Below are 144,179 nucleotides of genomic sequence, written 5' to 3' on the forward strand. Positions count from 1 at the left end.
TGGCCAGTATAATGAATCAAATATTCTCATTTCTACCCTGCTCTTCAGATCCATCCCAAGAAAATGTCACTTGCTCCCTTCTTGTAATCTTGACTAAAGAAACAGACAAGCCAAGGGTGCTGCCTCACCAATTCTCTCCAGCATGAAGAGTGATCACCGCCACCCTATGGGATTTCAATTTGATTGACTCTGCTGGCTCACCAAAGTTCATACTGCTTTGGGGGGCTCTAGTTCCCCTAATTTCCACTCCATAATATGAACTCAGACATGGTCATTAAAATGGAATTATTACAAAGAATCCAAAACCATAAGAGACCTTGACTACTATTTTCTTGCAACAGAAACAGAAATAGTTTTCCAAATAAGCCCTTTCTGGCTAGCCACAAGAAAAAGCCATGTTAAAGTGGGCAAGATAAACGTGTGTGTGTGTGTGTGTGTGTGTGTGTGTGTGTGTGTATACCCACACACACATATATTTTAATTACTGGGGATGGAACCCAGGGTCATTCTACCTCTGAGCTACACTACCTGCTCTATTTTTTAGTCTTTACTTTAAAACAGCATCTCATCAAGTTGCAAGGTACCTCACTAAATAGCTGAGGTTGGTCACAAACCACCATTTGCCCATCTCAGCTTCCCAAATGCTGGGATTGCAAGCAGGCACCACCACACCAACGTCAAACCACATATATTTATGGGTTCCAAAGTTAACTCCGTGGAAAATTAGTCCTATATTACAACACTTCCTCATGATTTCTTATAGGAAACAACTATTCTGAGATGCTGAAAAACAAACAATATCAGGCACAGAATGGAGAACAAAAGAATTTGAGAATAAAAACAGTAGATTTTGTGTTTTCATAGTATTACAACAGATAACACCAACAAATGGCAGGATGTCTCAGAGGTGCTTAACCAAATGACAGAATTCAAAAAGTACCATGACTGTTAGATGAATTAGGTTCTTATTTCAGAATCCTCCCCCCATAAGCTAAGTCTCCTGTAAGGCCTTGGTCTGACCAGTTAAGCTACCATCCCCCTCTGACCGTACCTGGTCACTTACTTGGGAGACCTGCCCCCTCCTGGTTCCCTTGGCCAATCAGTGAAAGGGACATTCCCCGCTGACCCTGAGCCAATTACCTGGCCCCATGACCCCCTCCCATGGGACTCTAGCCAGTTAGTTCAAAGGGCATTTCTCATAGTCTATTGGACCCCAATATATAATTCCAAGACCCTATATAACCCTGATCCCAGCACATGCTCCCGCTCTTCCAGGATTCTTCTTTCTCTCTCCCTGTCTGTCTGTCTGTCTGTCTGTCTGTCTGTCTGTCTGTCTGTCTTCCTTTCATACCGGCCCCTCCAATCAATCTCTTGGCTACAAGGTGATCTCTGGTGTGGTCAAACTTTGTCCTTTCAGTGGTGCCTTGTGACTTGGTTGGGACTCCCTGCCTTGTGGTCATCCTGGGAAGGACCCCATCTAAACCGGAGGACAAACACCCACTGAGCCCCTTTAGCCAGGGTCCATCCTTTCAATCACTTCTCAGCAGCACTCAACATTGATCTCTGATTGGTAAGTTTCCCCACCCTCCTGGGCTCCTAAACTCGGGATTGACCATTGATTGTCCCCAGCAACTCATTCACGGATCTCTCAGGGAGGAATGTACCCCACCTAGACCTTCAAGGTCACAGTGGTCTTTGTGGAGTCCCAGTTTGTTCCTTCTTGGAAACTCAGCCTCAGTAGTCAAAGTGCTCTCCCTTTCTCTCCCCTCTGATTGTGGGTCTCTCCCTTCCTCACATGCCCCCAGGGGGAAAAATCCCAGCAGGGATCTTTGGTCTCTTGACCTCTCTCTCTGCCTCCTGAACTCCGGTAAGGATTGGAGGATTCAGTGAGTGGACTGGGTGGTGGTTAGCTGGAGAAGGACGCTTCTCCAGCTATTCCACCACTAAACCCTCCTTTTCATGGGTGGTCTTCTTCTATTCTGGTCGATTTTATGCTATGGTGTCTTTTAAATGCCCTTAACCCGCCCAATGTATAAAACTCTGTACTCTGGATTGGCCTACATAGCTCTTTAAAAAAAATCCCCCCCCCCCCCCGGTGTCTCTGGATTTCTCCCTGCCGAGGAATATTTTTAACTTCTGTGAGTGATCGAAGCTATGGACAGAGATTTTCTTTTCTCTTCTCCTGCCACAGTTACAGCTCTACAATCAGCAGTGGCTCCTCCCTTCCCCCCCTTCCAACCTCTGAGTCTAACTGCTTCAGCCTCCTCTTCATGGCTCCGCCCCTCACCCTTCCTCCTCTTCCGGCACAACTGCAACCCTTCCTCCTACAGCCATTTCACAGCTAGTCCCTACCACCACCCTCTGGTCTTGTCCCCCGCTGCTTCAACCCCACCCTCTGGGAATGCCTGTCAGCCCTGGTTCTTCCTACATCGCAGCAGCAGCTCCTGGTGCAGCGGCTGCTTCTTCCCTCTCCTCTCTTCCTTCCTCTGTGTCCTCCCCACCTTCAGTGGGCCCTTTACTCTCCTTCACAGGCTGCTCATCTTCCCTACTCTCCCCTTTCCACCCCATCTGTCCAGATTCTGGCCCCTCTGTGCTGGCTAATCAGGCCGACACATCTCCTTCCCTGGCTTCCTTAACACTGGCCATGATCGGAAGCCTTACAGTGTCTTCTTCACTCCATCTCTAAACCCTAATGCACAGGCCAGCGCACCCAGCACTCATGCACCCAGCACTTGTCTGCCCGCTCCCCTCAGTCTAGTGGGAAAGCGCCTTACAAGTCACTGGGTCTGCCCCTCCCCCTAGGCCACCAAAGGGTGGGAGCCCAGGGTAGATGGAAGATCAGCCTGATAAGAGGGAACAGGACAATTTATTTTACACAGCCCTGGCCAAAGGTCAGACTATCTATGGGCCAGGGGGTGGAAAGCTGAAATTAACTGCCTGGACCATCAGGCAGTTAATTAACTGCTAATTACAGAGAGACCCTCTCCTACTTATCAGTTTCCCAAGATTTCTTAATATGTAAATCTGATGTCTTAATTCTCTACAGTAATCTGTAATTTGGTTAAGTTAAATAAATGTAAAGTGTTGAAACGGGGGTTTCTTGAGAGGAAATCTGGCATTTCCTTGAGATGAAATGGAGTTCCCTAAGAAGGAACTCGACATTTCCTTACCAGGTTCTTGTCTATGGTGAGCAAAGAATGACACCTGCAGACCTCAGGAAGGGGAGTAAAAGGTTTATTGGAAGCAGCAGGGAATGGGGGGAGGGTGGCTGAACACCCCAAAGGGGCTGGAACTCTGGGTCCAGCAGCTGCCTTCAGGACAATACTTGAGAGTAGCCCAAGCTGAACTGCCTTCAGGGGCAGGCTGCTTTCTTCCAGAGTCCACGCAATCTGCCAGAAGGGAATAGAGAAAAGTGGCCAAACACCGCATAGGGGGGTCGGAACTCGGGGTCCAGTAGCTGCCTTCAGGGTCACTACCCGAGTGTTGCCCGAGCCAAGTGCCCGTCAGTTGCAAACTACTTTCTACCAGAGTCCATGTGATCTGCCAGAAAAGAGGTACAGGTCACCTCTAGGTGCCTGGTCAACCTTGATGTCCAGCAGAGGTCTTCAGGTCACTACTCGAGAGTCGCCTGAGCCACGCCACGTGTCCTCAGATGTACTCTGCCTTTTCTCAGGGTCAACACGACCTGTGAGAGAGAGAACAGCTCCCCAAAAGGGGAGGGGGTCCCGAGAGGGAAAGCCCCAATTGCTGATTCCCAAGGGTCATTGTCCATCGCTTGCAAGTCCACTTTTGGTTAGGGTGACTTTTGGGAATTCTGGGAAGTAGCTCTCAGAATTTGCATAGGGTATTTGCAAGTCCTTTGAAGGATCTCCTTTCAGGAATGTTGGACTTGCTAGGTGGGTTTGTTGATTAGTAAACAGATGGCTTTGTGAGGCTCTGGCCTTCTTATCTCTGAGCCTTTGGTATTTCAGGTATTTGTGGCCCCTCAGGAAACTCAGGAAACTCAGGAAATTAACTTTTTTCTACCAAGGCCTTTTTCCTATCTGCCTATTTCCTTTCTACCTCCTCAGTATGAGTAATGCTTTAAAATGCTCTTAACTTCATAAGGTTTAAAGTCACATTTAAGTCTTTTAAATGGATTTCTAGATTGTTGGTGTAAAGACAACATTATAAAATGACATTGCCTTTGGGTCAGCTTGTATGTAGGATATAAAGAACAGAAAGTCTGTAAGAATAAGAAAGCATTTGGTATAGAGTAATGTTTATTTTACAATTGTCCCAAATGGGGGAAAAAAAAAAAAAGAGGGACTAGTATAAAAATCAAAGGGTTTTTGGCAAATCGTAAAGCTTTTGTGGATGTTTGTTTGTATATATGTAAAGATGGTTTATATAAAATTTATTTAAAAACCTGCAGTAAGTTTCTATGCAGCCTACATTTTTAGGCCTCTGGAGACCATTCAATTCATACTTATATTTGGCCCATGGTTACTAAATTATGTGGTTAAGTTTGTCATCAACAGAGTTAAAGCCATCAAGATGCAGATGATGCTGCAGAAATATCCAAGATAATTATCTATCTGTAAAATCTGCCCGTAAAAAATGCTCTCCTGTAACCCAGACCAGCGAAAGGCAGGAGTCTTTCTATCTCCATGAGTTTTTCCTACTCTGTCCCAGTCATCCCTTTGTAAAACTTGCTTCCCCCTCATGCTCTCCTCCTCAGAGCGCCCATCCACCTGGCCCAGGGTCCAGGCTCCAAGCCCACTTGTTTCCTGCCCATATCTGGTGCTGAGCCTCGGCCTTGCCTCCGCACCACCTTTAAAGCTAAAGGAGTTTTAAAATGCCCTGGTGGCCTGAGTTCTGTTCCCAGTTAGGAACTCAAATATCTAAAAGGGTAAATTGCAGACCCAGTTTTCTGATGCAAGCCTTTATACAAGTTTATTATGATCATTTTCACTCTTTTAGAGCTCATGGATGTTTCCAAATACAATGTTTATTTCTTTTAAAAGGTTTTTCTTTGGCACTTGAAATATATATTGCTGTGATGATCCTTCATATCACATTGATCTGCCTTGGGTAAAGTTTTATAAGACCTGTATATACCTATGTGAAAGGTCTGAGCCCCTACCCCACAGGGGGTGGGGCCAGAAGCTAGGAGGCAGAGCTCCGTGGTTCCCACGGAAGAGACCACTCCCCTCGATTTAAGGTAGCCACTGCCACCTCACAGACAGGAGCCCGGCACAGGCACACAGAGAGACAGGCGCTCCGTTCCTGTGGGATCCCTCCCCCGCGGGAGCGGGGACCAATAAAGGCATGATTATCATTTATATCGGATTCCTGTGTGTATCTGTGTGCCGATGGGACCCGCCGCATCTTTATTTATTAATCACTATGGACTATAACATTTTAGATATTTGTGTTCTGAATATGTACAGGCCTAATTCTGCTTTGTATTTTTCCCCCAAAAAGAGTTATGTAACTGTTCTGTCACTTGCAAGGCAGCCTAAAAGACCTGGTGGAACTGACCTTCTGGGTCTTCAAGCTGAGACTTAGGAGACAATCTGGAAATAAAAGACTAAGGTAAAACCACCAATATTTTGGCCCTAGTCCTCTAAGGTCAAATGCAACCCAGGGAATACGTGATGGGACTTCTAATGGCTTTGTACTTTCTGGAAAGTCACCCAATCCCCCGAGAAGGGAGATTGTGGAGACCCAGAGATAGAGCCACCAACCCATGCTCTGCAAAGGGAAGGTCATCAGTGAGGAAGAAGTCCTCTATGCTCCAAGTGAAGCAAAATGCTCAGCCGTACCAGACATGACCCGTCCTGACAGAGGGCACGGCTGGCAGAGGTGGAACCTCTCCAAGTCCCTAAGAGTAACCCTGAGGAGCCTCGACTGACCTTAGCAGCAAAATTCTTAGAAACATGTTTGCCCAGCTTGGCCTTGAATTCCCAGAAAAACAGTATAACCAGAGGCAAATCTGCTGTTTCAGGGTGACAAATAGGATCTGTATTAAAGCCATTTGTAAATTTTATAGGTCCAGGACCATCAGAGTTCTAACAAGTAAAAATTCCTATTTGTGTAAACTCCTAGAGGATTTGAGTCCTGTTCAAAATCCTACAAAACATGCAAAATCATTTTCCAGAATTTATGTCACAAAAGCTTCAAAGTGTTATCAACCTTGTTGCACCTGTTCCCCTGAATACCCTCACCCAAATTTGCTTCTCACCTTGAAGTTTTGTCCCTTGCCCATATTCAATAGATAAAATAGGGCAGCGATGACCTGCTCTTACTCCTGCTTACTTCATCCTTTGGGCTGTCTGAAATTTCCTGTGGTATGTTCTTTTAATATTACTGATAATTCAAGGGCATAACTAGCTTTAATATATGACGTGTAAAGCTAGACATTACTTGCCAAGCAAGTAAAATCTTTGGATATGATCCCCCTGGATAGCATGGCTTTTGCTCTAACTCCTTACTCCTCTTCATCCTACTTCTTGGGCCATGCATAATCAACCTGATTAGGTTGCAAATACACAAACAAAAAGGAAAAGAAAAACTCACTAACCGCTCTGTTAAGGAGCTTCTTCTCTTGCAGACCAAAAGCCAACATACCCTCCTCTCAGATGTACAGGACCTCTGAAGACCCCAACAGTGCCTGCGACACAGCTCCCATTTCTGGGTCTACCTTCGTCCCATTGTCATGCAGGAAGTAGCCAGAGAGAAAATCCAGCTGCCCATTTCCCAATATGTGGGCACTGTGAGGTCTGGCTGTGAGGCCTGGCCAGAGGAGGTAGGGAACAAGACACTCCAGCAGTGGCAGGAGAGAGATCCTAACCAACTCCCTGCCTGCGGCCCAGAAACCCACCTGCTGCGCCTCAGCCACCTGCTGCGCCTCTATCAAGGCCACCAGTGGGGATTTCACGCTTCCTTTCCTCTCCACTATTTTCCCCCTCCCCCATTCTGTATTGCTTTCTCTGTCAAGTCCTCCTTAATGCAAAACTTCCCTGTCTCCATCCCATATCCGCACTCCCAGTGCCCCTCCTCTGCTCTAACGTCCTGTGGCACTTTCACATTCCTTATCACCCTCAATCCTTAGGTAAAGTTCAAAGGACCAATCGAACTCTCAAAAAGTTCTCTTTAAGCTCTCTTTGGAACTCCACCTTGATTGGGTAAAATTAAATTCTCCCCCACAATAAAACCCTTCTTTGCTGTCCCCTTCTGAGGCCATGTTCAGGCGTCCGGCCCTCCCACCTGGAGTTGCCCCAGTTAAGGGCCCTTGCCTAAGGGTCTCGTCTCCCCACTTCTTACCTTTATAAGGCACTAACTCTGGAAATCTCAGGACACACTGCTGCCTGACCAGATAGGCCTGCCTCCCAGTTTCTGTTAACACCTGGGGCTGGTGTCCATTTCTCTTTCCCTCGGGACTTAAGAAAGGTCTCTCTTGTTCCAAAGTGGACATGCCCTCTCTAAGTAGTGCTGTACACCCCACTGCTGCTAAGCTGTGTGAACTCTCTGGAACCCTAACATCCTGGATTCGTGTCTCCCGACTTAAGCCTGCTGAGCGCGACAATACAGACCCTCCTAAATATCTCCCACCCCGCTCCTCTCACTTTACTTGTACACCCTCTCTCAACAATCCCCTTAAACTCCACTTTCCAGGCACTCGTACCTCTTCTCCCATCCCAGAAGAAGCATGATTCTACCTTTTCTTGGCCTCTGTTTCCTGCCTTCCTACATCAGCTATGCTGCTCAGTGAAGTCTGGCAATTAGGTAACAGGAGAAGACAAATCCATCTTCTTGATAAAAAATTGTGCCCATTTGATAATTGCCCACATGTTCTTCTCATGTTTGCTGCAGTCTCCACATGTGTTCATCAGTGCCTGCCACAATCTAGGAGAACAAGTGGGATTAAACACCTCTGCCTCCAGGAGGACCAGGTGGATAACACTAGCAGAGACCCTAGAGGTTGGGAGGGATGCCCACGTTGGAAATGCAGGTACCACTGGGCCTACCCATATATGAGAACAACTAAGACCTGGGAAATTATACCATCCCAGTTACCATCAAAAGGCGGCGAAAATAATGTACCTTTTAAAATTAACAGCCCTACCACCTGGCAGAGCCGCATTGCAGCCATAGGATTTGATAATCATGATTATTTCCATGGCTTAGGAAAAATTAATTCTTGTACACCTAAGGCTCTGGAAGCCCTCAGTGTCACTAGACAACAGACAGTGGTTCATCTCAAACACTTAAACCTCACCCTCTCCTTCTCGTGGGACACACTTCTCTCCCTCTCCCTCTCCTTACTGGCTAACTTTTCAAATGTCAGTCAGTACTTCAGCCTGTTCCCTATGTGCACCACTCCACAGGTCCTTGCTCATTCCCATCCCAGTGATGTCCGTTAACATTATGTCCACCCCAACCTGCTCAGGGAGACCCTTGCTCAGCTCCTCCCTCTCCCCCATTCCCTCTTCTCTCAATCTCACTTCCTGCTGGGCCAGGAACAGTTCCTTATGCTGCCTGTGACCCAGTGGATCCCTTTAAATGGGAACTCAGTTACCCTTCCCCCAGGCATGTGTTTTCCTTGCTCCTCTCAAGTCTTCCCTTGCCTTGGGCCCGCCACAACGGAGCCCTGTCATTCAGTTACCTTGATTCCCAGCCTGACCCTCTATACTGAGGCCAAGGTCACGGACCTGCTCACCACCGACCTGCTCACCTCTCCACGACTGACAGCTTCTTCCCTGGACCTAACCGTGATTTATCCAGGACACGTGATGGACGGCAGCCACCCTAGCTGTCCTCCTAGGGGATAGTTTAGTTACAGCAGTTACAGCTATGGGACTGGCAGCAGGGGAATTGGCACATTCTCTTGTCCAGGCACTCCAACAACTGTCTTCTTTAGCTGAGGCCCTACTTCAGAATAGTACTTGCTGCTATTATGTCCATCAGTCAGGTCGGGTGGAATATAACCTACAGCACTTTAAGGGGATAGTACAGGACCTAAAGGGTAAGAGGACCTCATGGCACCAAGAGGCCTCCTGGGGAAGATGGAAGTGGCTGGCCCCATGGTTGTTACCGCTCTTGGGCCCCTTTCTAACCTTAGGCCTGATCTTGATGGTAGTCTCCTGCATCATCTGATGCCTCCAAAACCCAATTACCCAAATCTTTAATCAAACATTCAACCAGCTTCTTCTCAGGGATTATCAGCCACTCCTGACAGCAACACCAGAAGACTGCTCACAGGGAGAAGCGATCGCCCCGATATAAAGTCTCGAGATCTACAAGCAGACACTGACTCGCTCCCTCATCCATCTGCCCACCGCTGGCCTTGCCCACTTTCGCCTCTGCACTTGAATGCTGACAGATGCTACCTCTGACACGCTAAGGTGTACTCTTCCTATACAGACTCAGACAAGGCGGATGGATGACTCCTCCTATCAATTCCATCGCCAACTGGGCCGCCGTCCTTGAAGATATGTGGCTACAAGGAACCTTTTCTGAATTCGGCCCTTGTGAAATTTTTGCCTTTGGCACCTGGGTCCTTGGACTCCTAGTCACTTTGAGACTGAACTTTCTTCCCCTTAACTCCTTCCTGAGTCCCCCACATCACCCCTGTTCAGCTCCGAAGCAGCCAGACTAATGAATGATGCCCCGTTTCCACAACCAAAACAAAAAGGGAGGAATGTTAGATGAATTAGGTTCTTATTTCAGAACCCCCCCCCCCCATAAGCTAAGTCTCCTGAGAGTCCCTGGTCTGACCAGTTAAGCTACCATCCCCCTCTGACCGCACCTGGTCACTTACCTGGGAGACCTGCCCCCTCCTGGTGCCCTTGGCCAATCAGTGAAAGGGACATTCCCCACTGACCCCAAGCCAATTACCTGGCCCCATGACCCCCTCCCATGGGACTCTAGCCAATTAGTTCAAAGGGCATTTCTCATAGTCTATTAGACCCCAATATATAACCCCAAGACCCTATATAACCCTGATCCCAGCACATGCTCCCGCTTTTCCTGGATTATTCTTTCTCTCTGTCTGTCTGTCTGTCTGTCTGTCTGTCTGTCTGTCTGTCTCTGTCTTCCTTTCATACCGGCCCCTCCAATAAATCTCTTGGCTACAAGGTGATCTCTGGTGTGGTCAAACTTTGTCCTTTCAATGACAACTTAGAAGAAGGAAGGAAGGAAGGAAGGAAGGAAGGAAGGAAGGAAGGAAGGAAGGAAGGAAAGAAGGAAGGAAGGAAGGTAGGTAGAAGGAAAAGGGAAAAGTAAGCATGGGAGAAGGATAAAAAAGGAGTCTAGAAAGGGGAAATCTTTAGCACAACTGTCCTGCTAACAATCTCTGTCACCACGAAAACAGCATTTTGTCAAGGGAAAAAGTCCACCATAAAATTGAACAGAAAAAAAAAAGATTGAAAGGCACAAGAAAGAAAGTTAAAAGCAGAACAAAGGACAGAGAAGTACTCTGCCCTCCCCGAAAGCTGCTGCTGCAGGAGTTGCTGAAGCACCATCTTGCCTCATTCTGCTGGAACTGCTAGCAATGCAGCCTCCAGAAAAAAACACCCTAGGACTTGAGGTGAGCAGCTGCAGCTCATAAGAAGTGTAAGAGGTCAGTTCCTCTACCCACACTCCACAGAGATCCTACTGCCTGGACTCTAGCTACAACCTGAAGCAGTGATGACCAAATTCACTGAGTCCTCCAGAGATACAGAGTGGTACTCAACAACACCATAAGTGAATCACAATAACTGACTTCAAACTATACTATCAAGCCATGGTAATAGAAACAGCATGGTACTGAAACAAAAATAGACACATAAATCAATGGAACAGAATAGAAGACTCAGAAACTAATCAACACACTTATAGCCAATTGTTTTTTTGTTGTTGTGGTTGGTTTTTTTTTTTTTTTTTTTTTTTTTTTACGGAGGAGCCAAAAACAGATACTGAAAAAAAAAAAGCAACAAATCAACAAATGGTATTGGCAAAACTGGTAAATCATATGCAGAAAAATGGAAATAAATACCATTTTCTTATCCTGCACACAAGACAGTTTAAGATGGATCAAAGACTTGGAAATCAGACCAGAGTCCTTGCATCTCCTTGAAGAGGGCATAAGTCCAACACTTCAACACATAGACACTAGTAAAAAATTTCTTAACAAGGGCCCAAAGGCATGATAAATTAAAAGAAGGATCAATACTTGTGGTTTCGTTAACTGAAGAGCTTTGTACAGCAAAGGAAAATACCAAGAACCTCAAGAGAAACCTGAAAGAATGGGAGAAAAATTTTGTCAACTATTTCTCTGAAAGAGGACTAATCTCTAGAATATATCACAGAACTCAAGAAATACTCCACTATAAAAACAAATAACAAAATCAATAAATGGGCAAGTGAACTAGACACTCCACAAAAAAGTAATTCAAATTGCCAATAAATGTAGAAAAAAATGTTCAATATCATTAGCAGAGAGATGCAAATTAAAACTACCCTGAGGTTTCACCTAACTCCAATTAGAATGGCTTTGAGTAAAAACACAACAACAAATTCTGGTGAGAATATGGAGAAGTGGGAACTCTAGTACATTGTTGGTGAGCTTACAAATTACTGCAACCACTTTGGACAACAATATGGAGGAGCCTCAGATAATGGTAACAAGCCAGGCCTGGTGGTGCATGCTTGTAATCCCCGTGCTTGGGAGGCAGAGACAGGAGGATCACGCTGGTTCGGAGCCAGCCTCGCTGGCTTGAGAGACCCTGTTTCCACATAAAGTTAAAAAATAGGTCTGGGAATATAGCCTGTGGGAGTCTAGCCCAGAGGTAGAAGGGCTTCCAGGAACCCCAGTACCACCAAAATAAAAAATAATAATAATAATGGGAACAAACTTACCATATGACCAAAAATACCACTTTTTGGTATGAACCCAAAAGAATGGAAACCAAATGACCAAACCAATGCATGCATATCTATGTTCATACCTGTACAATTCACTACTGCCAGACTACAGATGAATGAGCCAAGATGTCCTTAACCAGATAAATGGATTAAAAAACTTGGGATATGTACACATATCCCAAAATTTTATGTACACATAAAATTTTACTCAACCATAAAGAACAGAATTATATAATTTGAGGGAAATGGATAGAACTGGAGAACATTAAGTTCCTAAGAGACATTAGTCCCAAAAAGTAAAAAACCGAATGCTCTCCCTAATATGATGCTAGGGAGAAAAAAGGGTCATAAGAGGAACTCTAGAAGGAGAAACAATAGGTGAGCAAATAAGGTGATCTGAGATGGATGGGAAGGGGTACGAGGGAAATTCCCTAATGTACACAATGTACATTCACAAACATATAAAGTCAATCACTAAGGCAAACATCAGGAGGTGGGGGAGGAAATAGGGTGGGAAATGAGGAGGGCCTAAATGCTTGTATGTATACATCTACCATCTTCTTAAGATGTCGTGCGTTAAGATGTATGACTACAATGCACCAATAAAAATTATTGAAAATGAAAAAAAAGTAAAAACCATGTGATAAAATGCCAATTCTTGCCAAAAATAAAAATTAAAAAAAACAAAGTACCTGAAGAAAACCCTCATTAGACTAACAGGATATATGTGAGCAAAAATGTTAGCCTTAGAACCAGACGTGGCTGCACACGCTTGTAATCACAGCACTCATGAGGCTGAGACCAGAGGATCATGGTTCGCAGACAGCCTCAGCTACTTAGGAAGGCTCTTCACAACACAGTGAGGACCTGTGGAATTTTTTATTTAAGTCTAAAAAACAGCTGGGCATGGTAGTGCACGCTTGTAATACCAGCATTCGGGAGGCTGAGACCGGAGGTACGCAGTTTGCGGACAGCCTCAGCTACTTAGTGAGGCCCACTGCAACTCAGTGAGACCTGGTTTCAAAATAAAGAATAAAAAATAGGGCAGGGGGTGTAGATCAGAAGTCGAATGCCCCTGGGCTCCAACCCCAGACCCACAAAAACAAAACAAATCTCTGCTAGGAAGGAACAAAACAACATATTCAAAGTTCTGAATTAAAACAAACTAGCAACCACAAGTATAATATCTGGAAAAGCAATTATTCTAACATGACAGAGAAATAAGGACTTTCCCAGATAAAACTGAGGTAATTGACTATTATTAGACCAGCTAGTTCACATCTGAAAGCAAAAGAATAACATTTGCTATGGTTAAAACAAGAAAGTACAAAACTACAGGTAAAAGAAAAGAGAAAGAACATGATCAAAACCAACCACCCAGAGAGCAACTTTACACTGCAACAATAAACAATGAGATGTGGATATGAATATTGCTTGGTATAAAAATATGCAAAACATCTGTAAACAAATAACACAATGACAGGAATACATTCTTATCAATAATAACACTGAATGCAAATATATTAAATTCTAGAGTTAAAGACATTAAACAGAGCTGAGTGTGGTGCACACTTGTAATGCCAGTGCTTGGAGGTTGAGAGAGGAGGATTGTGAGTTCAAAACCAGCCTCAGCAACTTAGTGAGGCTCTCAGGAACTTAGTAAGAACCAGTACAAAAATTAAGATGACATGAAAGAGCTAAATTAGTATTTTGAAACAGACTCTATTCTTTTGTGCATGTGTATGGTACTGGGGCTGGAACCCAGAGGCAGGCATTAAACATCTGAGCTCCACCTTTGGCCCTATATTTTATTCTTTATTTTGAAACAGGGTCGCACTAAGTGCAGAGAGCCTCACCAAGTAGCTGAAGCTGGTCGCTATCCATGATCCTCCAGTCTCAGCCTCCTGAATGCTGGGATTAGAAGTGTGCACCACTGGCCGGGCGTGGTGGCGCACGCTTGTAATCCCCGCGCTTGGGAGGCGGAGACAGGAGGATGGCGCAGATTCGAAGCCAGCCGCGCTGGCGTAAGAGACCCTGTTTCAAAAATATAAAATAGGTCTGGGAGTGTAGCCCGGAGGTAGAAGGGCTTCCAGGAACCCCAGTACCACCAAAAAAAAAAAAAAAAAAAAAAGAAGTGTGCACCACCATGTCCAGCGTAGACAACTCTATTCTGATATTTATTTTTCTATGACAGTAAGGGTTGTATTTAAGACAGCATTCTCATGGTTGTGATCCAAAATATATGATGATCATGAATTACAGAAAGATTCATACGCTTATGGATCTGAAGAATACACATACACACACACGTATATATACATATGTTGAGAATACATATACATAGTATACATATATACATATCTGGAGAATACACATACACACATATGTATATATACACACTACACATATGTATATGTGTGTATATATGTATATATACATATATATGTGTGTATATGAATATATACATACACATATGTATATATGTGTGTCTATATGTATATACATATGTGTGTTATATGTATATACATGTGTGTATATGTGTGTATGTGTGTATGTGTGTGTATATTACACATACATATAAAATGAATATACACAGCAAATAAACATTGATATATGAAATAAATTACAGGTAACATATAATTTACATATAAATCATATATGTTATTTATATATTTATATATTTATAATGTATATTATATATAATACACAAAGTATATTTATTAATATAAAATTCACATATGTATAATTTATATATACATATATATAATTTCTCCTTTTATCCTGGCTACCAAGCAGAAAACCTAAATATAGGTCTTCCTTTAAGGAGGAAAGAAAGAGAAAAAGGTCAGAGAGAAAAGGTTAGTCAGATGCTGCAGCTGGGAGGGACCAGGATGCACACATATGGTGTGTGAATATAGACACATGGTTTTTTGGTCACACCCTCAAGGACCACTACTGGAGCAGCCTCAGCATATACTGTACCTGGCTACACCCCTCAAGACCCACGTCCAAGTAGGACTGTTTTCGAGAATGAGTTCTAGGGGACGTCTTATGTCCAGACACTCCTTTCCTGGCCTGAGGACATCATAACTATCTCTCAGTGAAAAATATGCTCAGTCTATCTCAAAGAGTCCCAAGGTTTTAACAATTCTAAACTTCCTCAGAAGTCCAAAGGGTCCCCCAAAACTCAAGGCAAGCTTGCAGCTGTGAGCATCTGTAAAAGTAAAGCAAGTTAGTAACATAGTTCAAAATACAATGGTACAGAGTAAAGATTAGCATTTCAAAAGGAAAGAGTGGGAGCACAGAAAGAAGAAATGGGATCAAAAACAGGACCAAACTGTAGCAATGAAAAAATTAAACCCTGTAGCTTCTTGTTTAATATCTGGCACACGTGGTGGTTAAATGTAATTTCCAAAGGGCTTCAGCAGCCCCACCACAACAGCTTGAAGGTTTGCGGCCATCAACATACTTATTTTCATGGATTGGCTCCACTCTCCACACCTGGCAGCTTTCCTCAGCAGACATTCCATGCTCTTAGCATACTTAATTTGGGGGGATTCCCACTGCAACTTTGGCCTCATCCTCACAGTTTCATACATTTCCCTGTTTGAATTAGGGATTCTGACCCTGTTATTCATTGTCTGGCCTCCTTTTGAAATCTGGAGGGGAACCTCCATAACCTCTTTACCCCAACAAAGCCAGCACTATCTGAGTGCCAAGAGTAATTGCCAACACAAGAAGTAGTTATGGCCTCTTTAATCATGTCTTCTGGAGTGGAATCTGTGTGCTTTTTTTTTTTTTTTTTTTTCAAATGTCCTCCCTGGAACACGTTTTCACAGTTATGTCCTTAGGTGAATGATGGTCAGGGTCCCAACAAATTTTGAATTGCCATGACTATATTCCTTTCTTTGTTTCTATGCATAGAAGACATCTCCCTTCAGCCACCTTTCTTTTGCAACAACTTCTCTCTGAGCCCAAATTTACACATATTTTGTTGTGCTGTGCAGTAGATCTTCAAAACCCATTCTGTCTGTCTCACTGGAACATTTTTCTCTTTGTTCAACATCTTAATATTCTCTTCCTCCTACCTTACCCTCTGGTTACTACCATTCTACCCCCTTTATCTACAAGTTTGGTATCAAGATATTTCAAATGTATATAATGCACAATCTGTATTTCTGTGATTTATTTCAGTTAGAATGTCTTCTCAGTTCATACCTGTTGTTGGACAGGATGGGGTTTCCTTTCATTTATTTTATTTTATTTTTTTTGGTGGTACTGGGGTTCCTGGAAGCCCTTCTACCTCCGGGCTACACTCCCAGACCTACTTTTGCATTTTTATTTGGAAACAGGGTCTCCTAAGCCAGCGCGCAGGGCTAGCTTCGAACCTGCGCGATCCTCCTGTCTCTGCCTCCCAAGCGCGGGGATTACAAGCGTGCGCCACCACGCCCGGCGTTTCCTTTCATTTAAAAGCTGGATAGTATTGAAGAAAAATTAAACACACACACACATATCACATTTTCTTTATGCTTTTCTTTTGAAAAAGAAATGTAAGATAGTGTTAAGAATTTTATCAACACTGTGACAAAATACTTGGAATAAGCTATTCAGAGAAAGAAGGTTATATTTGACTCACAGTTTCAGGTCCTTGGTCAACTGACCATGTGGTAAGGCATAATACCATAATTTTTCTAAATCTTTTCAAACTCCTCCTACAAACCAATTCAAAAGTTCTTCCACGTTACCAGATATGTAATAACATCAAAGATATCAAATTTTGGTTTCAATTCTTTATATGTGCTTTTAGTCATTATAAAAGTAATAGAGATAATCAATTCATAGATAAAAATATTTATTTTGGTGAGCAGTTTTAGAGGTTTTCGTCTGTGGATCAACTAGACTTGTTGTTCTGTGCTTATGCTGAGGCATAAAAGGCCTCCAAAATTAATACATCCCCCAAATTGGAACCAACATAGGCAAAGTGAGTGAAATTACAGCTGAGAATGGTGGTTAACACTTGTAATTCCAGGAGGATTTCAGGTGTGAAGCCAACCTCTATAACATAAGAAGGCACTCAACAAATTATTGAGGCCCTACTTTAAAATAAAAATAAAAACATCCCAGCAATGCAGCTTGGAGGTAGAATGCCTTGGGTTCAATCCTCAGTATCGAAAGGGAGCAAGCAAGTATTTCCAAACAATAAACTAAGAAACATACAGCAAGCAAAGAGCATTTTAATAGTTAGAGATTCTATTATTAAAAAAAAATACAGAAACCAGGTGTGATGGCCCACGCTTATAATCCCAGCATTCCACAGGCTGAGATAAGAGGATCGTGGTTCATGGACAGCCTCAGCTACTTAGTGAGATGCTTTGCAACTGAGCAAGACCCTGTTTCAAAATAAAGAATAAAAAATAGGCCTGCGGTGTAGCTCAGTACTACAAAAAGAAAGAAAAAAGGAAAAAAGAAAATAACCAGGGATGGTGGTGCACACTTGTAGCCCCAGCATTCAGGAGGCTGAGACAGAAAGATTGTGGTTTCTGGATAACCTCAGTTACTTTTTCAGGCCCTCAATTCAATGAGACCATGTTTCAAAATAAAGAATAAAAAATAGGTATGAAGGGGCCCCCCAGGCCGACCCTGGGCGGGTGGGCAGGTGCTGGTGGGGCGCCCCTAGGCGACCCCCCTCTCCACCCGGAAGGACCCCGTGGTCCGGGCCCCCCCCCATGCCCGACCCTGGGCGGGTGGGCAGGCGCTGGTGGGGCACCCATAGGCGACCCCCTTTCCACCCAGAAGGACCCTGTAAAAAAGGAAAAGAAAAAGGAAAAAGGAAAATATCAGAGAGGGGTCAAGGAGGTGGCAGATGCCAGGATACTGGTGATGCAGACAAAACTTATCCAAATGAACTGGAATTATTGGAAAAATTCCCCACTTTTGGAAAAAGGAGGACTGTTTGTTCTCTACACTGTTAAGAATCTTGGACATCACCTGTAAGGAGAGAGACTTTAGCGAATATCAAGGAGAAAGGCGGTGCTGAAAGCGGTCTCCACATTGGCGGTGGAGACTTGTATTCAGAAGGAGCAGAAATCGGATCCTACCAACCTTTTTTTTTTTTTTTGGAGAAATTACACCAAAGGTGGAATGCTACCGTCGCGCATGCTTAGGAAGACTGGACAACATTCAGAGTGGAAAAAGAACTTGGGAAAGATTTGAAATGCTGGAGGCAGTGGCAATGGCAGTGGCCAGTACTCAGGGGAGGCAGAAATCTGATACATTACACCTGGAACCTTTGAAGTAATGACCACAGAGGCAGAATGCTACCACCACCACACACCCTCGAGAATGTGGGACAAATAGTTGGGTGAAGAGGGTACTCAGATTAGAGCTTGCCGAGGGTTGAGGCCGGCGACAGACACAGCAAAGCTGGGATCGGAGCCTGCCGTGAGGCAAGGCCAGTGCTGGGGCCTCCAAGGCCGGGATTGGAGCCTGCCAAGGGGTTAGGCTGGTGCCGGGGCCAACGGCTAGCATCGGAGCCTTCCGTGAGGCAAGGCCGTTATTGAGGCCTCCGAGGCCAGGATCAGAGCCTGCCAATGGGTTCGGCCGGTTCTGGGGCCAGCGAGGCTGAGATCAAAGCCTGTGGCGAGGCAAGGCCGGTGCTGTGGTCTCCAAGACCGGGATCAGAGTCTGCTGAGGGGTTAGGCGGGTGCCGGGGCCACTAGCCGGCATCGGAGCCTTCTGTGAGGCAAACAGCTATTGAGGCCTCTGAGGCCGGGATCCAAGCCTGCCCAGGGCTTAGGCCGGTGCTGGGGCCAGCGAGGCCGGGATCTGAGCCTGCTGCAAGGCAAGGCCAGTGCTGGGGCCTCCGAGGCCGGGATCAGAGCCTGCTGAGGGGTTAGGCCAGTGCTCAGGCCAGCGAGGCCGGGATCGGAGCCTGCCGCAAGGCAAGGCTGGTGCTGGGGCCTCCGAGGCCGGGATCAGAGCCTGCTGAGGGGTTAGGCCGGTGCTGGGGCCACTGCCCGGCATCAGAGCCTTCCGTGAGGCAAGGCCGCTACTGAGGCCTCCGAGGCCTGGATCAGAGCCTGCTGAGGGGTTAGCCCAATGCCGGGGCCATCGGCTAACATCGGAGCCAGCTGTGAGGAAGGCTGGAGCTGGGGCCTCTGAGGCCGGGATTGGAGCCAGCTGAGGGGTTAGGCCGGTGTGGGGGCCAATGAGGCCAGAACTGGTGCCTACCATAAGGCAAGGCCGCTGCTTGGGCCAGAAAGGTCTGGATCAGTCCACCGGGTAGCCAGGCCACAACTGGGGCTGTCAAGAGTGGGATCGGTATTTGCAATACGGCATGCACAGAGAAATATCGCAGAAAATTAAAACCAGATGCTTCCCCTAATCAGCAATAACTAGGAGGAAACAGGCAACCAGAAGTGGACGAGCTATAGAAAGGGCCGTATAGTGAAGCAATTAAGGTGACCAATCAGAGGGTATGGAATAGGGGAGGATGGAGCCTCTTTAAAAAGCAGGAGGTACATAAACATATGTATCAAAGTTAATCACCAAACAAGGATGGGATCAAGGGACACGGAGGGAATGGGATGGGGACTGGATGAGGGCTAATTGGATGATGTGTGCTTGTATATCCTCTCAAGTCTTGTATTCCAATGTGATGTATGATTACAATGCACTAATAAAAATAAATTAAAATAAATAAATAAATCAGAAAAAAATAGGTAAGGAAGTGTAGATAAGAGGAGAATGCCACTGGGTTCCATCCCTTGTCCCCCCCAAAAAGGACATAATTCAGTAAGTCAAATTAAAAATTCAGACTACTTAAAAGACAGATATTCAGACCTCAAACACAAGGATAAGCAGCAATAAACATATAATAATAAACATTGATGAGAACAAATCATTTCACTTGTGCATTGCCTCTCAGAATTTATTATCCTGTACTGCGTCTTATCCCACATCTGAAATCTGCTTTGACTAGTTTCTTAATTGCCATCTTTGAAAGAGATATGTAGCCAGAAGTGGAAGTCCTAAGTCAGCGTCAACTCTGTCTCTGTTGTTTGAAATAAACCAGCGGCCAAGAGCCAGTGTCATCTTACTGTCTGAGCTTAGTTTGGGAATTTGGTCTGATCTAAGCCTTGGGATTAGAGAGGAGGCTGGGTTTTCTAGGATCTGAATGGAAGTGTGATGGTAGGGGTAAAGGAGAGAGATGTCTCTGATTTTATTGTGCATGTCTAAAATATAGGGTAGGAGTAGACATACTGTGCATGGATCTAAGTAAAATATAGGGTAGGAGTAGACATTTCTCAGAAGTATTGAGTTTCCATTGAAGGGTCTGATCAGTTTTCTGGGTCAGATTGAACGTTGTTTTCTACACCGACCTGGGCAAAAGAACAAAGGTCCTATGTTGTCAAATTTGGAGGGGAGCTTGAACACAGAAGGTTGTCAAGGGGAGCACTTAGACCTGATCAGGGTCCTCGTGAAGTAGATCTGGGGTATAAAGGAGAGGGTACCTATGTCTGAAGCAGAGCTTGTGAGTAGATGACCAATGTCTGAACCAGGATAGCGTGGCATTTAAATTCTCATTTCAGTGGTGCTGTCTATCTTGGGAGATGGGAGGGACACTCAGTGGACTTACAGATTGCCTCCCAATGTTATCTCCTAGGTCCCTATACCTTTAGTATCTGTGATACCTCCAGCTTCTCTGACTACATCTGTGGAGGCATTGTCAGTCAAGTCAAAGTATCAAAGAAGATTAGTTTTGTGAGTATGGAGGGGTGTGTGAATGGGAGAGCAGACTGTGGTATTTTAGGTATTTCTAGGTTTTTTACACCTCTGGTTTTGATATCTCCTTTTCCACAGAAATCCCTCACAACCTCATTGGCAGAGCCAGACTTTGTGATAACAGACTTTGCTAAGTATTTTCCTAAGTACTGAAATTCACCCAGCTATCTTCATAATTTCTTAATCAAAGTAGGTGAAAAAATCTAGACAAAAAGCTTCATACTTTGTGTTGAATGCAGGGTCTATTTTAGGTATAGGTTAGAAGTCAGGAAAGGGATGACCTTTGAAGAGCAATTACAGTGCCACCTGGGAGAGCCGTGTGTGGTGGTGCACACTTGTAATCCCAGTACTTGGGAAGTGGAGAGAGGAGGATCTCAGTTCTCAAACAACCTCAGCTACTTAGTGATGGCGCTTGCAGTTCAGTGAGACCTGTTTCAAAATAAAGAAGGAAATATAGGGCTGGGGGAGTAGAGGTAAATGCTTAAAAATAGAAAAGACCTTGGAGGATCATCATGATGTTTTTATGCACTCATTGCATGAGTGTATTCACATTAAAATGAAATAAGTGGTTCTTTAACGTTTTAAGAAATTATTATGTCTCCATAAATCACATAAAAGCTAATGAGTAGGGTGAAAAGGTAGACAAAATGTGCCTCTACATGCAAATGAAATATTATTCATCTTAAATACAAAACTCAGATATAATTCTATGACACAATTGAACCCTAGATCATTATACACAGTGAACTCAGCCAGCCACTCTGAAATATAAAAGAAAACAAACATAAAATACAGTATAATTCCACTCATATAGGATAATCAAGACTAGCCAAGAAGCAGATGCTTTCCAGATAATGGGGGAAGGAATGGGAACCTACTGCTTAATGTATAAAGAATTACAGTTTGGGAAGACATAAAATTTCTGGATATAGACAGTGGTCATAGTTGCAGAACCGGGTAAACGTGGTCAATACCACTCAATAATACACTTAAAATAGTTGGGACCGTTTAGTGCTGTGTCTAATTTATCAGAATAAAGAAAAAATGAAATAAGCAATAAATTGCAACACTAACTGAATTTTTATACTATAAACTTTATAAAATGTAAATGTTAAAGCTTTAAAACATTGATCATAAACACCACGTTCTGTAACTTCAAAGGAACAAGAGTCGCCTGCTGAGATCCTGACACAACCAATCTACCTATATACACTACCTAGCCTCTCACTAGCCTAATCTACTGGTAAAAAGGGAGCACAGATGACAAGGTCACCAAAAAGATCTGTGGCATGCTGGAGATTTTGCACAGTGTTATGGAGCACTTACCTGGAATGTGTGAGGCCCTGGGTTTCATCTCCAGTATTGCAAACAAAGGAATGAATAAAGAGCCTTCAACTATCTGGAGATTAAGAACAGGGTAGGGTACCGACACTACAGTCCTCATGGGGCCATTGGTGATATTCCTCTGCTATAGTGGACATCCCATTTTCTTTTCAACCTGTTCTATCCTTGATAGTAGAAATGAAGATGTGGTATAGCGGGGTCATGTGGTACACTGATTCCTATTCTTCTGAGGCCCCTCCACCCTGATCTCCACAGAGGCTGCACTAATTTGCAATCCCACCAACAATGTGTCAGAGTTTCTACTTGCCCACATCCTTGCCAGTGTCTGTTATTATTTGTGTTTTTACTGATTGCCATTCTAATTTAGGGTAGGGGAAATCTCAGGGTGGTGTTGATTTGCATCTCTCTGATTGCTAATGATGTTGCACAAGTTTTCATACATTTGTTGGCCATTTGTACTGCTTCCTTTGTGAAGTGTCTTCTTAGTGTATGTATATTTCAGGGTTCACTAGAGCAACAGAACTCACAGGATGCATAACATACCTGTTCAAAGGGGATTTATCAAATCAGCTCATAGTGCAAAGCAGAGTAGGTGCAAGTCACCGACTGCATGTGGCTTGCTGCAGGAATCAGCAGCTGGTCAAATGGTTCAAGAGGTGGAGTCTCAGAACTGGAGTGGCCACTTATGAGTTCCAGTCACATCCATGAGATTTCTCATATTAAATAGCCAGCATCCATGAGAGTTAAAATTTTAAATTTAACTGAGCTTTGGTATTTTTATCTGAAAGTTCTTGTAATTCTGGTCTTATTATCTCATAGCATGACTTCAAAATAATTAGATATTTTTACCCAGGTGTGGTGGTGCACACTTGTAATCCCAGTACTTGGGGGGCTGAGACAGGAGGATTGCAGGTTCATGGTCAGCTGCAGCTACTTAGTGAGGCCCTTTGCAACTCAGTGAGACCCTGTTTCAAATAAAAATAAAAATAGGGTCCGGGGTGTAGCTCAGATGTAGAGAGCCCCTGAGTTCAATCCCCAGTATTGAAAAATAAAATAATTAGATAAGTTTGGTCCAAATAAAAAAGGAAATTGAAAGCAGTGGTGAGGAACCAGGAGGCTGTGTGGCGCATCTGACTGTGTGGCACCAGGAGGGTGCTAGAGAGGGCTCAGAGTTTGCAATTTCTTTGGGTAACAGCAAGCAAGGGAAGCACATGGAAATTTGTAGCAACATCAAGAGGCAGCAAGGCAGGGGGGGGCAGCCTATGGCAGAAAAGGGGATTCACATTAAGAGGGTGCTGTATGTTTTTTCATTGTTGTGACCATAATGGTTCACAAGAACATCTTAGAGGGTGAAAGTTTTATTTGGCTCATCTTTCAGAGTTTCAGTCCATGATCTGCCAGCTCCAAGGCAGAAATATCATGGTGACAGGGTGTGGTGGAGGAAAACTGTATAGCTCATGACAGCTGGGAAGCAGACAGACAGACGGACGGATGGACGGACGGACGGACGGACGGACGGACAGGCAGATGGACAGACAGAGAGAGAGGAAGGAGCCAAGAAAGATATAGTCCTCAAGGTAACTTCCCAGTGATTCATTTCTGTCAGCCACATCCTATTTGCCTACAGGGTTCAGAGGCAGGGCCTCTGGCCTCACTAATGAGTCATATTTTTCCTGAACCCCATCCCCCTGGGTCTTCTCATCAATCCTGAATGGTTTGTCAAGGAAATTACTGAGGCTCTGTCCCCTTTCCTGTGAGCAATCATTGCCCAAACTTGAAGGCACCACCTCAGTAGTCTGTAAGTTGCCCCTGAACTTGGAAATAGGGTGCAGGCTCTGTGCTTCCTGTGGCAGGAAGTTCTCCCCTCTCACCAATGACACTGGGTCCCAGGCCTTTCTGGCTTTACAGCACCACCTCCCAAGTCCATCCTCTGCATCACCTAGCGTCTTTAACACAGGTCCTGGAAGCTGGGAGTACATCTCAGGCAGGCCCTGCTGCACTTCTGAATAGAAGATATTTCCAAACTCATGCAGGAGCTCTATCTTCCCCCAAAGCTGTGACGTGCTGTGATTCACTTTGTCATATGTTTCCTTGTCAGTCCTGTAGCCAGGTCAGCTAGCAGGACAGATGGATGCTGCCTAAGACAAGCAACGTGTTTTGAGGTGCCTTAGGTGAGGCCCCTGTGAGGTCTACGGCAACATGAAAATAGCTTCCCTACTGACAATGGTTAGGGGTTGCCAAGGTCAGGATGAGGGTGCAGGAGTCTCTGGGTGTTCAACACTTGGAGGCACATCATCCTTGTAGGTCTCCACTCCCCCCCCCTCATCAGTTCATATGTGGATATAGACAGCAAGGCACATTGAGCCTGCATCTCAGGGCAGAAATGGCAGCCAACAGTTAGTATTGGGGCATAAGGTTCAACAGTGTGCTAGGAAAGAATAGGTCTTCTTCACCCAAAAAGGGTAATAGGTGGACCATCCCCATTCCTCTCTCTCTCTCTCTCTCTCTTGGAAGGCCCACAATGAAAATTATATGACACCAAGCATGAATGTATATGTTTATTTAGAATAAGATGGGTTTTTCTGTGCCACTATGGCAAGAAGGATGCCCCCAGCCTCCTTAACCTACTGGAGGCTGCAGACCTCCTCCTCCTCTCCTTCAGGATTTTCTTGTCAAATAGATCTTTCTCACGGTATCGAACAGGTGGCCCTCGCAGATACTTCTCTTCTGCTTCCTTGTAATCGAGCTCATCCACTGCTGCAATGGAGCAGATGATGGTTTCGGGCAGCAGTACTTCCAGGAGGAACCTGACTCCGTCCCCCTTTATGAGAGTGAGGAGGGTGTGGTCCATTTGGTCATAAATTTTCTGTAAGTGTTTGACCACGATGTCCAACTGATCTTCATCCTCCAGGTAAGTTTCGATGCAGACCATATGCCTACTGGTACTAAGAAAGGACTTGAGCCACTTGGATGGCTTCCTGCCCTGCATGATATCCAGGAGGTGGCGGTCAGCTCCCTTTCTCTTCACAATGAAGTCCACCAGCTTCTGGTTGGCTCGGTCCTGGGCAGCCTTCATCCGGTCAGGGAGAAGTTTCTTGTGGGGCCACTTCCCGGCCCCTGCAGCCTCCTCCTCAGAGTCTTCCAGGTCAGAATAATTCACCTTTGGGAAAGGGACCTCCAGGTCACCCTCTTTGATGGCTTTCCGCATAGGGTAGCAGGCATCTGTGACATAATATTCCAGGAAAGAGCCCACGAAAGTTCTGCGGCTCAGCCCTTTCTGGTAGTGGTCAATGAGTGTGAAGCACCATTTGGTAGCCTGCTGGTAGGCTTTGCTGGCTCTCCGCAGCAGCTTCTCTTTCTCCTCACAGTACAAGGGCTTTAGTCTGTACAGGGGGACGCGGATGCCACTGCGTTCCGGGCGCAGGTTTTTCTCGATCAGGAGCACTTTGGCCGTCTGTTCTGTTTTGCTCACACTCTTTACCACAGATGGCCAGAAGGGATGGTCATGAAATTTGAACCAGACCATCATTCCTTGTTTAATGGCACTGGGCTTCCTTGGAAAAGCCACCTTTGTGCTGGCTTGTCCCTTTTGCCGCTTACTACCAGCCCCTTCTGAAATAGCCATGGCATCTGTGGCCTTTGAGTGACCTTGAGGTTGGACGGTTGTCGCTTTCTTCCCATCTGGACCCTGAAACTTTCTTTTTCTGTCTGCAATCGAAAGAGAATGATGCCAGCTCCGGTTGGGGCCCATGGAATACCCCACTGTGCCTTCTCTGCCTGGCCTCGAGGTGCCCTCGCCGGAGTCCTCCACATTGTACGGGAAGGTAGAGCTGACTGCGGGTCCTATGGATACAAGTGTGGAGGTACCTGCCACTTCTGTCTTGCCCTCTTTCTTGCCTCTGCCTTTGGCTACTAGGGGCGACAAGAGAGGTGGGAGCACACTGGCACCCTGAGCCACCTTTGCTGGCACTGTGGTAGCTGGAAAAGATGTGGTGGCCATGTGTGCCTGGGCCTTCTCACTCTGCAGGTCATCTTTGTCCTCTGGATGAACCAAGTGGGACCCTGGGTGCTGACTTTTCTTGGGATTCTTCCAGGGGTACTCTTTGTGGCTCCTCCTATACTTTCCATCAGTGTGTGAGCTAGCTGGCTTGCGAGGTGCCTTAGGAGACACTGCAGAGGTCCCTGGCTCAGCAGGGGCTGTTCCTAGATGCAGGGGTGTTTTCCCCCTCAGCATCTCCAGGGCCAGGCTCAGGGCCCTCTGGTAGCAGGCCTCTTGTGCTGGTGAGTCAGTGACCTCTGCCTGTGCCCCTGCCAAGGAGGCGGCCAAGGCTTCAACCTCAGGCTCAGTCAGGGCCTTTGTGTCTTTGCTTCTCACTTTCACTTTCTCATCTATAGCAAGGACCTGGACTTGTAGAGAAAGTGCCTTCTTGCTCTTAGATTTTGCTGAAGTCCCAGATCTGGACAAAACCTTTGCAGGCCACCAGCAGCCTTTCCAATGGCAGAGTACATACTCGGTGGTGATGTCCATGGCAGTAAGAGTCCTGTGACATGGTTAAAGTGGAGGTAGTTAAAGGAGGCCAAGGTACTGGGCTGCCCACCCACTGGTACTAAAGGTTGTCCACCAGTTTATGCTCCTTGCTTCAGGGGCTGGGAAGAGCTGGCGTAAGATCCCTGCCTCCTGACCCTCCTGGAAGTAACTGAAATTGTGTCTGAGTGCTGCAGCGGTGGGCTAGATTGCAAAAGGAAGAGCAGACATGCACCAGACATCAAGATGCCTTTTGTGGGAGGAGAAGCACCCTGCCCAGTGAGAGTGAGAAGGTACAAAACAGAAGATGATAGGTGGCATGTCTTGTCCAAGGGTAAGTTGCCTCTTTGCTGGGCTGCTAGTGCTGCCCTGCCCACTCCTGGGAGACATCAGATGATCTTCCCCACACAGATGCCAGATGTCAGGGCAATGTCCCATTTAAGAGTTTGAGTGGAATCCCAGCAGGGCTTGTCAAAGCCATTCAGGGGGCCCCTGGTTGTCACAGTTGGAATAATGGGTGCAGGTGGCAGCCATTCTACATCCTGGCTTAAAGCTTCTGTCTCTCATAGCATGTCTGTGATTCTGAGCATGAATACAAGTGTCCACCCAGTGAGAAACTAAGGAAATGGTACCCCTAAATGCCAGCCGTGTCAGGGACAGATTGATGTCTAGTCAACGGGAAAGTCTCACCTAGCTTCACGTGGTGCTTGGTAGTGGTTCAATTTGTAGACTCGCATCCGCTTGCCTGGACGCCCTTCATTCTGCTTTGTGTCTCTGAAGCACACTATCCCTCCAGGGACCCCATCACTCCTCTTTGATGATGTGAACCTGGAAAATTCCAAAGCCAGTAGAAAATTAAGGTGAGTCGGTGAGAACTGGTAGACCCAGTTGAGTTCTGGAGGCCAGAATCCATGGCTTTGGGTGCAGAAGGGATACCATGACTGCAGGCCTCTGATAGATGTATTGTTCATTTTCCTTTGCATGGCAAAGTATTCCCCACAGCGGCTATTTAGCCTCCTCTATTTCAAGGCCCTGGGGAGAGCTCCTTTCAAAATGGTGCCTGCCTTGGGCATGAAGATTCTGTGTGCCTGTGTACGCGCAAAACAAGAAAATAAAAGAAAATAGCGGGTTTTGTCTGACTTTCAAATAACAATCACAGGCTCACAGAGAAGACAGAAGGCCAGGAAGAAGTCCACAGGTGTGATAGCATGTGACCCCTGCTTCCTCTTAATTCATGGACATGTCTGTTTCCCACTGTTAGTTTCTGTGCATCCAGGCATAGCCTAACATAGGCAGAGGAATGTGAAACATCCCAACATCGGAGCACACTGGGGTGTATCTTCCCTGGAATGCCAGTGTCACCAGCATTTACATAAGTGTCTTGATCCCAAGTATTCTGTCATTTCCAGACTCCACCCACTCAAATTTTGGATTATAGGAACATGTGGGGTAGCCAAAGGACTCATTCTCCTGATCCTTCTCTTTCAACCTTCCTGCTTCACATACTCAGCGGGTACTTTCTAGTTGTCTCTATTTATTGCACAGGTGGGCACTCAACCTCACTTATGTACTCCACAACATGACTTTTGTTTCATAACACACAATGTCATTTCCAAAATAAACATGTGCATGCATGTCTTTGCTGCCTGTGTGCCATAACTTGGAATATCAAACGCAAAAGTCCTACTTTTGTAGTGAACAACCTGCAGATAACCTTCTAGATAAGGATATATGATTACACAGGATTGCTGTACTCTCACAGAGTGAATGCACAGCACAGAGCTCCCAGGCACAGGTGTCATATGACATGAGGAAAAAGGAAGAACAGGTGATTGCATGGCTCAGCACAATCTGATGGCACAGTCCACAAAACAGACGTGACCAACCACCCTCAAACCTCATCATAACCAAATATACAGCTGCAGGTGCACGTGCGTGCACACACACACACACACACACACACACACACACACACACACACACACAATTGCAAGCAACACCATGAAACACAGACACTCTGTGAAGGTGCTTCCATCCTAATAATTATGCCTCAGGTTCCATAACTACAGTTCCCACTGTGATAAGAAGCCATCTGTCTTACAAAGAACATGTTCCCTAGTTCAGTAGTCAAGTTCCCAGGACAGCAGAGTATCAGCCGCAAAGCTACATAGTGTTACCCAGGAGCTTCCTTCTGACTTTCCCATGTCCCACTCATGTCTTCATTCCATGTCCTCAAGTGTAGCTCAGAGGCTGCTGCTGGTGACAGCCCTCAACAAGGACTGTAAGGAAACAGAGCTTCACTTTTAAGGCCATCTGCAACAAATGATATTACACAGAGGCCTATCTTGGAAAATACTTGAGATCGACACTTGGAATCAATCAGATGACAAAACCCTCACACAACAGGTGTTACCTTAAGACAAGACTGAGTTCCATGGTGTCACTTACTAGTCTCTCCAGACAGCCTTTCAATGGGAGCCACCAGCCTCCTGACAAACAGGAAGGATAAGAGCTCTCCACGTCTGATGAAAAAGCACACACACTCCCAATAATCACACACACATACACACACACACACACACTCTCACAGACATATACTCATGTTCATTGATGCCCATAGCTAACACCTACTAGTCTTGAAGACTCTATAGAGTTATTCTATCTCTCCAGTCTGTAAAAAGCCTTGTGAAATGTGTCCTCTGTCAGAAGCGAATGGCTTGGCCCAGTTGTCATAGAAACCAGAATGGCATCAGATGCTCTTTGATGTTAGAATTCTATGAAAACCAGGAAGTACTAATGCACCCTCAGAGGCAGAGTGCTAATCTCTACCCTGTCAGTTACATGCTGAGAATGAATGAGGAAAGAAGAAAAGGAAGGAAGGAAAAGAAGAAAGGATAGGACCACTACTGTAGTCTCCATGAAAAAGGAATGTGTGGGCAGGGAGTTTGCAAAAGTGGATTGGGAAGAAGAGAGTCAAAGGACAAGGGCTTTGTTCTCCCTGGAGTCACAGAGTCAGGATCCACAGGATCCCGGATGATTCTGTGCAGGTGGGGTCAAGGACCCCTTGGCAAGTTTAAAATGACCTTGAAGCCAGGGTGGTGGTGCTCACTTGTAATCCCAGCATGTGGGAGGCAGAGACAGGAGGATCTCGCTCTGCAACTCAGTGAGACCCTGTTTCAAAATAAAGAATAAAAAAGGTCTGAGGTGTAGTTCTCAGAGAGAATGCCTCTGGGTTCCAACCCCCGTAATGCAATAAATAAATAAATAAATTAATTAATTAATTAATTAAAATAAAATGACCTTGGGAGAAGACTTGGGTAAAGTCTAAGCACCTACAAGCTGAGGAACTATGTCGAGGCAAGACTGAAGCCCCTGGTTCTGCTGGGATTCAGGTGTATCCCTAGGGCTTCAGCACACAACAGTGGTTGGGACGGGAAGATGAACCACTCAGCCACAGCCTGCTGAAACCAGTGGGTCTGCAGACACTTAATTAGCTCCCAGGAGGGCCTCTTCTCCCCAGAGACATGGCCCATGTTGGTCTCAGTCACCCAGTTGTACATATGCGTTTCATTCAGCATAGAGAGGGCTGCCTTCCCATGCAGCTCCTCCTCCATTCATGACTACAGGAGACTTTGCTGTGGGCAGTCCTGGGGCAGTGATAGCCTGGAACAGAGCCTTCTGCAGGAGGGTCCTATCCAGACCAGAGGTCTTGGGGTTCCTGCAGTTTAAATACCTTCAACTTGGGGCCCTTGGAGCCACCCATGGGAGGCCCCTGAATGCCAGCAGGCAGGTCTGTAACCACAATCGGCCCTCAAATGATGACCAGGGACTCTATGCTCTCGCCAGGGGGGTCAACATGGGCCTGCATTCATGCACCATAGTTTCAAGTCACCACAGTTTCTGAAAAGATGGAGGTGGGTTGGAATTTCCACCTCCGCCACTCGCCAGCCTTGCGACCTCCATATTTGGCCCTAATCTCTCTGTTCCCCATTCTCCACTTTGGTCAAATTATGAGTGGGTCTCCTCCCCAGGGGTTGGTAACAAGATCACAGTATTAAAGGGGCCTAAACCAGTTCCTAAGGGGTCATTTGGCAAGCCCAGGGCAGTGCGCTGAGATCCCACTGGAGCACTGTGTTCTCCCCTTTCTAACTCCCTCAAGCAATCTGCATTCAGATTGCTCCACCCTTGACTGGAAACAGCACACCACAGGAGACTGGGTGAAGAAGTACCTAGGAAAACCCACCCAGCTCCTGCTATGGAGAAACTTTAAGAAACCTGCACAAATCAGAAAGAGCGCCACACATTTGAACATCTCTATTTGTCTTTAAAAGGCTTATTTTTCTTAACCTATACTTATTTTCAAAAAGAAGTGCGCTCTATGCAATTGCACAATTAAAAGTAACAACTCACTGCTTGTTTTTTTCCCAAAAGTATTCTAGATTTTTCAAAGTCATCAAGAATCTTAATTGGTTTAGTAATGTCCAGGTTTTCTAAGAAACAAATGCATACCAAAGTGAAATTCACATACCATAAAATTAGCCAGAGGAAAGATATCCTTTGGTGGCATGAACTAAGCTGGCAGTACTATGAAATCATCACCTCTCTCTGCTCACATAGCATTTTTGACAAGCCCCAAGGAAGCCCTGTACCTTGCCATTCCTACATCCCCTGAGTTCCTGCAGCCACTAACCCGCTTTCTCATCAGATTAGATGAGAAATGTTACATTTGTATGGAGTGATTTTATGGACTGGTGTTTGGCTATTTTGTGCTTTTCTTAGAAAGTGAATCTGTCAGTCAGTGACTTTTTGTGTCTGGCCCATGCCATTTAAAACAATTTTGGAGTCGAGCATGGTGGCCCACAATTGTACTCCCAGCATTCACGTGGCTGAGACAGGAGGATCCTGGGTCAAGGGCAGGCTCAGCTACTTAGTGAGGCCGTCTGCAACTCATTGAGGCTCTGTTGCAAAACAAAGAATAAAAATAGGGCTGGGGGTGTAGCTTGGAGGTAGAATGGCCCTGGGTTCCACGTCCCATATGCAAAAAACACAACAATTTTGGGGGTCACAGTGGTTCATTCCTGTCATCCCAGTACTTGGCATGTTGACATAGGAGGATCACAGGTGTGAGGCCAGCCTCAGCTACTTAGAGAGATTCTCAGTGACACAACAAAGACTTTTTTTCTTTCAAAATTACTAAGGTGCAGTTTGGAGGTAAAATACCCCTGGATCCAATTCCTGGCACCGCCCAAAAATTTTAATTAAATGAAAATTATTTGAAAGTTTATCCCAGGTGTTTTGCATCCATTTTTGTACCCCTATAGTTTTCAGGTGCTTGACCCACCATTTCTTCACTTGTTGACTGCAAAATGCAGCTCATACTTCAGGATCAAGAATTTACTTTTCATCTACTAAGAGATTAACTAAAATTCCGACACCTCTCCTCAAGCTCTTTGAGGTTATGTGTGAGGGAGTAGAAAAACCATTGATAGTGTGGCTCTCAAATTGCCTTGAGAAATGGCAATATCACAGGCTCTGAAAAGTGTGGGAAGGTATTTGGTCATGAGTCTGGGGAATCGAGGGAGCAAATAGCCTATAATCTAAACAGAAATGTATTTGCGTCATCCTCTTCTGTGATTTACACAGGGACAAGAAAGGGAATCCTGGTGTATTTGTAACAAATTATCTATAGAGCATCTCTTGCCACAATGATGAGATCTCTCTATATCACTTGATAGCCTTTGCATTATGTGTAAGACAATGAGGTAATCACACAGGTGGAGCTTAGCAAATGGTGACTGTGCACAAAAGGGAAGATGAATAGGAAACCTAGCTGAGAGGCACAGAAGAAGCCATATCCAAGCCTGTATTAGGGTTTCAATCTGAAGTGTCCCCTGCCAAAAAACTTCTGTGTTGAAGCCTGGTTTCCAATACATCAAGGGTGAGGAAGGGAGCATGGTTTCAGGAACTAGGTGAGAGTGGCCATGACCTTGGGACTAAATCTGTCACTGGAGTCCCTCCATTCGCATTCCTCTCCTCTCCTCTCCTTTCTTCTCCTCCCTTTCCTTTCCTTCCCTTCCCTTCCCCCTGTCTCATATTCTCTCTCTCTCTCTTCTCTCTTCATCCCCTCTCCTCCTTTTCCCTCTCCTCCTCTTTTCAGTTTTCTAACTGGTTTGTACTGAGCAGCTATCTTTGGTTAGGCCCTGCCTCCTATGATGTTTTTGCCCTGGAGCCAACACACCTAGGGTAAACTTCTGAATCCCTGGATCCAAATCAGACTTTCTTCCTGTAATTTGTTCTTTCTGGGTGTTTTGGTTAAGGCAAATTAAAAATCTGACAAATACACATGTGGTAGATTGAACGAGCAACTTCTAGTACAGGAAGGGATGAGGGAGTTCTTGTCCAACACCATGTACCCCACAGGGTGTTTTTTTCATGGGCCATTAAATTGCCACAGGTTGTAAGGAAGTGATTTCAAAGTAAATAGTATACAGAAGCCTGGCCTTACCCTATCATTCATTTGAAAACCATTCGTGAAAGTGCTGCCAACTGCCCACACAAATCCTTGAGGCTTCCTTTGCCAAGTGTGGATGAAGGAAGTAAAATGTGTGACTAAATGCAGAGAACTATGTGGCAGAGATATCTACCCACAAAGTCACATACAAAGTATGAGCATGTTTGTAGAAAGAGATGATCGGTCTGAATATCTGTGTCTATCTGTGTACGCCTATGGCCTGACACCTGCATCTCTATCTATCCACTGGCTTACCTCTGTGTACCTAGGAAGGAGGAGAGGCAAGGAAATCTTCAAATTATAGATTATTTCTAGAGAGTGCAAAGATGGGTGGGTTTCATGCCCTTCTGAAATTAGATTTTCATAATACTTTATTGTGGAAGAGCTATTATTTGTATACTTGGAAAAAGTTGAAATTCTACATGGTTGTAATCAGTATCTGGGAAGTTGAGACAGAAGGCCTACAGGCCCGAAGCTAGTGTGTGGAAACACAAGGGAGATGCTGTTCCAAAATGAAAAAGGGTTGAGGTGTGTGGCAGAGAAGTCGAACCTGGCTCAATCCCTGAAACCACATGCAAAATAAATTTGATAAAGAATCGAGATTTGGAAGTAGAAATTCGGTTACTGTCAAGGGCCCTCTATGTGCCTATGGGTGAAGGTAGAGGCTATTTGTGTGTGTGTGTGTGTGTGTGTGTGTGTGTGTGTGTGTGTGTGTGTGTTTTACTGAGGATAAATACCACAGGCATTCTATTTCTGAGCTAGACCCCCCACCCTATTTTTTATTTCTTATTTTGAAGCTGGTCTCATTGAATTTTGCAGCACCTCACTAAGTAGCCAGGACTGGTAAGAAACCTGTGATTCTCCTGTCTTGGCCTGCCAAGGACTTGGATTACAAGCATGAGCCACCATACCTGGCTTAATGTCTATTTATTAGGCCCCTTCTGGCAGTCTTACTATGAAAATTCACGCAATTCATTGGGACCAATGTCACATTCTTGAAACTTGAGGCAAAGATCATTTATGTGGAGTCATCTTGATACCCAAGTTTTTCTGTTCCAAGATGGGAAATGAAAGGATCCAATTTGATTTATCCTGAAACTTTTTCATATGGGACATGCATCACACCATCAAGTAATAATATAATTTTATTTCAGTTGTGTGTTAAAGCAGACACTCCCTTTCTTTCCCTTGTTCCTCATTGTGTCATAGAACAAGAGGCATAAGCAAGTACATGATGGCCCCAAATCTGTAACTCAGAAAAGTCTTCTGCTAAACCAGGATTGGGTCCAAGTGGAGAAAAGAGCAGAAATTATAGAATACCTTATAAACTATGACACCAAGCCAAAAATGTCAGGATTTATGTGACACTTTTAAAGCAGTGATCAGAGAAAACAGGCACAACCACGGATGCTTACATCTACAAACTCTGGCATATAAAACCAACACGCAAACTTTGCATCTAAAGAAGCCAATAAAAACTGGAAAATTAAGAGACCAGATAGCACAAAAAGAGAAATACTGTTAATCAGGGTGGGTGAAAGCCAGGTGTGGTGATGCACACTTGTATTTCCAACATCCGTGAGGCTGAGACAGGAGGATCACATATCATGGACAGCCTTGGCTACTTAGTGAAGCCCTTTCCAACTCAGTTAGACCCTGTTACAAAATGAAGAATAAAAAATAGGGCTGGGTCATAGCTCAGAATGCCCCAAATTCTTCTAAGAGTTCTCTATCACATTAATCACAAAAACAAATAAAGATACCTCAGGAAAAGAAAATTACAGAGCCATAGCCTTGATGAAACTACATAAAATAATTTTAAACAAAATACTAACTATACACATTGAAAACCATATCAAGAAAAATGCACACCACGACCAAATTGTTTTCATTCCAGGAAAGCAAGGCTGATTCAACATACACAAATCAATACACAGTATTCATTACATAAGTAGAATTTAGAACAAAAATTACATGATTATATCAAGAGATGTTGCAGAGGACTTTAAAAAAATTGAATTCCATTTATGTTAAAAACACTGCAGAAAATTGGAATAGAAGCAATGTATTTCAACATCATTAAGACAATATACAATGAATACAAAACCAACATTATATTGAATGGGGAAGACCTGCAAGAATTTCTCTAAAATCAGGAACAAAGCAAGGATGCCCAATGGCACAAAAAGAGATACATAAATCAAGAGAGTAGAATAGAAGATTCAGAAACAAATACTCACACTCATAATAAATTTTTTAGCAAAGGTATCAAGAATATATACTAAAGAAAAAGAGAGATGATGCTGTGAAAATTGTATGTTTATATGTAGAAAGATGGAATTAGATACCAACCTCTCCAGCCTGCATAAATGTCAATTCAAGGTGAAAAAAATTAGAAATTAGACAAGAAACTTTCCAATTACTAAAAGTGAGCAGAGGATCAACTCTCTAATGTAAATAATTTCTCATAAAACCCTCAAAGCTCAGGAAATAAAAACAAAAATCAATAAGTGGGTTGGCATTTAATTTAAATGATGCTGTGCAGCAAAGGGACCAATCAATAGTTGAAACAGAGAACCTAGAGAGAAGGAGAAAATCTTTGCCCGCAACTCCTCTGATAAAGGACTAATATCTAGAATATACAAAGAACTTAAAAACCAACATTCAAAAAAACAAATAACCCAATCAAAATATGGGCAATGTCTAAAAATAGACACCTCTCAAAAGAGATACACATGGTCCAGAAATACATGACAAATGTCCAACCAACATCATTAGCAATCAGGAGGAAAGAAAATAAAAATTGCACTAACATTTCATCAACCCCAGTTAAGATAGAACTCATCAGAGAGGGAAGATGGTGATTGAGTAAAGCAGCATCTATGAGTATGGCTGACACTCAATCTCCATAACTTCAAAAATAATGCCTTCCATGGCCAGAAAATACTATCAATAGAGAAATCAAAGCTATAAATACAAGGAACAGAGAAAAAGACTGGAAGAACAACCAAAGAGCATAAAAGAAATCTGCCTACCCTGTGATGGTGGCTGCTGCACTGATACCATCTTGCCTCACAGATCTAGATCCCAAGGATAAAAAGGAAAATAAGCTGAAGTTACCATTTGCAGTCCAGTCAGTTGTAATTCAGCAGTTCTTTTGGCACAAAGATCAGCTAAAATTTCTAGCAGCTGAGTCCATCATGCCTTCCAGGGATTCAGAGTGGAGCTCAAAAGCAGAAAAGAAACCCACCAGCCTCATGGCCAAGGGATTGGCATCAGCTCCATATTGCTAGCAGCAGTGGTGAGTTCATCATACCCATGAGAGCTCCAGCCCAGACCAGAACGCATCACAATCATAAATGAACTTGCAGCTCCTACAGAAAACATTCCTGCACTGCACTCTCAGGGACTCATACTGCTTTGATAAACTCCCTAAGCCTGAGATCTTGCCCTTTAACCCAGAGAAGGAATAAAGGTGGCAGAAATTATTATGACCTAGTCGCGGTGCCATCAGGGTCTTGTGCAGACATGACTAACTTTTCAGGTCTGACACTTTGTGATACAACCCAGGGAAGGAGTGGTGGAAGCTGAGATTACCACACACTCCAGAGATCTAGAGCACAATAAATGAAATCATGGTGATCTGGAGAAGAATCCAGAAAAGGTGGGAGTGAAATCTGCTGTTGATTATATCAGAAGCTCAGAGAGATTCAGCTTTCATCAGTGGAAAGTGTGGGGGGAATATTACACATAACACTAAACCTAATGAGCAGGAGCTCCAGAAACACCACAGACACCCCAATTTTGGTGAACAGGGAGAAGTCAGACTAGCCCAGCACAAGCTGTGGAGGACAGAGATACCTACATTGAGTTTGGTCTAAGAGGCTCACACTACGAACAGAGGCAGGGAGAGACCTAGACTCCAAATGTGTGAAAAGTATGGAGGGTGACCTTTACTCAATAATAAACCCAGCCCCTTTGATATTGACCATTTGCATAGACTGAGAAGACTCAGAGAACCAGACTCACAGAGGAAAAGGTGCTGGGACATTCGGTATCTACACAGAGAGAGACTGCACAGGATCTATCTGCTGAATAGTCAGTAATTTATGTAGAATCCAATTAATTGTTGGGATTGTTTTAATTTCTATATTCTTTTTGTGTGTGTGACAGTGTATGCCTGGCTGTTTTTTTCTTTTAGGGGGAGAAATGTTTTATGGGTTCTTTTGTGTTTTTGTTTTCTTTTTTTCTTTTGTTTAACCCTCTTCCAAAATCCTCTCCTAAGATTCTTCCCTTTCACATACCTACACTATCCTCTCTATCCATTTTCTATCTATTTTATTCTTTTTATCACTCCCTTGTCCTGTACTAAATCCAATTCATATCACTATTCCATAAACTCTACATTGGTTACTAGAATTCTACTACATTAGTAGTATCTTTAATCTCTAGTATATACTACCTTAACAAACTCATATAATCATACTGTTGACCCTATCTGAGAATTTACACTATTCTTCCACTTACTCCCTCACTTTCCTCATTACTCAACCTTCACTCTATAATACAACTTGTCCTTGAATATACCAGCTGACCCCTAGAGACTGAGAGAAATCTACAAAAAGCAACAGGTACAAACTTCTGAAATCATGGAAAGGAGGAGCAATGCAGCAATGAGCTCCCACAACCCCACAGTAACAGAACTTGACAATTCAGAAATGCATAGAGCTCCAGAAGATCAAATCAGGAATGTAACTGTAGAAATATTACAAGATTTCAGAAAAAAATTTAGGGAAGTCTGAAAAAAAGAAAGGATGCAATAATTGAAGTAAAGGCTTCAATTCAAACTATAAACAATTTATGAGACCAATGGACAATAGAATCTCACTCCTAGAAGATAATCACTCCAAAAAAGAATGCATAGTTTATAACTTAGAAAAAACAATTTGACAATAGGAATAGAACATTGAAGAAATATGGGCCTCTCTTAAGAGAGCTAACCTAAGAATAACTGGCATAGAGGAGGGAAAAGAAGGTGAAACTAAAGGGATCAACAACCTCTTCAAAGAAGTAATAGCAGAAAAATTTTCAAACATAGAACAAGAGGTTGAAACAAAGGCTCAGGAAACTTATAGAACTCCCTTCAGACAAGGTCCAAGAAAAGGTTACCCACACCACATAATAGTCAAAATGACCAATGTAGAAGCCAAAGAGAAAATCTTAAAGGCAACAAAAATAAAAAGCTAAGTGACATTCAGATGAAAACCAATAAGAGTCACTTCAGAATTCCCAAACCAAGTCATGAAAGTCAGAAGAGCCTGAAGTAACATATTCCAAACACTGAAAGATAACAACTTGCAGCCAAAAATTTCCTACCCAGAAAAATGATTTTTCAAATTAGATGGGGAAATAAGAAGCTTCCATGACAAACAGAAGCTAAAGGAATTTTTGTCTTCAAAACCAGCACTAGAGAAAATACTCAAAAAGATTAACTACAAAGAAGAAATAAGTAATACACACAAGAACCAGAGAAACAAAAACTTCCATCCTGCAGACAACTAAGCAAAGAAGAACAAACAGTATTTCAAACTGAAATAAAATCTTAACATGAGCCGGGTGTGATGGCACACACTTGTAATCCCCATGCTTGGGAGGCAGAGACAGGAGGATCGTACAGGTTTGAAGCCAGCCATGCTGGCTTAAGATACCCTGTTTCCAAATAAAAAAGTATAAAACTAGGTCTGGGAGTGTAGCCCGGAAGTAGAAGGGTTTCCAGGAACCCCAGTACCACCAAAAAAAAAAAAATCTTAACATTTAGGAATTAAAAATCATCTCTCCATATTCACACTGAATATAAATGGCCTCAACTCCCCAGTAAAAAGACATAAAGTGGTAAAATGGGTTAAAAAACAGAACCCATCTATCTGCTGCCTGCAAGAAACACACCTTACAAGTAAAGATAGTAAAAAACTTAAGGAAAAAGGCTGGAGCAAGGTAATCCATGCTAATGGAACTTGAAGGCAAGCCTGAGTAGCAGCTATGATATCAGACAAGTTAGACTTCAAGCCCAAGCTTATTAGAAGAAACACAAAAGGTCAATTTTTACTGGTAAAAGGGACAATCCAGCAAGAAAAAGTAACAATAACCAACATTTATGCTCCAAACATAGGTGCAGCTAATTTCATAAAATAAACTCTCTGTGACATTAAAACACACATAAATCCCAATACAATAATACTGAAAGACTTCAACACCCCCCTCACACGACTGAACAGATCTTCTAGACAAAAGGTCAGTAAGATACCTCAGACCTAAAGAACACCATTAGTCAAATGGACCTGTTGAACACATATAGAATATTTCATCCAACTACAGTGGAGTTTAATTTTTTCTCAGCTGCTCATGGAAACTTTTCCAAACTTAGATCACATCCTGGGACACAAAGTGAGCACTAGCAAATTTAAAAAATGTGACATACTTTATTGTGTCTTTTCAAACCATAATTGAATGAAACTAGAAATCAACTACAAAAAGACCCAGAGAAACAACATAAACATGTGGAGACTGAACACCACACTTGTTTTTTGTTTTAGTTTTTGTTTGTTTGTTTGTTTTGGGTGGTATTGGAGATGGAATCCTAACTCTGGGCTACACTCCCAGATCTATTTTTGTATTTTTTACTTGGAAACAAGGTCTCTTAAACCAATGAGGCTGCCTTTGAACCTGCATGATCCTCCTGTCTCCGCCCCCAACCATGGGGATTACAAGCGTGTGTCACCACATTCAGCCAACACCACACTTTTGAATAAAGAATGGGTCATAGAAGACATAAGAGGCAAAATCAAGAAATTTCTAGAAAAAATATAATAGAGATACAGCATATCAAGATCTCTGGGACACTTTAAAGGCAGTATTAAGAGGAAAATTTATAGCACTGAGTGCTCACATAAGAAAAACAGGAAATCATCAAGTAAATAACCTAATGACACACCTCAAAGCCTTTGATAAGTGGGAACTATATAACCCCAAAGCCAATAGAAGACAGAAAATTATTAAAATTAGAGTAGAAATTTAAAAAATATAGAATAAAAAATACAGAAAATCAACTAAACCAAAAGCTGGTTTCTCAAAAAAAAAAAAATTAACAAGACAGACAAACCATTAGCCAACATAACTTAAAAAAAGACAGAATCAACCCAAATTATGAAGATAAGAGAGGAAAAAGGAGATATTACTAATGACACTGTAGAAAGCTAGAGGATTATCAGAAACTACTTTGAAAAACTATACTCCAACAAAATGAAAATCTGGAGGAAATTGACAACTTTATAGATAAACAGAACCTTCCTAAACTGAGTCAAGAAGATATATAACACTTAAATCAACCAATAACAATCAAAGAGATTGAAACAGAAATAAAGAGCCTACCATCAAAGAAAATCCCAGGACCAGATGGTTTCCCAAGTGAATCTTATAAAACATTTATAGAAGAGCTAATCCCAATATTTCTCAATATATTTCATGAAATAGAATAAAGCAGAACTCTCCCAAATACATACTGTGAAGCCAACATCACATTAATACCAAAACCAAATAAAGACACCTCAAGAAAGAACTACATGCCTATATCTTTGATGAATTTGGATGCAAAACTACAAAACAAAATACTAGCAACACATTCAAAACCACATTAAGGAAATCATACACTATAACCAGGTATGGTTCATTCCAGGAATGCAAGGCTGGTTCAATATAGGAAAACCAATACATGTAATCTGTCATATAAACAGAACAAAAGACAAAAATCACATAATCATCATTTAAATAGATGCTGAGAAATCATTTGACAAAATCCATCATCCATTTATGTTAAAAGCACTGCAGAGAATTGGAATAGGAATAGAGAATTTTAGGGCAAGAATTTGCCCTAAAAAAGGAACTAGACAAGGATGTCATTATCACCACTTCTCTTCAATATAGAACTAGAGACTCTAGCCAAAGCAATAAGGCAGAAAAGGAAATCAAAGGAGTACAAATAGGAAAAGAAAAACTCAAACTTTCACTATTTGCAGATGACATGATACTATACCTAGATGACCCAACAAGCTCAACCAAAAGGCTTAAAGAACTGATTGACTAATTCAGCAAAGTGGCTGGATACAAAATCAATATTAAAAAATCAGAAGCTTTTCTTCACACTAACCATAAATCCACTGGAAAAGAAATTCAGAAAACACTTCCACTTAGGATCTCTCACATACACACACACAAAAAAAATATTTAGGAATAAACTTGACCAAGGAGGTAACAGATCTCTACAAAGAAAATTATAAAACATTGAAAAATGAAATCAAAGAAGAACTTGGAAGATGGAAAGATCTGCCATGCTCATGGGTAGGCAGAATAAATATCATCAAGTTGGCCATTCTTCCAAAAGTGATCTACAAATTCAATGCAATGCCCATTAAATTACCAAGATCATTCCTCACAGATAGAAAAATCAGTCCTTAAATCATTTGGAACAAATTTGGTGAATTTGTTGGTAAGTTCTATAAGCCTTTTGGATGAGTTTGTTGGATATTATAAGTATAGTACCATGTTATCCACAAATAGTGAAAGTTTGAGTTCTTTTTTTATTTGTACTCCTTTTTTATTATGTGACAATGAGAAAGTTCTTTGATCTTGTCTTTTTGGTGTTCTAAACATTTTCTGCATGAGAATGTTTATGTTTTTTCTATATTTGAATAATCTTCAATATTTCTCTGAAGAGGTTGTGGATAACTTTTGTTTGTGCTTCTAGACATTCTTCAAGTCCTATTATCAGTAAGGTAGGATATTTCATATTTTCCCATATTTCTTGGAAATTCTGGCCATGTTGTTGTATTGTTTTCTTTACATTGTTGCCTGTGTTTTCTTTTTTTTCTTTTTTTTTCTTTTGGTGGTACTGGGGTTCCTGGAAAACCTTCTACCTCTGGGCCATGCTCCCAGACCTATTTATTTTTTTGTTTGGAAACAGGGTCTCTTAAGCCAGTGAGGCTGGCTTTGAACCAGCGTGATTCTCCTGTCTCCACCTCCCAAGCATGGGGATTACAAGGGTATGCCACCATGCCTGGCCTGTGTGGTCAGTTTTGAACTAGATGTCTTCCAAGAATAAGTTTATTGTAGTCTAATCTGGCAGAGATGGTATCCATTAAAGTTTTTAATTCATTTTTTGACTGCTTCATTTCACTAAAAAACTTTTTGTTTCTTACTTAGGGGCTCAATATTTGTATTTACATGTTCTTTCATTTTTCTGTACATTTTGTTTCTAAGGCTTTTGGTCCTTTTGGAAATCAAGGTTATAAATCATCCTTCTGGAATTTCTTGTGCTTCAGCATTGGTGATCTCCCTTACTTTTGAGCAATGGGGGTTTATTGTTTTCCTCCTTGGTCTTTATTCTCATGTTTTCATTTCTCAATTTTGTATTTCTGTTGTCACATTCTCTTTCTCTTTGTGTGAGAGTCTTGTGTCTACTTATTATCCCTTAATAATAAGATCAGTTATGAGGTTATATATTTATCACTCCATATCTCTTTCTCTTTCATATAATCCAAATTTTGAATTTGTCTCCCATTTTTTTGTTTGTTTATTTTTATTTTTGCAGTACTGGGGATGGAGCCTATCAGCATTCTACATCCAAGCTACACCCCCAGCATTATTTTTTATTCTTTATTTTGAAACAGGGTCTCACTGAGTTGCAAAGGGCCTCACTAGGTAGCTGACGCTGCCTGTGAATCTCAATCCTCTTGTCTCAGCCTCTCAAATGCTGAGATTACAAGCATGCACCACCATGCTGGTCTTTGTCTCCCCTTTTTTTGTTGTTTTTGTTGTTGGTGGTGGTGATACTGGGGTACCTGGGAACACTTCTACCTCTAGGTAACACTCCCAGACACCTATTTTTTATTTATTTATTTATTTTTATTTTATTTATTTATTTTATTTTTTATGTTTTTATTGTTTTACAATTTTTTATTGAACATAAAGAGTATACATTTAAACTATATTTGGTGCCCTCTCTCCCCCGCCTCCATTTTCCCTTCCCCCCTCCCACCAATGGTTGTCCAGATTAACCATGTCTTATTCATAATTTTACACATGTTCAGGTGTAGACCCTCATTATTCAAGATCAGCCTTCCTCCTTTCCTATCTTTCCATTCAAACTTAGCTGGTATTTCCCCTCCATTATCTGGAGTCCCACTGGTATCCTTTGTGTTTCCTAGTTTGGGCATATTAGAGAAAACATATGTTTCTTCTCCTTCTGTGCTTGAATGATCTCACTTAACATAATGTTCTCTAGGGCTTTCCATCTTCTTGCAAATGATATAATTTTGTTCTTCTTTATGGCTGAATAGAATTCCATTGTGTGTATTTCCCACAGTTTTGCTATCCATTCATCTGTTGATGGTGATCTGGGTTGGTTCCATATTTTGGCTATTACAAATTGTGCTTTATTTGGTTTGGGGATTAATGTGATACTGGCCTCATAGAAGGAATTTGGGAGAGTTCCATCTCTTTCAATTTCCCGAAACATGTTATGAAGTATTGGTATTAGTTGTTCACTGAAGGTTTTGTAGAATTCAGCTGGGAACCCATCTGGGCCTGGGCTTTTCTTTGGTGGAAGAATTTTTATTGCCATTTCTATTTCTTTGGTTGTTATTGGTTGGTTTAGACTTGCTATGTCCTCTTGGTTGAGTGTAGGAAGGTTAACTGTGCTTAGAAATCTATCAATTTCTTCCAGGTTTTCAAGTCTATTGGAGTATAAATTTTTAAAGTAGTTTCTGATAATCTTTTGAATTTCTTCACTATCTGTGGTGATATCTCCTTTTTCATTTCTAATTTTGATAATTTGAGTTGATTCTCTTTTTCTTTTGGTTAGGTTGGCCAGGGGTTTATCAATTCTATTAATCTTTTCAAAGAACCAAGTTTTGCTTTATTGATTCTTTGAATTGTTTTTTTTTTTGTTGTTCTCTATTTCATTTATTTCTGCTCTAATTTTAATGATTTCTTGCCTTCTGCTGGCTTTGGGAATAGACTGTTGCAGAATTTCTAGGTCCTTGAGTTGTGTCATTAGGTGGTTCTCTGTCCTTCTTATGTGGGCACTCAATGCAATAAATTTTCCTCTTAGTACTGCCTTCATGGTGTCCCATAGATTTTGGTAGGTTGTGTCTCTGTTTTCGTTTGTTTCCATAAATTTCTTTATTTCTTCCCTAATTTCTGCTCTTACCCATTCATCATTCAATAGTGTATCATTCATTCTCCATGAATTTGAATACTTTCTTTCAAGTTTCCTGTTGTTGATTTCTACTTTTTTTCCATTGTGGTCTGAAAAGATGCATGGAATTATATTACATTTTTTGAATTTGCTGGTATTTTCTTTGTGTCCCAGGATGTGGTCTATTTTGGAGAAGGTTCCATGGGCTGCTGAGAAGAAGGCGTATTCTGTGGTTCCTGGTTGAATTAATCTGAAAACGCCTATTAGGTCCATTTGGTTTATGGTTTCCTTTAGTTCTAAAGCGTCTTTACTCATCTTTTGCCTTGAAGATCGATCCAGAGGTGTGAGAGGCATATTAAAGTCTCCCAGAATTATTGTATTTGGGTCTACTTGGGATCTTATGTCCAGAAGGATTTGTTTTACAAATGTGGTTGCACCCACATTTGGGGCATAAATATTTACTATCATTATATCTTCTTGGTGTATTGTTCCTTTTAATAAAAGAAAGTGCCCTGATTTGTCTCTTTTGATGTGTTTTAGTTTAAAGTCTGTTTTGTTGGATATCAGGGTTGCTACCCCTGCTCTTTTTTGGTCACCATTGGCATGGAATATTTTTTCCTATCCTTTCACTTTCAGCCTGTGAATGTCTTTGGCTGTGAGGTGAGTTTCTTGCAGACAGCATATATTTGGATTATGTTTCCTAATCCACATTGCCAGTCTATGTCTTTTGATTAGTGAGTTAAGTCCTTTGACATTAAGAGATATTATTGAAATATGATTTTTGTTTTCTGCCATTTTGTGTTCTGTCTACTCTTGGGTGGTGTGATCTTTCTTTTTTATTTAAATGACCCACTTATTAACTTCCTCTCTTCTCTGATTCTGAAGTCTGCTTCTTTTTTCTTCCTTATGGTTTATTTCTTTAAGAATTTTCTCTAGTGTTAACTTTGAATTCATGATTTTTTTTTTTTTTTTTTTTGGTACCGGGGTTCCTGGAAGCCCTTCTACCTCCGGGCTACACTCCCAGACCTATTTTTACATTTTTATTTGGAAACAGGGTCTCCTAAGCCAGCGCGAGTGGCTGGCTTCAAACCTGCGCGATCCTCCTGTCTCTGCCTCCCAAGCGCGGGGATTACAAGCGTGCGCCACCACGCCCAGCGAATTCATGAATTTTTTGAGATTTTGTTTATCCTGAAAGATTTTGGTTTCACCATTGATCTTGACTAATAGTTTTGCCTGATAGATGAGCTTTGGTTGGAAGTTATTTTCTTCCAGGGTCTGAATCACGTCGTACCAGTCTCACCTAGCATTCATGACCTGGGTTGTATAGTCTGGGGTGATTCTTATTGTTTTGCCTCTATATGTCACCTGTCCTTTTGTTTTTACTGCTTTTAAGATTCCTTATTTAGCCTCTATATTGGTTATTTTGGTTATTATGTGGCGTGGAGTGGTCTTTCTTTGGGCCTGTCTCATTGGAGTTCTGTATGCCTCCTGGACTTGAAGGCTCAAGTCTCTTTCCATATTTGGAAAATTCTCTGAGATTATTTCCTTGAAGATATTACAGATGCCCTTGGTCTGTACCTCTATCCCTTCTTCAATGCCTATTATCCATAAATTAGGACGCTTCAATTTATCCCATAATTGCTGGATGTTTAGGTTTTGTTGCTGTAAAGATTTCTCTATATCGCTGACTGTGTTTTCGGTTTGGGATGTACTGTCTTCTAATATTGATATTCTGTTTTCCATTTCATCTAATCTTCCAGAATTTCTTTCTATTGCTGTCTTCATTTCACTTATTGCCTCTTTCATTTCATTCCAGACCTCTTTTTGATTTTTTTTTAGTGTTTCTAATTCACCTTTAACCTCCTTTATACTTTTTTTAAATCCTTTCATCATATTGTACATCAAGATTCTGAACTCCCCTTCTTGCATTTCTAGTAGGTCAGTATTCGTGATTTCTGCTGTCTCTTCATAATTCCTGGTTCTCATATTTGTAGCGTTCTCTGTCCTGTTTTTCTGGTTTCTACTCATCGATCGTGAGTATTATGCTTAGTCCCATCTTAATATTAGGAGTTTAGGGGTATCAGCAAGTCAGCAGAGCCTTTCCAGTGTTGAGGGTGGGTGATGTGGGAGGTTTTTGGGGTGATGGGTAAAGGAGTCAGATTAGGTAGAGGATATGTTTAGGTTGAGAAAGACTTTAAGTATGATAAGGTAATATCTTGCTAGGAATGAGAGAGAGTTAACTGGTAGGACTCTTGTCGTTTGTAGAGTAATTATGGATATAAGAAATACCTTGAGTATTAAACCAGGAGGTATATTATGGGGAAAAGTTTTGGGGGAGAAAAGTATGTAGGTTAGTGTGGGAAGGTTTGTAAATAGGGGTGATGGAAGGAGCAGACAAAAATAAAAAAAAATCCACACAAAATACCAAGACTACTATGTAATCCAAGAAAAAGAAAGGAAAAACCAATCAAAGGAGGAGAATGATTAAAGGAAGGAAAGAGGAAGAAAGTGCGAAAAAGAACAAGAATAAAATAAAAGGAACTAGCAGCTGTGTGAAATCAGAAAATAAGGCAAAATATCAAATATATATATACAAGTTAAAGTAAAAGAAGTGTGGGTTAAGAAAAAAATATAAAACAGCAATAATCATACCAAAACAAAAGCACTGTAAAAGCAAAATAAAACAGAACATCCACAATAAAAGTAAAACAAACAGTCCTACTTATTACAAATATGGGGTCAGGTCCATATAATATTTGCATATCTGATTGCTTTGGTAGCTTTCAGAATATAATCCTATGTCTCTTAGTTTTCTTTGTACTCTATTTTTATCTTCTTAGGTCACTCTGGGTGTTTGGACACCTTTCTCTCCTTTAACTGCTTTAGGTTTATGTGTCCGGATGTCTGGTTTCACTGTTATTTGATTCTGTACAATTCACAGGTTCTGGGAAATTCCAACCTATAGTCAGCCCCTCTGCACTCACCACCCTAGACTCCTGCCTGTGCTTCCCTTCAGCAGGGGTGGAGGATGACCAAAGTATAATTGAAACCTCCCTCTGTGGTCCTGTGCAGATATTGTGACTCGATGGATTTTCCTGTGTCTCTGGAAATTCCAACTGGGCTAGCTGGTGTGGTCCCAAGATGTACCCTGGGCAAAGGGATGCCAGTTCCTGGATGCCTACACTTACTGCCAGAGCTCTGCCTATTCCGAGAGTGCAGGCTGGATGTGCTGCTATTTCTGGACCCAGGTGTGAGTGGATGCAGCTGCCTATTGCTGCTGCTATGCTCTTCCACCGTGTATTGAGCTTGTTCTCGATTACAACTAAGCATCGGGCTACTGGGTGGGTGGGAACTCCCAGAGGTTGGCCAGGGGTGCAGGATAGGTGCTCAAGGGTCCAGGTACACAGGCAGTGTGCGGTGTCCAGCAGTGATCTCTGCCTCCTGCGGGACGTAGAAGCTGGGGGGGTCCCGAGGAGATTCCCGGGGCACACAGAGCTTTCGGAACCTGGAAGGCAGGCTCTGGTAAGGTGGCGGGGCTAGAAACACAAGGCAGGCTCTGATTTAGGGGTGACAGTGGCGCAGGCACTGGCTACTAGCAGGGGACCAGGGCACAGACAGGGTGCGTGAGGACAGTGCTGGATTCTGAAGCTTGGGACCAATGCCCCGGGCCAGTGCTGGGGTTGGAGCTGGGGCGCACGCTAGGACCCACACTTTCCCTGGGCGCACTCAGGTACCTGGCTTCCTTGGTTCAGGCTTCTGTGGGAGTCTCTGTGCTGTTGTGATCCAGTCACTGGTGAGCACACAGAATTCTGACTTGGGTGCTGCTCGCTGCTTAAGATGAGGTCCTATGTCCTTTTTCAGTCCCGGATTATCTTGCCGCGGTAATTTCAGGCAGGCAGCCACTCAGGCAGCCTGCCCGCAGGCATTCCGATTATATCTGCAGCAGGTCTGGTGTCTGATCTTTGTTCTTCTTCTTCTTTTTCGAGTTCAGGTTCTGCCAAGGTACCTGGATCTGTTTTGGTTCCTGGTATGTATTTATTTTGTTGATTAAGACACTGCTTTCTAAGTATTTGAACTTTATTTGTTTCAGCTACTGAGAAGTGCTGTATCCCTCAGTCGCCATTTTGAAAAAAACTCAGACACCTATTTTTTTATATTTTTATTTGGAAACAGGGTCTCTTAAGCCAGCAAGCCTGGCTTTGAACCTGCGCGATCCTCCTGTCTCCCCCTCCCAAGCACAGGGATTACAAGGGTGCCCACAACACCCGGCTTGTCTCCCTTTTTAAACAAAATTTAATTTTTAGTGCAGACACTCAGGAATCTTTGACTGAAAGTTGCTTTGATATTCGGGCCAAAACATTGTAGAGCCAGAGACTATCATGTTCTGTTTCGAGCCTGCAGCCTACTGCTTGGGATTTAATGTCACACAGACACCACTGCTGTTCTGCTCTGTGAGCTCATGAAACTGAAGAGCACTGACCTTCAGCCTCTGTGGCCACTGATCCTAAGCTGTGCAGGGCCAGAGATACTATGTTCCATGTGTTTGGCTTAGTTGGCTAAACTTTGGTAGACAGGGACACCACTGCAGATCTATTGTTTTTAATCACATGGAGCACAGTTAGTTATCTGCAGAGATGAATGTCAGGCCCAAGCTCTGCTGGTAGAGAGGTTGTTGAGTTTCCAGTCTTTGTTTTTTTATCATGAGACTCCTGCTGATCCCTTGCCTCCCTGCTTCTAGGGGCCACATTTTGACAGGATACTTTATTGGCCTCTGGCCTAGGTGCTTGCAGTGACCAAATATAGCCTAGCATGAGTTTATAGCATTCTACACTGCAGCTTGGTTTGCTGAGTTATTTTACTCCACATACATAATGGCTGATTGTTCTGTGGTGATTGTTGGACACCCTGCAGGAATGAGACCAACTGCTGACTCTAGGTCCTTCCTACCTAAATGTCACTATAAGCTGTCTGCTAATTCCCATTTCTTCTGTGTCTTACTATAGCCATTCCATCACCTCTGTCAGAACATGGGCTAATAGAAACACATTGAGACTTGCGAGAAAGCTTCAAGAAGGACAAAAGTCCTTCACTCAGTGAAGGTTTGGACCAAGCTTTGGCTGTGTTCTCATGCTTCCTGCCAAATCAGTATGTTTTAATCTAACATCCCTAGAAAAGTGTATATTACTTGTAAGCAGAATTAAGACCTTGACTTGGATATTTCTGAGAATGTGTCATGTTTCTATTCCTGACACATAGTCTGTAACTTCTAAAAGCCTCCTGGATCCTGCTGGGTTAAAAAAAAAAACCTCACAGATTTCAGAGTAAGCTGGCTGTAGCATAAACTTTAGTCTGTCTCATGTATGTGTTAGGCTTCGTGGTTACACATCCAGCACTGACCTAAAAAGTGGTGATAACCGTTCTAATTTTTTTCTTTTTTTTTTATTGGTGCACTGTATTCATACATCATAGTGAGATACAAACTTTTGTAGACATACAGGCACACATTGCCCAGTCAGCCCCCAACCGATCCCCACCCCATTCCCTCCCCATCACTCCTTCCCATGCTTGGCTTAGTGGTTGACATCTAGTATTATAGCAATTTATCCAAAATTTAAAATTATAATCTCAAATAACAGTTTCATTTGTCTGATACCAAGCTTTTGATAACTTAAAGATAACATTTCAATATTTCTTTTTGCTTTCTTTCTTACCAGAGAATATTTTTTTTCTATTTTTTTAGGTGAAACTATCATATATTTATATATTTATTTTTCAGAAAAAAATCTATCCTAATATGGAATATGGATTCTAGATACCCAAAATGATCTTGAAAAAGAACAAAGCTAGAAGATATATATTTTCTGATTTCAAACCATATAAAGCTACAATAATTGAAACAGTGTAGTACTGTTCTAAAGGCAGATATATAAACCATTGGAGTTAAATAAAAGCCTAGAGCTAAATTCTTCCCTATATTGTCAAGTTATTTTTGACAAGGTTTCCACGAACATTTGGTGGTGGAAATAATAATCTTTTAAATAAATATTGTTGAAAAATAATAATTACATGGAAAAGAATAAAATTGGACCTTTACCTAATCCCATATACAAGTATTAACTCAAAATAGATAAAAGACCTAAATATAAATCTTAAGACTATAAACTTTTAGGAGAAAATCTGGGTCATAAAACCTCACAACATTGAAATTGGCAGTGATTTCTTGGATATGATTTCAATGGCACAGGCAACAGAAGAGTATACAAACTCCCTAAAAAATAAAAAAAATATTGTATATCCAAAGACAATGTAAACAGAGTTAAAAGTTACTAATAGAATTGGATAAAATATTTCCAAATGCTATATCTGAAGGTATATTAATATTCCAACTAGAAATCCTAAAAATTAACAACAATAAAGGCAAACAATACCCTTTAGAGATAGGTAAAAGACTAACATAGATAATGAATCTCCACAGATAACTAATCTTAGTTGTCTGTTGGATGGAAAATCTTGTTTCTCTGGTTCTGGTGTGTGTTACCTATTTCTTCTTTGTAGTTAATCTCTTTGAGTATTTTCTCTAGCGCTGGTTTTGAAGACATAAATTCCTTCAGTTTCTGTTTGTCATGGAAGCTTCTTATTTTTCCATCTAATTTGATAGAAAGTTTTGCTGGGTAGGAAATTTTTGGCTGGAAGTTGTTTTCTTTCAGAGTTTGGAATATGTTACTCCAAGCCCTTCTGGCTCTAATGACTTGGTTTGGGAAGTCTGGAGTGATTCTAATTGGTTTGCCTCTGAATGTCACTTGGCCCTTTGTTTTTGTTGCCTTTAAGATTCTCTGCTTGGCTTCCACATTGGTCATTTTGACAGTTATGTGGTGTGGGGATTCTCTTCTCTGATCCTGTTTAAAGGGAGTTCTATAAGTTTCCTGGATCTGTGTATCAACCCCTTGCTCTATGTTTGGAAAATTTTCTGCTATTACTTCCTTGAAGAGATTGTTGATCCCTTTGGTTTCACTTTCTTTCCCCTCCTCTATTCCAATTATTCTTAGGTTAGCTCTCTTAAAATGGGCCCATATTTCTTCAATGTCAGATACCTGCTGTTGGATATTTTTTTCTAGATTAGAAACTATGCGTTCATTTTTGCAATGATCATCTTCTAAGAGCGAGATTCTGTTCTCCATGTGGTCTAATCGGTTGTTTGTGCTTTGAATTGAGGCCTTTACTTCATTAATTGCATCCTTTATCTCTTTTTGGCTCTCTCTGAGTTCTTTTCGAAGCACCTCTATTATTTCTACAGTTATTTTCCTGATTTGATCTTCTAGAAATCTCTGATTTTCTGTTTTATCGGGTTCTGATGTTGTGGGGTTGTGGGCATTCATTACTCCAGTGTTATTCCTCTTTCCCATGATTTAGGAAGTTTGTGCCTTTTCTGGGTTCTTCCCTTGGGTCACTATGACTTCACTTAAAGTGCTCTGGATCTCGAGTCTGTAGTATCTCAGACCCCACTACTCCTTTACTGGGTTGTATCACAGAGTCTCCGACCCAGAGAGTCGATAGAGGCTGCTTTAGACTGTGGGGGGTGCCAGGTTGCACGTTCTCCTATGGTGTAATATCTCTGCCACCACCACTCCCCCACTGGGTCAAGTCCCAGGAAGTACAGTACTGGGACTTCTCCTCTGTGGCCCGCAATTTGATTCACTGTTCTTGAGTTTGCAGATGTAGCTGTACTGGACTCGTTGAATTCACTGCTGCTGCCGCCGGTGGTAATATGGCGCTGCTGCCACGCCCTCGGCCGTGAGATTGGCTTATTTCTTCTTGGTTTTGAATTCCACTCAGTCCTTGCAACGTGTGCTTAGCTCAGCCACTGGGAGCTTTAGATGTTCCCTGCGCTGAAAAATCCTGCCTGGCTGTTCCGCAGCGGCTCACCTCGGCTTGCTGTAGCCGTCCGGTGAATTCGCCGCTGCCACCGGCAGTATGGCGCTGCTGCCGCGTCCTTGGGCATGAGGCTGGTGTATCTCCTCTGTGGCTCTGAGCTCTGTTCTCAATCCGCTTTCTCTCTGGAGCCTGGTGATTTTTTTGTTTCTCTGGTGATGTTGTTTTCTGGCTATGAAAGGCACTGATTTTGTGGTAATGGAGATTGGTTGTTAGCGGGGCTCTTAAGCCCCACTTTTCTCGGTCGCCATCTTCCTGGAAGTAACTGTTCTAATTTTCAAAAACATAGACTCCACAGGTCTGTTCATTGAAATACAAATCACTTTGGCTGTGTAGATCAAGCTTCTTCTGGGATTGTTTATTAAATCATGATCTTGATGTGTGTTGTTTGGGTTCCTGCAGGCAGAGATGAGTTCAACTGCAACCACAGGATTTTGATGCATGGTCTGGCTGAGCCATCTAGGGAGTTGAATATTGTGATATTCAAGCATGGAAAGAAGAATGCAATTGTTTCTGATGATAGTTTTTTGCAGGCATTGGTTCAACAGCATTCTCTTTCTTTGCTGAAGTTGGTCTCTGGGAACCTCAAGTTCTGGCAGCCACCAGCCCCTGCACAGACTTACCATAGTAGTCCCACTACCTCTCCCTGCTCATCAGATGAGATGTGCAGAGCTATATTTAGTCCTCTGCTCTCTGTGTTGCATCCATTACCACTCTGTTTCAACTGTTGTTTTTCTGTTTAAATATGCTTTTTTTCCTTGCCAAGAAGTATTCCTCCCACTGGTTGAGTTCTGAGTCTCAGAGAGCCTGAAAAATTCTGTGTTTTCTATTTTACCGTCTTTAATCTCTTCAGACCTGTTTTTATGTGATCCATTATGATGGTAATATTTTCTACTGAGTTTTTAAAATTGGTTTATTTTATTTTTTTTAATTTCATTTTATTCAGAATTTCTGTTTAAATTTTTGATGACTTCTGGGTTTCCTAATTGTCATGGTCTTTTATTTTCTGTTTATTTTATGAGTCTTTTCTTTAGGTGTTTTTTAGATCATTTGATAATAAAACTTCTGAGTTCTTCCTCTGAAATTTTCTGTTACTCTTTTCTGTAAAGTTTATTGTTGAGGGGTTTTTGTTGTTTGTCATTAGAATTTTGGCTTTTTCCCTCATGTTACCAGAGTTCTTTGAATTATAGCTCTTTCTGTAGAATTGTTTTTTTAATTCCTCAGTGCTAATTTGGGGTTTCTGCTCAAACATACAGATTCTACTTTGTAAATTTGTAGTGTTACCAAAGATTCTAGTATTGGATACAATTGGGAAATTCAAATAGCAATAAGTATATCAGTAATTAATATTGCATTAAAATATGTCTGTTGCCTATTATGCTCTCTACTATTTCTATTATCTCCCCAAACCTGGAAAAAAAAGAGTTAACAGTTGGAAACAATAACATTTTCATCTATAACCTTCACAAAGTGTTAAACCGTTATGTGTACAAGAGTGTCCACAGTTGTAGTAATCACAAAAACCAGTGTGGCTCTTGTCACCTTTTGCAACCACTCCTCCACTATGGGAGAAGAACTTGAGATACACAAATCTGAAAATGATATGGGGCAGACTATGACTCAAGAAAGTAGACAAGTTTATCCCCCTAGGTGGCATTTTTATACAGTTATGATTTGCAAAGTCAAGAACAAATAACCTTGATTAAACAAAGTATTCTTTAGCAAGTATTAAGAAAAAATCTGAGAACATTCAGGAGAAAACAGGCACACCTGCATGAACACCAAATGTAGCTATCAGAAAGCACTAAAGCAAGAAAAGAAATCATATCTGGGTACAAGGAAAGCTGCCCAGTTCCCTTTTTCCCAGTCCTCAGAGTCTTCCTCACAACAACCAGCATGTCCTCAGTTTACACAGATATTTTTTGGCCATTTTCCAACATCTCCCCCTTTTTATTCTTTAAAATTCAGGACGTGAAGAGCAGTAGCCAATTGGGCTGGTTGTTCCTTGCCTACTTTTCTCTGGACCCAGAGGCATCCTATACAGAGCAAAACAAAACAGATAGTAAATACAATGACAGAAAAAAATATTAGAATGCATCAGACTTTGAAATCAAGTACAACGATCCATACCTTGGAATGCCTGTGCTATTTTTTCAGCAATACCTTCTCTAGAAATACCAGGGAGGTGCTTAGAAAAAGTTGAAACTTTTTCTGTTGGAGAGCTTTTACACAAAGAATTACATTACCTCTCACATATTGAAGATGATACTTTAGTGCATCCTGTGAATACAAAAAAGGTTTTGTGATGGAAAATATACCAGTTCAAGAAACAATAGAGCCAGTGGTGGCTGGCAATTTCCAAATATGCCATAGACCTAAGTGTCTATATGACAACAAATATGAGGCCATGATAGTGATAAACTTTCATCATTTCAGGCTGTGAGTTCAGTTCCTTTTATTCTCCAAAATCCATCTGTAGTGAAATTCCATTATAGGCTGCTTGCATTTCACCAATGTAAAGAATGCTGTACAATTGTCCTCAGTACAGTTATTGACAAAACACCCATAAAGACTCCAATCAACAAAGATGTAGCCAGAATTATTAGTTAATTTTTCACGAGTTAATCTACATGTGAACCAATTGAACAAGATTATATTCATGATGTCTAAATGTTACTGTCTCACAGGCTGGAACAGAGGTTCCATAGCATTGATGTCTTGAATGGAAAGTGTATAATTTCATTCCTTTTTAAACATAAGTGACTGAAAACAAAATAAACCATTTTGCCTCCCCTAGCCAGATTATATCCCCCAAATTGAGACATAATCATTAAACAAGGAGATTTTTCCAAGACATATAGACAGTGTTTCAAATCCACGGAATAAATTAAAAGAAGTTCCTTCTTCATGAAGAAATTGAGGGCTCTACTGTTGCCAAGGTTCAGGCATATGCAGGCTATCATTGGTATATACCACTGGCCCAGGGGCCATCCCAATCAACAACCTGAAGCAAAAGAGGGTGAGGAACATATGCCCAATAAACATGAGCCTGCTCACTTACCACTGTTGTGCATGTAAGGATAGCCATCATTGATAACAGCAAATTTTCAGGAGTGAGGGGTGTACCAGTGTTATTAAGAGACCTTCAGCTTTGCGAACCAGCCCTTTTATTTTACCTCAGGTCTATATTGGAGACTTGTTCTGGTCTTGGTCTTGATCTGTAATTGCACTATCTCTATCTTGGTGGTGGTCTATTTGACTTTGTCTATCTCCTGGTTTAATGTTTTTATTGTCTTTCCAAGGCCAGATACACCAAGAGAGGAACCCATGCTTGCTTGGGATATATATATATATATACACACACACATACATACACACACATACATATATATGAAACTCAGGGGCATTTGAATTCTGAGCTACCCCTGCTCTATATTTTATTATTAATTTTGAAACCGAGGCTCAATAAGTTGCAAGAAGGCCTCACTAAGTATCTGAGGCTGTCTGCAAACCACAAACCTCCAGTCTCACCCTTTTTATTTTTTAATAGTTGCTGTTTTAGTGTGGTATGGCCTCACTCCACAATACCCTGACTTTGAGGACTATAAGGAATGCCTGTTATGTGTTGAATTTCCCACTGTCAACAAAATTGTTTAAATTTAGAACTAATATAAGCTGGCCCATTGTGTTTTAATACATGTTGGCAGTCCCATACTGTGCATATCTGCTTAAAGGCAGAAATCACCACTGCAGAAGACTCTGAAGCCAATAGTACAGCCCAAAGAAACTTTCAATATGTATCAACCACATCATGTAAATATTTTCAGCATTATCCAAGAGAGAAATGAGTAATGCCTGCTTGCCGAATAATGTTAGAAACATGTCCATGAGGATTTACTCCTGCAACATGCATTTTACAATGAAGAAGAGCACATATATCACTTTGAGTAACAATTAGTCTGGCCTGTTTAAGAGGAATCTTATAATGTGCATGCAGTTTTTTCACATTTGTATGTAACTGTCAACAACCCTCCTCAGGAGAAGAGAAAATCTGACAGGCTAATGAGTCAGTGTGAGCATTTCCTATAGCCATAGGTCTGGGAAGCCCACTATGACTGCACATGTGAGTAATGTTCAATGTGGGTAATGTACATGTGGGTAATGCTGGTGGTATTTCTGTGTTCTCTGAAAACTGTTAAGGAGTTCCTTTATAGGGTTGTTAGGGGTTTCTATAAGAGTTTTAAGTATAGAAGAAAACAGGTTGACTATTTATTGGGAATCTGAGGCAGAATTAGTTGCCTCAGAGTGCTCCTTTAATAATACAATCAAAATAGTCAATTCAACTTGCTATGCAAAATGATAAGATGCTAAGATTTGTTGAGACTTCCAGGAAGATGGCAAGCAAAAAAAGCAGCGTTTACAAGTCCTGCTAACACTCAATGCTAATGCCACAAAATCAGTGCTTTTCATAGCCAGAAAACACCAACAGCAGAGAAATATAAAATGTTAACACAAGAGACAGAGAAAAAGACTAGAAGAATAACCAGGAACAGAAAGAAACCAGCCCACATTGCAGGGGTGGAGCTGTGCCAGCGCCATCTTGCCTCACCACACCAGGCTCCAGAGAGGAAAGGTAAACAGGAACTGAAGTGAGCAGCTGCAGATCATTTGGGTGTAATTCAGCAGTTATCTCAGTGCAAAGAACATCTAAATCCCCCAGTGGCCAAGCTCATCAAGACTTCCAAGGGACTCAGAATGAAGCTCAAGACCAGAAAAGAAATATGCCAGCCTCACAGCCAATGGTGTGGCAGCAGCGCCATATTGCCAGAAGGGGCAGCAAGTTCACAAGGCCCCCAAGAGCTCCAAATCAGTGCTCACAATAATCATAAAAAAATTGCGGCCCCTAAAGGAGAAATCCTAGCACTGCACCCTCAGAGACTTGCACAGCTTTGATAATATCCCTGGGTCTGAGATTTTGCAGTCCAACCCAGTGAAGGAGTAGCAGTGGTAAGGATACAACACCCTAGTCACAGCTCCCCATGGGAAAATGCCCAGCCTGGCACCCCCACTGTCTTGTGCTGCCTCGATTAACTCCCTGGGACTGAGACTTTGCAATACAACCTAGTAAAGGAGTAGTTGCAGCTGCAATTACCACAAACTCTAGATCCAGAGCACCCTAAGTGAAGTTGTGACCCGGGAAAGAACCCAGAGAAGGCACAAACTTCTGAAATCATGGGAAAGAGGAACAACAATAGAACAATGAATGCCCACAACTCCATAATATCAGAACCTGATAACACAGAAATTTAGAGATCTACAGAAGATCAAATCAGGAATATAACCATAGAAATAATACAGGACCTTCAAAAAGAATTTAGAGAGAGTCTAAAAGAAATAAAGGATGTAATCATTGAAGTAAAGGCATCAATTCCAACTATAAACAGTTGATTAGACCATATGGAGACTAGAATCTTGCTCCTAGAAGATGATCACTCTAAAAATGAATGCATAATTTATAACTTGGAAAAAAATTAGACAACAGGAATCTGACAATGAAGAAATATGTGCCCACTTTAAGAGGAGGGAAAAGAAGGTGAAACCAAAGGGATCAATAATCTCTTCAAAGAAATAATAGCAGAAAATTTTCCAAACATAGAGCAAGAGGTCGATAAACAGGTTCAGGAAACTTATAGAACTCCCTTTAGAAAGGATCAGAAAAAAAGTTCCCCATGCCAGGTAATTGTCAAAATGACCAATGTGGAAGCCCAGCAGAGGATCTTAAAGGCAACAAAAACAAAAGGCCAAATGACATTCAGAGGCAAACCAATTAGAATCACTCCAGACTTCCCAAACCAAGTCATGAAAGCCAGAAGGGCCTGGAGTAACATATTCCAAACTCTAAAGAAAACAACTTCCAGCCAAAAATTTCCTACCCAGCAAAACTATCAAACTAGATGGGGAAATAAGAAGCTTCCATGACAGACAGAACCTGAAGGAATTTGTCTTCAAAACCAGCTAGAGAAAATACTCAAAGAGATTAACTACAAAGAAATAGGTAATACACACCAGAACCAGAGAAATAAGATTTTCCATCTAGCAGACAACTAAGCAAAGAAGAATAAACAGTATTTCAAACAGAAATAAAATCTTAACATGTTAGGAATTAAAAGTTATCTCTCAATAATCATACTGAATGTAAATGCCCTCAATTCCCCAATAAGAAGACATAAAGTGGCAAAATGGTTTTAAAAACAGAATCCATCCATCTGCTGCTTACAAGAAACACACTTTACAAGTAAAGATAGTATGAAGGTAAAGGGCTGGAGCAAGGTAATTCATGTTATGTAGCCATCCTAATCATACTGAATGTAAATGCCCTCAATTCCCCAATAAGAAGACATAAAGTGGCAAAATGGTTTTAAAAACAGAATCCATCCATCTGCTGCTTACAAGTAACACACCTTACAAGTAAAGATAGTATGAAGGTAAAGGGCTGGAGCAAGGTAATTCATGTTATGTAGCCATCCTAACAAATGTGAAGTAGTATTTCAGTATGGTTTTTATTTTTATTTCCTTAATGATTAGTTACATTATGATAATGATGAGTGATATTCATTTGTTTATTGGTTATATAAAAATATTTGAAGATTCATTACCTATTTTAGTCTTTTACATATTTCTAAATTGTATTGTTTGTTTTATTTTTGCTAATTTTTAGGATTTCTATTTGGAATATTAATACACCTTCAGATACAGCATTTGGAAATATTTTATCCCATTCTATCAGTAACTTTTAACTCTGTTTACATTGTCTTTGGATGTACAATGTTATTTTTTTATTTTTTATGAAGTTTGTTTATTCTTTTGTTGCCTATGCCTTTGGAATCATATCTAAGAAATCACTGCCAATTTCAATGTTGTGATGTTTTATGATCCAGGTTTTCTTCTAAAAGTTTATAGTCTTAAGATTTACATTTAGGCCTTTTATCTATTTTGAGTTAATATTTGTTTATGGTGTTAGGAAAGGGTCCAATTTTATTCTTTTTTATGTAATTATTATTTTTCAACAATATTTAGTGAAAAGATTATTTCCTTCACCAAATGTTCTTGGAAACCTTGTCAAAAATAACTTGACCATTTATGAAAGAATTTAATTCTAGGCTTTTTATTTTACTCCACTGGTTTATATATCTGCCTTTATAGCAGTACTACACTGTTTCAATTATTGTTGCTTTGTAAGGCTTGAAGTCAGAAACTGTACATCTTCCGTGTTCTTTTTACAGATTGTTTTGGGTATTTAGAGTTCAAATTTCATGTTAGGATAGATTTTTTTCTGAAAAAATAATAAATAAATGTATAATAGTTTCACCTTAGAAATATATGATCAAATGGTTGTGAAATATATTCATCACATATGTATTTTTGCAATATATTTTACATGTTTAGAAGTAAAACAAGATTTTTTAAAATATTTACCAACAATATAAAAGTGTCTATATGTAATGCAAATGATAAACTTATAATCATTAAAGTTGCTATGTCTTGAAATTAAAAAAATAAAATATAAAAAAAAAGATTTGTTGAGCATATCAGAACCATGAATCCCTCTTTTTCCTGAGGAGGAACCATTTGTGTAGCACACAGGAGCATGTGGAATAGAGGAGTTGCTAATTTTGTTATGCATTATAAAAGATGTCTGTTTTTAGGAAATCTCAGCATTTCCTTCTGGATAATAATTGCCTGTCATCCCAGCATAGTCAGTCAAAGCCACCTGAAAGTTTGTATCAACTTATAATAGGTCTGTAAATTGTTGTTTAGTTAATGGCAAGACTATAAGCACATGGTCAAATACATACAGTGTTGTGGCTAGACTCCTTTTAGAAATAGTAAAACTAGCAATTAAATGAATATGTGATGTGAGTACTTGATTTCTCTTATGAAGCAAAAAATCTATCCTATGGGTCTGTTCTCCTGGCTTCAGATTCCCATGGGGGTCTGAGGAGTGGGGGAAATGAGAAACACTGGAGGTTTTAAGGGATCTATTCAAGATAGAAAAGCTTGATTTAACCTCTCTTCAAACAGTTGCAATTTCTGTTAAGCTGAGGAAATTATATATATATATTCACAAGAAATTAGCAAAGCTTACTCAATTCTGGAGTTGATGGGCTAGACTAAGTTAGGGTATGTTTCCAGAAAATGGATGGGCATGAATAGGGTGGGCTTCCAGGACTTAAAAACGTTTTCAAGGCTTCAATGTTGGCATGAAGTATTCAAGTGTTCTGGAATGAAAGCTTGCTGAGGATTCTTACCCCATCTACTGCCCATGGAAATGGGTTCTGAAACACAGTCCCCAAGTCTCGGTGCTTTCTGAGATCTCAGGCTTGCCCATTTGGTCTTGGACACTACCTGGAAGACATTAGCAAAGCACACTCAAAAAAGTATCTAGAGTAAGTGGGATATGATAGTTTGAGCCTCTGGAGCCCAGAAACTTCTTCAAGCTTTTACTGGAAATATGGGACAATGGAGCTCACTGAGTTCTGACACGAACTTCACTGAGGATTCTTGCCCAGTCCACTGCCCAGGGAAACTTTCCTGAGAAACTTCTTCCATGGCTCTAAGCACCCTAACCCATTAAAATTTTCTACTCATCTGCCATGGTTTTAGGAATTATCAGGTTCAAAGAAAGTATTTGCATAATATGCACTTGCAATGTTATTATGCTGCTGGCCAGGATCCCCCTACATGCAGTTGTCTTGGTGTCAGTAACACAATCTGGTTGATTAGGTTCTAAAGTACTATGTAAACTCTATTCAGGGATATGTAGTTATTTTTCTCAAGTCTTCCTACCTTCCTCCATTGTGAGAATGTTTTGTACCTTTTGCTTATTTTTTTCTTCCCACCTCTGTTTACAATTTGAGAGATAAGTAATTTTTTCCTGCCCATTTTTCATGCATTCACTGATTTGTCAATGTTTGAACTTTCCTTCTTACTCAAGATTTTATGCTCATGGAAAAAGTGTTATGTTGTTTTAGCTCCAAGCTACAGAGTGAGTCTGGGATTTCCCCACATCCTTTGAGGAAGTCCCCTTCTCTTAAAAATGTAAAGAGACCCCAGGCTCTTGGGCTTCTTCTAGTCTCTTGCTAACTGCTCTTGGTACCTGGAAATCTACAGCCCTTTTCTTGAAACTCCTGGCTTTTTTTTTTTAACTACCAAAGATATATTTTAAAAATTGAAAGTTTTTCCCAATACTGGTACATTAATACATTTTGAAGCCTCTTCCCAATACTGGTATATTTTCTATATCTCTGTATCACTGACTTCAATTCACTGATTTGTCAATGTTTGAACTTTCCTTCTTACTCAAGTTTGTTTGCTTTATGGAAAAAGTTTCCTATTGTTTGAGGACCAAGCTACAAAGTGATTGTAGGACACATATTCTTTATTCTGTCATTTTTCTTCTTTAAAGAGGTTTTGAGTTAAAGTAATTTGATTTGTACCTCTAGACCTCCCTCGATGTAAATTACCCTTTAGTTTGGGTAATTTAGATAAAACTTTCCTGTTATCTTGTTTGCCTTCTTATGTTTTTAGGATTCTTAGATTTGTATCTCTGTTGTGTTGGTTTCCTCTTCTTTATGTGACAGTTCTATGTTTGATCATATCTCTTTATAATGAGTCTAGAGCTGGAATATGTTAGTCTCATATTATTTGTCTCATATAATTATAATTTTAAGTTAGTTCCTAGTGCCTCTTAATAGTATATAGTACCTGTATGTAAGAATAGTAATTAAAGAGAAAAACAAAATTCACCACACACTATAAATATCATTAATAATCTTTATTATTTGATTTTTTAATAGAAATGACAGTGGGATAGGGTATAGTCTGCAAAGACTTTGGGGAACAAAATAAAAGTAATTTAAATATAAACAAAGATAGGAGGGAGGATAGAAGGATAATGATAAAGGTTGAGGTAGAGAAATTAAAATATAGGGGATATTATAGAGAAATGTAGGAATTGAGATAAAAGTGAACATGTAGAGAAGTTTGTATGACCTAATTAAATGTATAAATAATTAAATGTATAAATAATTAAATAGCAAAGTCAATACATCTCTTGTATATATAGTTAAATAAAGATCTTATGTTTTAATTCTCAGAGTTAGAGTCATTAAATCATGAGCATTGTAATTTAATTAATGAAAAGTACATTGTATTGAATTTAGAGGGTGATATCCTAGGCAGGGGGAATATGGCCTTAGGGGCTGTGCTTTTGTCTGTAATAATTTTGATTGTTCATTCTCTTCTGCTTCTAGCCTTTATTATGTGAACATAGAGCCCTCGGACTCTTCTTTTTACTTACTGTCACCATGCATGAAGACTAAAGACCTAGCATTTTGGAGCTGAGAAAGGAGGATCATGGTTCGCAGACAGTCTTGGCTACTTAGTGAGGCCCTTCACAACTCAGTGAGGCCCTGTTTAAAAAATAAATAAAAGGAGCCGGGCGTGGTGGTGCACGCTTGTAATCCCCACGCTTGGGAGGCAGAGACAGGAGAATCGCGCTGGTTTGGAGCCAGGCTCGCTGGCTTAAGAGACTCTGTTTCCACATAAAAATGTTAAAAAAAAAAAAAAAAGGTCTGGGAGTGTAACCCGTTGGAGTGTATCCCAGAGGTAGAAGGGCTTCCAGGAACCCCAGTACCAAATAAATAAATAAATATATAAATGGAATAAAAAATAGAGCAGGGGGCATAGCTCAGAGATAGAATGTTCCTGGACTTCCTCCCCAGTACCACAAACAACAACAAAGATCTGAAGACTTAGTCTAACATGAAAATCTCCAAAACTTCTGAGCAAATAAATCTTTCTTCCTCTAAGTTGTGTGGTCAGTCCTTTTATATTATGACAGTGAGAATGGTGACCAAAATGCCATAACACTATAATATTGCACAACTTGTAGAGGGGCAAAAAAGTTTGTTAATATCAGAAAATTTACTTAAATCTTATAAAAGTGTTTGATATTCTTCTTTGGGTAAGTTTTTATGGTGCAAATGGCTTTTTGGGGGCACTGAGTAATCTGCTGTGGGCCTTTTCCTTTCTTGAATGACTCAGTTGGTGGGGATAGGCTCAGGGTTCCAACTATTTGGCTACAAACTACATCCAAACTTCACAACCACAGTGACCATCATAATTTTATTTCTCAATCTAAGAGTTCCTGACAAAATTCCGGGGAGAACATGGAATTTGTCCATGAATTCTGTTTCTTGTCAGAACTCTCTTTTTTTCTTTCTTTTGTTTTTTTGGTGGTGCTGGGGTTCCTGGAAACCCTTCTACCGCCGAGCTACACTCTTATACACCTATTTTTTATATTTTTATTTTGAAATGGGGTCTCAAAGTCAGCGAGGCTGACTTTGAACCTACGCAATCCTCCTGTCTCCACCTCCCAAGCACAGGGATTACAAGCATGCACCACCACACCCAGCTCAAAACTCTTTCTGATTCTGAATCCAGGCCATGCTGGGCAGAAGGTTATTTTCAAATGGGTCTTTACTTGTTTAAAAAAAAGAAAGAAAGAAGAAAAAGAGCCAGGCATGGTAGGACATGCTTGTAATATCAGTACTTAGGAGGCTGAGAAAGAAAGTTTGCAGCTTTGAGGATAGTCTCAGCAAGTAGTGAGATTTTCATCAACCTAGCAATATTATGTTTCAAATATTTTAAAAAACTAAACAAGGATGGTGGTGGAGTTTGGAGGTATAATACTCCTTTACTAAATTCCTGGTACCACAAAGAAAAAAAAAAGGAGGGTGGGGAATACAAAGGAAAATAAAACAAGAGGGAATAAAAGAGAAGAAGGATTCTTTTTGGGTTTCTTGTTTGTTGCTGCCTAGATATATAGACTCTACTACTTTGGGCTTCTCCATGGTGATTGGGTTGCGCTGAATGGTGCCTTGTTTTTGTTTCTGTGGTACTGGGGATTGAACCCAGGGCCATTAATACCTGCAAGCTACATACCCAGACCTATTTTATTCTGTATTTTGAAACATTGTTTCACTAAGCTGTGGAGGGCATCACAAGTTTTTGAGGCTGCCCCAAGAACCTGCTATCCTTCTGTCTTGGCTTCCCAAGTACTGGAATTACAAGGGTGTGCCAAAAAGTCTGGCTCTAGTGCTTTGTTTTTCATAAATTGATGTGAATCAATAAATCCTTCAAAAGCTCCAGAACACTTCCTGGTCAGGTTTTTTAGAGATCAGTCTCTATTCTGAGTACAGATATGTTGAAGAGCTTCAATTTTTTTAGGTTTTATGGTGAATTATATGTATTTTTTTCTTTTAGTTAGTTAGTTTTTTTGTATTCCCACTTCCATACCATGCCACTGCAGGCAGATAGCTGCTTCCTTATAGTCTAAGTGGTGCTGAAGCAGATTATCTCTTTCATCAGTTCTCTAACTATACTAGAAATCTGGAATTATTAATAATATTATTAATATTATATTAATATTTTGTTATTGTTAATATTTTAGTATTACTAGTATTTGCCTGGTTGCCATTGCTAAGCTTCTCATTATCTCTTCCCAAGGTCTTTCTACCTCAGTCTGGTGGTACAACGCTGTTATTTTACTTCATTCTTGAGGACCTGTAACATTGCTGTGGTCTCCTCAATCTACCAATTTTGTCTCAATCATAAGCCTTTACATTTCATGTCATTGCATGTCATTTCATTTATTAATTATTGATTTAATTTTCTGAGCTTTAGAAATCTAATAGAGGGAGACACTATTAGAATAGGGCCTATAAATTGGAGAGATGGCCTTATGTTTTCTGATAGAAATTAAAAGTTTCTGATATAAGTAAGTATTTGATGAAATTTTCATTGGTTTTTGTGCAGGCTGATAATTCCATTTTTCTACATATAGATAACCATTTTTCAGCACCATTTGTTGAAAAGGCTATTCTATCTAACCTGTTTTTTGGTAACTTCATTAAGGATTATAGGGCTGTTACTCTGTGAATTTGTCTTTGTCTATGCTAGCATTGATCTTATTGCTCAGAAGTGCCTTGCCTTTTTTTTCTTTTATATGAATTTTAGAAATATTTTTTCTAGTTCTGAGAAAATGTCTTTGGTAGTTAAATATAAATTGCATTGGCTATGTAACTTCCTTTTAATTATATGGCCATATGAACTATTAATCTCACTTATGTAAGAACAAAAAAGTTATTTTTATCTTATAATGTCTTCAATTTTTTCTTTACTGTTCTATAATTTTTACTATAGAAAAGTTTTACCTTTTCTGTTAGATTATTCCTACATACTTTTATTGGTGTAGAGTAATCAAACATCTTGATGAAGTTTAGGGTATAGAGGCATACATGAACACAGAACTCAATGAGGGCTCTTTCAGTTCCAACCTTCCTTTCTCTTCCTCTCCACTTTCCCATGCTTAGAATATTGATATGCATTGATAAGTTTGTGTATGTTCATCATGTCCATTGAAGTATTTCTCCCTTCAAGTATTTCTATTCCTTCCATAATTTTGTTCATTTTTTTGACTGAATAAAATTCCATGTATGTATGTCATCTGTTTATGGAAATCTATGGTGGTTCCATAGTTTGGCAATTGTGAAGTAGGCTGCTATAAACATAGATGTACATGCATCACTACAGTAGTCTGGTTTTGGTTCCTTTGAGTAGATACCCAGAAGTGGTATAGCTGGGTCATATGGTAGGTTCATTCTCATTCTTCTGAGGATCATCCACACCAATTTCCAAAGTGGTTGCTGCATTGATTTGTAATCCCACCCACCAACAATGTTTCAGAATTTCAATTTCTTTATATCCTCACCAACATTTATTATTATTTATGTTTTTAATGATTGCCATTCTATTTTGGGTTACCAGTTAGAAGGGTAAGGCAATCTTAGAGGTGTTTTGATTTACATTTCTCTGATTAATGATGTTGAACATTTTCTATGTACTTCTTGACCATTTGTTTTTGCAAAGTGTATTTGCCCATTTTTTATTGAGCTATTTGTCATTTTGACATGAATTCCTTGAATTCTTTCTACATTCTAGATATGAGTACTATATCAGAGGAATATCTGGCAAAGACCTTTTCCTATTCTATAGGCCCTTTATTAAGGTTTTTAAATAGTTTTATTTGCTTCACAGAAGCTTTTCAGTTTAATGTGATCACATGTATTGATCCTCATTTAAATCTCTTGTGCCTTTGAAGCTTTAGTGAGAAAGGTTTTTTGCCCACACCTATATGTTGGAGAATTGATCCAGTGCCCTCATCAAGTAACTGCAAAGCCTCTAGTCTAATTTTCTGGTCTTGGATCCATCTTGAGTTGACACTTTTGAATGGTGAAAAATGGGTTAAATTCCATGTTTCTACATATGGATCACCAGTTTTGCTATCACCATTTGTTAAAAAGATTATTCTTTTTCCCAGCATGTATTATTGGCCCCTTTGTCAAAAATCAAGTGGATGTAAGTGTGGGGATTTGTTTCTGAATATTCTTTTTTTTTTTTTTTTGTGGTACTGGGGTTCCTGGAAGCCCTCCTTCCTCCGGGCTACACTCCCAGACCTATTTTATATTTTTGAAACAGGGTCTCTTATGCCAGCATGGCTGGCTTCGAACCTGCGTGATCCTCCTGTCTCCGCCTCCCAAGCACGGGGATTACAAGCGTGCGCCACCACGCCCGGCTTGTTTCTGAATATTCTATACTGCTCCATTGGTCTATGTGTCTATTTTGTTAGCCAAAACCTTGCTGTTTTTATTATTATGGCTCTGCAGTGTAGACTTAAGTCAGATATTGTGATGCCTCTTGCACAGTTCTTATTGATAAGAACTACTTTGGCTATTCTGGGTCTTTTGTTGTTTCATATAAATATTAGGACTGATTTGTCTAGATGTGTGAAGAATGATATTTTAGTAGTGATTACACTGAATCTGTAGATCACTTTTGGTAGAATGACCATTTTGATAATATTTATTCTTCCTCTCCAAGAGAATGAAAAAAGATCATTCAAGACAATTTTATACTATGTCCTATCTCAAAGTAGAGAGGCATTTAAAGAGTCAAAATGGGCTGCTTCCTACTCTTCCCAAGTGACTGTGTAGGCTAATTCAGTTCTGAGCCTGCTGGTCAACAATGAAAACAATATAGAAAAGCTACAACCTTAAAACTCAAAAGGCTGTGGCCTAAAAAAAGCTGAAAAAAAACCCCAAACCATTATCTTTTCATGTATATGTACACAAAGCACAGAATATTGACCTAGGTACTTTGTAACCCAGATAAGAAAGATCAGATATAACAAATCCTATTTTATCTCAGGGATCCAGAGGGGCAGCAGTATTCTGTTTGAATGGTCCATCATGCCCCTTCTCTGGCATGATGCTTTTTCTTCACCCTTCCTCATATGCTTGTAATAAAATTTTGCATAAGTTTTTGTAAGTGTCTTGTGAGCATTCATTTTCTTGGTTTATGATATTTATCTGAATGAGGAAAAGAACCCACCTCACAGCACCATTACAAACTATAATATCTTTGGCAATGCATATGAGACTTTACAGAAAGCTTTTCAACTGTAACATTGTCATATTTTAAGATCTTTCTCTAGTGTTTTATAATTTTAAGTATAAGTCTTTTACCTCCTTGGTTAGGTTTATTCCTAGGTATTTATTATTTATTTATTTATTTATTTATTTATTTATTTATTTATTTATTTATTATTTAGCAGTAGGTAATAGAGATTAAACCCAGAAGGATTCTACCTTTAATATACACTAAACCCTATTTTTTATTCTTTATTTTGAAACAGGGCCTCGAGACTTCCGGGAAGATGGCGACCGAGAAAAGCAGGGCTTAAGAGTCCCGCTAACAACCAATCTCCATTACCACAAAAAGAGCGCCTTTCATAGCCAGAAAACACCATCACCAGAAAAACAAAAAAAACCACTAGGCTCCAGAGAGAAAGCGGACTGAGAACAGAGCTCAGGGCCACAGAGGAGACACACGCGCCCGAGGACGCGGCAGCAGCGCCATACTGCCGGCGGCAGCGGCGAACTCAACGGACGGCTACAGCAAGCCAGGTGAGCCGCTGCGGAACAGCCAGGCGGGATCTTTTGGCGCAGACAGCATTTAAAGCTCCCAGTGGCTGAGCTCAGCACATGCTGCAGGGATTCAGAGTGGAAATCAAAACCAGAGAAGAAAAAATACGCCAGCCTCATGGCCGAGGGCGTGGCAGAGGCGCCATATTGCCAACGGCGGCGGCAGCAGCAGTGAATTCACCGAGTCCAGTACAGCTACATCTGCGTACTCAAGAACAGTGAGTCAAATTGCGGGCCACAGAGGAGAAATTGCAGTATTGGGCCTCCTGGGACTTGACCCAGTGAGGGAGTGGCAGTGGCAGAGATATCACACCATAGGAGAACGTGCAACCTGGCACCCCCCACAGTCTAAAGCAGCCTCTATCGACTCCCTGGGTCGGAGACTCTGTGATACAACCCAGTAAAGGAGTAGTGGGGTCTGAGATAATACAGACTCGAGATCCAGAGCACCTTAAGTGAAGCCATAGTGACCCAAGGGAAGAACCCAGAGAAGGCACAAACCTCCGAAATCATGGGAAAGAGGAATAACACTGGAGTAATGAATGTGCACAACCCCACAACATCAGAACCTGATAAAACAGAAAATCAGAGATTTCTAGAAGATCAAATCAGGAAAATAACTGTAGAAATAATAGAGGTGCTTCGAAAAGAACTCAGAGAGAGCCAAAAAGAGATAAAGGATGCAATTAATGAAGTAAAGGCCTCAATTCAAAGCACAAACAACCGATTAGACCACATGGGGAACAGAATCTCGCTCTTAGAAGAAGAGCAATCCAAAAATGAATGCATAGTTTCTAATCTAGAAAAAAATATCCAATAGCAGGAATCTGAAATTGAAGAAATATGGGCCCATCTTAAGAGAGCTAACCTAAGAATAATTGGAATAGAGGAGGGAAAAGAAAGTGATACCAAAGGGATCAACAATCTCTTCAAGGAAGTAATAGCAGAAAATTTTCCAAATATAGAGCAAGAGGTTGATACACAGATCCAGGAAACTTATAGAACTCCCTTTAGACAGGATCGGAGAAGAGGATCCCCACGCCATATAATTGTCAAAATGACCAATGTGGAAGCCAAGCAGAGAATCTTAAAGGCAACAAAAACAAAGGGCCAAGTGACATTCAGAGGCAAACCAATTAGAATCACTCCAGACTTCCCAAACCAAGTCATTAGAGCCAGAAGGGCTTGGAGTAACATATTCCAAACTCTGAAAGAAAACAACTTCCAGCCAAAAATTTCCTATCCAGCAAAACTTTCTATCAAATTAGATGGAGAAATAAGAAGCTTCCATGACAAACAGAAACTGAAGGAATTTATGTCTTCAAAACCAGCGCTAGAGAAAATACTCAAAGACATTAACTACAAAGAAGAAATAGGTAACACTCACCAGAACCAGAGAAACAAGAGTTTCCATCCAACAGACAACTAAGATTGGTTATCTGTGGAGATTCATTATTTATGTTAGTCTTTTACCTATCTCTAAGTTGTATTGTTTGCCTTTATTGTTGTTAATTTTTAGGATTTCTAGTTGGAATATTAATATACCTTCAGATATAGCATTTGGAAATATTTTATCCAATTCTATTAGTAACTTTTAACTCTGTTTACATTGTCTTTGGATATACAATATTTTCTTTTATTTTTTAGGGAGTTTGTATATTCTTCTGTTGCCTGTGCCATTGAAATCATATCCAAGAAATCACTGCCAATTTCAATGTTGTGAGGTTTTATGACCCAGATTTTCTCCTAAAAGTTTATAGTCTTAAGATTTATATTTAGGTCTTTTATCTATTTTGAGTTAATACTTGTATATGGGATTAGGTAAAGGTCCAATTTTATTCTTTTCCATGTAATTATTATTTTTCAACAATATTTAGTTAAAAGATTATTATTTCCACCACCAAATGTTCGTGGAAACCTTGTCAAAAATAACTTGACAATATAGGGAAGAATTTAGCTCTAGGCTTGTATTTAACTCCAATGGTCTATATATCTGCCTTTAGAACAGTACTACACTGTTTCAATTATTGTAGCTTTATATGGTTTGAAATCAGAAAATATATATCTTCTAGCTTTGTTCTTTTTCAAGATCGTTTTGGGTATCTAGAATTCATATTCCATATTAGGATAGATTTTTTTCTGAAAAATAAATATATAAATATATGATAGTTTCACCTAAAAAAACAGAAAAAAATATGCTCTAGTAAGAAAGAAAGCAAAAAGAAATATTGAAATGCTATCTTTAAATCATCAAATGCTTGGTATCAGACAAATAAAACTGTTATGTGAGATTATCATTTTTAATTTTGGATAAATTGCTATAATACTAGATGTCAACCACTAAGCCAAGCATGGGAAGGAGGGATGGGGAGAGAATGGGGTGGGTATCGGGTGGGGGCTGACTGGGCGATGTGTGCATGTATGTCTACAAAAGTTTGTATCCCACTATGATGTATGAATACAGTGCACCAATAAAATAAAATTAAAAAAAAAAAAAGAAACAGGGCCTCGAGACTAGCTGAACCTGCGATCCTCCTGTTTCAATCCCAAATACTGAGATTACAAGCATGTGGCAACACACCCAGCTGGTATTTTATTGTTTTATTATTATTAATTGAATTGTTTTCTGAATTCATTTTTCAGTTTATTTAGATCCTGCATATAGAAAAGCTCTTGATTTTTGTACATTGATTTTCTATATCTCTGCTTTTCTAAGTTTATTAATAAGCTCTAAAAGTCTTTTGGTTGAGATTTTTAGGTCTTCAAAGTATAGGATCACATTTTCTGCAAATAAAGATAATTTGAATTCTATTTCTATTTCAGTTTTTTTTTCTTTTCTTGATGGTATTCTTTTTTCCTTATTGCTTTGGTTAGTGACTTGAGTACTATATTGAAAAGAATTGGTAATAGTGGGTATTCTTGTCTTTTCCCTAATTTTAAGAAAAAATCTCATAGTTTTCCCTATTCATTATGACAGTGGCTGTGGTTTTATTGCTTATTGCTTTTATGATGTTGAGATAAATTCTTTTTATTCTGATTTTCTGAAGTTTTATTTTTTAAACATGAATGGGTGTTAGATTGATCAAATTATTTGAAAGCATCTATTGAGATGATCATGTAATTTTTTTCTGAGTTCCATTTATGTGGTGAATTACATAAATTGTTCCTCATGTGTTGAACCAGCCTTGTATCCCTGGAATGAACCCAACTTGGATGTGGTTTTGAATGTATGTTGCTAGTATTTTGTTTAGAATTTCTGTATCTAAGTTCATAAATAATGTTGGCCTGTAATTTTCTTTTCTTGAGTTTTGTTTAGTTTTGTTATTCATGTCATTCTGGCTTTGTAGATTGTCTTTGGGAAAATCTTGTCTCTCATAGACAAGTATTGGGCTTAGTTCTATACAAATTTTATGAAATTTGCTGGAAGTTCATCTGGATTTGAGATGTTCTTGATGTCAGGTTCTTTACTGATTTTGCTTTGCTTGCTATTTGTTGTTTTAATTTTTCTATACTATCTTGATTCAACTTAGAAAAATTGTATATGTCTTTACATATGTCAATTTCTTCTAGGTTTTTCATTTCATTGGAGTATAGTTTTACAAAATAGTTTCTGATAATCCTCTAGATTCCATGCTGTTTGTGGACATATCAATTTTTCATCTCTTATTTTAGTTATTTGGCTTGATTCTTTATTTTGTTTAGGTTGTATAAGGATTTTACCTATCAAAACACCAACTTTTTACTTTACTGTCTGTTTTGTTGTTGTTGTCTACTTTGTTGATTTTTGCTCTGATTTTGATGATTTTCTATCTTTTATTCATTTTGGAATTAGACTGTTTCTGATTTTCACTGGCCTTCTGATGTGTCATTAAGTTATTTGGTCATTTTCTGTTCTTATGTGAACACTAAAAGTTTTGATTTTTCATCCTAATACTCCCTTCCAAGTGTCCCCGATTTTTCATACATTGTGCTTATATTTTTGTTTGGTTTTGAATTGTTTTTGTTTCTTGCATTATTTCTTTGTAATGCAATCTTAACTTAGAAGTGTGGTAATCAATCTCCATGTATTGATATGACTTTTCCCAGCCTTCTTAGATGGATATCTTCTATCATTCCATTATATTTTGGTATAAAAAGATGAAAGAAATTATGTCATAAATTTTTAATTTGATATTACCTACTTTGTGGCCAAAAATATGGTCTATTTTGGAGAAGCTTTAATGAACAGCTATAAAGAATAAATATTCAGCCATAATTGGGTGGAATATTCTGTATATATCAGTAGGCTCATTTGGTTTAAAGTATTCTTTAGATCTGAGGTGATATCTTTGCTGATCTTTTGTCTGGATGATCAATCTAGTGTTTTTGTAGGAATATAAGTTAGACTTAAGACACAAAAAGGTTGTTTTATAAAAGTGGTTGAACTTATATTTAGAAAACAAATGTTTATCATTATATCCTCTTGTAGGATTATTCCTTTTATCAGTAAAAATAATCTACTTTGTATTTTTGGTAAGTTTAGGCAGAAAGTCTATTTTGTCTTTAATAGTTCCTATCAGTCCTTTTCTTTGGGTTCTTCTTGCATACATTTTCTTATTCCAGCTCTTCACCTTTAAGAAGATTTTTACCTATAAGGGACTTTTTTGTGTATTTTTACCTATAGGGGACTTTTTTTTTTTTTTTGCAAGCAGCATATAGAAGGGATATGCTTCTCAATCCATTGTGCCAGTTCATGTCTTTAATTGGGGAGTTGAGCACATGATATTTGTGTAATAACTGAGACATTTTTAATCTTATCATTTTCAATGCATTTTCTGTTTGCAATTATGTTTACTTTTCTTGGCTTAGTTGTATATTTAATGAAACCATCATTTTCCAATTCTGGAATATATTTTTAATTTAATCTTTGTAATTTGTTTCTTTAAATATTTTTCCTAGTGTTGATTTTGTATTTTTTCTAGTGCTAAAATTTTTTCCACTTTTGTTTGTCATGGGCAATTTTTATTTCTTCATCAGTTTTGAAAGGTATATACACTGGGAAGAATACTACTTTGGGCTGAAAATTGTTTTTTGTCAGGGTTTGAAATATATAATTCCAGGAACTTCTGGGTTATTTATTTATTTATTTATTTATTTATTTATTTATTTATTTATTTATTTATTGTGTGGTACCAGGGATGAAATGCAGGGATATTCTGCATTTGAGATATGCCCTTAGTTGAGGCTGGCTGCGAACCTGAATTCTCCTGTCTCAGCCTCCCAAATGCTGGGATTACAGGCATGTATCACCATGCCCAGCTAGGTCTTTTTGGTTTTTATGACTTAGCTAAAAATATCTGGAATGAATCTTACTTTTTTACTTCTGACTGTCACTTTGTTTTTTACTCTCATTGAATTTAAGATTCCCTCTAAGGCCTTTTCTCTGATCTTGTCTAGTTGTGATTCTATATGTTTCATATATCTTTATATCTATCTTACTTTCTATATTTAGGACTCTGATATTTCTTTGAAAAGTGTTTTATTCCATTGTTTTCAGCTTCTAAACACTTTTCTATGCATAGGTATACATAGGTATTTCTATACATAGGTATTCTTAGGTTTGCTCTATGAAAGTTATGTCAAATCTCTTGGATATTTAGTTTATGCTGTCAAATTGTTTATTTTTCTGTTATAGACTATGTGTTTATTTTTGGAGTAGCTGTCTTCTAATAGTGAGACTCTTTATCATGTTATCTTTGTTAATATGAATATTAATACTTTTTAGACTTTCTCTTAATTTCATTCTAAATTCTTGTTTTATAAAAAAAATTAAGTTTCGGAAAATTCCTGGCATTCTTTGCAACAATGAGTTGATAAGTTCTGTTGTAAAATTTGGGGAGCTCATTGTTTGCTTGCTTGCTTGCTTTGCTATTCTTCTTTCTCGTGTTTTCAGGTTTTTTTTTTTTAAAGTTTAAATTTCTTATTTTTTTTAAGTTTGTGTGTTTGTTGTGTTTGCTGGCCTCTCCCTCTCTCTTTTGTACTCTGAGAGGTTCCTCTGTCTAATCACTCTCCTTTTTCAATGCATGTTGTTCTGGAGGTAAATAATTATTCCAAGGTATGTCTTAAAATAAATAGTCTCAAATATACAGGTAGTTTCAGATTTCTGTTATGTATTTATTGTGCTATAATTACACCTCTGAGGTATGTATCCTGTGTAACCCCCCTCACTCCCTGTAGTTTTGCCGGTAGACCCTCAGCACTGGGTTGCAGCTACTCTAGGACTTTGTGAGCCACAATGGCAGCATTGATAGATCACAGATATTAAAAACCAGGAACCCATCTGTTACTATACTAATAGTGAGTATTCTCCAGGGTGGAGCCAGTGCAATTTATGCCCTGTGCAACTACAAACTTTTTTATGTGGGGTGCTGGGTGGCCCTTGGCTACAACTGGCTTGTGGCTAATGTCCAAACATCTGTCCTGCTATTTCACCTATCTGGTCCAGTCTCAGAAATGAGGTTTAGAGGAATTATCTGGTATAAACAAGGGCAAACTTTGATTTAAACAATGGTGATTGAAGAGAAATGGGATAGAGAAAGGGATATAAAATGGAGTAAAATAAAAAATAGAATCTAGGATAAAATATATATATATATATATATATATATATATATATATATATATATATATTGGTGGTACTGGGGTTCCTGGAAGCCCTTCTACCTCTGGGCTACACTCCCAGACCTATTTTATATTTTTATTTAGAAACAGGGTCTCCTAAGCCAGCGCGCGAGGCTGGCTTCGAACCTGCGCGATCCTCCTGTCTCCGCCTCCCAAGCGCTGGGATTACAAGCGTGCGCCACCACGCCGGGCTAGGATAAAATATTTTAAACAAAGAAAAAAATTAAAGATACTAAAACTAAAAGAAAATTCTAGTAAGTAATATAGAATATATAAAATTAGTGAGGAAAAATGCAAGGCAGAGGCAGACAGGTACACTGAAAATTAATCAATCACACAACAATAAAGAAAAACAAAGACAAAAAGAAAGTAAAATAAAGAAAGAAAAAGAGAAAGAAATGAGAAAAAAAGGTAAGAAAGAAGAAAAAAGGCAGCTTAAGAATTGTTTAAGGAAAGTAACTAAAATTTCTCTACTGGAGAGGAGTTGGATGTTGTGAATCTTGTTGTTTTTTTTTTTTATTTTTTTATTCTTGTTGAATTGAGGCTTTCTTAGAAGAGATGAAAATACTTTCCTTCCTGCTATTTCCTACTGTGCTAATGAGGCAGGGTGGGTTGGAATAGCTAGAAAGGTTAGGGAGGGATTGGCCATGACTGTTGGTTAGGGATATAGCTTAGTGGCAGGGTGCCTTCCTAGTATTCAAAGGCTTTAGGTTTAATCTCTAGCACAAAATAAAAGAAAGAAAAAGTAAGAGAGAGAGAAGGGGCGGGGAGGGAGGGAGATCTAAAATGAACATGTTAACAACAGGAAGAAGAAACTAGTCTTCTGGGCTGCCACCTGCTTGGGTCCATGGTAATGTTTCTATATTTCTAGACATTTATTGCCCACTTAGTAGTGTTGGTTTCCAACCATTTCTGATTAATTCCAAGTTTTCTCACTCACTTGCCCCAATTGTTAGGTCCTCCAGTGAAACACTGCCCTGTTGTTTCTCCCTTTCTACATGGGCATCTGGTGCTGGGTTCATGTGGGAATGTGGGGTTTACTTTGGAAATGGCTGTTTTTTCCTGTGATTCCAAGCCCAACATTTTCCTCAGAATTTCTGTGTGCAGAATGCAGCAAAAGTCAGCATGTACTTCCACCCCTCTTTTTATGGTCTCTTTTAAATTACACTGTCCCCATGGGTCCTGCAGTCACCTCTATCACCCAGGCACAGTTGGTCTAGGGAGGTAAGAAAGACTCAGTGTGATACATATGGGCACTATTTTCTTTCTGGCATTGTTAGTTGGTTTTCCAATTGGTCTGTGTGAGTCTGTGTCTGATACTCTCCCTTTCTAGGGAATAAATCTCAGGTAACTGGATTTGAGATTTTCTGGGGTTTCCAACAAACTTTCCAAAGTTTCACTATTCAGAGGTGCACACTATTTTTTTTGGGGGGGGGGTGGTCCTGGGGTTCCTGGAAGCCCTGCTACCTCCGGGCTACACTCCCAGACCTATTTTTACATTTGTATTTGGAAACAGGGTCTCTTATGCCAGTGCAGCTGGCTTCGAACCTGCGCGATCCTCCTGTCTCTGCCTTCCAAGCGCGGGGATTACAAGCGTGCGCCATCACGCCTGGCTTATTTTTTTTTTTAATTCATGTCTTGGCTTGCTCAAGGACTGGTATCTTTTTTTATCTTTGATTTTAAAAGTGACTTTGTAATTATTTTTGAGTTTTGCTTCTTTTTTTAGACAGGCAATCTAAGATGTGGATTGCAGGAGGACTTGGACTTCTTAAGGTAAATTAGAGGCACACTCTATTCACCTTAGGTCTTGACTTCATCTCCATTTTCCTCTGTATCTCTAAATACTTTTGAGACTAGTAGAAATGAATTTTTTCAGCAGGGCATGGTGGCACAAGCTTGTTAATCCCCGTGCTTGAGAGACAGAGACAGGAGGATCGCGCAGGTTCAAAGCCAGCTGCACTGGCATAAGAGACCCTGTTTCCAAATATAAAAAAGTATAAAATAGGTCTGGGAGTGTAGCCCAGAGGTAGAAGGGTTTACAGGAATCCCAGTACCACCAAAAAAAAAAAAAAAAGTTTTTTCAGATTTACTATCTGGTAAGTTTAATATTATGGTATAGAAAAATAGGTTATCTTTTTATGTTGTTTTTCATCTAGCTACTTTGAAGAATCTGCTTGTCAGCTCTTAAAGTTCTCTGGTTAAGTTATTTGGGTTCAGTATAGGATCATGACATCTGCATAGATAAATTAACCTTTTTCTATGTGTATTCCTTTAATTTACTTTTGCCTAATTTCTCCAGCTAAAATTCCAAGCACTATATTTACCTTGTTTTTATTTTAGAGGAAATGCTTTCACTTTTTCACCCATTCATATGATGTTGACATTGAATTTGTTACCTTCTTTGATGTTTTAAACATGAATATGTCCTGGATTTTGCCAAATATTTTTCCTAGATCTACTGAGATAGTAATATAATTTTTTTCCTTAGATCTAATTATGTAATAAATTACATTTATTTATTTTTGTGTGTTGAACTAACTTTGCATCTCTGGAATAAAACCAATTTGGTCATAATGAGTAATCTTGATATTATTTTGAATGTGAATTTCTATTTAATTAATAAAATTTGCATCTATATTTAACAGTGATATAAGTCTGGAGTTTTGTTCCTTGGTGGGTTCTTATTTGCTTTTGGTATGAGGGTGGTTTTGACTTATAGAATGAGTCTGAGAGTATTCTACACCTATTTCATGTAGTAATTTGAAAGCATTTGATTTTTACTATTTATAGGTCTGATAGAATCAGCTAGAAAACCATCTGGTTGTTGGCTTTATTTTTTCTGGAAAGCTTTTTCTTGTTGTTTTAATATTTTTGCTTGTTATTGGTTTGTTTAGTTTTCTATATCCTTTTGGTTCTATTTAAGTGGGTTGTAAGTGTCTAGAAATTTGTTGGTTTTCTCTAGATTTTTACAATTCTTTGTAATTTGTTTAAAATAGTTTCTAACTATTCTCTAACTAGCCCTTTGCTATACTCCCTCTCAATAATGCTTAAAATGCTTTTATTTTTCCAACAAGTATTTATTTATTGAATAACTTCTCTGTACCAGGTACTACAGACAGAGGTGAGTAAATCTTTACAAAGCTTTGCTCACACTGTTTACATTCTACCATACTTATTAATTTCAGTGAAAAATCACAACCTTACATTTAATCAGAGTGGAAATGTAGAAGTAAACTATAAGATAAAAAAATGAAGAGATACATATAGTAAACAACTTAAGGAATTTATTTTGAAAATAGGAAAATTACTCTAAAGTATGCTTAGAATATTAACAAAATTAGAAAGTTAAACTATAGAAAAGAAGGCAGAGTCACAGATGGCTATGTAACATAGATAGGAAAAATCAAAATCTCTTTAATGCAGAAGAGGATGGAAGTATTTACAGAACAAACCACACTGAAGATAGTTTGTCAAATGACAGATGGAAGAGGCAGGGGCATGCATTACAGAACCTACATTTAAAGCATATTTAAATTTATGTAAAGTGACTGATTTTGTATCCACTACTTTTGCCACATTGGTTAATCAGCTCTAGTAATCATTTGGTTGAGTTTTGGGGTCTTCTAGATGTAGGATTATGTCATATGCAAACAATTTTTAGCACCACAACACCATAACAATATAAAAAAGCAGGTGTGGCAGTTAATTTTTTTCTGCTGTTTAAGCCTTTTTTTTTGTTAGCCTTCTTTGTTCATTCTTACAAGGACAGAGAGATGTAATGGGAGTATCTCAGAGTTGAGGAACTGATGCCCTCAAGAATGTGGTATTTTTTAAGATTTATTATCTCATCCCTTCTATTCTGCTAGTCAATACTCGCCTTTTCCCATCAAAAAGTAGGTGCTGGCCTATTAGTTATCTCTGCTGTGGAAGCCTTTATTGTTAGCCTTCTTTGTTCATTCTCCCAAGGACGGACAAGTCTGACATCACTGACCAAAATAAGTCACTTATTTATGATCTCATTGAAAATAGTTTACCAACTGACAGATCAAAGAGGCAGTGACATGCACAACAGAACCTACATTTAGAGTGTATTTAAATGTATTCAAAGTGTATACTACTTACTTGAAGGTAGTTAATTTTGTTATGTAAATATATTAGAGAATTAAATCCTTTATTTCCATGAAAGAAAACAGGTAAGTTAGGAACTGGTTAGTTTGGAAAATTTCAGTGGGCTCTGAGGAATATTGTTTCTAAAAATCTGGAAAGGTAATTAGAGAAGGTATGTAGTAGCCTGCAGTTTTGAGTAGAGGAGGTAGTTAAGGGTGAGAAGTCAGGACTGATTGGTTTACATACAAAAGTGAGGTACATTCCCAGGCTAGTTGATTCATATCCTTAGAAATTAATTAGATCTGGGCAGTTCTTCATAAAGATTAATGAAGATTATTAAATGAAATCATATAGCATTATCTTTTGTATCCAAAATAATAATAATAGAGAAAGAGAGAGAGAGAGAAAGAGAAAGGAAGGAAGGAAGGAAAGAAGGAAGGGAGGAAGGGAGAGAGGGAAAGGAACTCAGGGCTCTGGCTTGGTTTTCTCTCCCACCATCTCTGTAATAACTACATTTTAAGATATGAGAAATGTTAGCTATATCAAGGTTACACTAGTTATAAAGAATACCCAAAAGCTGTTATATTAATCACATCCTTAATCAGCATCAACAAAATTGGGTAAATAAAATCAGGTCCATATTAGTGAAAAGTCTCTACAGAAAGTCTTTGAAAGCAAAACAAAATTGCTTATCAGTTTGTATCCTCAAATGATGTGAGATAAAAATAAAGCCGTGTGTTTATTAGCACTGTATTCTTTATTTCACAGTTATCTTCATTTATAGTTTGAAAGAGGTAGATATTTCTCCAACACCTGAAAAGTGAACTGTGATGATTAGGTGTAATAAAATTGTTATACATATAACCAAGAATATTTGTTTCATTACCAAAAATGTAACTATACATATCTAAAGAGGAAATGCTTTCTAATTCTACATTTCCATTTTCTTTGTTTCTTGGAATTCACTGCCACTATACACACTACAATTCTAGAATTTAAAAAAGAGGTGCAACAAATACAAGTTAAGAGATATCAATATTTAAACTGGGGCAGTTATACCATTAGTGCTGAAAACAGAGCTTTGCTATAAAATCTTAAACTTGTTCTACTGGGCAGTTGTAATGTGAAAACAGTGAAAGGAGCCTTACCTAATATAAATGGTTTGCCAACTCCTATTTTAGTACTTACTTGATAGATGCTTGGCATGCCAATATTAAGCACTATTTAGAGGGAACTATTCTGAAAGATTTCCATTTGTTGTTTTTAGAGTGTTTTCCCCCCTCCTACTTGATCATCAGAGGAATTCTAAAATGTAAACAATTTTTCCTCAAAGAGAATCAAGAATTTTTGGATACCTAATTGTTTTCACACAAAAAAAATCTGACATACAAAGAATGCCAAAAATAGCAGCCAAGAATTGTTAGTCACACTGTTTTCAGCCCAAGGTTTAACTTCCGCAAAAATATAAATACATAAATAGTGTGGAGAGCTATAGAACTGATTTTATGAAAAGCTTACATCCAACAGGTTTCTAGTAAAATATGATCATTAATAATAACTTGCTGGTATATTAAACTTTCAATAACACTTTTACCTAAAAGAAGAGGGTCCAATATTTCACTCAGTCATTTAAAAAGTTATTTATAGAGTTGGTTTCTTTTTGTTTTTCTCTTTTTTCAAACAACAATTTGTTAAATTTTTGTGTAAATTTCTTTTTCTCCACTCTGGCCCATTTTATATGGTCAAGGGTAAATTTTACAAATAATCTCACATCCTAGACATTTTCATATCATGTCTATTTTCTACTCACTTAGACCATGAATATAAAAGAAACATATAAGTAAAACTAGCTATAACAGATATTCAAGAAACAAAGAAAAACTTAAGAAACAAATCTACAAGTTTAGAACCTTCCCATTCCTACTGCAGAGATATACTGTTTTTCTTTAAACATTTGTTCTACCTTCACATTAAAACAGGGCTATATTTTAGTCCCATAACTATTAAATCTATTTATCTAGTGGCTTACTATTTTCTTAAATTTAAGTGGCTTAAATAGTGCTTTGCTATTTTCTTTGCAAATGATATTTTCATATAGAAATCCTTTGAGCTGTTCAACCCTTATGGTTTTCTCAATTTGTCAAATGATAACATAAAATTAAAAAACAAAACTGAATCAAATATAGTTTGCTTGTTTAGGTCCTACAGTGGAATTTTATTTTTATTTCCCATTAAATGCCCTATTAGACAAAACAAATCACCATGTTTTCATTTCTGTTAATATCATGGGCTAGAGGATTTATGTTTTTTTGTTGTTGTTCTTGTTCTGGGATAGAACCTAAGTCCTCCCACACACACAAACACTAGGCTCACACATGCTCTACCATTGAGGTATAGTCACAGCATTTTTAGTTTTTTTTAAATTGTAACATGGGGTCTCATTAATTTTCTCAGGCTGATCTTTTTTTTACATTTTATTTTTTGTACACTGGGGATTGAACCCAGGGGCATTCTGCTTTTAAGCTACACCTCATCCCTATTTTATTTTTAATTTTAGAACAGTGTCTCACTAAGTTGCAGAAAGCCTCGTTAAATTGCTGAACCTGCTATTCTCCTGTCTCAGCCTGCCAGATAATGTGATTACCATGCCTGGCTAAGGCTGGGCTTGAACTTGTAATCTTCCTGCCTCAGCCTCCTTAGTAGCTGAGATTACAGGTGTGTACTAACACCAGGCTTGGTTCCTAGAGAATTTAAATTAATGCTGATTTTCAATTAGAGAACCGATGCCAAAACAAGTCTCATTTTAATTATGATAATTATGTACAAGAAGAAGGGAAAAGGCAATGAATGTATTAACATAGAAAATGAAAGAAGGCAATCAACATATGCCTTCTAATGAAAGAAGAAATGAGACTAGCTCACCACACAGCTGTAGAAATGTAAAACCCTTATAAGTAGCCTCCTGTATCACATAGTCAAATGGTAATTCTAAGAAAATATAGGTATGGTAGAAAAAGTTTTCACCACAAAATCAATTATTATACCAAGAGAAAGTTGTGTCCAAAATATATCTTTGAATACAGTAATCATACTGTATCTTAGTGAACTTAATCAATGCGTGGGAGACACCTGGTGGAGAGGGTCTTTTGAATGGCACTTTCTTTCATTTACTCCCTTGGGCTCAACCTCCTCATAAACTCCGTGGACTTTTTTACAGAAAGGATTCATCAACTGTTGAGAATCAATGATAGAGCAGGACTTTGTAACAGACATTATATCTGTTATAGAGAACTGCTCTTTCAGGATTTCCATCTTCTCATTTAGCTCATTTCTTTCCATTTGAAGAGCTTTAAAAAGTTTCTCTAATCGTTCCAATTTTATTTGAAGCGCTTTGTACTCTTTATCTCGAACAGTTTTCTGTAAAGAAAAAAAAGACTTATGTAACCCCATCAAACAGAATTCAGATTATTATGCACAAAATTAATTATGCACAAAATTAATCAGATTATTGTGCACAAAAGTCTTTAAACTTTAAAGAAAACTATTCTTGTCACTCCTTTAATCTCAATATGTACCAACTAGTATTTTAAATATTTAGGGTTCTTGTGCAGCCGGGCAAGGTGGCACACACACTGGTGATCTCAACATTGGGGAGGCAGAGACAGGAGTAACAAGGTTCTCTGAGAGTCTCAGCAACTCAGTGAGACCCTCTTTCAAAAAAAAAAAAAAAAGATTGAAAAATAGGGCTGGGAGTGTAGCTGGGAGGTACAATGACCTTGTGTTTCATCCCGGGTACCACACTGAGTCTCAGCAATATAATAAATCATTGTCATGCTCTTTAATGTAACTAAGAGTTGTCATTGGCATAGTAACACATACTATTCCTCATACTATTAGACTTTAAGCATTAGTGTAAGAAAATATGTAGAAAATTGAGAAATTTATAAAAATGCCAGCAAAAGTTTCCTTAGAGAAGCATAGAAAATGTAATTTTGGCTCAAGTTCCTTTTACATAAAATATAGATTATCAGTGGATGCATTCTTGTTTTCTGAAAACAATACCAAATTGATAACACTTACCAATTTTAGTCAGAAATCATAAAACAAGGTCTTTATTCATCTCTTTATGCATAAATAGTCTGGTTTCATAATTTGGCCACTGTGAACTATGTTGATATAAACATGGGTATGTATATATCACTATAAGACTCTGACTTCAATTCTTTTGGAAAGATACAAAGGAACAATATAGCTGGGACATATAATGTTTCTATTTCTTATCTTTTGAAGCATCTCTATACTGACCTCCACAGTGATTGCACAATTTATAATCCCACAAACAATATCTGTTTACTCACATATGTGGAAGCTAGAGAGAAAATAAAAAACAGCCAGGCGTGGTGGCGCACGCTTGTAATCTCCGTGCTTGGGAGATAGAGACAGGAGGATCGTACAGGTTCGAAGCCAGCTCCGCTGGCTTAAGAGACCCTGTTTCCAAATTAAAAAAAAAAAAAAAAAAAAAAAAAAAAAAAATATATATATATATATATATATATATATATATATATATATATATATATATATATATATATATATATATATGGTCTGGGAGTGTAGCCCAGAGGTAGAAGGGCTTCCAAGAACCCCAGCACCACCACCACCACCAAAAAAAAAAAAAAAAAAAAAAAAGACTTGGCGCATGCTTGTAATCCCAGCATTTGGGAGGCTGAGACAGGAGGATCGAGGTTTGCAGACAGCCTCAGCTAGTAAGGCCCTCTGCAACTCAGTGAGACCTTGTTTCAAAATAAAGAATAAAAAATAGGACAGGGGTTGTAGCTCAGAGGTATGTATATGTCACTTTGAACCTTATTCTGAATTATAATTACAATGTACCAATAAAAGTATTTTTTTTAAAAAATCAACCTAAAGGACACGAGTATATTTACTTTTCTCATCTAATAACCTTTTCAGAAGAAACCTAAAATGCATTTAAGTTATATAAAGTTAGCTGGGCGTGGTGACACACGCTTGTAATCCAGCATTCGGGAGGCTGAGTCAGGAGGATAGCGGTTCACAGACAGCCTCAGCTACTTAGTGAGGCCCTCTGCAACTCAGTGAGACCTTGTTTCAATTAAAAAATGAAACTAGGACAGGAGAGTGTAACTTGGAGGTATAATGCCCCTGGGTTCCATCCCCCTACCCTCAATAAATAAATAAATAAATAAAGTTATATTCCATAATTAGGGAGCATTTATTCTCATGTGTTTTGCAGTTTTTCAACCCAGATAAATAGTTTTAGCCATTACATCTGTCATATTAAAGTCTAATAGTATGAGGAATAGTTGTTAATTATAAATCTAAAACAATCAGTCCATTATAAAATGATAATATCTATTATTTTGATAATTATTGCTATAAATATTGTCATTGGCATAGTAAAGCATACTAAAACTATTAAGGAAGACGTCTTATACCAGTAAAAGTTATTAAAGTTCCTTTTTTTTTTTTGCTGCACTAGGGATGAACCTAGGAGCTAAAGTTCTTAGTTTTAAATAAAGTTTTCTTCAACTGTTATTAAAAAGAGATTAATACAAATGTGCTAATATTTTCTCTTTGAAATGCTATAAATATAAGCTAGTCCTACAAAGTGTCAAAAGTAAAAATATTAGTGATTTTAAGTGGAGTTATACCTCATCCGTATTTTAATAGTAATGTTGCTAAAATGTACTTGGCTTCCTTTTATAAAATAATAATTTACAGTAGAAAAGCCTACTATCTTAGCAATGACTCCCAACATCATCTCTGTCAGTATTACCTGGATATTTTCTATTAATAAAATTTCTTTGATATGTGCCACATATCATGATCTAGTAAGACCTAAACTACAAGAGAAGCTAGGAAACAGTATATGTACAACTGAGTCTGTATAAGCTCAAATTTGCTACCAACAAGAAAGCAACATCCAGAAACTTTCTGAGCTAATTATTTAAGATAAAAGAAATACTCTATTCTGCCTTAATCTAGATATAAATACTCATTATTTAGTCCAGTACAACCTTCTCACCTCTTCAGCCATTTCCAAAAGTACTTTATTATTATTTTCCCATTTGGTACGCCATATTATTATTTCTCTTTCCAGTTTTTTAATTTTCTTGATCATCTGTAAATCAACACAAACACAATTTAAATCCTAAGTTTCATTTACTGACCCACTGCAAAATATCATTTTATATTTTTTTTTCTTCTAACACTAAGTTTGTCTCAATAATCTCACAGCCATGTATATCTTTTTTTTTTCTTTTTTTTTTCCTTTTTTTTTTTTTTTTTCGGGTCTGGGGATGGAATCCAGGGGCATTCAACCTCTGAGCTACACCCCCTGCCCTATTTTTTATTCTTTATTTTGAAGCAGGGTTTCACTAAGTTGCGGAGGGCCTCGCTAAGTAGCTGAGGCTGTCCGTGAAGTGTGACCCTCTGGTTTCAGCCTCCCGAATGCTGGGATTACAAGCATGCGCCACCACGCTCAGCTCATGTATATCTTTATAAGAGTAAATAACTCTGTCTTTTCTTAGCAGAACTTCTCTCAGAAGCTCCCAAGGTGGAAGTAGCAGGAACCAAAGTATTGTTTTTGTAATAATAGGAAAACAAATTCGATCTCAATTTCAGAGAAAGCAGCACCTGCAAGCCTTCAGTCACCATACTCTGAATACTTTTAGGGCTGGCTAGTAGTCATTCATTCCAGCTAGGAGTAACCAGCAAGAGCTGAAACCTTCTATTCCTAACTCTATGAAAACCACCACCACCACAACAAAAGTCCATGTTCATGAGTTATCTGGGGAGATTAAACGAATCCATCTAATTAATATTTAGAGGACAGAATCTTATTTCTGTAGTTAATTATTATTCTGAAACCACAGCATGACTGAGGAGAAAAGATGCTATAATACTGACTCCTTGAGCTTTTCTCGCAAATCCTGTTTTATACTTTAGATTTTGCTAAACTTAAAATGATTACAATAATGAAGGAAAAAAAGAATCTATGCTACAAAACCTCAATTTTCACAAATGCAGAATAGGATTTAATTATATCCTTCAATCAGCTCTATTCAAACACAAAAATGAGCTGGAGGACATTATGCTAAGTGAGATTAGTCAGTCACAAAAAATAAGAAATCGTATGTTCTCCCAATATGTGAAAGCTAGGGAGAAATGAATCATAGGAGGAACTCTAGATGAAGGAGATTCTATAGAGGAATAAATAAGGTGACCTGAGGGCATGGGAGGGGGGAAGAGGGAAATTCTCTAATGCACATGATGTACTTTAACAAACATATCAAAGTCACTCATTAAGCCAAGCATGGGAAGGAGGGAGAGAGAGGGATTGGGGCAGGAACTGGGTAAGGGCTAACTGGGTGATGTGTGTATGTATGTCTTCACCACCTTGTATCCCATTGAGATGTATGACTACAATGCACCAATAAAAATTTAAAAAAATAAAAAATAAATACTGGTTTAAAATTAAAATCAAACAAAAATAAATACAAAAATGAAGCTTTACTGAGTACTATGAATGATATTAAGGAAAACAATACCCTGAGTTTTAAGTAAACTACACAAAGCTATATTATAAGGCAAACAGGAAAAAATTCAATGGGAGCAGCTCTAGAAAATTTAACTGATATTGACCTATAGTAATCTTAGCAGACACTGGCAGAAAAGAATTTTTACCACTGAAAAATTTTCTAGAAAAACAAAGAGTTTGGGAGTCATTGTTTTAAACTCTATGTTATCAGCTAACATTCAATGTGCTCCCCCTCCACTGACGTCCAATGGGATGAATTGGGAGGCAGAAACAAATGCTGCTCAATGAAGTCTCCAAATTACAAGATCTAAAAACACCTGACAGTGGTAACTGAGCATGGCCAAACATTGTCTAAAATATAACAGAATTCCTGTTATTCTCATTTTTTTTAACAATGAAAGGATAAAAAGGCATGGGAAATTAAAATTTATTGTTGGCCATACATTATCTGATGAAAAAGGTATTAGCTAAAAGCAAATATAACTAAACTCAATTCCTGAATAAGAGCTAGTAATAAGTATTTACTAAAAGCTTATACACTTTCTAAACTCTACTATCTCCAACCATTCACCATTTAAAAAATTCTAATCACAGTACATGTAACAGACCTCAGTCCTAGAGTAGTCTTTAAACCATGCTATTAGCTGATCTAAAAAGAGGCAAATAAACTGCTCATGAAAACTGCCTTTATTTCTGTACCCTCAATAAAAATAAAATTTTCTACACCTAAATTTTTTTTTTGCAGTACAGGAGATGGAACTCAGGGGCATTCTACCTCTGAACTATACCCCCAGCCCTTTTTTTTTTTTTTTATTCTTTATTTTGAAACAGGGTCTCATTGAGTTGCAAAGGGCCTCACTAAGTAGCCAAGGCTGGCCATAAACTGGGATCCTCCTGTTTCAGCCTCCAAATGCTGGGATTACAAGCCTGTACCACCATGCCCAGTTTTTTGTTGTTGTTTGTTTGTTGTGTGTGTGTGTGTGTGTGTGTGTGTGTGTGTGTGTGTGTGTGTGTGTGTTTGGTGGTAGAGGGGTTCTTGGAAACCCTTCTACCTCCAGGCTACACTCCCAGACCTATTTTATATTTTTTTGGAAACAGAGTCTCTTAAACCAGTGAGGCTGGCTTTGAACCTGCACAATCCTCCTGTGTCCACCTCCCAAGTGCGGGGATTATAAGTGTGCGCCATCACGCCCTGCTCCCATGCCCAGCTTTCACACCTAATTTTAACAACTGATTTTTAATTTTTGTATTAGAAGGTTCCTTATATATTACACATGTAATTTAAAATATGAAGAAATAAAAGTATTTTAGGTATTAGCTAAAATCTCAAAAATAAATCCTTTCCATCTAGAATATATTATCACTTTCCATGGCTTGGATACTTGATTATCCCTTTTCAGTCTCTTGAGTATCTAAGACTAACAGTGCATGCAAACACTTCTGGCTCAATAAGAATTTTTAGATTATTAGTCATTAGCAACCTGAACAAAATGGCTAAATAAAAATATGGAAAGAACAGAAAAAATAAAGTTAAAATATTATCAACTTGAAATGAATGTATTTAAGTATTATTATGTTCAAAATAAACTTTAAAATAATTTTTAATGTAATATTCTACTAAAAATATGAGAATACCTTTTCCATTTCCTGCCTGAAGCTTGTAAACAGCTCATTGCTTTTTGTCATAGTAGTTTGGAATTCTTCAAACTTGTCTATATAAAGAGAAAGCTACAGAAAAAAGATTATCAAATATTCTAAGCTCAAGGTAAACAATTTTATAATCCTGAAGACTTCCTAGAGATTAAAAATATGGCAAAAATGTCAGTTACCTGTTAAATGACATACACAGTCACTGAACAGCAGGAACAAACAAATGAAATACATATAACCCACTAAAATGCTTTGAAACTTAAGTCATCTTTAAATGTAAATATCTAATATGTATATTTACTAGCTCCTTCCAATCAATTATTGAAGAATAGATTTATAGATGTAAGTTTCATATAACCTTAACACTTTATGTATCATCTTCTCTCCTTACACTTGGAAAATTGTTCTTGGAAAAGAATACCATTCTTTTAGACTACTACCTACCTTGTTCTTAGCTTAGTGACAAGGCTACCTCTCAATGGCAGAAGCTGGGCGTGTTGGTGCATGCTTGTAATCTCAGTACACAGGAGACTGAGACAGAAGGATCTTGGGTTTGAGAACAGCCTCAGCTACTTAGTGTGGCCCTCTGCAACTCAGTGAGACCCTGTTTCAAAATAAAGAATAAAAACAGACTGGAGATATAGCTCAAAGGTAGAAGACCTTTGGGTTCAATCTCCAGTGCCACCCCCCCATACACACAAAATTTAACATAGGCAGCAAAGTAAAACAGAAGCCACAGATGATTTGAGAAGAAAGAATTTAGTGAGAATACATTTAAAAAGAAATGCTAAAGAACAATTAATAAAAACATGGGCAATATAGCAAAACAGACATTTCTCAGAAGAAGACATACAGATAGCCAAACAGGTACATGAAAAGAAAGACTCATCATCACTAATCTCAAGAAAAATGGAAATCTAAATCACAATCTAGGAGATTAAAAATGGCAGAATAGAGAAAGGGAGTTTGTTTCAGTTTCTCTGAGACTTGGAAATCAATCAGCAGGAGGTCTGCTTCTTACAAGAAGAGCAGTTAAAATTAACAGAAGAAAGACACTGAAAAGTAGTTGAATTAGAAGCACCCCAGAGACTTCCGGGAAGATGGCGACCGAGAAAAGCGGGGCTTAAGAGTCCCGCTAACAACCAATCTCCATTACCACAAAAAGAGCGCCTTTCATAGCCAGAAAACACCATCACCAGAAAAACAAAAAAACCACCAGGCTCCAGAGAGAAAGCGGACTGAGAACAGAGCTCAGGGCCACAGAGGAGACACACGCGCCCGAGGACACGGCAGCAGCGCCATACTGCCGGCGGCAGCGGCGAACACAGCGGACGGCTACAGCAAGCCGAGGTGAGCCGATGCGGAACAGCCAAGCGGGATCTTTCGGCGCAGACAGCATTTAAAGCTCCCAGTGGCTGAGCTCAGCACACGCTACAGGGATTCAGAGTGGAAATCAAAACCAGAGAAGAAAAAATACGCCAGCCTCATGGCCGAGGGCGTGGCAGAGGCGCCATATTGCCACCGGCGGCGGCAGCAGCAGTGAATTCACCGAGTCCAGTACAGCTACATCTACGTACTCAAGAACAGTGAGTCAAATTGCGGGCCACAGAGGAGAAATCCCAGTATTGTGCCTTCTGGGACTTGACCCAGTGAGGGAGTGGTGGTGGCAGAGATATCACACCATAGGAGAGCGTGCAACCTGGCACCCCCCATAGTTTAAAGCAGCCTCTATCGACTCCCTGGGTCGGAGACTCTGTGATACAACCCAGTAAAGGAGTAGTAGGGTCTGAGATAATACAGACTCGAGATCCAGAGCACCTTAAGTGAAGTCATAGTGACCCAAGGGAAGAACCCAGAGAAGGCACAAACTTCCGAAATCATGGGAAAGAGGAATAATACTGGAGCAATGAATGCCCACAACCCCACAACATCAGAACCTGATAAAACAGAAAATCAGAGATTTCTAGAAGATCAAATCAGGAAAATAACTGTAGAAATAATAGAGGTGCTTCGAAAAGAACTCAGAGAGAGCCAAAAAGAGATAAAGGATGCAATTAATGAAGTAAAGGCCTCAATTCAAAGCACAAACAACCGATTAGACCACATGGAGAACAGAATCTCGCTCTTAGAAGATGAGCAATCCAAAAATGAATGCATAGTTTCTAATCTAGAAAAAGATATCCAACAGCAGGAATCTGACATTGAAGAAATATGGGCCCATCTTAAGAGAGCTAACCTAAGAATAATTGGAATAGAGGAGGGAAAAGAAAGTGATACCAAAGGGATCAACAATCTCTTCAAGGAAGTAATAGCAGAAAATTTTCCAAATATAGAGCAAGAGGTTGATACACAGATCCAGGAAACTTATAGAACTCCCTTTAGACAGGATCGGAGAAGAGGATCCCCACGCCATATAATTGTCAAAATGACCAATGTGGAAGCCAAGCAGAGAATCTTAAAGGCAACAAAAACAAAGGGCCAAGTGACATTCAGAGGCAAACCAATTAGAATCACTCCAGACTTCCCAAACCAAGTCATGAGAGCCAGAAGGGCTTGGAGTAACATATTCCAAACTCTGAAAGAAAACAACTTCCAGCCAAAAATTTCCTATCCAGCAAAACTTCCTATCAAATTAGATGGAGAAATAAGAAGCTTCCATGACAAACAGAAACTGAAGGAATTTGTCTTCAAAACCAGCGCTAGAGAAAATACTCAAAGACATTAACTACAAAGAAGAAATAGGTAACACTCACCAGAACCAGAGAAACAAGAGTTTCCATCCAACAGACAACTAAGATTGGTTATCTGTGGAGATTCATTATTTATGTTAGTCTTTTACCTATCTCTAAATTGTATTGTTTGCCTTTATTGTTGTTAATTTTTAGGATTTCTAGTTGGAATATTAATATACCTTCAGATATAGCATTTGGAAATATTTTATCCAATTCTATTAGTAACTTTTAACTCTGTTTACATTGTCTTTGGATATACAATATTTTCTTTTATTTTTTAGGGAGTTTGTATATTCTTCTGTTGCCTGTGCCATTGAAATCATATCCAAGAAATCACTGCCAATTTCAATGTTGTGAGGTTTTATGACCCAGATTTTCTCCTAAAAGTTTATAGTCTTAAGATTTATATTTAGGTCTTTTATCTAGTTTGAGTTAATACTTGTATGTGGGATTAGGTAAGGGTCCAATTTTATTCTTTTCCATGTAATTATTATTTTTCAACAATATTTAGTTAAAAGATTATTATTTCCACCACCAAATCTTCGTGGAAACCTTGTCAAAAATAACTTGACAATATAGGGAAGAAGTTAGCTCTAGGCTTGTATTTAACTCCAATGGTCTATATATCTGCCTTTAGAACAGTACTACACTGTTTCAATTATTGTAGCTTTATATGGTTTGAAATCAGAAAATATACATCGTCTAGCTTTGTTTTTGCTTCGAGATTGTTTTGGGTATCGAGAGTCCATATTCCATATCAGGATAGATTTTTTTCTGAAAAATAAATATATGATAGTTTCACCTAAAAAAAAGAAAAAAATATTCTCTGGTAAGAAAGAAAGCAAAAAGAAATATTGAAATGCTATCTTTAAGTCATCAAAAGCTTGGTATCAGACAAATGAAACTGTTATGTGAGATTATCATTTTTAATTTTGGATAAATTGCTATAATACTAGATGTCAACCACTAAGCCAAGCATGGGAGGGAGGGATGGGGAGAGAATGGGGTGGGGATCGGGTGGGGGCTGACTGGGTGATGTGTGCATGTATGTCTACAAAAGTTTGTATCCCACTATGATGTATGAATACAGTGCACCAATAAAATAAAATTAAAAAAAAAAAAATAGAAGCACCCCAGAGAGAAGAGGACTGAAAAGAGTTCCACATGTCTCATCTGTTGAGCTGAGCAGTGGAGGAGTCATGTTGGTAAGCATCCACTGCAGCTGGTGAATGCCAAAATCCAGAATCTTTCAGAGATGAACTACAACAAAAAAGAAGCTAAATTCTATTGAGCCAGTGATTGCAAAGAACTAACATAAAAAGGCAATCTAATTCTTCTTTCCTCATTCAACTACCTCAAGACCACAAATCTACAGATCTCCCTGTTAAACCATCCAGAGAACTCCTGTGGCTATAGCTGAACTGACAAACCACAGACCTTTCCTGCAGGGACTCAAGTAGCTACAACAGGCTTCATCTAGACCACCAAGAATCTCCAGACAAACCAGCAAACTTCTCAGCTATCTTCTGCAGATGTAACTGAACTCGTCAGGACTGAGAAACTACAGACCCTTCTTGCAGGGACCCTTCCTATTACTATGGAGCTCATAAAGATTGTGAATTTACAAAATGTCCCAAAGGGAGACAGCAATGGCTGCAGAGACTCATGTGGCAATGGCCATGAAGTCTATGAGTTGTCATTCCTGAGATAGGGTAGGAGCCACAGTTGAACAGAGCAGAACCATAAACTAGTGGATAGTCCCTAGGGACACTCAGCAGTTCACCCCACCTCTAGGGGTTCTCTCCCTATCACCACAGGTTCATCAGTGGTATCTTTGGGCTGAAATAACCCATCCACCTATGCTGCAGGCTTGAAAGCTATAAGCTCTTTCACTGCAGTGTTTGAGTGTCACAAGACTCAAGGTTTGCATCCCACAAGTCTCATGTGATTGCAGCTCTGCCCAGAGCTGGGACTAAATACCTTACCCACCCATGCCCTAGAATCTCTCCCCTGCCAGAGTTTGGGCCTCACAAGCAGAAGAGCTAGGGCCCTGCAGGGGCTTATGTGATTGCAACTAGCATAGCAGCAACAATGTCCCTAAGTCAGTTTGACTCAGACAGCCCTGTTGCAAGCTAACAACTCTACACTTTTTAAGCAAGCAGATGTCAATGGTTGACAGGGTTTTTATGTGACTTCAGTCAGTAACAGTAATATTCCTAGGACATCAAAGTTCGGGCAGCTGGATCCCAGTCCCTGAACATCTCTGACTTGATGAGCTTGGGCTCAGCAACTATAGAGGCTGTAGCCCAGCAGTGTGCAAGATTTCATGTAGGCCCAGCCAGCAGAGAAGCGATGGTATCTCTGAGGCATTAAATTTTAGTCAGACTGGCTTGGAACATTATGGTTTCTGGCCCTCCTATGTTTGGTCTGGGAGAGCATGGAAGGCTGCAGCCAATTAGAGACTGCTGCTTGCCTGCACTGACTAGGAATAATACCCTATTAAAGAGCTTATGCGGGAATGACTAACAATATCTGATTACACAAGACAGATTTTTCGAAGCAAATATATAACCAGAATAGGAATAGGACAACAAATAGAGGACTTTCTGCAAATAGAGGATTTTCTACAAGTATTTTAGTAGGATCATAACTTATTGTGAAATGTTTAACAACTTCTGACATTTGACTCCTATATTTTCACTAAAAGTTGGGCTAGGTTTATTTATTCTCACCACATTATTAAATGTTTAGATAAATAATAGCACTCAAAGTGGTGCTAGTGAAGATGTAATCCAGTCTCGATTCAGTGTATTTCAGTCAATTAAAAATCCTTACACTAAAAGTTTAATATAATAAACTTTTTAAATAGGTAACACTTTGATCATGTAACCTAATTAAGACAGGTAATTAACATATTTAAACACCTTGTTGCTCCTTTTTATAAAGATCCAATATAGAGATGAGATGCATTCTCTCACTATCTTTACTTTGAACAAGGATACTTCACCTGCTTGCCTTATTTCATAGTAAAAAAAACATACTGGGACTAAAAAAGGACATCATATTTATTGTGATTGTTAGTCACTTGTCCCCTTAGAATTTCAGTTTCAATCATATTGAGATGGCTGGTCATCCTATTTTTAGTGTAATATTCTCACTATCCTAGATATTTTCCACAACATCTTTAGAAATTTGTCCTATGAGCAAAAGAATTTTTAAAAACTGCACATGTTCCCACTTTCAAGTAAGCTTATGTATGTGTAACTTCTGGATTAAAAAATATGAGAAGCCCTAATGAGAAGCCCTAGGTTTAAGATGTTATAATTTATATACGTGATCATAGTGTTACCTATTTAAAAACTCTTCTGTTTTAGTTGGTCCTGACTGGTGACAGAGTTTCACAAGTTCAACTGTCCTCAATTGTCAAATTACCTGATGTTTAAGTTGTACTTCGTGTTTTTTCATTTCTTCATATTTTTGCTTTGATTCTGTTGCTTTTTTCAATAGCTAGAAAAAAAAAAATTCTGGCAGAAAGCTAATAGCAATCAAACATATGTCTAAAATGTCAAATAAAGTTTAATAGAATTCTATATATAAATATTATTATTATTATTATAGCTAGAATTATAGGTCAATGGGTGAAATATCCTATTACCAACTATTTATAATCAATTGGCAGCTATCTGTACATTTAATCTGGTCTGTATGTTTACAAGAATGTTGGAATAATCTTTAATTGCTTAGGTCCTAGCATTATGTTAAATAACGAATAGTTCAATTGATTTAAATGGCTGTGGTTACAATTTTGGGAAGAATTTTTCTTTTATTTTTAAGAAATAGAACTTACAAACTCTCTCTCTCTCTGATGTTTCTCATTGGATTCTTTTATCAGCTGTGTTGTTTGCCGTAGTTTGGTGTCCACAAGCTGTTGTTGTAGTTCCTTATTTTTAAATACTTTATCAATATGCTACAAGAAAAGTAAAATTTCTTCCATCAATTATGAAGTTTTAAAAGAACACGATGAGAAAGAAACAATGTTCAGTAGGATAGTGAGATATGAGCTAAATGAAGAACAAGACTCGGAAGGCTCATAACTTAGAAGTTTCAGGACATTACAAGACTAACACAGATAAAAAAGACGAATAGAGAACAGGAAGCTTGTGATTTGAAGGTATCTAAATCAGGTGGGAGAGCAGGTGCACACTGTGTCTCTGATGTCTTCAAGATGATTCTGAGGTAATTATAATACTTTTTTTATTAGCATTGTGATTTTGACCCACTTAATGGGTTTACCAGGGAATTTTAAAATTTTTAAGAAATCCCATGGAAAGGGACATACACAGAAACTACGAAGTAATGTAACAACATCTATCAATCAGGACCATCATTCTAAAGAAGAATGAGTCTCAATCCAAACCAAGAAAAATATATAAAATTAGGTTATCCTACTCTTGTATTCTGAATGTACTTCCCTGTCAATAAACTTCTATCATGTCACTTGCATGTCTTTTGACAAGAACTGAGAAAAAACACCCTATTACCTGCTAACAGTAACAACAGATATAATACTCAGCTCACCCTGATTTCCTATTAATACTAGAGTAGCAGAGTACATTGAGAGGGTCTTTCTGTCCCTGTGTTTGGATAAGTGCTGTTCTATCTCCCTTGAAAACTGTCTTGTACCTTTAAGAGCACTATCCTGTTTCTTGGTCTGCTAGAGGCAGGCCACCTCTCAAGGCCTGCTTTTTATTCCATCTCAGCCCTTCCTGAAAATAAGGCTCAAACTATTACGAAGAAATAAAATAAAAATATAAATTAAAAAGCTGAAAAAGGATCAAAATATTAAATTGACTCATTAAAGACAATTTATGGACACTTCATTAAGCCACTGGAACAACCCTTCATACATAAAGAAATAACAAATTTTAATTACAAAATCTTATGTGAGAAGAATACTAGTTTGACAACAAATATCCAAATTAAGTTTTGAGGACTGTGCAAAAGACAATCTGTTCTTAATTGCACATAACTTGATCAGTACTCAATTATATCCTCACCAGTAAAGAAAAAAAGCTCTTTGAATATCTAAACAACTAAGACTTACATGTAATACAACCTGAACATATGTACCTTACAATTTTATTACATCTATGATGAGGCTGCCTATCATTCTTAAAAACAATAGAATTAAAGAATCACTTTTTTAACAACCTGAGATTTTATAAAACATATCTACTAAAAGGAATTAATCTAAAGCCCTTAAAAAATCTCTTTAAATACATTGCCAAAAGTGAAAGAGGGAAATCTACAAATTAAAAAGACTTAAGTCATACCAGCCAATAAAAAAATACTTTATTTGGTTCTTGACAACTTTCTAAAAAGGGGTATGATATCTCTATAATGTAAGATCAGGAGAAAAAAGGAAAGGGAAGTACAAGGAAGAAAAAAGACCAAATATTAGTATATATATTAATACATATATATTAAAAAGTGATATTTATATGTAACATATCACCATAAATCTACCACTTACAATTTTAATGCATCAATAAAACTTTTTAAAGGGGGGATATGAAACAAGAAAAAATTTAAAAGTGACTACGTATATGATTAGTAACTTAAATTTTTAGATATAAAATAGTAGTAGTTATGCTTTACAAAGAATCTTATTTAAAGATGCTTAAAGAGTAAGATAATATGCCATCTTAGATTTAGTTAAAAATAGATAAAACAAGAGATGCGAGACAAAAGTGGGTAAATGCTGAAGCTAAGTTATATATGCTTCTCTAAATTTAAACTTGTCAAAATAAGTTACAAGACGGGCATGGTGGTGCAGGCTTGTTATCCTAGCATTTTGGAGGCTGAGACAGGAGGATAGGGGCTCGTGGCCAGCCTCAGCTACTTAGGCCCTGTGCAACTCAGTGAGACCCTGTTTCAAAATTAAGAATAAAAAACAGGGCTGGGGGTGGGGCTTGGAGGTCAAATGCCCCTGAGTTCCATCCCCAGTAACACACACACACACACACACACACACACACACACACACACACACACACACAGAGTTATAAAACTGCTAAAAAATGAATGGAGTGAATAAAAAAGCCACTTAAAATCTTTTAAAAAGTTTTTAAGGGACTTTAGAAAAACATAAAATAATTTAAAATAAAAATTAAGTATTATATAACTAATACAGTATTTTTCATTTTTTTGTTTGTGAAGACCCACATAAAATTTACTGTTACCCCATTTTAAATTCATTACAACTTTTTAAATTAGCGAATGTAATTTTTTACATACAAGGAATTCAATATTCATATAATCATAATATTTTACAGTCTTAAAGAATAACAAAGCCAGACATTGTTGGGCATGCTTGTAATCTCAGTACTTCAAAGGCTGAGACAGAAGAATTGCAGTTTTACAGCCAGTTTCAGCTATTTAAGGCCCTCCACAACTTAATGAGATCCTGTGTCAAAATAAAGAATAAAAAAATACAGCTGGGAGGTATAGCTTGTATGTAAAACGTACCTGGGTTCAATCCCCAGTACTGCAAAAAACAAAAATAAAAACAAAACCCAGATTCCAAAGCCTTTTATACTATGTATTTAACTTATAAAGAAACTTAAGCAAATTATTGCCTATTTTCTTTTCATCTAGAAGACACCCAAATTCTATACTTTTGGTAAAACTATTCAGTGACCAAGTTTAACAGTTCTACATTCTTTCAGCATTTTTTGTTTAACTATACATGGAATGTGACCACCATTACAACTAGACAATGGGCTAAAACTTGCATTTTTGTACTGGTTAGTGTATAAGAGATATTTTACATGGCACAAATCATCACAGAAGTCTGAAGAACAGTGCATTTGAGAGTAAAATGAATATTATTCATCTGAAGAAAACAGTCTGTATTGCTATAATTTCAATCTTCTAGTATCCTGTGAGAGACATTTATCCAAATCCACTTCCATACTTCATATACAAGAGTTATAAAATACTGTCCAATAAAGAGCTAGTTGGTTGTTATGTTGTAATACAATAGTATTACTTTAGTAGTGTTTGAAGAAAAATTTCTAGTGATAAATACTGTTACCTCTTCCCTCAGGGTATACTGTTCAATAAGCTTCTTGAGCTTCTTTCCCAATTCAGTGTTCTCCTGTTGGAGTTTGGCATTGTGTATGTCATGTTGTTCCAACTGGGCTTGGATTTCTTTTAAAGTAACCTGAAAATGTGCAGTTGCTTCTGTACGACTTTCTTCCTCCTCCTTGGCCTGCTGCATATTTTCTTCCTTATTATCCAAAATAAATTATATTAATGATAAACACAGTAAAAATTTCTGTTGCAATGTGGTCACATTTATTAATGCCCCGAGTGTTGCTTCTAAATCACGATTCCTCCCTCTCGTTTATAGTCAGCAATCACTGAAAAGCAAGCAGCTTTTCCTAAGCAGAAAAAAAAAAAAAAACCACCTAACTGTTCTTTAAAATAAGTACTATCTGGCCATCTACATATTCACCCTATGAAATATAAGTAAAATACAAGTAAATTTCTTGTTCCATATTATTTTCTATTTTACTAGTAAGGTTCTTCCTGGATCAGTTTAAATATTGTGCTGTTCCCTATTTGCTATTTTTAATTTCCTAATGGGCAAGTAACACATGGAATTATTTCAGAATGTTTATTCAAATTCTTACTAGAATACAGGCATCAGAAGACTATTACCTAAAGAAACAGTAAGACCCTGACATAAGTTAAGGATTCATTATATAAGATGTTCTATATTCTATACCTTTGATTTTGCTTTGACAAACAAAGATTCAAAAGAGTGTAGTCTTACACCTCTTTGGTAATACCATTTAAGAATAAATGTTAAATTTGCAATGACCTCACACAGGCATTAGCTCAAACAAAATAAAATTCAAGATAGTTTATGTGTTTCCAACATAACAGCAGACTAGCTCTCCTAACATGTGGCAGATCCTAGGGTCTTTGTTCTTTTTACTTTATCCCTTATTGACATGTTTGATATACCAGCTCCTTCTTCTTTTAGATGTAAGTGCTATTTTAAAAAGTATTTGGCAATTGAATAGCTGAGGATGGGCAATGGGTAGTTTAGCAATCAGCCAATTAACAACCATAGCAAGCTTGGCAACTCAAATTCACACTGACTCATGTCTACTGTTACTACTTTCTTCATTTTAGCTAACTTTTCATTTCTTACCAAAAGAAGATATGATAATCAACTATATCAGTGATCAGGAAAATACTGACAACTTTGAGCTTCCTAAAAACAGAAGAGGTATGGAAATAAATCAATGCCATCTAGATTCCATGTAATCAAGTATAAGGTAGATTGAGAGGATGATCTTTAAGTCAGAATTAGCTTACATATAAGCTCAAAGCAAAATAAAATGCAAGTTATCGCTATCTTTCACAGAACTCCACAAGGTCCTAAGAATCCCACAAATTTCTCTACTTAGGACTTATCTAGCAGTATAAATATACCTGGGAGTTATCAACATCTTACAGATACTACAACTTAAAGCAAGCCATAATTTATTTAAACTAGATACAAACTGATTATAAAAGTAATATAAGCAGATCATAAAACAAACAAACAAACAAACAAACAAACAGAAAAATGATATAACCTTTAAAGTCTTATTGTGACGCTGAAGTTCCCTGCAAAGAGACTCCAGTTTGCTTCTTGCCAATATGGCCTTGCTGTGTTCACTTTGCAAGTGCACTTTCTCTTTCACAATCTGTGCTTGCTTCTTCTGCAGAATTGTCATTTGCTTTTGAACATTCCTGCTCTCCTCCAGCTAAAATAAACAAGCACTTTATATTTAGGAAGTACAATTCAATTCTTTGTGGTATGGCTAGAAGAACTACAATTAAAAGAACTACTTGTAGGCTAGTGTTAGTAGAGGAAGAAAAACAACCTTAAATCACCTTATTCTTATTCAAAACAGAAACTAATTTATGAATCAAACACTTCTTATGAAACAATGCCATCTAGTCTTACTATTCTGTACGAACACACCATCAGCCATGCTTAGTAGCACACACTTGTAATCCCAGCATTTGGGAGGCTGAGACAGGAGGATCACAATTGTGGACAGCCTCAGCTATTTAGTGAGGTCCTCCTCAACTTAGTGAAACCCTGATTCAAAATTAAGACTAAAAAGGCTGGGCATGGTGGTGCACACTTGTAATCCCTGTGCTTGGGAGGTGGAGACAGGAGGATCGTGCAAGTTCAAAGACAGCTTTGCTGGCTTAAGAGATGCTATTTCCAAATTAAAAAATATAAAAAATAGGTCTGGGAGTGTAACCTGGAGGTAAAAGGGTTTCCAGGAACCCCAGTACCACCAAAAATAAAAAATAAATAAATAAATAAATAAATAAATAAATAAATAAATAAATAAATGAGTGAATGAGTGAATAAGTAAAAATTAAGTCTAAAAAATAGAGCTGAGGGTGTACCTCCAAGGTACCCCAAAAGCCATACTACCAGTACCTGGATTCCATCACCAGTACTGCAAACACACACACACACACACACACACACACACACACACACACACACACACACTTATTATCAAAATAGTTAGCAAACACAAGAAGAGGCCCTAAAGATGAGTGAATTTATTTTAAGATTTAGGACATGTTTACAGTAACAGAAACGATAGTCTTTCTGACATCTGAATAAAAACTTGTATAAAAAATGCAAACAAAACAAACACTTCAAAAGAGTAACATGTCATAAAAACTATCATTAAGGTATTAAAACATTTTCATTCAAAATCCTTCAAGAAACATTTAGCTTTGTGACTTCATATTCATATCAATGAAGTATGATAAAATTAAATTGCAGATACTGCAGTTTATAAATTACCTGTTAACTATACTTTTCTTTTCCACTCCAAAGGTTTCAATGTATGCCACAAAATTAGTAGACAGCATGACTACTTAATTATTATTTATTTTTATTTTATTTATTTTATTTTTTGCATGTGTGGTAGCAGTGATTGAACGCAGGGGCATTCTTCTTTCAAGCTATATCACCAGCCCTATTTTATTATTATTATTATTTTTTTTGGTGGTACTGGGTTGGAACCCAGGGGCTTTTCTACCTCTGGACTACACTCTCAGACCTATTTTATATTTTATTTGAAAACAGGGTCTCGCTAAGTTGCTGAGAGCCTCACAAAGTATCTGAGGCTGACTTTGAACCTGCACGATCCTCCTGTCTCAGCCTCCCAAGTACTGGTATTACAAGTGTGCGCCACCACACCTGGCTGCCCTATTTTATTTTTATTTTTAAACAGGCTCTCGCTAGTTTGCTGAGTCTCACTACTGGCTGAGGCTGTCCACCTTGAACCTGTGATCCTCCTGTCTCAGCCTCCCAAATACTGGGATTACATGCCTGTGCCACCATGCCTGGCCAACGTGTCTATTTTAAATGTATTCTTTACAGCAGCAATAACAACTAATTACTAGTGTTATAGCTCATAAGTTACTGTCATTTTGCACTAGTAATGATATACTACACAAAACATTAATAAGTACTATATTATGATTTTTTTTAAATTCAAGAAGAGTCAAATAGATGTAGCTATAATAATTCTGTAGATTAGATGATGAGACATTAGTAGGCTGATAGATTCTTTCTCTGTGAAATAAGAGGCACCATCACCTTGCTGTAAGGGAGAAAGGCAAAGAAAAGTTAAGGTTAATGAAAAAGGTAATTAATAGTATGTGTAAGTAACTGGAAGTAGTAAGACAACTACAGAGCACTAAAGAACCTAACATTATCTTCTTTCTGGTTTTATTTTTAGATATTCAGAGTTGGAATAAGTGAAATAAGGGAATAAACAAAATTCAGAAAAAGACTATTTCCAAAGAAAGTAATTAAATAATACAAGAAGTCTAAGGGACAAAAAGATAAAAAGACAAGAGAATGATGTTAAGTTATCCTTGAATCTAGTGGTGACTATGTGAGCAGAGAACTAATATCGTAAGAATCCTTCAGTAACCAAGTAACATCAGGCAAGTTGGCAAAATAGAAATCAAACAAACAAACAAACATACCAGGTATGTATCTCTCTACCTAAATAAAAATTATACTGGCATTAGAAATGTGCCTGATACAATCATTTTGGAATTCTAGTCTATTCAAAGACTCATTTTCCACAAAAACTGACAGACAGGTAAATTGTGTTTAATTTCTGTTCAATTAAGCCAGTGGCACTGTAGAAGCTACCCATAATCCACTGCACAACCTAAAAGGCAGGTAGCCATACAAGCTGTTGCCACAATGCTCTCTGGGCTAATGTAGCATTCATGAAATTAAAAAAAAAAAAAAAAAACATTACAATTGCCAGGTCATGGTGGCACACACTTATAATCTCAGCATTCAGGAGACTGAGACTGGAGGATGGTGGTTCGCAGACAATCTCAGCTACATAGTGAGGCCCTCTGCAATTCAGTGAGACCCTGTATCAAAATAAAGAATAAAAACAGGACTGGGCATGTAGCTTGGAGGTCAAATGCCTCTGTGTTCCATCCCCAGACACACACACACACACACACACACACACACACACACACACACACACACACACACACACACTTATTATTATTCCCCTAATTTTTTTTTAACATTTTTCTGTGGGTGAGAAGGAAGACATTTAAGGATTAGGATATTTAAAAATAACTGTATATAAGGGGAAGTAAGAAAGTCACTATGTATACATAGGGAAAAGTAAAGGCTCAAAAATGTCTAAGAAGATCTCATTTGACATATCAGTTTTATCCCTAACAATAATTGACAGATATTCTATGCAGACTTTAAAAGATTGTGGAGGGCTTATAATCAATCAACAGAAACTTTAACATTTCCCTGAACAAGAATGGATGGTAGGCCAGAAGACAAATATCTAAAACTATTGTACTAAAAATTAAGACACCACACAGCATGCCCATATACAAGCAATGCTAGAATCCCTCAAGTTGAAATAAACACTAAACAATAGTTGAAAGCTAATATGAAAAATAACACCCCCACCAAAGACACATATTTGATTATTACAAAAGCTAGCATAATTAACAGTGATATTTAATATCAGTTGTATTTTCTACATGATTTCGGAGATTAAATTTAAAAAAAATTATCAAGGTTGAGGCTATAGTTATTAGATCACTAAAAATTGAGACACTATTGTACAAAAAAATTAAGACACCACAAATAAAACCTGAGGTAATTTATTGCCAACAGTGTGCCCATATACAAGAAATGCTGAGCTGAGACAGGAGAATGACAGGTTCACACCAGCCTCAAATACCTAGGGAGGCCTTTCACAAATTAGTGAGAACCTGTTTTGAAATGAAGACTAAAAATAGGACTGGGGATATAGCTCAGAGGTAGAATGGTTCAACTCTAGTACCACAAAAAAAGAAAAAAAAAGAAAGAAAAGCTAAAATTAAAAATTTAGTGTATTTAATGTAGGGATTCAAAAGCAGATTTCAGCAGGCAGGTAAAAGAATCAGCAGCTTTGAAGATAGGGCTAATGAAATTATTCAATGTAAAGAAAACCAAATCAAAATAACAAAAAAAAAAAAAACCAAAGTGAACAGAGCCTGGGGATTTGTGGGAACCATTAAATGACAATGTTGGTGTTAAAAAGTTTTAGAAAAAAGCTGGCGTGGTGGCTCATGCTTGTAATCCCCGTGCTTGGGAGGTGGAGACAGGAGGATCGCACAGGTTCGAAGCCAGCCGCACTGGCTTGAGAGACCCTGTTTCCAAATAAAAATATAAAACTCGGTCTGGGAGTGAAGCCTGGAGTTAGAAGGGCTTCCAGGAACCCCAGTACCACCAAAAAAAAAAAAAAAAAAAAAAAAAAAAAAAAAAGATTTTAGAAGAAACAAGAAAGAAACAGAGAGATTATCTGAAAACATAATTATTTGAAAACTTTCCAAGTCTGACAGAAGATATAAATCCATAAATCTATGATCTAAGCTCAGTTCCAAGTAGGTTTTAAAAAGAGTTCTCGACTAAGACCTATTATAGTCACATTGTAGAATGGCAAAGACAATCCTGAAATTTGCAAAAGGGAATCAACTCATCACATACAAAGGGTTTTCAATAAGATTATCAGCTAATTTTTTAGAAATCTAGGAGGTCAGAAGTAAACAGTCTTCAAAGTACTGAAGAAAAAGTAAACAAACAAACAAATAAACAAACAAAAACTATCAACTGAGATCTTAGAATAAGCAAAACTCTTCTTCAGAAAATGAGGGAGAAATTAAGACACCACACGTAAAACCTGAGGTAATTCATTACTAACAGCATCCCCATATACAAGAAATGCTAGAATATCTCAGTTGAAATAAAAAATCATTAAACAATAATTCAAAGCTATTATGAAAAAATAAACAACCCCACCAAAGACACATACTTGATTATTACAAAAGCTAGTATAATTAACAGTGATTATAACACTACTTGTGTTGTTTTACATGATTTCAGAGATTAAATTTTAAAAATTATCAGGGCTGAGGGTATAATTCTGTGAGCAAATCTTTCTTCCTCTGAGTTTTGGTCATCAGGTATTCTGGGTCAAAGCAATAAGAATGCTGATTAAAATAGTGATCCCTTATAGTGTGTATTTTATGGAGCAGTAATGCAAAAAAAAAAAAAGAGTTTTTTTTTTTATTTTGATGTTTTGGTGGGAAAGAGGACAATCATTTCAGACAACTTCATTGCTCAAGCTTTAACTTCCCTAGAGGTAGATAGTAGGGCTTACTCTTTGAGAAGGAAGCACAATTAAGGAAGCACATTAAAGAACAGGGGCAGGTCTGAGCCTACCAATCTACTATTGTAGAGATTGAAGAATAGGGAGTTACTTTTCTTGGATAAGGACTGGCAGCTATCATTAAGTGCTGGAGTCAATTATATAAATAAATAAGTTGGTTATAATCTATAGATGTGGTACTACAATGGGCTTTAATCAAGTCCAATAGATATTCTGCAAGATTTTTGCTCATATTAGACACAGCAGTGTTCCTAACATAGAAGGTACCATACAGTGCTACTCCTAAAGGCTGCTCTGAGAAGTATGGAATAGAAGGAATGTACTACATTTAAATGTCTGCTTTAATAGTAGAGGAACCAGACAAACTGGAAGAACTGACTATAGCAAATAAAGAGATGGTCTATCCCTTTTTCACTACTTTAAATGATAATATGTAGAGAAGAGTAATTTTGAAACATAACCTTTTAAGTCAGAGAAATAAAGTTATTTAATTTTTCAGTATGAAACAATATAAAGTAGTGTGCCAAAGAGAAAAGGAGCAAAGGAAATTAAGATAATTAAATATAAGAACACAAGTAATTAAGGAGAGGAAAAAAAGGCAGATCTAAAGAACATACAGCATCTTAGGAGCTCACTAAAAGTGAATTTAAAAAGTGTTTCTATTGCAACAGAATAGTTTAGGAAGAACATGGGGGAAGCTGCTGGGAAACTCAACACAAATAGCCAGGCAAAACAAAAAATTCTGATTTCTGTAAAAGGAAGGGAATTCATAAAGCAATTGACACCCCTAGAGTGAGAGGAAAGCATCAGGGTCTGGACTCGTGGTTCTGGGATTGGCCCCTGATAATAGTTTACAACAGCTCCCTGGGGGAATGGAAGATCTGCAATTAAGCCAAAAGACAACTACCCTGGAATTAAGCAAAATAAAGACTAACCAACCTGTCTAATATGAGCAAAAAAAAAAAAAAGGGGGGGGGGGTTTGGGGTGGGAGCTCCAACAAATTAAAGTGGATCCAGCTTATTTCTATAGGACTAGAGAGTAGTTTTCCCCAGGTGGAGATAACTGAAGCCCTGAACAAGAGACATACAATCAAAAGCAAAGATTTGATGCATTTTATTAAAATACCACTGCAATTTTTTACAAAACTAGAAAAAATGGTTTTAAAATTCACATGTAAGAACAAATGATCCAGAATAACCAAAGCAATCTGAGTAATAAGAACCATGCTGGATGCATCACAATACCTGAGATTTCAATTATATGAAAGCTATAGCAAGAAAAAAAAGCATGGTATCGACATAAAAATAGATACTTGTTTTCATTTATGTAGACCAGTGAAATAGATTTGAAGATACAGAAACAAACAGACATTACAGCCAGCTGATGTTTTTTACAAAGAAGCCAAAAACATGTGGTAGAGAAAAGACAGTCTTTTCAACAACTGGTATTGGGAAAACTGGCTATCTATGTGTCCAAGAATGAAATTAGCACTTTATCTCTCATTTCTCTCAAAAGTGTACTTAAAATGGATCAAAGACCTAGAAATTGGACCAGAAAATTTGAAATTACTAGGAAAAAATATAGAACCAATTTTCTAATATGTGTAGGCACTAGCAGAGAATTCCACAAAGAGTCCTAAAGCTCGGAAAATAAAAATGAAAAATCAATTAAGTGCAATTGTAACAAGTTCTCTGCAGAGCAAAGGAAACATCCAGGAGTCTCAAGAGATACTCTACTGATAGTAAAAAAAAATATGCCAGCTACTCCTTATAAGGACCTATTTCTAGAGTTTCTTAACTCAAGAAGTAGAAATAGAACCACCTATGACCCAGTTATACCAGTCTTCAGTATCATTCCAAGATATGCATTTCTAGAATATTTAGTTAAAAATCATTGTCTGGAAAATCAATATTCTTTTATCTGTTATCTGTTTAATGTGATCATCATAAATAATAACCATAAAGCTTCCTCAGAATGAACTAAAATATATGCTATAGTACAAAATATTCTACAATTTATAGGAATAGTATTCATGCTATGAATTGTGATACAATACAATGATAAATTCTAGAAAAAAAAGATGACAGTTCACTGCAAAAGAAAATTTTCTGGACAGAAAGAATAATATCTTTCATAAAGTCACTTTAGTGATCAAATAGCTATATAGCTTACATTTAGTAAATGAGGTTTTTTTTTTTCAAAAAAACAATTTTAGAACATTTAAAAAAACAAATTTCTACTTTTTATTATTCATAGCATTACTACTCTCTATAAGGATAAAACTAAATCAATGACAGACTACTTACTATTAGTTAAGTCCCTTTCTTAAATAAACACAATTCTTAAAGTCAAATTCCTTCTTCTCTAATAAAAATCTAAATAAATTAGTATCATTAGATTCAAGTTTCTCACCTCATTAGGCATGGTAGTACATGCCTGTAATTCCAGTACTTGGGAGGCTGAGATTGGAGAATCACATGTTTAAGACCAGACTCAGCAATTTAGTGAGACTCTCAGCAAACTAGCAAGATCCTGTTGCAAGCACACACACACACACACACACACATACATACACACCCCAGATAAAAAAGGGTGGAGTGGGGTATAGTACAGAGATAGAATACCTCTAAAGTTCAATCCCTAGTACCACAAATATACACAAAAAGAAATTACCTATATCAATTGCTTTGTATCACCCAGAAACTTGTTTAAAATGCAGCAATTTTAGCTATCTCCACACCCAGACAACTTTAAGGGGTCTTTTTGGATCTATTATAACAGATTTGAATCTGGTTACTGTCCTAAATCACCATGCTATGTTAATGCTAGGCAATTTGCTATTTTATCTTAACATTTTCATGGCTGGCTGTTCTGCTACTGTCACAACTTTTATTCCACATTTCTCTACTTTAATATCATTACTTTCTCATTCTTTTTCTTTCCTGCTTTCTTCTTTTTCTAATACTTTACACATTATTTTTATCATGTCCATGTACCATCTGAGACTTTGCTTCCAAATGAAATTAAAAAATTATTTTCCCTGAGAGCAGCAATTTCTGACATCTTTGCCTTTGGACAGTTCTAGGTCATTTGTATTAATGCTTAGGAAATTTTGCTTTTCACAATATCAGAAGGTATCAATTTGCAAATGCCAGCAAAAGGAAAGTACGTAAGAACTACTTGAAAGAGCAGTCATTATAATTGTTATATTTTATTCATAATACTGACTATTTACAAAACAGAGTAGGAATAATTAATATGGGATAGATGCTTACTGTCAACTTGAAAATGAACAAATGTCACTGGAATTCACGCAAATATTTCACAAAATAAGAATTTTAGCATTTATATTAGAACCAATCCTAAACTTCTATAATCATTCTTCAATAGGTTCTATAATTTTCTCATTATTCATTTTACTTTTTTCTACTGATAAAGTTTGCATCTTTTGAATGTTTCCATCTTCCAAATGTCTCCATAATCTTAAAATAAACAAATAATGCTATTTAACATAATATAGGTAGAACACACTATCCTATGAAATTATTTTCTTTTGAAGATGAGAAAGGAATAATGCCTGCCATATTTTAGATGCTAACTAAATAGTTCCTGAGACACAGATCCTGCTTAATTACATGATTTTTATCTAACTCACAATTTAAATCAAAATTAGGTCTTTTATTTATAGAATTCCTTGAGGAAAATTTAAATACTGAAATCACTACTATCACTACTTCCCAACGGTCATATATCTAAAAATATAAAAACAAAATGCTGACTGAGGGAATATTAAGTCTGAGTTTTCGATAATTTGTCCACATCACAAAAAGCATTATAGCCCGCTGTGGTGGCTCAGCTTGTAAACCCCACGCTTGTAATCTCTGTGCTTGGGAGGTGGAGACAGGAGGATCTCGCAGGTTCAAAGCCCACCTCTCTGACTTAAGAGACCCTGTTTCCAAAAATAAAATAGGTATGGGATTGCAGCCTGGAAGTAGAAGGATTCCATCCCCAGTACCACCAAAAAACAACAACAACAACAACAACAACAAAAAAAAAAGCATTATAATATTCTAATACATTTAATCATAAAATAAAATCACAATGAATCTTTAATCACCAAGAAATTATATTTGTTCCTTCAATTGTAGAATAAAATACCACTTAACAGTTAAAGGTATATTAAATTATATTAAAAATCTTATAAGGAATACACCTTTTGCCACATTTTATATGTTCCTCGATTAAATACTCACAAGATCAGCATATTTCTTACAGAGAGCTGCCAACTTCTCCTCTGGGGTTGAAAGAGTGTTTAATGCTTGCATCAATAATAAGACTTCTTTTCCTGATGAATAATAAGATAAAAAAAAGTACCAAAGAAATATAAAATAAATTCAATCTGTAAATTCTACATAAAACTTTCCATGTTCAGACATTCAGTAGAGAAAGTTAAGGCTGTAATTCTTAGAAACCTTTACCTACTAAATCAAGGAAACTTTTAAAATCCTAATTTGTCAGGTATTTCCCTTAGTACCCCAAATTTCTACACTTATCAACTAACATTGCTAGCTATTTGGCAGTTAAATTTAATGAAGGACTAAGTTTAAGAACTCCCACCAAATATTGTTGAGACATAAACATAAAATGGTTAGGAAAGTTTTTTTGGTTTGTTTGTTTGTTTGTTTGTTTGTTTGTTTGTTTTTGGTGGTACTGAGGTTCCTGGAAGCCCTTCTACCTCCGGGCTACACTCCCAGACCTATTATTACATTTTTATTTGGAAACAGGGTCTCCTAAGCCAGCGCGGGTGGCTGGCTTCGAACCTGCGCGATCCTCCTGTCTCTGCCTCCCAAGCGCGGGGATGACAAGCGTGCGCCACCACGCCCGGTGTAGGAAAGTTTTTTTTTTTTAAAGCATCCTCCTAGCCAAGTACAAATATAGAAGGAAGTGAAAAGCGATGGTTAGCAGCAGTCTAAGATCCACACACAGGGCAAAGGGTATAATTCAGTAGATGAGCTCTTACCTCATATTTGAGGTGTTGGGTATGATCCCCAGCACCACACACACACACAAATGTTAAAATGTACAATCTTTTTATGACATGTACCTTTTCCTATGAGCCATTTAAATAATTTTTGTTTCTGATGATCTACTAAGCATATTCTGGTGTTAACTACACTTAATTATAGAAAATGAAGTTAATGTTTAATTTGTTACCCTGAGTGTACACATTAAATTATAAAACAAAAAAGTGTTTAAAATTCTGTTATTTGCTACACTTTAGAAAATATTTGAGGGAGGGGGTGACAAAGATCAGGCTGACTTCAAATGCATATAAAATTTTAGTACTAAAATCTTTATCCTTCAATCTAAGGCTAAATAAAATATAAAATGTTACTATATGTATTAAAAATAACAGTAAAGTATTCTGTGCTTTTATAAAGATTTTTCATCCATTTAAGCTGCCTTAATTTGAAGTAATATTTTACACAAATAAAGACATTTGTCTTATTTGGGAGCAGTTATAGTAAATTTTACTATGTAAATACATATATAGTATAGATTTATATATATAGTATATAAATTTTTAAGTCTTCCAGGGTAGGAAAAATGTAATAAGAATATTCCAAGCTATTATCATTTTAGAAATCACTCATTAAAAATGTAAATTTTATGTGTAAGAGGAATTTAAAATCAAGAAGGAAGTGAGGCAAGCAAAATAAGGATTTAAGGTTTCATTCTTGAAATTAAACATATCACAGTTTGAGACTTAACTGTCAAACTATTAAAGCCAATAATTGTACTAAATAAGCACTGCCAAACTGGCCTTGTGTATGGCTGATTTTGGTGAAGAAAACATGACTAAAATGAGTAGTGTGTGAAAACATTCAAGCACCGAAGAGTGTATTACCTAAGGTTTTTTCTTTGTTCTTGCTGTGCTCTGGCTCTTGGTGACCATTCAAAGGATCTTTTTGAGATTCTTGCCCAGGAATTTCCATTTTGGGTTCCTGTGTAGAGTCTACTGGGCTCTCCAAATTCGTGTTTTTTGTTACAAAGTCACTGCTTTCATTTTGTTCCAATGAATGCTTGTTGCTTTTATAACCACAGTTAGTGTCTTGATGTTGAAGAATATCACTTGGAGAGTTAAACATGTCTGCTTTTGTCTTCAGCCCACAAATTCCAGCTTTGTTCATTGTAAGTATCAATCAAAAAACTAGAGGGAAGGTGAAAAACAAAAAGGGTAGAAGTAATTAAATAAAATATAATCAAGAGAAAAGAACTACCTGGCAAAATTTACTTGTTCACTCTCATGAACTTCTATTTAAATTTATAGAAAATGACAATTTTATTCTCCTTTATGGCTGAGTAAAATTCCATGCTGTGGATATACTATAATTTTGAAATCTGTTCATTCATTCATTGATGGGCATCTAGGCTTTTTCCATAATTTGGCTATTGTGAATTGTGCTGCTACAAACTTGGATATACATGTATCTCTATAATATTCTGACCTAAGTTCCTTTGGAAAGATACTCAGGAGTGTTATGGCTGGATCATGGTGGATTCATTCCCAATCTCCTGGGGAAACTCCACAATGATCTCCATACCAACAATGTATAAGGGTTCCTGTTTTCCCACATCCTTACCATCATTATTACTATTTGATAATTGCCATTCAGATTGGAGATAAATGGAATGTCAGTGTAGTTCCAATTTGCACCTGTCTGGTAGCTCACGATGTTAAACCTTTTTCATACAATATTGGCCATTTGTATTTCTTCTTTTGTGTAGTGTCTGTTTAATTCAGTTGCCCATCTTTTGATTGGGTTGTTAATATTTTTTTACTTTTAAGTTTTTTAAGTTCTTTCTATATTCTAGATGTCAGTCCTGTATCAGAAGAATAGATGGCAAAGATCTTCACCTGTTTTGTCAGATTTCTCTTTAGACTTTTTCTGATTTCCTTTGCTGCATAGAACCTTTTTAATTTAAGGGTCAGAGATGTCCTTTCATATGTGAAAGATAGAAATTGTTACACAAAAGGAACTTTACGTAAAGAAAAAGAAACAGAAATACAGAAGAGCAATGGGCAGGGAGGGAGATTTCGTGAAAGAAACAAGCAATCACACACACACACACACACACACACACACACACACACACACACACACACACAGTGTTTGAAGTTACCAATGTGAATCTCAATATCATGTATGAAGAAGGGAAGGAGTAGAATGGGATGTGGGGGACACTCACCAAGTGTTGAGTACATATATGTATCTTCATGCCCGAACTTCATTATGTGGTATAATTACAATGCACCAATAAAATTATATTTAGCTGGGTGCAATGGTGCATGCTTGTAATACCAGTACTTGAGAAGCTAAGGTAGGAAGATCACAGGTTTGAAGTCAGCCTCAGCAACTTAGTGAGACCGTGTTTCCAAATAAAAAATAAAATACAGCTAGGGGGTGTAGCTTAGAAATAGAATGCTCCTAGGTTGAATCTCCCAACACTACATATAAAAAGTATATTGAAAAATAAAAAACAGATTTACCTTTGTAGTTTTTATACATCTTAGAATCCATATGTACATCATACCCTGACAATAGTTTTTCTTCTTTTCATAATGATTTGTAAAATAACACTGTTTCTTAACAATTCAAAGTGAATATAGTAGCTTATAAATTTCACAGAGAGGAGAACTAGTTGTAACATACTAAGATATTAAAATTAATTGCACAGTTCGGTAGAGTTAACAATAAGACACTATCTCAAAATAGGCAGAAGCAAAGATTTTAAATGCTTTTGCCACAAAGAAAGAATAAATGTTTAAGGTTATTTACTAAACACACTGATTTGTTCTTTTACCACTGTATAAATGAATCTAAATATCTCATACCTCATAAGTATGTATGTTTTAATAAAAACTTAAAATTTAAGTGAAAAATAAAATAAAGAATAAAATCAGGGCTGGGGGTGTAGCTTGAGGTAGAATGCCCCTGGGTTCCATTCCCAGTAGCACACACACAAAAATTAATATGAATCACTGTAAGGCATTACCAAATAATGGTGAAATAAAAATTTCTGTGGCTCCATTCCTCCACAAAACACCTAATCAGTTGAAAATATCAGATCAATTTTTGCATACTTGTAGAATTTACTGGAAACTTGTAACACAGGAGATAAGTGAAGAAAAAAAGTTCTTTTAAAATGTAGTTGAAGCTGGGCATGGTGGTACATTCTGAGGGTGTTGCTTGGAGGTAGAATGCCTGTGAGTTTCATCCCTAGTAACACCAAAAAAAAAAAAAAAAAAAAAAAAAAAAAAAAATTGAAGCTGGGCATGGTGGCGCACGCTTATAATCCCTGCATTTGGGAGCCTGAGATAGGAGGATCACTAAATCTCAGCTATTTAGTGAGGCCCTCTGCAACTCAGTGAGACCTTGTTTCAAAATAAAGAATAAAAACTAGAGCTTGGGGTTGTAGCTCGGAGGCAGAATGTCCCTGGGTTCCATCCCTAGTAACACACACACACACACACACACACACACACACACACACACACACACAATTTATTTGAAATCGCTCATTTATTATTCACCCTAGGACAATAGTAGGCATAAGGATAACATCCCATATTCCTATTGCAGGTTGCCAGTGCTAGAAGAAGAAATAGGAATATCATTCTCGAAGAACTATGATCTTAGGTTTCAACTTGTCGTGGGTTCCCTACAAAATCTGTGTGTGTGTGTGTGTGTGTGTGTGTGTGTGTGTGTGTGTGTGTGTGTGTGTGTGTGTGTGTTGCTGGGGATTGAACCCAGGGAAATTCTACCTCCAAGCTATTTTATATTTCTAAATATAAAATATAAAATATTTAAAATACATTTTATATTTTTAAAATATTTTTTCTATTTTGAAACAGGTTCTCAGATTGCTGAGGGCTTCACTAAATTACTGTGGCTGGTCTCAGACCTTTAAGCACCCTGTCTCAGCCAACTAAGTAGTAAGATGACAGGTGTGTATCACATGCCTGCTAGGCTTACCTTTTCTTGCTGACATATGAAGACTTTGCAGGGAGGTATTACGTAGAAGTATTAAGAGTACAATTATTGACCTCAACAGCCTAAAATACACATAATGTCTTCTTTCACTTGTATTGGCAACGCAGGGAGATTCTGTAGGCAGTACACTTATCCAAGTAGTCATTATCCTTGTGCTTATGACTATAAAGAATCTAGGTACTTCAACTTCTGAGCCCCATTGTACCTGGAGAGTGTGCCTCTTTTGGCTGGTCTTTGATTGTTATTTTAAAGAAAAATCCATTATGCCTAAAAATGTTTAGGGTTTTAACAATGAGTGTATGTAACCCTCCACATTTTTTTCTGATTATTACTTAGGAAAACACTGAGAGAGTAGTCACCTTCTGAGGAAAACTGTACCCACTGGCCTAAGGTTTTCTTTCTAAGGTATTTAGATATTGGTTTAGGTACTGAGGCATGGTCCCCTGGGATTAGTTTTTCTGTTTTGACAAGAGCCCCCAAATAAGCTAGTTGCTCCTTTTCAAACAGGGTGTTTTGTTATTTTAGGAGGCTACTCATCTTTGCTTTCAACTTATGGTTCATCCTAAGTGGGAAAAACTCTACTGGGACATATGGAATGCTAAGTAGAGACAAACTGCATTTTAATTCCCACATAATTTATATTGTAAACAAAAGTAGTGTATATATATACATATATATATACAACGCTTTCCAAATCTTTCATTGATTTCTACCTGAAAACCACATAATTTACAAAATTAATGTTATGCTAGAGAAAGAAATATCACTGGAAATTAAGTAGTGACTTCCAAAATTCCATTCCCTTACTAAAGTAAGAATTTTGCTTGATGAGACTCTGTTTCAAAAAATAAAGAATAAAATATAGGGCTAGGGTGTAGCTCGGAGGTAGAATGCCTCTGGGTTCCATCCCCAGTATAGCAAAAATAAATAATAGAAAGAAAGAAAGAAAGAAAGAAAGAAAGAAAGAAAGAAAGAAAGAAAGAAAGAAAGAAAGAAAGAAAGAAAGAGAAAAGAAAAAGAAGCTGTTTTCTTTAAGTGAGATCTATGTTGATTTAATTTTCCTACCTACCCACTTCTAATCTTCAACTTACAGGTGATACTTAGGAAAGCAGTATCTATCCTGGCATAGCCAGAATGGGCAATTCAAACCTACTTTTTAGTTTTTATTTTGAGACAGGGTCTTGCTAAGATGCCTAGTCTATCTGAATTCATGACATTTCTTGAAAGATTTAAAACCACTTTAAATATGTTCAAAGAACTAAAAAAAAACATGAATTGTTATACCCAAATTCTGGGATCCCAGGGTGACAGAGACCACAATCATACAATAATGCAAAGGTAGGAAGGGGGGGGTTATTGGGGGTTTATTGAAGTTATCAACTAACTTGAGCTAGGGTCCAAGTCCCTCCAATGCAATGGAGTTTCGACAAGGACCCTGAGTCTTTGTTCCAAGGCAGTTTTATACACTTCAGTCACTCAGACTGTGATTTACAAAGGAGTTATCTTATACCAAAAGAAATCTTTGCTGCTGTTATCACAAGCAACAGACAGGATACTTGGTGCCTCCCATTTGGTTCGTGCCTCCTGGGGTTGGTTGGGAGTTTTTCATCTTGACCCAGGTGCCAAAACTGACACTTAACTGTTAGTTGTATTCCTAAGACTTAGGTCTAGCGTGTTTGCTGTATGGATGAAGCCTGTCATGGCCCCGCTTTGGTCCTACAGAACAACAAGCCAGAGAAAATAAGAAAAGAAAAAAAAAAAGATTAAAAAGAGCTAGGGGCTCAGAAGTAGAGCACTTTTCTAGCATGGGTTCCATGCCAATACTGCAAAAAAGAAAAATTATCTCATTATTGTTATTTTTACAATAAAATAATAGCATCAAATGGATCAATAAAGATAAACAAAAGCTAAGGAAGTATAGTGACACATAAACAAAACTGAGTCAGTCAGAAACGAAAAAAGGACAGTGAACAATAACTCAAAGTCAAATAAGAAATAAAGAATCATGAAGTTAATTAACTACATAGGTAAATATAAAAACTAGTATTACTGTATTTTTAGTTTGTGACTTTTATGATTTAAAAGAAACTTATAAATGTAATTATAAATCTGTGCTACTGGCATACAATGTATAAAGATATAACCTGGCAAAAACAAGAAAAAGCACCTAACTGTAAGAGTATTTATATACTATTGAAGTTAAAATTTCAAACTAGTTCACTATAAAGTCCAATAAAATAATTCAAACTAGTTTATTATAAACTTAAAGCGTCTAATTATCATGAGAACCACTAAGAAAACAAAATGCTAAAAAACAAATTCAATTAAATATGAAAAAAATCCTCCAAAAACCTAAAGTAGAAACATATCTAGAAAGTCATGAGCAAAGAAGGAATATGAGTATAGAGAAAATAAGACAGTAGCAGTCAAAGTACATTTTATACTTGTTAGGGAGAACATGGATGAAGCCTGAAGAACGAAAGATTCTGAAAGAGTTAAAGGAGATTCTACAAAACTCTGGGTGTGACTACTGTCCTCTCTGGAATTTGCCCTCTAAGGCCCACCAGTGAGAACAGAGGCTGATCTTAATCACAAGACATATAATGTCTCAGGAGATCTTTTTGTCTTGCTTATGATTGTATCTTAGCAATTTACCCCCCATTCTATTTTGGTATTTACTCTTTCCCATGTGGATTTGATAATATACCTAACTGGAGAAGGGTATAAAAACTTAGTTTTAGAGAATAAATTTTGTTGGTTGCACAAGAAGCAATATTCCGGGTCCTTCATTTCAGGTCTATCCCTCCAAAGTCCCAGAAAGGAATCTCCACACACTTGGTCATTTAAAATGCCTGTTAAACCAGGGTGGTGGCACATGCTTGTAATCCCAGCGCTTGGGAGGCTGAGACAAGAGGATTGCCGTTCACAGACAGCCTCAGCTTCTTAGTGAGGCCCTTTGCAACTCAGTGAGACCCTGTTTAAAAATAAAGATTAAAAAATAGGGATAGGGTTGCAGCTTGGAGGTGGAATGCCTCTGGGTTCTATTCCCAGTACCGCAAAAATATAAAATAAAATGTCTGTTGATTCAATTCTTGTCCAAATCCAAAAACTTTCTATCCTTCTATCCTCTTCCTAAACAGCATAAACAAAAACTTACTTCCACAACTGTAGTAGCCTTTTTTTTTTTTTTTTTTTTTAGCATTCTCTATTGGAAAAGGTCTATGAAGTAAAATCTGAATAGTGCTGCCTAGCACTGGGAATAAGCAAAATGCCTAAAGTCACTATTTAAATACTGATAGTATGGTCAGGGTGATGGTGCATGCTTGTAATTCCCGGGCTTGGGAGATGAGGCAGGAGGATCGTGCAAGTTTGAAGACAGCTGTGCTGCCTTAAGAGACCCTGTTTCCAAATAAAAAAATATAAAATTAGGTCTGGGAGCATAGCCTGGAGGTAAAAGGGTAGAAGGGTTTCCAGGAACCCCAGTACCACCAATAAAATAAAATAAATCTCGATAGTATGCTCTGTTCACAGCCTTTTCTTTCTTTTTTTCCCCCAGTCCTTTAGTACCAGACGTTTCAGAATATGAAGAAATACAGAAAAAGAAAGGAGATAATTAAGAAGTAATAACAATTACAGAAATACAAATATACCTGATCCTAAAACTCTTTGCAAATTAATCTGACCATGTTCAACTGTAAATTGGATCTTTGTTCTTCCTATTAAAAGTTCAAACACACTAGACAATTACTTTTTAACTTCATATAACTTATTTTTAGTATTGAAATGCATTAGTAATTAAAACAGCTATACATGCATGGAAAAGCAAATCAGTTTTTCTTTTTAGATCCTTTCCTTGTAATTTTCCACTGCATGGTTCTAAAATCCCTGTGTAACGTATCTCATTGTTTGTGCAAATTGTTTCTAGGTTTACGTGTTAATTCCTGCATAAAAGATGTTTCTTCCATTCTGAAGATGGTCTAAATTTTCTTGTATTCACACAGAGACCTGAAAAAAGAAAGCCGCCACGAGGAATGCCCCAGCGGGTCTTCCAGCTGGAGAGCAAAATCCTTGGTCTAGTAGGCACTTTTAGTTTGGGTTGCGATTTGAGCTCCCTTGAGATAAGTGCTTTCTTGTACGGGAATAGAATCCTAGGCCGGGACAGGAAGAAAAGAAGAAAGGAGGAAATTAAGGGGAAAATGATGAAACAAAAACACAAGTATCACACGATGACTTTTCACAATACTTTAAGATCGAACTTCTCCAGCAACACCTCCCTATATATAGGAATGTGGGTAGTGTCAGGAGTTGAAGTTCCAAGGACTAAGTAGTCCTACAAATAAGCTACTAAACCACATCATAGCCACTTGCTTGAGAGCTACTGAATGAAGAAAGATTTAGAAAGGGGAGAAGTACAGCAATTACCTTAATGTGTTAACAGTATCAACTTCAAGCAGCTTGGGAGAACCTGGCAGCAGCGCCCTATTCACCTGCTGGACACGAGACTTAAGTCTGTGAGCCTCAAGACTGCACTGCCCAACTCCGGGATTAGGCCCAGGACAAGAACAGGGAGTAAGAACATCTCGCATCTAGGCTCGCGGTGCCTGGCGGCTACGTGTCTGTTTTACCTGTGGCGTTCCCCCTGGCACGCCCTTTCCCTAAGACTGGGGCTACTCATGCTCTCCTTGCAGGGTCTCTGCTCTAGCCATCTCCACCTTTATTTATTTCAATCATTCGTCAACATACCTGCCCCCACAATCTCCCCCTCCAAAGGGAAAGAGCCAAATGTTTGTCCAGTGGAACCGCATGCCTGCGCGCGCGCGCGCACACACACACACACACACACACGCGCGCCCAGAAGCAGCCAGACTGATCGCCTGCGATGCGTGGAAGTCTGCCCTTTCCGGCCTCTTACCAGCGTCGCCACGAGGTGACCACAGCAGCTAAACCCGGCAGTCACAGTAATGTCAGGAAGATAGGAAACCCTGAGCCCATCCGGAACTCTAGCAACCAATCGCAGCATAGGAGGCTCCCCTCGTGACCGGAGGAGGTTTTTATTTGTTGTTTTTGCTTGATTTGTTGTTGTCACCTGGTTGCTTTTTAATTTTACCATCTCACAACCTTCTGGAGGGAGCTAATTTAGACTGCAAACTTTCAATCCTGGGCAGGAATTTCAAAGAGCAGGAAGTGGCTGCGTGAATTTGCGCCCCTTAAAGAATTGAGACTACAAGTTCCAGCAGGCTGTGCGGTTATGGTTACACAGACAAGATCCAGTTTGGATCGTAAATTCGCAGAATGAAAGCTTATTCCCTGTTATTTGTACATAGTTGTAAATAGTTTCTGCAGGAGAAAGTACTATTAGTATGCTGAAAAAATTAACAAGTTTATTCTAATATTCAAGAAGTTAGTATTTGACCAAGGACAGATGGAAAGCAATCGTGAAATTTTGTTCTTGTGTCAAATCTGTCTACCTTAGAATAGCAGATTGCCCATAAAAGTTTTTAGTTTTTATGAAATGCAATCCCGCACAGGGGAAAAAGTGAAGTATTATTAGAATTAGTAACGATACCTGCACGAACTGGTGAATTCAGGTTGTGCAGCTATCATTTGATATTTAAACATTTGCTATCTAAACACTAAAGTTACAATCATCCCTCAGTATCCACAGGAATATGATTCCAGAATCCCTCCATCCCATAATAAAATCTACTAAGGCCTAGGTTTTTTATACAAAAGTGTGATTTAATATATGCTATGAGCTGGGCGTGGCGGCGCACGCTTGTGATCCCCGCACTTGGGAGGCTGAGACGGGAGGATCGCGGTTCGAGGCCAGCCTCAGCTACTTAGCGAGGCCCTCTGCAACTCAGTGAGACCCTGTTGCAAAATAAAGAATAAAAAATAGGGCTGGGGTTGTAGCTCGGTAGTCGAATATTCCTGGGTTCCATCCCCAGACCCACAGAAATATATACATACATACATACATACATACATACATACATACATACATACATACATGCATGCATACATGCATACATATGCTATGTACACATCTTTTATATTTAAATTATTTCTAGATTACTTAAAATATTTGAGATAATTTAAATGCTATGTAAATACTTGTTGACTATATCGACTACTGAGTTTAGAGAGACAAATCGATTCTTCACTCTTCATTACAACTTTGACCATCTTTTACCTATCTTGAGTTCCTATGAGATAGAGACCAGAGTCAAGTTCATTTTAGCTGAAATAACCTGGCTTCAAGGTGGATGACACTTAGCTTATGCATAGTTCATGTTGAGTGGATCCTACTGTCTTCATCTTTTGGTTAGATGAATCTATTTTTTTCCTTGATATGAAGGGCTGGGTTTAGGAAAGCTTATTTCCATTTTATGGAATGTCAATAACCAAGACTTTCAGGGGAGGCATCATTCACATACTATAAAATTCATCATTTCAAATATATTAATACATATATATTTTAGTAATTTTTATTATATTCACCAGATTCAGCAGTGATCATTACTGATAATGATAACATGATAATACCACACAAAAAGAAAAGAAACATCTTCTTGAAAAATCTCCAATTATTCCATCACCCAGGGATTGGCAAATACTAACCTATTTTTTTCTGTCTACAAACTTGTCTATTCTGTATATTTTATATGAATATAATCATGATATATACCAATTAATCTCAGTTACCATAATTATTCAAGGTTTTAAGATTGTTGAATATATTTGTTCTTTACTTTTTTTATACTCCCCTAATATTTTATTGATTTGATTTACTACTTATTATTTATTCATGTATCTATTGATGGACATTTGGATTGCTGTATATTTTGAATATTTTGAAATGGGTTGCTGGATGTAAGTATTTGTTTGAGTACCTGTTTTGAATTTGCTGAAATTATTTCATCTTATTGTAACTTTATTTTAACTTATTTGATGTAACAACAAAATGCCATAGCAGCTGCAAAATTTTATATTCCCACTAATTCTCACTAGTAATTCTCACTAATTTAATTTAATTTTCAATAATAATTCTCTGCATATCTTTTCCAATATTTGTTATCTATTCCTTTTAGTATAGCCATGCTAGTGGGTATAAAATTGTATTTTATTGTAACTTTTTTGTTATTTGACAAGTAATTTTATTTGTCATACTTTCACTTTGCATGTCTATAGTGATTAATAATATTGATCATTCTTTTGTGTACATGTTTCCATGCATTTTTTGGGGGGGGAATTCCTATTCAAATCCTTTACTCTTTTAAAACTTGGAATTTTTATGTTTTACTAATGAATTGTAATAAAACATGAGCTATTTATACATTCTTATACAATCTATTGACAGATATAATTAATTATTGATAGATATTATTGGGAATTATCTTTTTTATTGATGATATCCTATGCCCATGAATGTTTTAACTTTTGATGAAATGCAATTGATGTATTTTTTCATTTGACCTTGTACTTTTAATGTCCTATTATACTAAATGAAATTACTGTCAGAAAGTCAAAGGTGGCATTTTTCTCATTTGTGGAATATAAGGAGAAAATAGGAAACATAAGGAACTTTAAATGTATTGAAAGATCTATAGAGTAGTTGAGAAGGGTTAAGAGTGAGAGAGAGGGGAAGTAGAAAGACAGAGGAAACAGTTCACATAATACTATGGCACTATGCGAAAATATTATTACCAATTCCAAAAACTCATGTAGAGAGGAAAGAGGAGAGAGCAAAGTGTACTGTGGAAATAAATACAAAAAAAAAGCTGTGCACAGTGTATTTTTAATATATTGAACTTCACTCATGTATAATTGCAATGAAGCAATAAAGTGATTTTAAAAAGAAATCATTGTCCCAGCACAATCCTAGTAGCATAATATTGCTACTTTACTTATAAAATATTAATATCTTAGTTATAAATGTGAAGTATTTTGAATTATCTTCTGTGTTTAGTGTAAGTTTGAATTCAACTTTATTTGGAGGGAGGTAAAATACCCCTGGGTTCCATCCCTAGTATGGCAATAAAATACATACATACATACATACATACATACATACATACATACATACATACATACAATACTAAAAATCCCAAAAGACTCCACTAGAAGACCATTAGTAAAAGAGTACCTCAGTTATGTAGACATAAAAAAGATAAATGTTTATAAGCCAGTTGATTTTTCAAATAATAAGTAAAAAGCATGCTGAAATTAATGAAATATCTACAAATAAAGTAGAAAATGTGCACAATGCAAATGATAATATATCAGGAATATAAGAAAAGATTATAAGGGTTTATATTGTACTCCTGGATGAGAATAATAAGTATTGTACAAATGTTTATTTATACCAATTATTACAATTTATAAAGTTAATACAATTTTATTTAAAATCCCTAGGAGAGTCAGGCATGATGGCACATGCTTGTAATCCCAGCATTCCGGAGGCGGAGACTGGAGGGATGATCAGTTCATGGACAGCCTCAGCTACCTAGCAAGGTCCTTCATAACCCAGTAAGACCCCGTTTCAAAAATAAAAGACTAAAATATAGGGCTGGGGGTATAGCTTGGAGGTAGAATGCCTCTGGGTGCCATCCTCGGTACCAAAAATATTATAATAATAAAATAAAAATAAAAATAAACTAAAAAATAGACTGGGTGTGGTTGTGCACACTTGTAATCCCTGCACTCGGGAGGCGAAGATAGGAGGATCGCGCAGGTTCTAAGCCAACCTCACTGGCTTAAGAGACCCTGTTTCCAAATAAAAATATAAAATAGGTCTGGTAGTGTAGCCTGGAGGTAGAAGGACTTCCAGGAACCCCAGCACCACCAAAAAAAAGAAAAAAAATATTTTTTAAAATGGCTGGGGGTCTATCTAGGAGGTACAGTGCTTCTGGGTTCTAATCCCTAGTACAGCAAACGAACGAACAAACAAACAAACAAACAAACAAACAAATAAATAATGGGGGTGAGGGCATAGCTCAGAGGTAGAATGTTCCTGGGTTCCATCTCCAGTATTGAAAAATAAATAAATAAAATAAAAATTAAGAGATTGAAAAATAGGGCTGGGGGTATAGCTCAGAGATACAATGCCCCTGGGTATCACGAAAAGTAAAACCCCTAAGAGAATTTTGGGGAAAGCTTGGCAAAAAAAAAAAAAAGAAAGAAAAAAAAAAGAAAAGAAAAAAATGTACAGCCTCGAAAAGCAAAATTTTGAAAAAAGATAAATGACAAAAGAACTTGATATTTCTAACTTTTAAAAGTAGTCATAGAAACTACTGAGAGAATGGAGATTAGTGTGATTATCTATTTCTTCTTTTGAACATGCCTAGCCTATTCTTTCTTTTGTTAAAAATAAAATCTCTAAATTATTAAGATTCTCATTTGACAGAACCCAATAACTTCTTAGGCCTGGAAGTGGATTTTTGTCAGTGAAAAAGCTGAATATTCACTCATATTCAGAAAAACCTGAATTTGACAGATTCATTCCTGTTTGCACTTCCTTAATTACCCATGCATATCTAAGAACAATTTTCTACAAACCATAAAGGAGAAAGCTGCTTTAGATATGGATACAGCTGAGCCACAGTTGCCCATACTGAGAAATATACATTCTTCAAGTTAAAACCTACTTAAAGTTCCACAGCTTTGAAATCCCAGGAATGCACTACAATCTTAGCCATTAACTTTTGTCTTATAACTTCATCATAGAATTAAAGCTCATTCATAAAACTGGAAAAATGTAGAAAAATATATCAAACCAACCTCTCTAGGAAAATTCTGGTCTCTAAGGACTACAGTGCATGGGTGTCCTCTTTGTCACCTATCAGAGCTCATGGATTGAGATTCAACACTATACAGCTCAGTGCAGTCAGGGTCCCAGCAGGAAAATGTCAGAAGAGAATTAACACTTTTTAAATGACCTTGACCTGCAGTAAGAGGTAACATTTCACCTGCTTCTAGTTTCAGTTTAAGAAAAAATAGTAGCTTCCTGAAATTTATTTAGGGAGTCTTATCTTCTAATGAGTAATATGGGAACAATATGCTGTCATGCTCACCTCTCATGTGTTTCTGAAGACCAGAAGATAGCGACAGTATTTTGTACGTGTCCTTACATTTTTCACTTGATCTTGACCAATGTTTGATCTCTTTTATTCTAGAAAATAAAAAAATAAAATAGGGGTTACGGTATACCTCAGAGGTACACTGACCATGGGTTCAATACTCAGTACCACACACATACACAAAGAGAACTGAAGCATAATTGCTAAATATAAATTTAAGATATATAACTTTACATAGAGGAAGCTAAGTATATTAGACCTGTTAATAAAAATGAAATATTGTATTGGAGGAAGCTTATGTTTCTAGAAATTACAAAATTATGTCAGTATACAAAATGCTGGCTCAGTATTGCTAAAATATAAAATTCTAACTAGTATATATGTAAGTAAAACTTCTGTGTACAAAATATACAAAGAAAATAAGATGTATTTTTGGCAAGGAAAATCATAACATGAGATGTATTGTCTCTTACAAAAAAAAAGAACTGAAGTAATTTAAGTACTAAGAGACTGATTTTTGTTCCAAAGTGAGAAAAAGAAGAGAAAGAAAAAAAATCTTACAGGTTTGTTTGTTTGTTTGTTTGTTTGTTTGTTTTTGTGGTACTAGGGGTGGAACCCAGGGGCTTTCTACCTCCGGGCTATACTCCCAGACCTATTTTATACTTTATTTGGAAACAGGGTCTCACTGAGTTGCTGAGAGCCTCACTGAGTAGCTGAGGCTGGCTTCGAACCTGCGTGATCCTCCTGTCTCATCCTCCCAAGTACGGGGATTACAAGTGTGAGCCACCACGCCCAGTTTCAAAACTTAAAAAAAAATTTTTTTTTTTTGGTGGTACTGGGGGTGTAAATCAGAGGCTTTTTTTTTTTTTTACCTCTGAGCTATACTCCCAGACCTATTTTCTATTTTATTTGGAAATAGGGTCTCACTGAGTTGCTGAGAGCCTCACTCAGTAGCTGAGGCTGGCTTCGAACCTGCGCGATCCTCCTGTCTAAGCCTCCCAAGTCCTGGGATTACAAACGTGCGCCACAGTGCCCAGCTTACAGGTATTTTTAAAAAGCTATAAAAGAGTGGAAGAAAAAACATTTTTGTATTATTTATATTTACAAGGTTGTCTTAAAGTTATTTTTAGTTATAAGATACTAAAAATTGTATTTGAAAGATAATATTCAGTGTTCAAAATTTGTATGGTATTCCTAGAAACCTGATATATTGTAGTTTTAATGTATATTTGTTTCATAATATATGATAGAAAACATCTTAATAAACTCATTATAATTCTATGATATCATAAGTCATAATGCTTTTAGTATCCCAAACCCATCATGAAGTCAAATAATCATAAACTGAGTCATTATAGTCAGGGAATTTCTGTGTATGTTCATCCAAAATTCAATTATTGAAACATAATGCTCAATGTGATAGTATGAAAAAGCAGATCCCTTAGATAAAGTGAGAAAATCACAAGCATGCTACAGTTATGTATGGAATTACTGTTTTTAAAATAGTTAAAGGGAGTAGGATCTAATTTCAGATTAAAAAAATAAAAAAAGGACAGTGGGTGTGGTTCCATTCAAGAAGGACAATAACACACACACACACAAAAGAAACAACTAGGAAGGATGGAAGGAAGGAAGGAAGGAAGGAAGGAAGGAAGGAAGGAAGGAAGGAAGGAAGGAAGGTTGGAAGGAAATTATAGTCCAATAAGTAACATAGATTAAAAATGTTTCAATAAAATATTGGTTAACCAAACTCAAGAACAATTAAAATAATCACCCACAAAAATCAAGCCCACTTGATTAAAAATTAAGTGATTAATAAATAAATGTGATATATCAAGTTTAAGAAATAATAAACATGGTCATCTCAATAATAAAGCATTCCACAAAATTCATAATGCTTTCATAAAAAAAAAACTGCACAACTGGGTTTGGTGGCTCATGCTTGTAATGCCAGCACATGGGAGGCTGAGACAGGAGGATTGCACAGGTTGGAAGCCAGCCTCAGCTACTTCGTGAGACTCTGTTTCCAAATAAAATATAAAAATAGGTCTGGGAGTATAGCCTGGAGGTAGTGAGCCCCTGGGTTCCACCCCCAGTACCATACACACAGAAAAAAACCTCTAAACGTATCACTCATAGAAAAAAAGTACTACAGCACAATAAAATCCATATATAGCAACTTTTATATATAGCTAACCATATATAGCTAACACCATTCTTAACAGTTAAAGCTAAAAATGTTTTCTAAGATCAGGGACAGGACTATTCTTGCAATTTCTTTTCAAAAGAGGACTGGATGTCCTAGCCAGAGCATGAAGGCACAAAAATAAAACTAGAAAGCAATTTTTCCCCCTTTTACTGGGGATAAAACCCAGGGGCATTCTACCTCTGAGCTACAATCCCATCCTAATATTTTTTGTGTGTCCCTTCCTTTTCTCGCTCTTTCTTTCTTTTTTCCTTCCTTTCTTTTTCTTTCACTCTTTCTCTTTCTTTCTGCAGTACTGGGGAAGAAACTCAGGCACCTTATACCTTCCAGTGACACCTTCAACCCTATTATTTTTAGTAATTTTATTTTATTTATTATTATTATTTTTGCAGTACTAGGGATGGAACCAAGGGGCATTGTATCTCCAAGGTACACCTCCAGCTCTATTTTTTAGTCTTTTTAGTTTTGAAACAGGATCTCACTGAGCTGGAAGGGCCTCACTAAGTAGCTGAGGCTGTCTGAGAACCTGATCCTCCTGTCTTTGCCTATAGAAAGCTGGGATCACAACTGTGGCCACCACGCCCAGCAGTCAAATTTATGTATTTGTGTGTGTATTGATTGATTGGTTGATTGATTGATTGATTGATTGATTGATTGTACCAGAGATGGAGCCCAGCAGCACTGTATCTCCGAGCTATACCCCTAGCCCAAACTAGTTTTTAGTCTTTTTATTTTTATTTTTTGGTGGTACTGGGGTTCCTGGAACCCTTCTACCTCCAGGTTACACCCCCAGGCCTATTTTATATTTTATTTGGAAACAGGGTCTCTTAAGCCAGCGCGGCTGGCTTCAAACCTGCGTGATCCTCCTGTCTCTGTCTCCCAAGCGCGGGATTACAAGTGTGCGCCACCTAGCCTTTGAAATAAAATATAAAATAGGTCAGGGAGTGTAACCGGAGGTAGAAGGGTTCCAGGAATCCCAGTAAATAAATAAATAAATAAATAAATAAATAAATAAATAAATAAATAAATAAATAAATAAATTTAAAAACCAGACATAATTTCAGTCCTTTTTCTATTTGTGTCTCCTTAATTTTTTCCTTCCTTTCTTCATTCTTTCTTCTTCTGCTTTTTTTTTTTTTTTTTTTCGGTTACTGGGGAAGGAACTCAGGGACATTCTACTTCTTGGGTGACACCCCCAGTCCTTTTTTTATTCTTTATTTTGAAAAAGAGTCTCACTGAGTTGCAAAGGGCCTCACTAAGTAGCTGAGGCTGTCCACGAACCACAATCCTCCTATCTCAGCCTCCCAAATGCTGGGATTACAAGTGTGTGCCACTGTACTGGGCTAATTTCCTTCTTTTGTTTTATTGCTTTGATTAGAAATTCAAGTATTTATATTGAATAAGAGTGATGATAGGGGGCATCTTTCTTATTCTTGATTTTAAATGAATAGTCACTTTTTCCTCCACACAGTAAGATGTTGTCTTTGGGTTTAATCACATATTAACTCTATGATGTTAAAACAGGTTCTTTTGATCTCTAATTCCTTCAGTGTTTTAACACAAATGGATGTTGGATTTTGTCAAATATTATTCTCCATCAATAGAGATGATCCTGTAATTTTATCCTTTGTTCTATTTATGGAATGGATTACATTTATTAACTTGTATGTGTTAAAACAGCCTTGCATCCCTTTAACGAAACTAACTTAATCATGGTATTCCTTTTATTGATGTGGTTTTCAATGTGAATTACTAACATCTTATTAAGAAATATTGTATCTATGTTCATGAGGAATATTGCTTTATAATTTTCTTTTATTGAGGTATCTTTATTTGGTTTTATGTCAAGGTAATACTGGTTTTATAGAATGAGATTGGATGTATTCCGTATCTTTTCATTTCATGGAATAAATTTAGAAGCATGAGAATTATTTCTTCTTTTAAAGGTCATGAGAATTCCACTGGGGATCTGTCTGGTCCTTGAATTTTCTTTGTTGGAAGGCTCTTTATTGCTCTTTCAATCTCTTTGCTTGTTATTGGACTGCTTAGGTTTTTAAGCCATCCAATTTTCTTGGTTCAATTTAGTTAGGTTCCATGTGTTTAAAATTTTGTTTATTTCTTCTAGAGTTTTATGTTTATTGGATTATAGGTTGTCAAATAGTTTCTAATAATTCTTTGAATTTCCAGGATCACTATCTTTGGTGATATTTCTTTTTTAACCTCTTCTGTTTAAAATTTGACTTAAATGATTTAAATTTATTTTTATTTATTATTATTTTTTTTATTTTTTGTGGGTCTGGGGAGGGAACCCAGAGGCATTTGACCTCTGATCTACATTCCCTGTCCTATTATTTATTTATTTATTTATTTATTTATTTATTTATTTATTTATTTATTTATTTTGGTGGTACTGGGGTTCCTGGAAGCCCTTCTCCCTCTGGGCTACACTCCCAGACCTATTTTTACATTTTTATTTGGAAACAGGGTCTCTTAAGCCAGCGCTGCTTGCTCTGAACCTGTGCGATCCTACTGCCTCCGCCTCCCAAGCGCGGGGATGACAAGCGTGTGCCACCATGCCCGGCTCCCTGCCCTATTTTTTATTCTGTATTTTGAGACAGGGTCTCACTACGTTGCAGATAGCCTAAGTAGCTGAGGCTGTCAGCAAACCACAATCCTTCAGTCTGTCTCAGCCTCCTGAATGCTGGGATTACAAGCGTGTACCACACTAAATTTATTGATTTTAAAATCAACAAATGGGATGGCAACAAATTAAAGAAATTCTGAGTAGAAAAGGAAACAAAAGTAAAGAAAAAGCCTAAAGAGTGGGAGAAAGATCTAAAATATCCTAAGATCTTGAATATACAAAAATACTAAAAAATAATAAAAATGAGTAATTGAACCAAATAGTTACTTCAAAAAAAAAAGAAATAAATGGCCAATAAATACATTTTAAAAGTTTATCTTCATTAACAATCAGGGAATTTCAAATAAAAACTAACTTCATCTAACTATATCTAACTCAAGTTGGAATGACAATAGTTAAGACTATAATAAATGGTGAGGTTGGTAGGAAACTGGAACTCTTAAACACTGTTGGTGATATTGTCAATTAGTACAATCACTGTGGAGATCCGTATGGAAGTTCTTCAATGATTAGGAGTATAATCACCATAGGACTTAGGTATAACACTACTGGGTATCTTTCCTCAAAAATTAAAGTCATATTACTATGGTGATACATGCAAATCTATGTTTATAGCAGTGCAATTTATAGCCAAGTTATAAATCCCACTTTGGTGTCCATCAACAAAAAATGGATAGAGATCTGGTATCTTCACTCAACAACAAAATTATTTCATTCACAGGAAAGTGAATGGAATTAGAAACTATTGTAGTTAAGTGCTATCAGCCAATCTCCAAAAGATGAATGTTTTGTTTTCTATCATATGAAAGCTAGGTAGAAAATGGGAAACAAAGAGGACTTCAGATAAGTGAAAGAAGAGACCAGTAGAATAGTGGAAGAGATTGTTGTAGGGACATGGGGAAGAAAAAAAAAGGAGAGAGGACAAAGGAAACATCTTATATAATTCTATGTTGACATGTAAAAGTATATTACTCAGGGTCACATTAGTCATGGTTTGCTAGAATAACATAATTCATAGGATATTCAGGAATCCACCAAATATATAGTGAGTCATTCCTTGGTTAAAACTTTTTTCATCATCTGCCCTTCATGAGCATCCACTTTGACCAGCATACTCTGAAAGGACTGATGATTCCCTTTTCTGCCATGAAAAGTTATAGCTCTCTCTGGGAAAGAACTGGGGGGAAGATTAATAATAGAACTTTTTGGGTTTCTACAAGGATCCTTCTTCAAGGGGACATAGTCTTTCCTTCAATCAAAAAATTCTGAGTTCAAAATTTGGCTTAAGTTAGGGCACTGGTTGAGGGTTTGTGATTTCCTCAAGTTATGACTTATGGTAGACTTTGGTACATTCATCTGAAATTTTCTGCTTTTATAAATCAATTAAGAATTTGGAGGATTTATTTTCTTTTTCACTTTTGGAAACACTATGCTTGGTCAGCGAACACCATAGATCTGCGTACATCAGATCGTTCTGTTCATTTTGTCTCTTCTGCTGCCTGTTATGGTTAAGTGTGACCTCATTGCCTTTGGTGGTTAAGAGCTGACACTTGGCCCCTGACACTCCAAGAGCCAATTGTACCTATAGCATTTAAGTCTCCCTTTTGAGTGACTATAACTATCATTGTAAGATATAGAATACAAAGAATGGCTATCATCAAGGATACTGGTACTCCTCTCACAAATTTGATTCTTAAAGTATGGGTGAAGGGGAATATCCTCTCATACACTGTGAAAGTGAAGGTATTACATAGTAAATCCACTCTAGTATCCCAAGCTCTCTGGGCTTTTGAATCTCATCTTCCATAGAAAACCATGGGATATCAGTCATTTTCAGCTTGTTTGGTGAGAACATTGTTCTCACCTTATCTGCAGATACCTTTCAGGGCTGAGAGTAAACCTTACATTGTAAGTCAGCGACTCTCAGGATAAGGGCCTGTTTGATATTTGGCCATTTCAGCTTTATGGCCACAACAGACATAATTCTCCTTCAATAGCACCAAGAAGCCTGTAGGCTAGCTATGCACTCTCAAAGCTTGTTTTTCTCCTGTATGCATTTGTCCAGTGATGCTAGGAGCAACCAGCCAACATCATTATATTTTTAGTTTTCTACAAATATTCAAAAGTATCATGTGTAGTCATTAACTCCTTGGCTCTCACAAGGAGGGAATTACAAGCACTAGATGCATCCATTTTGTGTATCTCTTTAAATAGTTCATGAAATGGATTATTAGCACTCTTTGTACTATCAAAAGGAGGGTCGTTAGCAACATTAGGCCTACTCAAATTGTAAGAATAGCTCCAGAAACAAACAAAAAACCTAAAGAAATTTATGCCTACTATTTCATTTCTCTAGAATCAATCCTGGTACCAAAATCTATATTAATTTGAGAGACACCACTGCAGGATGCATTATATCCCTTTAAAGAGGTTCTTAGGTGATTAACTTAAAATTCTTATTATATGAGACAGATTCATTGAGGCAAATATATACTCCCAGCATAAGCCTTTATAAAGGGACAACAATTAAGCCTGGTGTGGTGGTGCACAGTTGTAATCTCAGCATTCAGGAGGCTGAGACCAGAGGATCATGATTCATGGACAGCCTTGCTACTTAGGTCTTCCACAACTTAGTGAGACTCTGTTTCAAAATAAAGAATAAAAAATAGGGCAGGGGATGTAGCTAAGAGATTGAATGCCCCTCCATTCCATCTCCAGACCTGCAAAAAAAAGGGGGGGGGACAATTAGACAAAAGGCTCTTGTGCAAAGAGGAAGAGAATGCTAAGAGAACAGAAACACATATCTAACAATTCTAAAGACATGAAAATGAAGAACAAGGAAAAAAGAAACTCCCATAACTCAACAATAGAAATCACCAATACAGAGCTTCAGAAAACACCAGAAGGATACTTCAGAATTTTTTTTCTTTTTTTCTTTTTCTTCTTTCTTCTTTTCTCTTTTTCTTTTCTTTTTTTTTTTTTTTTTTTTTGGTGGTGGTACTGGGGTTCCTGGAAGCCCTTCTACCTCCGGGCTACACTCCCAGACCTATTTTTATATTTTTATTTGGAAACAGGGTCTCCTAAGCCAGCGCGCCCGGCTGGCTTCGAACCTGCGTGATCCTCCTGTCTCTGCCTCCCAAGCGCGGGGATTACAAGCGTGAGCCACCACACCCGGCTTTTTTTTTTTTGATGGTTACTGGAGATGGAACCCAGGGGCTTTCTACCTCTGGGTACACTCCTAGACCTATTTTATATTTTTATTTGGAAACAGGGCCTTGCTAAGTTGCGGAGAGTCCCACTAAGTAGCTGAGGCTGGCTTCAAAACTGTGCAATCAGCCGGGTGTGGTGGTGCATGCTTGTAATCCCCATGCTTGTGAGGCAGAGACAGGAGGATCACGCAGGTTCGAACCCAACTGTGCTAGCTTAAGAGACCCTGTTTCCAAATAAAAATATAGAAAATAGGTCTGGGGGTGTAGCCCGGAGGCAGAAGGGTTTCCAGGAACCCCAGTACCACCAAAACAACAACAACAACAACAACAACAACAACAACAACAACAACAACAAACTGTGCAGTCCTCCTGTCTCAGCCTCCTAAGTACTGGAGATTACAAGCATGCACCAACATGCCCGGCTCTAATTCAGAATTTTAACTATCAATTTGATCAAAGAAAATAAAGGAGAAAGTGTATAGGATGTAAAAGAACATGTTAATAAAGAAATGGGGATATAAGGGAGGACACTGATAATGATGTTGAATTCCTCCATACTAATGAGCTTATTCTTATCCTAATAACCAAAAAGAAGCTGTGAGCAAAATAAAGGAGACAATACATGAACTAAAAACCTTAAGAGTCTTTCATGGACTTCCAGTGGACTAGATGACAGGAAAAAGAGTCTTACTTTTAAAAGACAGCTCTCTCAAAATTGACCTCATACTCACCAGTATAGAGAAAACCATAAGACAATATAATCAGAATATTAAAGTAATATGAAATAGTATGAAACAATCTAACTTAAATAGAATATACATAGAAGAAAGAATAGAAGAAAAAGCCAAGGACAATAGGAACATCTTCAGAGAAATAATATAAAAGAATTTCATGATCATGAAACATGAGATGGATATCAACATATAGGAGACATACAGAATCCTAAAAAGAAAAGATTAAAGAAGAAATTGTACATGTCACATTATAGTCAAAATTACTAAATTTAGAGGTCAAGAAGAGGAACTTAAATGCATTAAGAGCAAAAGGCAGATGATATCAAAATAGCTTCACATTACAGTATATTTATTTTTATTATTAGAACTGAACAAAGTGTATGGATTATCTCAAAGACATTCCCCTATGTGTTAGCCTTTTTGCCACTGTGACACAAATACATGGGGAAATCAACTTATATGAGAAAATATTTATTTTGGTTCATAATTTCAGCAGTTTTAGGAGATGGTCACTAGGCTTTATTGATCAATAGGCTCTACTGATTCTGATCCCATAAGAAGGCAAGCACATTATGGTGATTTTGAAATAAGGACATTTGGGATAATTTAAAACTTTCCAAATAGATTTAGAATCTACTCAATTTTGGGTATATATTCACAGGGAGACTGCATCCTCTTCTTGTGAGGCAGAAAGACTCCATATCACCCTCCTCTGCCCATCCAATAAAAAAAAATCATTAGCAAGCAGCCTAGTGTGGACCCTTTGGGCCTTGATAACCATGGCCTACAGTCTGTATGTGAATAAGAAGGAGCAAAATCACACTTGAGCTTCTCATTTTGCACTCTAGTCCCATTTTGGTTTCTTTGTTCTGCTTGCCCAACCCTGTCCTCAACTCAGGGCCCAAGATTGCACAGGGTATGCTAAACATGTTAACTATAGTCAAATAAATAGAGTTTCTGTGGTAAGGGCTACAAGCAAACAGAACTAGATACAGATTAGCATGACATTACCAAATGAAAATTGTGGTATGAAAGTTGAAAGTCAACAACTGCTTAATACCAAGAAAAAATAAAATGTGAACTGCTTATGGATGGATAGTGACACTCTCAAAGTTGGTGTTGAACCTGAACTGTGGAGCTGAATAGATCAGACAAAGTACTAAAGCGATAACCAATTTATTCTGGGGCCTGCAAAGTTTTATAACCCACTGGGACCCAGGAGGTTATTAGAGGCTACAGAATATGTGACAGCACTTTGCACATAGCACAACAAATTTCATTCTCAGAAATAATCAAGTCAAGGTCTTTTGCAAAAACATCTGTCTGGCTACAAGTAATATACACGTTTCTAGGGCTGTTAGATTAAAACATACTGATTTGACAGGAAGCACGAGAACATAGCCAAGGCTTGGTCCAAAGCACACTGAGTGAAGGACTTTTGTCCTTCTTGGAGTTTTATCACAAGACTCAATGTGTTCCTTTATGTTTCCATTAGTCTGAATCCCAACAGATAGGGAGATAATAAAGGCAGAATTATGCTGCTACTTTCTTTCTTTTGTACCTCATTGGCTGCTCTCAGGCCTCAACTCTACCAGGTCTCCCATCTCCATTCAAACTGCCCTTAACTGGGACATTGTTTTCATGGAACTCTTAGTTATGAAATGAAAGAGTGCCCTAATGTAGGTAGGAATTGGAATGATGATTGGTACTAATGTATATTTGCCTTGCTCTGGTTAGAGCCAGAGATGACTGAATTTGAATGACACAAAGCTGGTGGCTACAGCTGAGAGCTGCTGAGTGAGAACACTCCACTACTCAGCTTGGAAAGCCACTCTCTGTTTCCATATTCAGACTCTTGCCATCAGCAGTTTTGGTAGGTCTTCCTTTGCCAAGTTTCTGCATCAGGGCTTTGCAACCAACTCAGTCTTATGCCAAAGGCACTCAAAGTGGCTCCAAGTTAACACCAGGAGAGTAAATGCTCAGGGATAGGGATCAATGATGACTTGTAAAGGGGAACAAACTTTTTTTGGTACTACTTTCTAAATTTCACTGTAGAAGTATCACAGCAGAAGATGAAGAATGGTTAATCTCAAACTTGTGAGAGCAAGTATAGTGAACTAGTGAAGCCTGTTTGATAGAGTTGAGACTCCTAGTCTAGGGGGAGGTGACTGTTGTTAGGAAAGAATGGAGGGCAAGTGAGATAGCAGGAAGAAGAAATAGAAGGAATGAAGTAAAACACCTTAGAATCTTGTTATGAGCAGTGTTCCTGAATGAACTTGAATTGAATTTGAATGCATCAGAGAAGAGGTTTTGTAGTACAGTATGTGTCAGAGAGCAGATACAAAATTTCCAGGCCATAACAGGCAGACAGAAATGGTGGGGGGATAGTGTGGCTATTATCACCACTACTAAGACTAGAGACTTAGTGCCAACTGCATTTCATGGCTCAAACCCAATATCTCAACAGGGCTGATACACAGGCAATAGGGTACTGTAAGCACCTGTATTCAGCTGCAGACAACAAATTTAGCTGCTTTTTTGCTTCTTCAGCTGAGCAGCTACTTATTTGCTCTTAAGGTGAAACATCACTCATGCAACTGCTACCTCCCTCTGTAACGGCCAGTTCAAGAAGTCCCCAAAGACCACCAGGGAGACGATCACTCTTTGAAAAAGCAAAGAGCCTTTATTCAGGCTTAAGCTTGGACTCTCAGACCTCCATACAGAGAGACCCCAGCAGCATTAGACAAAGCTTTCATTGCGGTTATGGTAGGGGTGGGAGAATTCCAACTTAGCAATTACATAATTGGGTGACTTTTAAGCAGGGGTGATTTGGCACAAGGGGATTGTCCCATAATGATCACGTCAGCTTAAGCATTTTATCTATTGTAGCCAGGGGCCTTATAACAAAATGAAGTCACAACTGTCAGGGTTCTCCATTTTCCCCTTCTCTTATAAAAAGGCCCAATCATGGATCTTGGACATCAAACGTCTTTAGGGGTTTGTTTTGTGACTGAAGAGCCAATAGCTATATGGCATTTATTCATTCTCACATGAAAGCCATTAATCTATTAATAATGTAAGAACCCAAGGTTAAAATTGGTATCAGAAGGAATAAAGGTCCTGCCATCACAGTAAGTAGTTACCTAAGGAGACATGAAAACAGAGACTCATACCAGTTTTGGTTTTGGATTCTGTCATTTTCTTCTTCTTTTTTTTTTTTTTTTTTTTTGGTAATCTTTTTCTGAGGACAGTAAGGGAATCTTTAATGACCCTGAAATGGTTGACATAAAAACAGGACTGTTCTCCTAAGGCTGCACAAAGGCCTCCTTGCTGAAGAAATAGGAGGTCGAGCTCCCTCCTGTTTTGAAGTGTGACTTCTGCTAGAGATGAAAGGGACTCTTCTAGGTGTTTGAGGGAGGCCTCTATTTCCTTAAGATCTGCATCTTCTGTGACCTGAAGGGAGTAATAATTTTTGGACTAAAGTACAAGCACAGAAGTTCTAGCACCCACTTAGGCCAGTTAGTAGTCTACCTTTTTCAGTAAACTTGACAATTGCAAATGTGCCCTTTTTGGACACTTGTATAAGATCATCTTTAACAGGAGCTACCTATGTGCCCCGTAACAGGAGCTACAGATGTGCCCAGTATATACACAGTCCCAACTAGCACAAAAGTACTGAGACTTCTCCCCACACACACACTTTTGCTTACAACCTCTGTTGGACCCTGGGCAGACTATGAATTGAAGAGAGTCAAAAGTACATTGTGCAGTCATTGTCTTGGGGCAAAGCCCACTATAGATGTCTCTCAGTTCTAGAAATTTATCTACCCAAGTGCATAGATTAAACTAAAGCTCCAGGTACCAGGTTCCTTGAGGTGCTGTCTTGGATGTCACAAACAAGGTTCTACCAGTGGTTGTCTCACTGACTGTCCAAGTGAGGTTCAGGGCACTGTGGGAAGACAGGAAGACTGTGCTTGGCATAGCTAAGGGCAACAATAAGAGGAAAGTTATTAGTGGTTCCTTTTTGTTAACTAGATTTTTAGGGGATAAGTTGGGTCTTTGGTGAGCTGCTATCGTTGTCTGAGCTCAAAAGTGTAGGCATACCATACCTTGGGAAGATGTCTTCTAGTAATTTTTTGTCACCGTCTGGGCCATCTTATGTTTGGTAGCGAAGGCCTCAGTCCATCCTAAAAAAGTATCTACCAAGACTAAAAGATATTTATAGCCATACTTGGCAGGCTTAATTTTGGTGAAGTCCATCTCCCAATGGGCTCCAGGCTTAGAGCCTCTCAGCTGGGTTCCTTGTTCCTTGGGTCCATTATCTGCATTTGTGAGTCTGCAGCTTAGACATCTACTAGTTATTTGTTCAACAAGTGGCCTAAGGTTAAAAACTTTCAGGTGAGCTTTGCATAACAAGTTTTCTGTCTCCCTGATTTCCAAATGATTGGATCAATGCATGTGAAGGAGCAATTTTTGTGCCAACAAACTGGGCAAGATTATTCTACAATCTCTGGTCAACCACAAGTCTTGAGGCTTTTGAACCATTGGAAGTCTGTGTATTAGTTTTAGGTCTTCTGGGCTATATTCAGGCAAGTTTGGTAAGGCTGGGGGCCCTGGGTCAGGCAATGTCAGTAACAATTATCACTGTTAAAATTTTTAGAGCTGCTTCTTTAGCGGCTACATCTGCCCTTTGGTTTCCCGTAAAATGGGATTATCTGACCTTTGGTGTCCAGAACAATGAATGATCGCCAATTTAGCTGGGAGCCATAAGGCTGCCAGCAAGTTTAAAATTTCTTGTCTGTTTTTAATAGTCTTTCCTTCCGCAGTGAGTAGCCCCCATGCCCTGTAGATGGCCCCATGCACATGTGCCGTGGTGAAGGCATACCAACTGTCTATGTAGACATTAATCTTTCTGTCTTTTCCCATCTCTAAAGCTTTTGTTAGGGCTATTAGTTCTGCCCTTTGAGCTGAGGTGCCCTTTGGCAGAGCTGTGGCCCACAAAGTCTCTGTATTTGTCACAACTTCTGCCCCTGCATACCTTATGTCTTCTCTGATGAAGCTGCTGGCATCTGTGAACCAAGTAGCCTCTGCATCAGGAAAGGGTTGATCACTCAAGTCTTCTCTGAGCCCATGGACTTGGCTCAGAATCCCTGCACAGTTGTGTAGGGTGGTATCCAAGTCTGGATCGGGCAGCAGAATAGCTGGATTTAAGATGGTGCTTTGCAAGAAACAGATACATGGGGGGTTAAGGAGCAGGCTTTGATAATAGGTCATGTGGGCATTGCTCATCCACTGGTCAGGGGGTTGTTTGAGCACCCCTTCTAACATGGGGTGGGTGGTAATAACAAGTTCTTGGCCAGAGTGAGCTTATCAGCGTCTTTTACCAGTAAGGCAGTGACTGTGATGATCTGTAGACAAGGGGGCCACCCAGCTGTTACCAGGTCTAGCTTCTTCGAGAGATAGGCCACAGGTCTGTTCCAAGGCCCAAAGAGTCTGAGTCAGAACTCCCTAGTCTACTCCCTTCTCTCAGCAATATACAAATGAAAAGGTTTTGTTAAGTCTGGAAGACCCAATGCCAGGGCCAACAAGAGAGCCTGTTTAATCTGGGAAAAGGCTTTTTCTTCTATCTCAGTCCACTTAAATGCCTCTTTTTCCTCAGTGGCCTCATATAGGATTCAAGTCAACTCAGCAAAGCTGGGGATCCATAGATGGCAAAATCCTGCCAAGCCCAAGAACTCTCACACTTCCCGCTGGGAAGTGGGAGTAGGGAATCTTTAACACAGTCTCTTTTCTGGCTTCAGACAGCCATCTTTGGCCTTCCCTTAGTACGTATCCCAAATAGGTTACCTCTTTTTGACATATTTGTGTCTTTTTAGTGGATGCCCTGTAGCCCAGTGCTCTGAGCATGGTAAGCAAGTCCTCTGTTCCCTTCTGAAAACCTCTGGCAGCATCAGTGGCTATTAAAAGATCATCTACATATTGTAGGAGGCTTGGGTCAACCTATGCATCTGCCTAGACCACCTATAGGCAATTTCCAAAAGGGCATGACAGGAAAGAAGACAATTTAGGCACCACAAAACTACGAGAGACAACAAAACATGTATCCTTACCAGCAGGCAATTGGCTCTATGGGTTGGTGGTCCTGTGGGGGTTTTGGAGATCCTGGGCCAGCGCCCAAATGTAATGCCCAATTCAAGAAGTTCTGAAATGTTGCAGGGGATAGGTTGGGGGGGGGGAAAGGTGTGTGGTGTGAAATAATCCCCCACCACCACCAGACACACAGAGACAAACAGAAAAACCGTGGATTCTTGTCCTAAGCTAAGAATAAGTATTCATCGCTTGGACAGCTGCTGCAGATTTAAAGAAGTTTATTAAAAAGATAGAAATATAGAGATAGTTACAGCCCTGTGCCGGAGCGAGGCACAGGGGGGCAATTCGAACAAAAATGCCAACGAACTCCAGTTTACTGAATTTTTATCCTGTCTAAGTCCAGCAGGTCCCTTTGATTTTTGGAGATCATGTTACACCTTATCGCCAGCCCCGGCTCTGCTTCTGTTATCTCTCCAGCTGGGTTTATGGCCTGAAAGGGGGAAACATCTCTATCTTCAAACACAGACCCAGATTTATGGCCGGAGGGGGAGGCATCTCTGTCTTCAAACACAGGCTTTTACATTTCGTCTTTTCCCCCACAATGTGTTAAATTGTTCTTAGGAATGCAAGGACATGTTGGCTAACCCTGGCTTTCTTAGTAAAGACGATATGTTTCAAGGTTGGACATCTTTCCCAGGACTGATACATTAATACTTTTAAAACTCTCTTCCCAATACCAGTACAGAAAGACCACCAGAAAGTCGGTCACTCTTTGAAATAGCAAAGGGCCTTTATTCAGGCTTAAGCTTGGACTCTCAGACCTCCATACAGAGAACCCCCAGCAGCAGTTAGACAAAGCTTTCATTGTGCTTATGGTAGGGGTAGGGGAATTCCAATTTAGCAATTACATAATTGGGTGACTTTTAAGCAGGGGTGATTTGGTGCAAGGGGATTGGCCCATAATGACCACGTCAGCTTATGCATTTTATCCATTGTTTCAAGGGGCCTTATAACAAAATGGAGTCACAACTGTCAGGGTTCTTCACTTCAGATTTTCATCACCTCTCCTTACCTCCCAAAATAACTTTAAAGCCTAGAGGCTCTTGCCAACTTAATTGCTGATGTTTGGAAAGTTAGCAAGAGCCTCTCTTATTCCAGGGTTTATAATGATCCCCACTTCCCAGGACTGTCAAAGATTTCTTTTCATACTTCTCTTGGTTGTTTTGTAGTCCTTTTTTATTTCATATCTATAAGTTCAAAAAATAGTCATCTGAGAGTTGAAACATAGTTTGTAGTAGCGCATGTGCTTAGAACACTTGAGGCAAGGAGTTAAATTCCCAGCTCCACTTACTCTTTACTCATCAATCAACTAATTAATAAAGTTATTACAAAAAGTGCCGTCAAACTAGGAATGTCATGCGGTTACAGGAAAAGTATCCTTCCGCAAGTCCGGAAGTCTGGGTCCCGGCCAATCCACTGCCTAAGGTCTTATGGGCTGAAAAGCAGGGAAACTGCTGGGTAGGAAAAGAGCAGTAGTATTTTTCTTTTGTTCAGAGAAAACTAAAACTCCGCTGGAGCCCTGCCCCGGCACATGGATCGACGTAACTGCTTTGCGGAGGACTATAGTTCCTGCTGACTTAACTATTGCGCATGCGCTTTCGCGTGCGCGCGCGCAGTACGTGGTCTGCGCACCCTGCGCGCCTGGACTGTACCTCCAGACGGAACGCATGATCTCTCAAGTTTACCGAAAGTGCGAATCTCCTGGACTTGAAAACAAGAAAAATCAGGAACTACAACAGTAAGATTTCCTAGTCGGTTTGTCTACCATCGAGTTAGATCCGTTAGGTATCTCTTTTGGGTTGGCTTCCTCTACTTCCCCCTTTGTGTGTGGGTATAAGTTATAGGTCTACACGAGTACAGAAATTGAGTGTAAGAAATGAAGGCGAACAAGGACTGGGGAAGGAGAGCAAAACCCACACCTATGGGATGTGGACGTGGTGACTGGATTCGCACTTGGTTCTGGTGGGCATTCAGTCACTCAAATATTCATCAAAAGACAACCCCCTCGAGCTTCTATGACAAACGTTTGCAAGGCTTAATTTAACCACCAATGATTTCTCACCTCCTCATAAGTTAACATTTAAGAGCAAGAGCTTCTGAACTTACGTTGCGCCTCTCAGGCATCCGAAGAGTGGCGCTTAGGGAACTGAAGTAGAATTAAGTGCAATGAGGATGGACAATGAGGAAGTTCAAATGTGTTTAAATACAAGGAAGAATTAATTTATAAAAAAGAAACAAGAACTCTTCGAATAGATATTTACATAGATAGAGCAGGGGCTGCAAGAATGGTTCCAACTTTAGCCGTCTAGGTTGGCTGCTTTTTCTTTTTTTTTCTTCTTTTCCTGCCTTCTTTCCTCCCCCCCCCCCCTTTTTTTTTTCTTTTTCTGTCTTTTGGAGGAGATTACAGGAGTAACAATGGTATTTTGGTTCAAGGGAATAAAATAAAAAATAACCTCTCTGAAAAATGTGTGATTGGCCAAAGCAAATAGACTTCAGTATGTCTGGCTGATACTTCTGGCTCTTCGTATGGACACCACACGTAGAAATAAGTGTTTATGAGATGTGTGTGTGTGTGTGTGGAGTACATTCAGACTACTCAGCCATTAAATAGCTGAGGCATCTGTACTGAAATATTTGTAAATTTCTTCCTTCTGGATCCTTCCCATTCCACACCAGAACTATTTGTCCATCTATTCAGGATTTTGTAGTTTTCATTCTCTTCTTTATTTTATTTTCAAAGGAGAAGTAATGATATTATTAACATACTACTCAGTTTTTTTTGTTTTTTGGTGGTGGTACTGGGGTTCCTGGAAGCCCTTCTACCTCTGGGCTACACTCCCAGACCTATTTTTACATTTTTTTAAATTTGGAAACAGGGTCTCTTAAGCCAGCGTGTGCAGCTGGCTTCGAACCTGTGCGATCCTCCTGTCTCTGCCTCCCAAGCGCAGGGATTACAAGCGTGCGCCACCACGCCCGGCTACTACTCAGTTTTATTTCTAGGCTGATCTGCTGTTTGCAGTTTTACATTCCTGCCTGGATTACCTGAGGCATGATAGTAGAAAATCCCATAGGTTTTTGGTCATTCTCAGTACTGTCCTTTGAGGCTGTACCATCAGTAGATAACAGTTAATTAAGAAGTTCTCCAGTTTATTGGACAGCACAAGCCAGTGATTTTCCACAGATGTTTTTCAGGATGGGTTAAGGTTTAACTCCTTGTCACAAAGTTGGAGGCCCAGTGGTTCAGGTTGGGAATAGCAATGCTAAGAAGTGGGGAAAGGCAGTCCACCAGCAGAGCTGAGTGTAACTTTGAGATGAATGAGGATTGCCTGTTGTGCTTAAGGTGTGTAGCCCAGTTCTTCTTGTTAAGGGTTGCTTAGATTATATTTTTTACTTGTTTCTACCATCATCACAGGTTAGTAATTCCTTCCTGCCTCCTTTTTGTTTTCTGTGACCACAAGGCATGTAATCCCAGAAATTTGAGATTCTGCAATATTAAAGGGAAAAAAAAGCTAACAAGGTAGCTGTGACTATCTGGGGCAGAGATTCTGATGGGAGCTTGAGGAACCAAGGCAATTGAAGACAGTTCAAAACTTGGAATTTTTTTGGTCTTGAGAGGATGGATATGCACTTTTTACTCATCTATCCTGAAGGTTCTATCAGATTTCTGGGGTTCTAAGCCAGGGTCCTGATAGAGTAACTCTGCTTACTAAATGAGGTTGTAGTACTTATTAATATATATCTGTTCAGACAAACATGCAGGATTCTTCCTGGCAGAAGTAGCTAGGAGAAGGGTATGAAGGATGCCTATGAGTGATGATTTTATTACCTAACTTGTGATAACATATTGAATAGTGTTGAAGGAAGGCTATTGGGGGTAGTGAGAATAGTATAATAGAGGGAATGCAAAAGGGCCCAGTGGAAGTGTTTTGAAGCTAAGGATAATTTTTAAGGTGGGAGGGGGAAGTAAGATGAGCATACAGTTTTCTTTTCTGTTTTGTGTGTATTTTCACAACCTGCAATGGGGTTGATATTTTGACAAACAAGAACCAGATATTTAATGAGCTAATTTTACCTGGGGAAATGTAAGTGGCAGTGTTTTATCCTGGAAGGATTAATGCTGTTTTTTAAGCACAGTATATCTCAAAGCTACAGGATGAATTTGAAACCCTGAGAAAGACTAATGAAAACTAAGATTATGAGCCTCAAATGTTGAGTTGATGTCTATAGGTAGGAACTGGGAGAGAAGTTCCCTGAGTTGATAGTATACAATGCAAGGATACACTTTGAACTGACTTTGTTTAGAGAGAGAATCACACATGTGCATGCAGGGAAATTAGTTAGGAACAGGAGACAGATGGATGGATGCTTTGGGACAATAATTTGGCACTAGTTGAGCAAAAAATTTAATACGATGTTGTGGAAATTTGTTTTGTGTTTTGCAGAACTTGACATTGGTGCATGGGTTAAAGATCTAACATTTAGTAACTTATATAAATGTTACTAATTCTCAGATCTCCCTTTCTTCTTGCAAATCCATGTTACTTGGCTTGAAAATGTGACCTGTTTTGAGAGTAGACAACACAAAAACTGTTTACATCCTTGGAATTGTATGTGTCAAGAATGTTAACTTTTAAAGGTGTGTCTAATTAACATGTGCTGAAACAAATTAAGGCATTTGGGGTTCAGATAGCCATAAAGAATCGCAAATGTAAACATGAATGTGCAAATACAAAGACATAAACTGTCCACAGTAATTTTGTTTAATAGGAAACTGGATGGGAATTTTATAAAATATTTTTAGAGATAAAAGTCTATTTAAAATTGAGAAGGCTATCATTTGGAAACACAAAAAGGATCCATATTCATATATCCAGGGTTGTTATACAGGCTATATGACAAAACCACTGTATTCCAGATAAAGAATTTCTTGCTCTTAAGGACAGGTGGTCATACAAATGTGCTCATGCTCCTTCACAGAAAAATGATAGATCTCTGGCCAGAAGGAAACAGGTCAAGGTGGCCTAATAAAGGTGTTTTGCTCTCATGTATTAAGTTTACTTTTGGTTATAGTTTCTTCCATTTGGTAGCAGAGCAGATAATCTGTGCTGAGCATAAAGGAAAATTTCTAAGGGATTTTGGGTTTTTATTTTGATTTTAAGTGGAAATATAGATATAGATATAGATATAGATATAGATATGGTAAAAAAAAAGTA

At 38.4% G+C, this 144,179-nt stretch overlaps 2 protein-coding genes across 2 annotated transcripts; both read right to left on the reverse strand.

Annotated features, from left to right (window-relative positions):
- Nucleotides 1–24,610: 24,610 nt before the first annotated feature.
- On the reverse strand, nt 24,611–26,548 carry LOC308279537 (PWWP domain-containing DNA repair factor 4-like; the record flags this gene model as incomplete). The annotated part of the gene is made up of 1 exon (XM_080719663.1): nt 24,611–26,548. The coding sequence occupies one exon, from the start codon at nt 26,546–26,548 to the stop codon at nt 24,611–24,613; it is 1,938 nt and encodes a 645-aa protein (XP_080575789.1).
- A 98-nt stretch (nt 26,549–26,646) lies between these two features.
- Nucleotides 26,647–111,079, reverse strand: LOC308279538 (gamma-taxilin-like; the record flags this gene model as incomplete). The annotated part of the gene is made up of 11 exons (XM_080719664.1): nt 26,647–26,749; nt 27,236–27,373; nt 82,267–82,526; nt 85,174–85,269; nt 88,324–88,416; nt 94,503–94,577; nt 94,918–95,037; nt 98,167–98,361; nt 99,725–99,895; nt 109,142–109,233; nt 110,797–111,079. 11 exons carry the CDS (start codon nt 111,077–111,079, stop codon nt 26,647–26,649), a joined length of 1,626 nt encoding a protein of 541 aa, XP_080575790.1.
- Between the last annotated feature and the right edge of the window lie 33,100 nt (nt 111,080–144,179).

Source organism: Muscardinus avellanarius, assembly GCF_963383645.1.
Source record: "Muscardinus avellanarius genome assembly, chromosome: Y".
In the NCBI taxonomy this organism is placed as follows: domain Eukaryota; kingdom Metazoa; phylum Chordata; class Mammalia; order Rodentia; family Gliridae; genus Muscardinus; species Muscardinus avellanarius.